The 144,179-nt window shown below is 32.3% G+C and overlaps 6 protein-coding genes, 1 long non-coding RNA gene and 2 pseudogenes across 20 annotated transcripts; 3 read left to right on the top strand and 6 right to left on the bottom strand.

Moving 5' to 3' along the window:
- Nucleotides 1–18,846: 18,846 nt before the first annotated feature.
- On the bottom strand, nucleotides 18,847–20,652 carry LOC111274107 (tetrahydroberberine oxidase pseudogene; annotated as a pseudogene). Its single transcript, XR_016334284.1, has one exon. The product of XR_016334284.1 is annotated as a tetrahydroberberine oxidase pseudogene (transcript).
- Nucleotides 20,653–32,466: 11,814 nt separating this feature from the next.
- On the bottom strand, nucleotides 32,467–34,783 carry LOC111275402 (Sec14p-like phosphatidylinositol transfer family protein). Its single transcript, XM_022860775.2, has 4 exons — nucleotides 33,578–34,783; nucleotides 33,336–33,460; nucleotides 33,101–33,245; nucleotides 32,467–33,005 (listed from the first exon to the last, which is right to left on the bottom strand). The coding sequence occupies exons 1-4, from the start codon at nucleotides 34,571–34,573 to the stop codon at nucleotides 32,742–32,744; spliced, it is 1,530 nt and encodes a 509-aa protein (XP_022716510.1). The 5' UTR covers nucleotides 34,574–34,783; the 3' UTR covers nucleotides 32,467–32,741.
- Nucleotides 34,784–35,634: 851 nt separating this feature from the next.
- Nucleotides 35,635–58,381, bottom strand: LOC111275401 (toprim domain-containing protein). Of its 5 annotated transcripts, none has more exons than XM_022860772.2 (21): nucleotides 57,859–58,381; nucleotides 56,931–57,064; nucleotides 56,200–56,255; nucleotides 56,050–56,107; nucleotides 55,835–55,945; nucleotides 52,951–53,034; nucleotides 51,404–51,484; nucleotides 51,129–51,194; nucleotides 50,929–51,045; nucleotides 49,054–49,101; nucleotides 48,877–48,962; nucleotides 48,636–48,696; nucleotides 47,496–47,678; nucleotides 47,257–47,388; nucleotides 46,549–46,610; nucleotides 40,450–40,533; nucleotides 40,021–40,152; nucleotides 36,982–37,078; nucleotides 36,755–36,889; nucleotides 36,615–36,682; nucleotides 35,635–36,033 (listed from the first exon to the last, which is right to left on the bottom strand). In XM_022860772.2, the coding sequence occupies exons 1-21, from the start codon at nucleotides 58,172–58,174 to the stop codon at nucleotides 35,985–35,987; spliced, it is 2,160 nt and encodes a 719-aa protein (XP_022716507.2). In that variant the 5' UTR covers nucleotides 58,175–58,381; the 3' UTR covers nucleotides 35,635–35,984. The 5 variants fall into 5 exon arrangements, with proteins under 5 accessions (XP_022716507.2, XP_089612139.1, XP_022716508.2 ...); XM_089756013.1 differs by having other exon boundaries at nucleotides 35,635–36,025; nucleotides 57,859–58,360; XM_022860773.2 differs by having other exon boundaries at nucleotides 56,931–57,052; nucleotides 57,859–58,311.
- Nucleotides 58,382–59,138: 757 nt separating this feature from the next.
- LOC149511404 (uncharacterized) lies at nucleotides 59,139–60,183 on the top strand. Of its 2 annotated transcripts, none has more exons than XR_016334130.1 (2): nucleotides 59,139–59,627; nucleotides 59,762–60,183. It is a non-coding gene; the product is annotated as an uncharacterized LOC149511404 (long non-coding RNA). The 2 variants fall into 2 exon arrangements; XR_016334129.1 differs by having other exon boundaries at nucleotides 59,711–60,183.
- Nucleotides 60,184–60,291: 108 nt separating this feature from the next.
- LOC111275399 (alpha amino-terminal protein methyltransferase) lies at nucleotides 60,292–69,286 on the bottom strand. Of its 5 annotated transcripts, XM_022860769.2 has the most exons (9): nucleotides 68,935–69,282; nucleotides 68,700–68,844; nucleotides 67,131–67,189; nucleotides 64,922–65,041; nucleotides 64,194–64,295; nucleotides 63,270–63,324; nucleotides 60,948–61,045; nucleotides 60,750–60,809; nucleotides 60,388–60,627 (listed from the first exon to the last, which is right to left on the bottom strand). In XM_022860769.2, exons 1-8 carry the CDS (start codon nucleotides 69,178–69,180, stop codon nucleotides 60,786–60,788), a joined length of 849 nt encoding a protein of 282 aa, XP_022716504.1. In that variant the 5' UTR covers nucleotides 69,181–69,282; the 3' UTR covers nucleotides 60,388–60,627; nucleotides 60,750–60,785. The 5 variants fall into 5 exon arrangements, 3 of the variants coding, with proteins under 3 accessions (XP_022716503.1, XP_022716504.1, XP_022716505.1); XM_022860768.2 differs by lacking the exon at nucleotides 60,750–60,809 and having other exon boundaries at nucleotides 60,292–60,627; nucleotides 68,935–69,277; XR_002688355.2 differs by having other exon boundaries at nucleotides 60,539–60,627; nucleotides 60,750–61,045; nucleotides 68,935–69,281.
- A 13,976-nt stretch (nucleotides 69,287–83,262) lies between these two features.
- Nucleotides 83,263–83,901, top strand: LOC149511403 (non-specific lipid-transfer protein D, cotyledon-specific isoform pseudogene; annotated as a pseudogene).
- Nucleotides 83,902–86,286: 2,385 nt separating this feature from the next.
- Nucleotides 86,287–91,129, bottom strand: LOC111274106 (NAD(P)-binding Rossmann-fold superfamily protein). The gene is made up of 6 exons (XM_022858757.2): nucleotides 90,862–91,129; nucleotides 89,899–90,051; nucleotides 89,710–89,803; nucleotides 89,450–89,532; nucleotides 86,895–87,048; nucleotides 86,287–86,613 (listed from the first exon to the last, which is right to left on the bottom strand). Exons 1-6 carry the CDS (start codon nucleotides 91,003–91,005, stop codon nucleotides 86,378–86,380), a joined length of 864 nt encoding a protein of 287 aa, XP_022714492.2. The 5' UTR covers nucleotides 91,006–91,129; the 3' UTR covers nucleotides 86,287–86,377.
- Nucleotides 91,130–97,177: 6,048 nt separating this feature from the next.
- On the top strand, nucleotides 97,178–101,064 carry WRKY14 (WRKY DNA-binding protein 14). The gene is made up of 3 exons (XM_022858756.2): nucleotides 97,178–98,360; nucleotides 99,097–99,237; nucleotides 99,733–101,064. Exons 1-3 carry the CDS (start codon nucleotides 97,759–97,761, stop codon nucleotides 100,316–100,318), a joined length of 1,329 nt encoding a protein of 442 aa, XP_022714491.2. The 5' UTR covers nucleotides 97,178–97,758; the 3' UTR covers nucleotides 100,319–101,064.
- Nucleotides 101,065–105,431: 4,367 nt separating this feature from the next.
- On the bottom strand, nucleotides 105,432–121,481 carry LOC111274331 (uncharacterized). Of its 4 annotated transcripts, XM_089755015.1 has the most exons (13): nucleotides 121,353–121,481; nucleotides 120,883–121,145; nucleotides 120,349–120,523; nucleotides 119,979–120,062; nucleotides 118,982–119,223; nucleotides 118,402–118,639; nucleotides 117,500–117,579; nucleotides 117,342–117,426; nucleotides 109,977–110,108; nucleotides 109,765–109,878; nucleotides 107,236–107,320; nucleotides 106,513–106,569; nucleotides 105,432–106,410 (listed from the first exon to the last, which is right to left on the bottom strand). In XM_089755015.1, the coding sequence occupies exons 2-13, from the start codon at nucleotides 121,113–121,115 to the stop codon at nucleotides 106,268–106,270; spliced, it is 1,668 nt and encodes a 555-aa protein (XP_089611141.1). In that variant the 5' UTR covers nucleotides 121,116–121,145; nucleotides 121,353–121,481; the 3' UTR covers nucleotides 105,432–106,267. The 4 variants fall into 4 exon arrangements, with proteins under 4 accessions (XP_089611141.1, XP_089611145.1, XP_089611143.1 ...); XM_089755017.1 differs by lacking the exon at nucleotides 105,432–106,410 and having other exon boundaries at nucleotides 106,524–106,661; XM_089755016.1 differs by lacking the exons at nucleotides 105,432–106,410; nucleotides 106,513–106,569 and adding an exon at nucleotides 106,606–106,740.
- Between the last annotated feature and the right edge of the window lie 22,698 nt (nucleotides 121,482–144,179).

The following is a 144,179-nucleotide window of genomic DNA, read 5'->3' as shown; positions in this document are numbered from 1 at the left end:
AAACAAAAAAGAAAAGTTGGAAACCTAAAAGAAGCAACATGTTGAAATCAATAAAATAAAAAATCAAGGGAAACTTTAAAGATGTACTCGAAATCTGAAAAATCATGAAATTATCTTTGCATTAATTCTGGAAATTAAATCTTGGTAAGGAAGAAACTAAATCATGGGTGTCGTAACGTCTAGATCCGGGGATCTATCGCCAGACATTGACTTTAGGGAGTCGCCACCAATCTTTTTTTATCCAGGTGTGATTGGCCACCTAAGGAATCTGCCCTTTTAGGGAACACCTAAGCTTAAGGGTCCCTAAAAGAATAGGTTCGGGTCTGCTTAACCAGAACAGAGTTCGGGAGTTCGGTTACGTGTGAGGAAGGTTATAGCACCCTCACAACGCCCATCAAAAGATGGTACCAGCTTGAATTTGTGTTATCCAAAAGCCTTAAAATTTTACCAAGTAGTTAGTTGTTGAAAATTATTCTCAATTGACTCTAATACTTTTAGCAGAAAATTGAGAAAATTCCCTCACCTTAGGAGTATGCAAGAAAAACTACTGTTTCACTTGCAGATGCTCCGTCGTCGGATTAATTAAAGAAAAATCAAGATCAACCAATTAATTAATTATCGAAAATTATTCTCAATTGACTCTAATACTTTTAGCAGAAAATTGAGAAAATTCCCTCACCTCAGGAGTATGCAAGAAAAACTACTGTTTTTACTTGTAGAGGCTCCGTCGTCGGATTAATTAAAGAAAAAAGAAGAAAAAAAAAAAATCAAGATCAAAATCAAAGTCAAATAAAAAAAAAATCAAAAAAAAAAAAAAAAAAAAAAAACCTGGAGCGGCTCGGATCGCGGCTCGGCTTGGTGCGGCTCGGCTCGGCTCGGCTCGGCTCGGAGGGGCTGAAACGCGCGGGTCAGAAAGCGGGTCGACGCTTCGGGTCGGGTCGGGTTCGGCAAAACGCGCGGATCCTCTTATTAACTTAAAGCCAAAACGATGTCGTTTTGGGAGGGTATAAAAGGCACCTTCCTCCGTTTTTCAGCAGACCGTTCCTCCCCTCTCTCTCTCTTCTTCCCTTCTTCTCTGCCTTCTCTCTAAAATTTGAAGAACGTCGGTGCCGGATTCTGGAAAATTCGTCGGAATCTGGGAATTTCGCCGGAAATTGGCCGGAAGTTGGCCGGATGGTCGCCGGTTTCTGGGATTCTCCGCCGGAAACTGGGTCTGTCGCCGGAAACTTCAAAGTTCGCCGGAATTGTCGCCGAAAAATTCAAAAGTCGCCGGAATTTTCGTCGGAATCTGGAAATTTCCCAGAAATTTCCAGAAAATTTTTTCGCCAAATTTTTCTAAAAAATTTTTCTCACTGCCAGAACACTCCTAAACTTTTCCTTAGCTCTCTAAACACCCCTATTCTCTCAATCAGTAGCTTTTGCTTCTGTTTTCTCTGTGTTCTTGACTGTTCCAGGGGGTCCTTTATATAGGGGTTGATCAGGAGTTTCTGATCAATCCCAACTCCTCCTTGGACGGGGATTCAGTCTTTGAATCCAATTGGACTCTTTAGATTGAATCCCCACTCCCAGTAGGATTCTTCAGCTTCAATCTCAACCTTCCAAAAAAAAAAAAAAATCAAATAAATATAAAAAATAATAGATAATTAGAACAGATAAATAAAAAGATATTATAGTAAAAAAAATATCTGATAATCAGGAAAAAATCAGAACAGATAATTTAAAAAAAATAATAATAAAATAAGATAAATCCAAAAATATCTTACAAAAATAATAATAATAATAATAATAATAATAAATATATAACTATATAAATAATATACATATAAATCTAATCTGAATAAAAATAAATAAATGAATAAAGATATACATAATAATAATAATAATAGAATACATAAAATACAAAAGAAAAAAATATACAGGATTGAAATGGGCCTTACCCATTTGGGCCAGGCCCAATTGATCTGGGCCCGGACCCAATTGGGTGTCTACAGCTGCCCCTCTTTGCACATTTTCTGTGAAACAGAAATTGCGCAAAGACGTAGACACCCAATCAAGACTCAACTCAACATTTTTATTTTGATTTTTTTTTATTTTTGTTTTTTATTTTTTTGATTTTTTTCTGATTTTTTTGATTTTTTTTTTTTGATTTTTTTTGTTTTTTTTTTATTTTTTTTTGTTTTTATTTTTTATTTTTTTTTTTTTTGCCGAAGCTCCTCTAAACAGAGACTCAACGACTTTTGAAAGTAAATTGCTCCTCTCAACAGAGGTACCACGACTTTGAAAAGTAAATTGCTCCTCTCAACAGAGGCACCACGACTTTGGAAAGTAAATTGCTCCTCTTCAACAGAGGCACCACGACTTTGAAAAGTAAATTGCTCCTCTCAACAGAGGTACCACGACTTTGGAAAAATAAATTGCTCCTCTAAACAGAGGCAACGGAACTTTGGAAATTAAATTGCTCCTCTCAACAGAGGCACCACGACTTTGAAAAGTAAATTGCTCCTCTAAACAGAGGCACCACGACTTTGAAAAGTAAATTGCTCCTCTCAACAGAGGTACCACGACTTTGAAAAGTAAATTGCTCCTCTCAACAGAGGCACCACGACTTTGAAAAGATAAATTGCTCCTCTAAACAGAGGCAACGGAACTTTGGAAATTAATAGGCTCCTTGACAATCATGTCCAAAGGAGTTGAAAGCTGTGTTTGAAGGGATTTCAGGAGATTATGCCCATAGGTCTTATAAATCAACCCTGATACCAAAAGACATCCTATTTCAAGGATTAGGAACTTACCTGACAAGTTTCTTCTCAAACTTGCAAAGTCTTTTCATATCTGTCTTTTTCATGTGGGATGTTGGAACACCCCTGCTTCTTGAATTTGTACACTATACTTTCTTGAAAGTAGTGTATGCTATGCAAATGCATATGAATTTCAATGCATGCTATGCAAATGTTGGTCAATTAATTCCTGTTCAATGTATGGTACTCAAGTTTCTCAAGCTCTTTTTTTTTCTTGGGTGTCAAGCCCTTTGATTCCTCAAGGATCCAATTGCACTGCTCTTCTAAGATCGAACCAGTGTAGCTCTCAATTGTCTCTTCCACTCACATTCTTCTTGTAAGAAATCTCTTCCTAGATTCAATTTCCTAATTAGGAACTGAACATGTCGATTCTGCCTTTCTCACTCTTGACTCATTCAATGTAATGTAAAAATCTTTCCTGTGGTTATTCATTCATCAATCATTATTTCAAATTCAAAAAGTAAGAATGCATTTGCACATTTCTTCAATGGTGGGGTATTAAGAAGAAAAGAATCTGAATGTTAAGAAACAGTCATAAGAAAAAAGACACAAAGAATGGAATAGAATGTCTCTTATTAGCAAAATGTTGGCAAACTTTGGTCAAGAAAGAATTACAAGGATAGGTATGGGGACAAAGCCCAAAATGAACAATCAGATAATCATGATAACACATCTCAAAGTCTTTTATGAAAACTCAACCCTCTGATGTATTTAACAACTTGGAACTCTTCCGAACTTGCTAGCCCCTATATCAGCAGACTTTTAAATTCGATGCCGTATCCTCCTTATCTAAGCTGCCTTTTCAGGTTTTCAACTTAGACAACCCCCTATGACTCAAACCGCCCTTTTTGGGTTTTCGCCTTTAGTCCTCCTTTTTCATTCACTTTTTCTTTTTTTCCATTTTTTCCATTTTTTTTCATTTTTCATCATTTTTCATTTTTTCCATTTTTTCATTTTTTTTATTTTTTTATTTTTTTGTATTTTTTTTTCAAGCATAGTATTTCTTCACAGCATCAGAATTTACAGGATGGGGTAAATCGTTTCCATCCATCTCAGTCAGTATCAATGCTCCACCCGAAAAAGCCCGTTTCACCACATACGGCCCTTCCCAATTCGGAGTCCATTTTCCTCTACTATCGTGCTGGATTGGGAGAATTCTTTTCAAAACCAACTCTCCTTCTCGAAAGCAACGAGGCCGAGTCTTCTTATCATGAGCCCTCATCATTCTTCTTTGGTATAACTGACCATGGCACAGTGCAGTCAATCTCTTCTCTTCTATGAAATTTAACTGCTCATAACGTTCACGAATCCATTCGGCTTCTTCTAACTCAACTTCTTTTAAAACTCTCAAAGAGGGGATCTCTACTTCCACTGGTAGTACAGCTTCCATCCCATAAACCAAAGAAAATGGGGTTGCCCCAGTAGAGGTGCGAACTGACGTTCGGTATGCATGCAATGCGAATGGTAACTTCTCATGCCAATCTTTGTAAGTCTCGGTCATTTTTTCCAAAATCCTCTTTATGTTCTTATTGGCTGCCTCAACTGCCCCATTCATTTTTGGACGGTATGGTGCCGAGTTATGATGCTTGATCTTATATTGAGCACATATTTCTTGCATCATCTTGCTATTTAGATTCTTGGCATTGTCTGAAATGATTTTCTCCGGAAGTCCATATCTACAGATAATCTCCTTTTTTATGAACTTGCAAACCACGGAGTGTGTCACGTTTGCATATGAAGCTGCTTCTACCCATTTTGTGAAGTAATCTATCATCACAAAAATGAATCTGTGCCTGTTAGAAGCCTTTGGGGTGATTGGACCAATGACATCCATGCCCCACATTGAAAATGGCCATGGTGGTGCCATAACATGTAAAGCAGACGGCGGAGCATGAATCTTATCAGCATATATCTGGCATTTATGGCATTTACGAGCATAATCAATGCAATCATTCTCCATCGTCAACCAGTAATATCCCGCTCTCATAATCTGTCTTGCCATCATATGTCCACTAGTATGTGCCCCACATATTCCATCATGCACCTCTTCAATGATTTTTTTCGCTTCAGTCTCATTTACACACCTCAATAGTACTTGATCCTTGCTTCTTTTGTAAAGGATATCCCCATCCAGGAAAAAGCTCATAGCCAATCTTCGGATGACCCTTTTATCATTTTCTGTTGCATGAACTGGATACTGCTGATCCTTGACATATTGTAAGATGTCATAATACCAGGGTTTTCCATCTTCTTCCCCCTCTACATTAGAACAATACGCTGGTATATCCTTAACATCTAACTTGATGGGCTGAATGTCGGTGTCATCATTAATTCGAATCATTGCAGCCAGAGTAGCCAATGCATCAGCAATCACATTTTCTTCTCGAGGTAAGTGATCGAACTGGACATCTTCAAATTGTTTCGTCAACTCTAGAATATACTTATGATACGGAACGAGTTTTGAATCTCTCGTCTCCCATTCCCGTTTCAACTGGTATATAACTAGAGCTGAGTCTCCAAATACTTTCAGTACTTTCACTCTTCTTTCTATAGCAGCTTGCAGGCCCATGACACATGCCTCATACTCAGCGATGTTATTTGTGCAATTAAAATTTAACCTCGCTGTTACAGGATAGTATTGTTCTTCTGGAGAAATCAAAATTGCCCCAATTCCATGCCCCAAGGCGTTAGCAGCTCCATCAAAGTACATTCTCCAACATCTTTCCATATGCTCCCTTTCCTCCAGTCGGGAAATAGTCATTAAGTCTTCGTCAGGGAATTCCAGCTTCATCGGCTCATACTCTTCAGTAGCACGATCTGCAAGAAATTCTGCTATAGCGCCTCCTTTTATTGCTTTTTGGCTCACATATATAATGTCATATTCTGAGAGCATTACTTGCCATCTAGCGATTCTTCCTGACAAAGAAGGCTTCTCGAAGATATACTTAATTGGATCCAATTTTGCTATGAGCCACGTAGTGTGATAAAGCATATACTGTCTGAGTCTTTTGGCAGTCCACGCTAATGCACAACACATTTTCTCCAATGAAGAATACTTGGATTCATATTCCGTGAACTTTTTACTCAGATAGTAAGTAGCTCTCTCCTTTCGGCTAGCTTCATCTTGCTGCCCCAGCACACATCCCATTGAATTTTCATTTACAGTTAGGTACAGAATTAAAGGTCTTCCTGGAACAAGTGGCACCAATATTGGAGGGTTCGATAAATACTGCTTAATTTTATCAAATGCCTCTTGACATTCTTCGTTCCATTTCCCAGGATTATTCTTATGGAGAAGCTTAAATATGGGATCACATTTGTAAGTAAGCTGAGAGATAAACCGAGAGATGTAGTTCAATCTCCCCAGAAAACCTCGAACTTCTCTTGGCGTGCTGGGAGGTGACAAATTTTGGATGGCCTGTATCTTATCGGGATCAACTTCAATTCCTCTTTTACTGACCACAAAGCCTAGCAACTTCCCTGACTTTACCCCAAAGGTGCACTTGGCTGGGTTTAATTTGAGCTGAAATTTCCTTAACCTCTCAAATAACTTTCTGAGGCTAGTAACATGATCTTCACCCTCACAAGACTTTGCAATCATATCGTCTACATACACCTCAATCTCTTTATGCATCATGTCATGAAAGAGTGTTACCATAGCCCTTTGATATGTTGCCCCAGCATTCTTTAACCCAAAAGGCATGACTTTGTAGCAGAAAGTTCCCCACATGGTCACAAAAGTAGTCTTTTCCATATCATCTGCAGCCATTTTTATCTGATTATACCCCGAGAAACCATCCATAAAGGAGAAAATCGAATGCTTAGCTGTGTTATCTACCAGTGTGTCGATATGAGGTAAAGGAAAGTTATCCTTTGGGCTAGCTTTATTCAAATCCCGATAGTCTACACACATTCGTACTTTTCCATCTTTCTTAGGAACTGGGACTATATTGGCTACCCATTCTGGATACTTGGCCACTTGCAGAAAACCTGCATCAAATTGTTTCTTCACCTCCTCTTTAATCTTTAGCAGCATTTCGGGCTTCATCCATCTCAGTTTCTGTTGAACGGGCTTACATTCTGACTTTAGGGGCAATCTATGCTCCACTATCTCTGTGCTCAGTCCTGGCATATCCTGGTAAGACCAAGCGAATATATCTATAAATTCTTGAAGTAGGTCTGCCAACCGTCGCCTACCTCCAGATGGAAGTGAAGTGCCCATTCTAACCTCTTTCTTATTTTCTTCATCTCCCAGATTCACTAAGTCCACTACCTCCTGATAAGGCTCAATTGGCTTATTCTCTTGTTCAATCATCCTCATTAGGTCCGGAGACATAACATATTCTTCAAAATTCTCTTCATTGTCAAGTTCATCAGTATTAATTGAATTCTCAAAGTTAACCTCTTGATGGTTATCATGATTATCTTCTTGTTCATTTAAAGACCTGAAATTGAATGAAATGGGATATGTTGGCAAGATGTGTTTGAAAGGTGAAAATAATGAAGGCATGAGAAGAAATAAATGTAAATGCATCCTCCTTATTTTTTATTAAAAATAATAAATGATGAATGGCCCAAACAAAAGGATCACCCCATAGCCTTGGGCAAAAGCTATTGAGATGTTACAATTACATTGAATCAAAATCAAAAGTCAGAGGCATTTCAATGGCACTCCAATTGTTCAGCTCATAGTCTTGTGGACAAAGGCGAACCCATTCTTCTTTGTTGAGCCCCACTTCATCTTCAACAGCATTAATGGCTAACTGGGCAAAGTCCTCTTCCACACTTTTCTTTGCATCTGGGTTCATAAATCCTCCAGGTCTGAAGGTTTCGTACAATTGTGGGATAAACATCAGTCTTGCTGTCTTTCTTGATGGCCTTCTTTTGACTTCCCACTCTGCCATCTCGTATCCTAAGCCTGCCCTGTCGCTATTGTCCGCTATTGTCGGAGGTTCTTTAATTCCCTGCAAATTTTTGCCTAGCCCAAGTCCTGGACACCAGCCTTTGTTGATGACTTGGCTCACCACTATCTTTGAAAAAGGCTGACTTTGAAATCCTTCACCTACAGTATTGACCAATTCAAAAGATCGATAGGAGCACTCCAATGCTTCTTCGGCAGCCTCTACATATGGAGTGTTCAATGGTTGGGTCACTAGCATGTCTTCCTCCCCAACTACCACTACTAATTGACCTTTCACATTGAATTTGATTTTTTGATGCAAAGTAGAGGGTACAGCTCCTGCCATGTGAATCCATGGCCTTCCTAACAGACAGCTGTAGGATGGAGAGATATCCATCACTTGAAATGTTATATTGAAGGTGCACGGCCCAATTTGTAAGGGCATCTCAATATCCCCCAGGACTTCTTTTCTGGTTCCATCAAAGGCTCTCACAATCATCTGACTATCTCGCATATGAGAATAATCGATGGGTAGCCTTGCCAAAGTTGACATAGGCATGACATTGATGGCAGAACCATTATCGATAAGGACTTTAGCTATGATATGGCTCTGGCACTTTACCGTGATATGCAAGGCCTTAGCATTTCTCTTTCCCTCCAAAGAAATCTCATCATCACTGAATGAAATGTGATTTGGCATGACTAAGTTTCCAGCCAAGTGATTCACATATTCGACAGACACGTTATGTGCCACGTATGCCTGATTCAACACTTTCAGCAAGGCATTTCGATGTGGCTCTGAATTCAGCAACAGTGATAATAATGAGATTCGAGCTGGCATTTTATTCAACTGTTCCACAACTGAATATTCACTATGCTTTACCAGCTTCAGGAATTCACAAACCTCCCTTTCTGATACTGGCTTTGGCTGATCTTCTTCAGGCTCTATTTCCGGGTTATTTCGCTTTTCTCCTTCTTTAACCTTCTCTCTTCTGGCTCTCTCTAGCATTTCTGGAGTGTAACATCTCCCACTTCGAGTAATGCCTCCTACACCAGTTATATTGGAAGCATCAGCTTTGGAGACCTCTTCTTTTTGCCCTTGAATTACAGTGTCACAGCCATATTTCCAGGGTACAGCTTTATCATCTTTATATGGAAAAGGAGTTGGGACTCTAAAAGTTACCGGTCTAGGAAGGAGTTTATCTATGACTGACTTTGGTTTGTTTCCACACTGAATTGTCACTGGTTTTGGAAACAACTTTACAGGCTTATCAGTCATGTATACTTCAGCATTCTTTAGGCCTTCTTTTTCTTCATAGACTTCCATTTGGTGTGAATCCAAGAGTCTTTGCACCTCCTGGTGAAACTGCTCACAGGTTTCAAGGGAATGGCCCATTCCCCCACTATGATACTTACAACTGGTACCAGCTATATATACTCCATGATAGCTGTGTGGACTTACTAGTTGTATCATGTCTGCTTTTCGTAAAACGTTGAACAGTTGGTCGAGAGGTGTCTTGATATCTGCCACTTCTTTCTTCACATGGCGCTCCTGTTCTTCACCTATAGTATTCACATTATGATTTGGCAAAGGATTGCCACTAACATTTGGTGCAGTCATCCCTCCAGTGTCAAAGCAGATCATCCCATCTTTGATCAACCGTTGCACTTTGTGTTTCAGGGTAGTGCAATTCTCGGTAGAATGACCGGCGATCCCATAATGGTAGTCACAGTGGGCAGTGGGATCATACCACTTAGGGTAAGGTGGCTTAAGGGGTTCCAATTTACTTGGAGCAATCAAGTGACTGTTGTAGAGCTCCTTGTATAACTCCGTATATGTCATTGGAATTGGGTCAAAAGTAGGTTTTTCACGAGTGGTTCGTTGCTCCCGCGAACCACTAACAGGGTTAGTTGGGCGAATTTGTGGTCTTGAGGTAGGTGGGATGTTAGTACTGTACATGGTGTTTTGGGGTCTATGAGGGGTTTGATAGGTTTGGGGGTGTGGTGGTTGTGTAAATGGTTGGTATGGGTGAAAAGAAGTGTTATTTACAGCAGGGTGATATGGCAAGTATTCTGGTGGTGGGTAGGGTGAATAACCTCTAACCTGTTGTCTATCAAAGCTCACAGCCTGAGCTTCAGTTTCTTTTTTCTTCGGGACTCTTTTGCTAGATGCTTCACTTCCTTCTAGCTTGCCATTTTTGATGGCACTCTCAATGATCTCTCCCGAGATTACCATGTCAGCGAAATTTTTTGTTGCATTCCCTATCATCTTTTCATAATAGGGAGGTTTTAAAGTGCTAACAAATAGCACTGTAGTTTCTTTCTCAGTCAAAGGAGGTTGTACCTGAGAAGCAATATCCCTCCATCTCTGGGCATACTCTTTAAAGGATTCGTTTGACTTCTTCTCCAGGTTCTGCAAAGACAAACGATCTGGGGCCAAATCGATGATATGTCGATATTGACTGATAAAGTCATGCGCCATATCGCTCCAAGAGCGAATACGAGTTCTGTCCAGCTGAACATACCATCTGGCCGCAGAGCCAGTAAGACTGTCTTGAAAAACATGCATCAATAGCCTTTCATCATGCGCATGAGCTGCCATTTTCCTACAGTACATGGTGATGTGGGTTTTGGGACACTTTGTACCGTCATATTTTTCAAATTTCGGTACTTTGAACTTATGGGGGATAACCACATCAGGAACCAGGCAAAACCCAGCAGCATCAACTGACCCATAAAAGCTAAATCCTTCTACAGCCCTTAGCCTTTGCTCTAGCATGCTAATCTTGGAACTTTCTTCAGCTTCTACCTTCATCTTTTCCTTTTCCTTCTCTTTTAAGTCATCTAGATCAGGAATTGGTTCTACTGCCTTTTCAGTGAAGACAGGATTTATATAACTGTTATACTGCCCTGGGTTAAAAGTTGATGGCATTCCAGGATATGTTGGATATGCGAAATGTTGTGGTGGGACTTCTTGGGCAGACGGAGCTTGAGGCGGGCCAAAACCTGGAGGGTACAAAGGGTCAGCCACTTCTTGCTGGCTTGTACTTCCTTCAACTCCTTTTCCTTTGTTCATGTTATTTAGAGCCTCCAGAATCTTGCTTAGCTCACTTTCAATCTTCTCCTGAGCTTTTTCTAGCTTTTCGAATCTATGAGAATTTTCCTGCTCCATTTGCCTTGCTCTGGATCTTGTGTTGAAACGATGGGCAGGGTTTTCGCTAGATGGAGCTATCCTTGGAACCTTGAGTACCATACCTCAGAATTAGTAACTTTGCATGATTATCACATGGTTAAAGTGTAATGAATGAGAATGCAATGAATGAAAAATGCATGTATGCAGAGAACATTTGCCTTAAAACGGTATTCAACTAAAAAAATTTCATTTATTCCAAAAAACTTTGATCTACATTGAGTTTATCCCTCTAGAATTATAGCCATAAAATTGTTTGATCTGTTCATACTGAGCTTTGGCTTCTTCTATGAAGTTCAACAGACGCTGTCCATGTTCTCCTACTGGGCCACCACTTGTCTTAATGCTTCTGCCTCTTCCACCATCTCTTTTGCCTTACATACCCCTTTATGGATCTGGGTTGTTAAGTGCTCAATGTATTTTTGCCTTCCTAGGTTCTCTCTTTTACCACACCAGACTTGGTATGATAATTCTCTATGTTCTCTGACCAGTGCAGCGATGCGATCTCCTTGTTCTTCCAACCTTTGACTTAGCCCGCTCAAATAACTGTTCAGCATGTTAAGTTCTGCCTGTGCTTCGGTACTTTCTTCTTCCAATTCGGTATACTCTTGCTTCAATCTTGTATTTTCCTCAGTCAGCTCGGTAATGGTTATCCCTTTGGCTCTTTCCCTCACACATAGCCTCTTATGCTCCTGGTGTAACTTTGCTAGATCTTCAGTAGCTGTATCACGTTCTCTAGCAATCTTGTGAACTTCAACTTCATATCTTTCGGCTCTACCTTTCCACTGGGCTTTTTCTTCTTGAAGTTTCTGAATCTCTTGCTTTAACTGGCTTTTTTCAGACTCAAATTCTTTTGTTGTCAGTTCTAACTCTGATGGTGTCTCTTCAAGTCTTTCTTCTGTTGGTGGTTGAGAGATTTCATAAGTGAATACCATTTCTTGTCTTCTCTTTGCTCTCCAAACCAAGTAACCTGGGGTGACTTTTTCAGTGAATGGTCCAGGACTCACTCTTTGGGGATTTTTCCATGCTTTGATCATCTCATTCATCCTCTGAAATGCTTTAGGCTCACTGTAAGAGAAATCTAACTGATGAAGCCCATAAGTCACAGGAATGAACTGTTCTCCCCCCAATTGCCTCCTTACTAGGAGCGGTGCATAATTCGTCACTCCCCATAAACCCAGAAGTGGAACCTCTGTACTATCCCCACATTGGTATAACATAGGCTCACGATTCATCCATGGGGCTAACCATCTCACCCTGGCACTTTCTAATTTTTGTAAGAAAGTTATCCATTCTTGTTTAGACCTCCGCTTTGACCAACCACTTTCGCAGAATTCCTTGATCGGAAAGCGATTACGGATATAAATCTTCGAGAAAGCACCATTTCCATGTTCGAAATGGCTTTTCATCCACACATACAATAACTGTATGCATCCTATGAAGCGCCCTCCATTCCGACGACAATAACTCAAGGATCTGATAGTCTCTGCTAATATCACCGTTGAGGGATTACAGCCATTGATCACACTCTCGAAGAAATCAACTACCTCTATCTCAATATGTCCCAAAACCTTTGGAAAGATTACCAGTCCGTATATAGCCAAGGCAAATATGTCCAACCCCCGTTCTTCATTGGCATGTTGCATCAGAAACTCATGAAAGAACTTCCAAGGTAGGCAGACCTGTTCCTGTTTCTTCTTTGTATGAGAATCCACAACTTCCTTGTTTATCCCCATGAGTTGAGCCAGACTTTTACGAAATCCTGACTTACGCTTTTTGACATATATCTTGTCAGGAGTCTTGAGATACAAACCCAACAAGACCGAATATTCTTCTATGGTGGGAGTCATATCAACTTCATTAAAGATGAAACACCTGTATGTAGGATCCCAAAATTGTGTTGCAGCTCTAATTAGTTGATCATCAACAGCCACTGCTAGAAGGTGTGCTATATGCCCATGTTTCTGACAAAACTGCTCTTGTCTTGACGGACTCATCTTCTTCCAGATGTCAACCAAATCTTCTAAATTGTTCTGTTTGAGGAGGACAGATGTTTCTTGAGGCAGAGTAGACTCATACCCAATTGGCAAGCAATCTCCCATCTTCAGTTGGGTCTTTTCTGACAAGGCCCTTACCTCATTAGGTGTCCCACAGGGTGCTAATACTGATGAAGAACAAACTAGGCGTTCATTGGTGTCCATGAAAAAAAATTTGTTGAAGACCGTTTTTCAGGCAAATGTTCTTTATGCAACTTTATGATGTGCACATGAACCAATGCAAAAGAAAAAAAGGTTAGTATACCCAGAAAAAGAATAAATAACAAAAAAAATTTTAACATCACACAAAGTAAAAGGATGGATCCTAGCCTTTGGTCAATTCTAGCAGGGAAAAACGATGGCTCTATCTATGGGTTAGGCACTCTTAAGGTTCACTATATGTGGTTTTAGGGTTAAAGTCTAAAGGTCCTCAAATTGTTCCTTACATCCTTGTCCATCACAGACTAGTAAGGCACCCTAATCCTCACCCATTACAGGCTACAAGCGGAAAAGGTTCAATTTGAGTGGGAGTATTTCGCTAGCCACTGCGGAGGCATTAGACCTCACGAAAGCAATAGGTACTTTACTCCCTCCTAAAGGGACGGAGCTCGGGTGTAGAGCTCATGTTATGCACATGCATATGAATGACATAATTAACAGACATGAATGAATAATAATACATATATACAAAAAGGTTCAATTTTATTAGGCTTTTGGATAACACAAATTATTTGCTAGCCTGACTCTCAGGTCCCCAGTGGAGTCGCCAAGCTGTCGTAACGTCTAGATCCGGGGATCTATCGCCAGACATTGACTTTAGGGAGTCGCCACCAATCTTTTTTTATCCAGGTGTGATTGGCCACCTAAGGAATCTGCCCTTTTAGGGAACACCTAAGCTTAAGGGTCCCTAAAAGAATAGGTTCGGGTCTGCTTAACCAGAACAGAGTTCGGGAGTTCGGTTACGTGTGAGGAAGGTTATAGCACCCTCACAACGCCCATCAAAAGATGGTACCAGCTTGAATTTGTGTTATCCAAAAGCCTTAAAATTTTACCAAGTAGTTAGTTGTTGAAAATTATTCTCAATTGACTCTAATACTTTTAGCAGAAAATTGAGAAAATTTCCTCACCTCAGGAGTATGCAAGAAAAACTACTGTTTCACTTGCAGATGCTCCGTCGTCGGATTAATTAAAGAAAAATCAAGATCAACCAATTAATTAATTATCGAAAATTATTCTCAATTGACTCTAATACTTTTAGCAGAAAATTGAGAAAATTCCCTCACCTCAGGAGTATGCAAGAAAAACTACTGTTTTTACTTGTAGAGGCTCCGTCGTCGGATTAATTAAAGAAAAAAGAAGAAAAAAAAAATCAAGATCAAAATCAAAGTCAAATAAAAAAAAATTCAAAAAATTCAAAAAAAAAAAAAAAAAAAAAAAAAACCTGGAGCGGCTCGGATCGCGGCTCGGCTTGGTGCGGCTCGGCTCGGCTCGGCTCGGCTCGGAGGGGCTGAAACGCGCGGGTCAGAAAGCGGGTCGACGCTTCGGGTCGGGTCGGGTTCGGCAAAACGCGCGGATCCTCTTATTAACTTAAAGCCAAAACGACGTCGTTTTGGGAGGGTATAAAAGGCACCTTCCTCCGTTTTTCAGCAGACCGTTCCTCCCCTCTCTCTCTCTTCTTCCCTTCTTCTCTGCCTTCTCTCTAGAATTTGAAGAACGCCGGTGCCGGATTCTGGAAAATTCGCCGGAATCTGGGAATTTCGCCGGAAATTGGCCGGAAGTTGGCCGGATGGTCGCCGGTTTCTGGGATTCTCCGCCGGAAACTGGGTCTGTCGCCGGAAACTTCAAAGTTCGCTGGAATTGTCGCCGGAAAATTCAAAAGTCGCCGGAATTTTCGCCGGAATCTGGAAATTTCCCAGAAATTTCCAGAAAATTTTTTCGCCAAATTTTTCTAAAAAATTTTTCTCACTGCCAGAACACTCCTAAACTTTTCCTTAGCTCTCTAAACACCCCTATTCTCTCAATCAGTAGCTTTTGCTTCTGTTTTCTCTGTGTTCTTGACTGTTCCAGGGGGTCCTTTATATAGGGGTTGATCAGGAGTTTCTGATCAATCCCAACTCCTCCTTGGACGGGGATTCAGTCTTTGAATCCAATTGGACTCTTTAGATTGAATCCCCACTCCCAGTAGGATTCTTCAGCTTCAATCTCAACCTTCCAAAAAAAAAAAAAATCAAATAAATATAAAAAATAATAGATAATTAGAACAGATAAATAAAAAGATATTATAGTAAAAAAAATATCTGATAATCAGGAAAAAATCAGAACAGATAATTTAAAAAAAATAATAATAAAATAAGATAAATCCAAAAATATCTTACAAAAATAATAATAATAATAATAATAATAATAATAATAAATATATAACTATATAAATAATATACATATAAATCTAATCTGAATAAAAATAAATAAATGAATAAAGATATACATAATAATAATAATAATAGAATACATAAAATACAAAAGAAAAAAATATACAGGATTGAAATGGGCCTTACCCATTTGGGCCAGGCCCAATTGATCTGGGCCCGGACCCAATTGGGTGTCTACAATGGGTAAAAATGAGACTTTGAAAAAATCAAATCAGACCATGAAATTCTTGGCATTCAATGAAAATTCCAAAAATTTTTATAAAAAAACCTTATATAAACCTAATCAATCAAACAGAAATCATACAAAAAGAAATATGGAAAATATACAAAGATTATATGGGAGGCAATTGGCAAAAATCAAGCAATACATAGAAACAATTAAGCAATTTGGGATGTTAAAGTTTTTACGTTCTAAGTATTCAAGGCTAGGTGTTTTTTAAAATCGATTCTGGGATCCAATTCTGGTTGTTTTGAAAATAGTTTAGGATTTTTGAAATTTTTGAAATTTGTGGAAATTTTATTTTCTGGGACTGTCAGAGTGTTTTGGAAGTTAATGTTTTGATTCTTGCTTTTTTGGTTTGGATTGAGGTAATTTTTTGAGTTTTGAGATTGGGTTGGTTTTTAGTGAATTTTTGGATTTTTTTTAATTTGTTTGAATTTCTAGGTTTTTCTAGGTTTTGTATAAATTTTTTGTTGAATCTTTGAATTTACTAGTGAGGTTCACGATGACCAAAAGGTTTTAGTGCCAGCCATTTTCTAGGTTCATTCATTTTTTTGAAAAAATTTGAATTTTTTTTTGGCTAGTTGAATTTTTCGATGTCGGAATCTGGGTCATCTTGGGTTGTTGAATTTCACAGCAAAGGTTTTTTAGAGAGAAATTAAAGGAAAATCGAGTTAAAGAAAGAAATGGCCAAGGCATTCTGAAGAAAAAATTAATTTTTTGGCTTTTATATGCAATTGAAACGACGTCGTTTTAAAGAATCTTAACACATGTGAACTCATTAACGACTCGCATGAACTCGCTATAGACCCGTGCGCCTACCCACCAAGGATCCAACCCGATCACATGTTTTTTTTTTCTTTTTTTTTATTTTTTGATGTTTTTATTTTATTTTATTTTTGTTTTGTTTTATTTTATTTCTTTTATTATTTTTCTTCATTTTCTGCTCACTATTCTAATTGAGTGATTAAATTAAAGAATGGAAAATTTTTGGTAAGATTATTTATGATGTTTTTATTTATTTATTTTTGCATGATTATTAATTAATTTGTATGATATTTTATTTTAATTGTATAGTAGTTTACATTTATTGCATGGTATATTATACTATTATTGCATGATTATATTAATATTGCGTGATACTATTTTGCAAGAAAATTTTTGTTTACTTTAATTAATTTTTTCTTCAAATTTAAAAAAAAATTTTCAAAAAAAATTTCAAAAATATTTTCAATCCTACTAAATTATTGAAGGATCTAAATCTTAAATTAAATCCCCAATAAATTTTCTCAAAACAAATAATTTTTCAATCTTACCAATATATTAGAGGATTGTTTTTTACAGAAAATCTTACCAACATATTAGAGAATATTTCTAAAAATAAATTATTTTTATAAAAATTAAATTTTAAATCTCCGATGATAGAATTATTAAAAACATGTAAATAACAATTTTTATATAAATTCTTAGATGAAAATTTTTTTAAAAAAATTTTACTAACATATTAAAAATTTAGATGAGAATTTTTTTATACGAAGGTTCTAAATCTCTTTAGAAAAAAAATTTAATGAAACTCCCAAATCTAAATTTAATTTCGTATAAAGGTACCTAAATTAATTGAGATTTTTTTTTAAAATGGAATAAATTCAGTTAAGTAATCAATCATATCTAAACAAAAAAAAAATTATGACGACTCTTAAAATTTATATCTAATGATAAATTTATGAATTTATATATTATGACATATTACTTCATATAAGTTACATGTTATAGTATTTTTATAATTAAAATATACCCGTAACATAACACTTGCTTGACGGCTAATATATGTTAAAATGATACGATGGTCTATTGCATTAATTGTATTGCCCCACGTAACAATTGTATATTCATACAGAAAATAAAAATAAATAAATAAACACTACAGCTGACAATTACGGGTGTAATCGAATCGAGTCGAGACGATATAATGAGAAGCTCGAGCTCAACTCCCAACTCGCAGCTCAATACTCGGCTCGAACTCGATCAAATTTCATTTTTCTAGCTCGAGCTCGATTCGTAATCAAAATTGAGCTACTCAAGTTCACTCAATTAAGCTCGATTAATATATAAAAATAAATTCGATTCTTAAACTCGATAAGAACTCGATTATTTGTGCTCGAACTCAAACTCGAATTCGAGATATTTTATTAATTAAAATAATAAAAAATTATTTAAATATAAAAGCTCAATTAGGCTCACGAGCTCTCGAGTTCAGTATAAAAATACTCAAACTTGACTAGATCGATGAGTCGAACTACTCGAGCTCGAACTTAACTCGATAATAATTAAATCGAATTCAAATTTTATTCAAATCGAACTTGAATACCTTACGAATATTAAAATATTATTTACATCCCTACTAACATCAAACTAGCTAGTCTGTACTAAAAACTTAGTCTAAAACTCTAAAACAAAAGCACTTACATCATCAAGCAGCATATTTTAGCAATGCTGGAAGTACTGCTAATAAGGACCGCTCAAAGATCCCTAAAACTTACAGAAGAAACGGAAGCGACTTGAACACTCCAAAGAAAACCTTCCAAATTCCCATCGCAACCTCAACAGCATAAACAAGCCTCATGTGTTTTCCTTACACAGTCCCATGGTAGTCAGGGAGAAAAAATGGGTGATGACTTGTAAGGTTTTGGGTTTAAAATTGTTTAGAAAGAACGGAGACAGAGGCAGAGGAATAAGAAAACGAAGAAAATAAAGAGAAAATATGTAACCCAAAATTATTTAACACTATATATAATAAGGGAATAAAATATTTATCAAACTATAAGATAATTATTTTGATAAATATTTTGGATCGGATTGGGGTAAGTTTCACCTAAAATTATCTCATCCTATCTCATTTTTTTTCTTTTTAAATCATTATGATTTGTTTGAATCATATTATTTTTTTAAAAAAAGTTATTTATATGATCAGATTAGGATTGGGTTAGAACGAATTAGATCGTTTTACCTACGGCCAGCACTGCCACAAAAATAATAAACTAGGGTTAGGAACCGGCATATTACAACTTCTTTGTTCCGTACCTCATACAGTAATTAATCAAGAGTCCAATAGCAAGCAAAAAATAATAATAATAAAGGCATGTAATTTATTTGAGAAAACCCGAAAGGATACCACAAAGTACTTAAACAAAACCAAAAGATATAAAATAAATTGTTATTAAAAAACATATAAAGGACGTTCCAAGACAGATTTTTTTTTTTTCTGAATGTATATAACTATAATTTTTTAACATAGATATATAATGAATAAAACTATTTCGGAGAATGCATAGTCGTATTCTTGATCTTTAATACACCCATATATATAACTAACATGCCTTATTCAAAAACCAAAAAAAGAAAAAACACTGATTATTGTCTCTCTTGCTCAGCCACGAAAAAGAGAAGGGATACTCTGTTCATGTCTGAAGAAATTTTGGGGATCTACCGTAGTCTTCACATGAATCAATCTGTTGAAGTTATTTTTCAAATATTTAAGACCCCATTTGCTTGCTTGTCCATAGCTTGTGTATTTACCAATGTTATTAATTCCAAGGTCAAGATCCCTGTAGTTCATGTAAGCTTCTCTGGGAGATTTTGAAACGTAGGGTTTCATGTACCTGTAAAGCCTTCTCATGTAACTTATATGCTTCTGAGATGCTGAAGGACCTTCCTCTGTCCATCCCACTCCATAATGAATGTTGAATAAATTCCCAGCCCTATGAGGGAAAGGAGTCTCAGACTCCGGAATCTCATTCATTATGCCACCATAAGGACTGAAGATAAGCTCCACTGACCCAGGTTCCTCTTCGTAAAACCATTGCCATAGACCTTCTAATGCAAATTCGGGAATAGGTTCCTTAACATAGTCCGATTTCCCTTTGAAGAATGAGGGAGTACCTGTCCTATTAAGCAAAATATCTAATGATTCACTTTGTGGGATTTCTGCGAAGTAGAGGATACTTTGGATCCAGCTCATTTCTATACAGTCTTCTTTCACCAATCCAAGCTCTGGAAAGCTTTCTTGCATCAATACAATTAGTTGATCAATTCTACCAAGAAACAAGGAAGTGAAAGAAGCTTGTATTGTTATTTTCCCTTGTTGTTGGCTTGAATTCACAGCTCTTAAAAAGAGTCTAAGGTACAAATCTTCATGAATCTTTTCTGCAACAGATTGCCACTTGTGAACAAGCATTGTTCCATTCTCTTCCAATGTCCTGTTCACCGTGAAGACAGTCACAGTTGATGGAACAGACACTAACTTTACTTTCCACGAGACAATGACTCCAAAGCTGAATCCTCCACCTCCTCGAATGGCCCAGAACAGATCTTCCCCCATAGAGTTTCTATCAAGAAGTCTGCCATCAACATCAACTAAGTGTGCATCAATTATTTGATCAGCAGCAAGGCCAAACTTTCGCATCAACATGCCATAACCTCCCCCGCTAAAGTGACCTCCAACACCAACTGTGGGGCAAACACCAGCTGGGAAGGCAAGAGTTGTGCTTTTCTCTGCAATTCTGTAATACAATTCACCTATAGTAGCACCAGCTTGAACCCATGCGGTGTTATTTTCTACATCAATATCGATTGACCGCAAATTAATCAAATCAATGATGACGAACGGAACTTGAGAAACGTAAGAAAGACCCTCGTAGTCATGACCCCCGCTCCGTATTCTGATCTGCATGTCATGATTTCTTGAGCAATTAATGGTTGCTTGGATGTGAGAGATGTGGGAGGGGGTAACTATGACTAAAGGTTCCGGGGTGGTTGGTGTAGAAAACCTAGCATTCCGAATCGAAAACTCCAAGACTGATGTGTATGAAGGGTTATTTCGAGGATAAATGAGTTTGGTGAGAGAAGTAGAGTTACCAGAATGTAGGGAAAGGCATTGGAGGAAGCTGTCGTGATGATGAGTGTAGGCCAAAGTTGCCCATGAATAAGAGTAGAGAAGAAAAAGGAAGAGATAAGACATTGCGACCCTAGCTGTAGGAGGAGGTGACTTCATTTGGGTTGCTGGACTTTGTGCTTGGCAGACCCTGCACTCTCGCTTGCATTTTATAGCACCAATTACGGTCAAGCTGAGTTCCATGCAGCCTTGCGTGTTAATTACATCTCTGACCTTTCCTACATATTCTCTATATGGAATGCAACTACTTTTCCCCCTTATTTTCGTTATTTTCACATTTCTCTTGCTGACCCTTGCATATACCGTTTATTTATCGGATAAAAGTTACAAAAAATTATTTAGGTGAAATTTGTAAAATTTATTTTTTAAAATAATTTAATAAAAATTTTAATTAAAAATTTAAATTGATAGATAATAGAATTAAATGTGAAAATCAACAATATGTAAAAAAATTATTAAAAATACTATTTATAATTCAAATTTGATCGATACTTATTTAATAATAAAAATTTTATCAATATTTTTATTAAAATATCTATTTAATAAATATATCACAATTTGTTAAAATTTTTTCAAATTTTACATCTTGGATCTATTTAATGAAATTTTTTAATGTATCAATTTTGATTTCTTATTTTTATTTACCTTTTTTTAATAAAGAACTTAATGAACTTCATGTATGAAGTTAAAATGACATTTGGCTTCTATGTGAGATAATTATTCTTTTTCACATGTTTATGTGATGGGACAAACCACAATATTAGAAAAGTGAGTTTAGTTAAATGGCAAAATTCTTAGTTTTTCAATAAAAGAAAGGAATGTTTTAGTTTTAACATTAAATTTATAAATTGATTTTAGATTTCGAGCCTTCCCTAATAACTACTTTTCAAACCCTTTTTTTCTTCTATTAAAGCATAAATTTGAAATAGTAAATTTTTTAAATTTTTTTTCTTTTACATGTAATATTTCTATCGACAGAAAAATGAATCTTCATCAATTTCATTTCCAAAATGTCATTTTAAATTTTTTATTAGTTATATATTAATCAACAATTACAGTTAATTATATGATGCTGCTCATTAGTTATTTTATTGATTTTAAATAGTTAAGATTTATTTCAATTCATACATCACTACTATTTAATTATGATTATTATTCATTTTAAGTTATATATTAACTTTGAATCACAGTATTTTCACTCTACTTCTGTCAATGCTTTTTTTTTTTTTTCTATCTAATTAGATCATTAAACCAAATATTTATAATAAATAACTTTTCATTTTGTAGAATATAGTAAATAACAATATCAATTCACTTTTCTATTTGTCTTTATTAAAAATTAAATAATTAGAGAGCTCTTATTATTTATTGGTATGAGTTTTATCTTGCTTATACATTGGTCCGATAGCCGATAAGAAGTAGATAACATCAATGTCTATGTATTATTAGATATAAAAAGAATTTTGCCAACAATTAGAGCTACTTTCATTGCATTCTCTAAATTTTTTTTACACTTAATTCGTTTGACATCTTGTAATTGGTTTTTTAGATAGGTCCTAAATTGAAATATTGTTATAATTTATAAGATTTAGGAATGATCAAATAGCTCATTGCTTTTGTTTCTAATTACACGAAATTTTAATCGAGGTTTTTGGTTTTCCTAAAATTTTAAAATATAATTCAATAAACTATTATTAATTATAGTATATATGCATTATGCGTGTCTTTTTTTGATAATATATAAATTTTATTTATACACAATATATGTAATTATATGTTCAATGTATAATTATTATAATAAAAATAAATAAAAAATAGATATTCATATGCAACATACCTGATAAAAAAAAATTAGTATAGATAAAGTGCTAAACTTGTTAAAATTATTTTCTTTTTGAAAAGCAAGTGCCATAAGTAATACCAATCAATTCAATATAATAATAATAATAATAATATGTATATGTATATGTATATGTATATATGTAGCTGAGGCATATGATTAAATTTTTCCATGGTTTTGACTTTTGAGTTACGTAATAAAAGGCAAGCTTTTTTATCTCATAAATTCTATAATTCGCTCCTAAAATTTGATCTTCACGTACACTTGAAATTTGAAAATCTTTTTCACGTTATCTGAAGATAGACCGATCGCTTTGAAACGACCAACACACGTGTATTGCAGTATAAAATTCTTGTTGATACGAACACACATGTCCTTGGTTTGAAATTGGTACTGCAAGAATTTTCTACCAAGTTGATTTTGTTGATAGTCACACAGGTATATCTCTTGTAGGAAAATCTATATTTGCGGATCTCCCTTGGCTTAAAAGAATTTTTCGAGCTGACACTTGTTTGCAAGAAACCGAAATAAACAAATAAATAAGCAAAAAGTCAAATAATGCTTTTTCTAATGGATTATATAACAACGATAGAAATGTGTGTTTCACGACTGGACCCCATAATAATTAATCCACATCTATATATAGTCATAGACTTTTTGATTTTAAATTTCTCTACCTTCAAACCACTATTCCTCAAATATGTTATTAAGATAGGATTTATAATTTGCTAAAAAAGTTATCCTTCCAAAATATATTATTAATTTCCAAGTTGATTTTTGTGCGTAACAAGAAACTAGAAGCTCATTTTTATTTTTTTTTGTGTAATATTTGAGGTTGTCATGAATCAAACTTTATAAAATTAAAATTCTAATATTTTATCAAATCACGTGAGCCATTGACAATAAACCCTATTATGATAATATACCCAAAAACAATAATTACTAATTAATATTATTAAACTCAACTCTATGTATTATTCTCGAAAACCCAACTAACATATTAAAACTAAAGAAAACATAAAGTACCACCATTAAAAGTAATTAAAGATTGCTATATATTAATTAGGAGAGTGGACTCAACATGATGCGTACTTAATTTTTCTTCTTTGTTTTATACATATACATACATATATATACATATATATGAGAATCTTCTCTACCTGATGGCCAAAAGAAAAATGATTTGTACAATTGGAAAAAGATGATGAATTTAACTTACACGTTTTAAAGTCCTCCTACTACCATCGGAGACAAAAGGTCAGAGCCGTTTGCAATTTATCTTAGAAAAGTTTTACATATATATAAATATATATATTTGAAAAAAAAAGTTTTACATATTAAATAGAAGAAAAAAGTTATATATAATGGTTTAATACATTTATTTCACATACTCAACATAATGTTTAAGTTTTCAAAATTACTTTTAAGTCTTTAGGATAAAAATAAATTTATAATTAAATACTTCCTTTTGGAGCAAATGAACGTGTCATGAAATTCAACGACTAAGGGTTGCAATGAAAAAGGATAAACAGCTGCATGTTTGCATCCTAGTTGGCCGATAAAAATATACCTTTAGAGAGCCAAGGAACCAACGATACTCAACTTTTCATTTTCATTTTAGTCTTGAAAAAAGATGTATACATATCATCTACCTAGTTGGAAGCCAAGCCTCTGCTTCAAAATAAATAAATATTTAATACTATTAAAATATTTCATTTAAACGGGCCTCCTTTTTACTGGACCTGCAACAAAAACACATAATTTAGCCCGTTAAAGATGTTCGTATGATCGGTTCTTCCTTGTTAACTAATAACCTCAAGTTTGGCCAAATTTTTTTAAGGTAAATCAATCTACATAACATTAAATTTGAGTTCTTTGTCATTAATTAGGAAAAAAATAATTTATAATTACTTGACATTTGGTAAAATTTGAGAGACTTATTATATATAAAAAAAAAAATTAATTTTATTCTTCTTCAAGTCTTAATGGAAGGCTGAAGCCATCCTTTATAGGTTTTGGCCCATATCTTTGTGATATATATTTTGGGCTTTTGTTTTTTTATGTATAAAATTTGTAAAAATATATATATATATTTGTTAAAGAATAATAAAAAATAATGTTAAATTAAATTTATCAAAGTACTTTAAAGATAAAAATAATTTTAAATCAAATTTAAGAATAAAATTTTAAATAAAATAATTTATTGAATATATTATATTATTTTTAATTTAAAAAATCATCATTTCAAAATAATTATCTTGATTTTATTATAACTACTTTTATATACCATTAATTTAATATCTTTTATAAATAATTATAAAACGTTACCCCTTGCGAAGTGGGGCATCTCTCTTCTTAATTATAAAAAGCAGGACATTACAAGGAATAAGAAGCAATATGCTGTTATTAGGCAGGGCCAAAAGAGATAAAAGTAAGTTTAAGAAGCCACGAATCAAAAAAAGAAAACACATCTAATTAAATCATTCTATAAAGTTTTGAGTTCTATTCACCCCTAATTTGGTAAGGTCATCAGCAAATTCATTTGTTTGCCACAGTCAGAAAAATTGTCAATTTCCCAGTTGTTCCAAATTTTCAACATACAATATGTTCTTCTTCAACCCCAAGCAGTATTTAAGTGAGCGGTGAAACGTGTTCTTTAATTTGAAAGCTTGACAGCATAATATTTGAAATGAAATAATGGAGGTTGGGTTAGTCTTGGTGAGATTAGAAGTTTTAATTCTTTTTGTGTTTCATAACCTATTCTTCGAACTTTTTTTTTTTTTTTGATAAAGATGAGACTAGTGGCCTTGGTGCTTATAATTGTTTCTTAATTTCCGGCTTAAACGAGTGACAACTAGATCTCAAAATCGAACCTACGCTCAAACGACAGTGATAGGGACGAAACGTGCTCTACTCACAGTCACTGAAATCCATTAATTCTTTTGATTTTCTTATTAAATTTTACGGATGTACATATAATTAAACCCATGAACATATATTTTTTTGTTGATTGTACATATATATATATATGAGTTTTATGTACATTAACAATCCCATACTTTGTAATTCAAATCCATTATTCATCATTTTTTTAAGAATAGATTTAAAGTTTAATATCATCTTTGATGCATAAGGTGATAAATAAGATAAAATGATAATTATCTTATATTATATTTGATTTGTATCTAAAAAAATGGATAAAATTATAAAAAGGATTAATCATCCTATTAGAGAATGATTTTAATTCATAAGATTAAACTTATATGTCATATTATATTCTTAAAAATTATAATAATAACTTAAATTGTATAAACTTTAAATAAAGATAATTTTGACGAATAAATAAATTATTTTATCCTAATCCTTATGTCACAGGCCTAGAACTTATGCCAACGCTCCGTGCGACTTTAGGTTAGACTCCTTCCTTGTATGCCTAAGTCAGCTTGAAAATATTCTCTAAGAGTGAGCACTCAAAAAAACACTAAAAAGCACTCTAAAACTAAAAAATGCTAGAAAGCAAGAGATGCTTAGAAATGTTGTAACTTATATTCATTCAAGTTTTTCACTACATCAAATGAGGGGACACTAAAAGGCATTCTAAAGCTAGAAAAGGCTAGAATGCAAAAGATGCTTGAAAATATTGTAACTTATATTCACTCAAGTGTTTTAGTACATCAAATGAGGGTGGGGAGGCCCTTTATTTATAGTTAAAGTCCCCATGAATCACTGGCTAGGATTGACTCAATCCAATTGCTATTACAGAGTCCGAGATTATAAAGAGATTATATGAGATATACATCAAGAGTTCAAATTATCCCATTCTTAGAAGTTTCTAGATCCTTTTAAAAAGTTCAGTCTGTTAGGTCAACTAGGGCCTGGTGCGCTCGTACTTGGGCTTGGTCTGCTTGCAGCAGGTTCTAATCTATTTGAGGCCTTTCTAGAAGCGTTTACCTTGGTCTGGGGAGCTTGTGTGGGTAGTTCAGGCGGTTTTTGTGCTTGCGCGTGAATTCTAGGACCCTATGACGAGCCTGCACTTGAGCCCTCATCATTGGTGCTTAGGCCTTTGTTGCATCCGTATGAACTGTGACATTCTCCCTCACCTGATTCCACGACGCCCTCGTCACGTGCTCTGGTGAAATTGGTTGATCTAGTCTTCAAACTACCAAAAGCTTCAGCTGGTTCCCAACTTGCCTCACTGTTGGGAAGTCCCTTCCACTACACCTAATACTTATACCTTGGTATGTAATTCTACCACTTTAAAACCCTGCCAACTAACTCTCTGTCATATGAGGCCTTCATCCTTATAGGTACACATTGTGACTCTACCCATGCTAGATTCTTCTAATCCTCATGAAATGGTTTTAACATGCTGACATGAAAAACTGGATGTACCTTGAGCTTCGATGGCATTTTCAGCCTGTAGGTTACCTAGTTTACTCTCTTTAGAACTCTGAAAAGTTCTTCATATTTCTAGACTAAGCCCTTATGGATGCCTTTATGGCACAAGACTAAATGTAACTTCTTCATCACTAAGTTTCTAACCTAGTACTGCATATCTCATCGCTTGTGATCTACCCATTTTTTACTTTTTTAGCTGCTTTGTGTAGATAGATTCTTATAAGGTTTGCTTGCTCTTTCCAAACCTTGACAAACCTATTGCCACTAGATTAGGTCTAATGTAGCCTGCTGCAACAGCTATTAAGGTAAGTGATTCTTGGCCTATCACTAACTCAAATAGACTCTAGTTTGTCGCCTCACTCCGTTACAAGTTATAAGCAAACTAGGCAATATCTAATAGCTTGGGACAGTCTCGCTGTGTTGCACTAACATAATGCCTAAGGTAGACCTCTAATAAACCATTAACTCGCTCAATTTGCCCATCTGTTTGTGGATGCTTGTTAGTGAAAAATTTATATCTGACCCTAATAACTTGAATAATTCTATCAAGAATTGCCTAATAAAACACCCATCCCAATCATTAATGATGGTCTGTGGTATGCCCCAATACTTCACCATATTCTTCATGAATAAGTGGGTTGTCTTCTCAACTGGGCACTCTTTGGTTGCTAGAATGAATGTTTTATACTTAGAAAATCTATCCACCACTACCCATGATGCTTTTAAACCCATCTGATTTGGGTAGTTTGACTATAAAATCCAATGAAATGCATTCTTATAGGCATTCTGGTATAGGTAATGGCTCCAATAAACCGATTGAGAACTTTTGCTCCACCTTGTCCTGTTGGAAGACAAGTTTTTTCATCCTGCATATAAGGCCAGTAATATATATCCTACATCAGTGCTAAGGTGCAGTGCACTCTAGGGTAGCTAGCCCACCTAGAGTCATGGCATTCCTACATAACTTTCCTGCGGAGTTTCCCATGATGCAACATAAATATCTTATTCCTTCTGGTGAAAAGTAAGTTATCATGTAATCAAAAATGTCTAGTTTTACCTTATTGGGTATACTCCATAAGCATCTTAGCTGTAGGATCATGGGCCAGTCATTCTTTAATGTGCAATACCAAAGAACTTTTAGGTCGGCTGATGGTAACAATCATCGTCTTCCTACTGACTGCATCAGCCAATAAGTTAGCCTTTTCAAGCTTGTACTCCATGCTAAAATCAAACTCTATAAAGAAATCTTACCATCTAGCCTACTTAAGAGATAGCTTTTTTTGAGTCTGCAAGTAGCTTGGCACAACATTATTGATTCTAACCACAAATCTAGATCCTAATAGGTAATGTCTTCATGTGTGTAAATAGTGCACCATTACTGTCATCTTCTTTTCTTAAACCTTATATTTATGCTCGATCTCATTGAGCTTTTAGCTCTTAAAGATAACCGAATAGTTGTTTTGCATTAGCACCCTTCTAATAGCAAAGTCTAATGCATCTATATGCACCTTATACGACTTAGTGTGATATGGCAAAACAAGAACAAGCTCTTCAATCACTACATGCTTCAGTTAATCAAAAGTTTGCTGGTATTCCTAACTCTAATCCCACACTCTCCCTTTCTTGAGCATATCTATCAATGGTGTAGTGATGGTAAAATGGCCTTTAATGAAACACCTGTAGTAGTTCACCAACCCAAATAATGATCTCAGCTCTATAACCTTGGTTGATGACTCTCAATCTAGTATGGCCTGGACTTTGCTTCTATCCATTCGGATCTTGCCACCTTCAACAATGTGGCCTAAAAATGACATATCTCTCTAAGTAAATGAATATTTTTTTCTTTTTCACAAATAATTTATTTTCCCATAATACCTGGAATATTTACCTAAAATGCTCCATGTGCTCCTCCAATGAACAATTGTAAATCATAATATCGTTAAGATAAACCACAACAAAACGATTTAAGAATAACTATAATACCCTATTCATTAAGGTGCAAAATGTTACATGCCCATTAGTCAAGCCAAAAGGCATTACCAAGAACTCATAAGATCCATAGTGAGTAACATAAGCTGTCTTGGGCTCGTCGTCCTCAACAATTCTAACTTGGTAGTACCCTGATTACAAGTCTAGCTTGGTGAACCACCTAGCATCTTCAAACTGGTTAAACAAATCTACAATAAGTGGGATTAGGTACTTATTCTTTATTTTCAGATTGTTTAGTGCCTTATAATCTATGCATAGTCACAAAGACCTATCATGCTTTTATTGAAACAACATTGGGACACCAAATAGGGCTTTTGATGGTTTGATGTAGCCTGCATCAATAAGCTCCTTGAGCTATCTTTGCAACTCTCTCAACTCTGAAGGTGACATCTGATATAGGGCTCTAGCTGGTGGGAAAGCATTCAATATTGGCTCAATTCTGTGATCCACCTCTATTTTTTATGATAGCCTTTTACATAATTCAACAGGCATCATGTCTCTAAATGACTCTAACACCTCTAGCACTTTCGAAAGGGTGTCAATATTATTCTACTTTGACTCTTCCCTCGTCAAAATTGTAAGAAAAGTGTCTTCGTTCCTATTCACTCCCTTGGCCAATTGTATGGCAGATAACATCTTAGTCTCTAACTCTGATTCTTATCTTACTGGTACAATACATGGGAATCGACGGTCCAATATATAAATACAATTAGCAAAAAATACAACAAGTGCACTAATATAGTAAAAAAAAAAGTCTAAACAACAATAAGATCATAATCATCTAAAAGAATTACCTCAACTGATTCTTTGCATTTTCACTTACCAATTTATAGCTCCACTTTATGTGCTATGCCAATTATTGGGACCTTATTGAAGTTGATTGTTTTGATCATACCAGTCCCTTTCTACACTTTCAGATTCAGCTTTTAGGTTACATCTCTAGATATAAAAAAGTGAAATACTCTTATGTTCATAAGTGTATTCTATTTCTTGCCCACGATCATCATATCTACAAATATTAGTCCTTTTTACTTGCAGCATCCTTTGGCTTGAACTATTTCAGCATAATCAAGCCAAGCTTTATGGTTTCTTTCTTTGACCCCTCACCACCCTCCTTGTTGATGGTAGATAGCTTGATTTTCTTGGGGTAGTCTTTAGACAAGTGCAAACTTTTACAAACATAACAACTCAATGGCTCACGATCTTTATTATTCCACTGCCTTGGCTTCCACTTCCCATTTGGTGGCTTGCCTTGACCTTTCTTGGTCTATTAACTTTTGTCCCTATCCTTGGATTGTCTTTCTTTATTTCCCTCCTTGGATTGTCGGTTTCTAACATTACCTTTTGGCTTGAATGACTCAAACTTATTTTGTGATTAGATCTCTACCAAGGATTTAACAGTTGTCATGACTTTGGTCAGTTCTTTGACACCCTTTTATTACAACTTATTCTTGGCCCGTGGTTTCAGTCCATCTATGAAACAAAACAGACTTTATTTTTTTTAAGGTTTGAAATCTGAAACATCAATTCTGAAAACTCTTGAATATACTCCCACACCTTGTTTCTTTGATTGAGTCTACGAATATTCGCTTTTGCCTCATCATTAGCATACTCAAGATAGAAGTGCTGCTTAAACTCTATTTTGAACTACTCTCAAGTCCAGACAACAACATCTTCATGGCTTGTATCATTACGCTTAGCCTCCACCATAATAGTGCAATGTCAACCAAATACACAAAAGCTGTGCTTACCTTAATGGCATCCTTATCAATACCCATGGCTCGAAAGTATTGCTCCGTTCCTCATAGAAAGTTGCCCACATCTTTTATAGACTTAGCTCCTATGTATTTCCTTGGCTTGAGAACTTTCACTTGAGCCTTAGTTGTTACAACTAACACACCATTACCAATGGTTACCTTGCATGCTATGAACTCCCTTTTGAACTTTTACATCTCCTTAGGCATCACCTCCAACATGGCTTCAAGGCTTCATTCTTTTGGGTGAACATGTCAATGGTTTCGTTGAGGGCACCATGGAATCCTTCTTTGATCTTTTCTTTAGTATCCTTAAACTTTTCTTTAAAGTCTAATACTATCACTTCCACTTTAGCTAAGCAGCCACCTAAGGTTGACATCAAGTCCCTCAAGCTAGCCTTCTTTCTCCATCCATGAGCTGGCTTCTAGACCTCTGGCTGTTGCCTACCAATATCACTTTGAGATGTCATTTCTTCAGACACCTTGAGTGTGAACTGAATATGACCTTAAAGCAATGCCTACTCTGATACCAACTGCCATGGGCCTGGGGCTTATGCTAATGCTCCATGTGTCCTTAGGTTGGACTCCCTCCTTGTGTGCCTAAGTCAACCTGAAAACACTCTTTAAGAGTGAGCACTCAAAAGAACAATAAAAGGCACTCTAAAGTTAGAAAAGGTAGAAAGCAAAAAATGCTTGGGAATACTATAATTTGTATTCACTTAAGTGTTTCTGTATATCAAATAAGGGTGAAAAGGCCCTCTATTTATAGTTGAAGCCCCCGTGAATCAATGGTCAAGATTAACTTAATCTCATGGCTATTATAAAGTACAATATTACAAAGAGATTACATGAGTTATACATCAAGAGTTCAAATTGTAAAAGGAACTATCCTATCCTTGGGAGCCTCTAAATCCTTTTAGAAAGTTTAATCTGTTGGGTTTGCTAAGGCTTAGTTCGCTCGCACCGAGGCCTGGTCTGTTTGCACCAAGGTATGGTCCATCTGAGGCCCTTCTAGAAGCACCTTGGTCTGGTGAGCTTGTACAAGCGGTTCTTATGCTTGCTTGTGCATTTTATGCCCCTATTGCAAGTCTAAGGCTTGAGCCCTTGTCAATGGTGCTTGGGCCTCAATTGTGCCCATGCGGGCCATGACACTTGCACATATCAAACATAAAATAAGATGATATTATTTAATTTAATTCTATTCATAATATTATCTTATCATATCTTATCATGATCTTTTGTACCAAACACATCTTAAGTTCCTTTATTACAACATAAGGTTATGTCTAAAATTCTATATACTTATAACAACAGTTGAGTTTACACCATTAACTTTTTTCTTTATCATAATCTTATGTACCAAACACATCTTAAGTTCCTTCATTATCACTCTAGCACAATGCTTTATCTAGTTGATAATGTCGTGCGAACCATATCCTAGGACAAGATTAGGCCAAAAGCAACCAAATTGTGTCATAATGGTTGTGTTCAAAACCTTATTATGATGCGGTTTGATCCGTTTTCTCTTAATCGCATTGTGATCAATTGTTTGGCGAATTATCTGCATGGACAATGGAATTGGGTAAGATTGAAAATAACATTTTGACGGATGAAATTAATTATCTTCACTACTTTTAAATAGTGGAAGTTTTTACTATTTTATTTAAGGGTCAATAATGCATTTTCACCTAAATTTATGATATTAAATTGAATATGAAAATAAATAAAAATTAATTAAACAAATAAAAATAATTTGAACAAATATTAACCATAGATTTAAGTGAAGGTGCATTATTGATGAAACGTATCCTTTCAAGAAGCTCTTCGAAATTCCATGGAGCGTACTTATTCAGTATATTCAAATTTAAGGTAAGAAAGACAATTCTTTGAGCTCCTTTTTTATGTTTATATATAAATATATGCGCCTAAGAAAGCAAAATATATTTAGTATGACAGAAAGGGAATGCAATAATTCTCAATCTGAACGTTTTTCTTATTAACAAAAAGTACCAATCTTTCAAAACAAACACATGAAACAACATGGTCACATTGATCCTGCATAAAGAATGAAGCTTTAGTTTCACTATCCGAAAAGAATACACTAGTAAGAAAGAAATCTAACAACAAATAATGTCACCTAGTTTCTCTATGTCCACATCCATTCCCACTCACAACCAACTCAACAGAAAGGAAGAAAATGCATATAAGATTTGTGACATTTCTCAAGAAATTTGTCTTAGAAAGATGAACTCTTTTTGGTCTTGTAGCGGTAAAGAAGTCTCTTCTTCTTGCTGGAATTATTCTCAATAGTGAGGACCAGCTTCCCTGGTTCATTGTTCCTGAAGGTGTTGCGGATGGGGCCTTCCTGAGACTGTGACCCTATCTTCTTGCTCTTCTGAACGATGATGGTGTAGGAGCCCTCGTCTGATGGCACAAATTCGGCCTTATAATTTACTTCCCAACTCAAAACTATCAGCTCCCAGATTGATGTGGTTCCAACCTGTCAAAATCAAATCAATTTACAATGCATAATTTAAGGAAACGATTCTGAACCTACAAATGGAGGCTCAAAATAGAATTGAAGATTAGTAGTACCTCATCGGCATGTATCTCAATGGTCACGGTTGATCCAGCCTTAACAATAATTTCTGAAACAGAAGCGTCTTGGGCATAGAACTCAAAATCATTTTCCATCTTGAAGCCACCGTACTGTACAGGGACCTCCTCGGCAGGAATGTACCTTCAAGAATCAAGATATAACAACTTATCAGTCTCTAGCAGAACATCACTTAATAGCTTTGGATACGGATGAAAGATATGAAACGCTTACTTGAGAAGGGTTTCAGTGACCTTGGCCGGGCGAGCCACCACAAACTTGCTTTTAGACCTTTGTGTTAGGAAAGGTGATAACAGTGCATTGAGGGCATAGTACCAGAATGGAACATTTATAAATATCTGTAACAAGAATTGCCAGAGAAGACCACATCAAGCACAATTTAAACTTGCCATAAACGAATTATACTTAATTCTCTTAACCAAACATGCAATTTTGATAAATTCAAAACAACTTACATTCCTTGCAACAAATTCAGGATAATTGTCCTGTAAGGCTCCGACAGCATGCTTCATGGCAATCCTTAGTTCTTTCCTCGAGGGCCCAGGAGAATTCTTCAGATCATTGATTTGAAGCAAAGAAGTGACACCACCAGGCCGCAAATCAAGCTTCTGAATACCTTTCTCCATCAACTGAAACCTCCATCTCAAGAACTGCCCACGCTTCTCTTCCGTCCCGAATGTCTTCTTATAAAGCTTCTCATCATCAAACACACCATAGATGTTGTAACAGACAGGATGGCCTTCCTTATCAATGCCATTCATGTAAGCTGCGGACCCTAGATCAGCCCCAAACTCCTCGTTCAAGATTGAATCAATCTTGCCATCCTTCCTCCATTGCAAGGTATTTTTAAGCATCTGGAAGGCATCATTGACCTTGAACTCTCTAGCTCTCAAGAACTTCAACAAGACTACATCAGTAGCCTCTCCGCCTTTGCTAGGCAAAAGAGGGACTTCCCAAAGGGAGATATCTTTGTTGATTTCTATGCCTATTTCATCAGATTTCTTCTCGTCGCATTCTTGGGATGTTTTCTCCTCACCCCCTTCTGTTTTTGATTCCTCTTCTGCCACCGGCCTTTCGCCTTGTTCTCCTTTTGCCTTCTCCTCTTTCTCGTCAGCTACTGCTTTTTCTTTCTCTTCATTCCCATCACTTGGCTTCTCATTCTTTTCAGGATCTTCCTTCTTTAACAAGCAATTCCCAAGAATGGCAGCTTCGAGCTTGGATTTCAGTTCACACAAAGCCTTCTTCTCAAACTCTTTGAGATCAGATAGGAAATTGCTCTCTTCCCTGTAGGAAGAGCTTTTCTCAACTTTGTTGGGCTTGGAATCATCTACAGTCTTTGCTTCGCAGTGATCAACTTTCCTATTCTCTTGTGCAACCACCTTCTTGGGCTCTTCTTGAGGAACAGAAACCTCAGCCCCCTGGGTTTCCTCAACTTTAACCTCAACAGCCATGGATGCTATAAACACCAATTAAGCTGAAACAAAACCCAAAGAAGAAAATGAAAAAGACTTTGAAGGTGCAGAAAAGAGGAAGCAAAACCGACCTTTTGGTTTTAGCTGGATTTTGCCTTCTAAGGTTTTCTTTTCTTTTCCTTTGATTTGTAGTGTTTTTTGAAGAGAAAAAGGGAGGAGCAGCAATGGTGTTATATTTTTGAAAAATTCAAAAGAAAGGGACGACCAACGGTAACTTATCTGGAAGCACCTGCAGAAGAGCCGTTGGGATTCTTTCCCCAAGGGTTTTGCTAGCCTGGAGACCAGCATTATTTAGAATCCTTTTGGGCCCACAGCAAAAACCAATAATGATTTCCATTTCAGTTTCTTCAAAACCTAAAAGGAAATGGGAAATTTTTCATTTATAGGGAAATGCTACTGCTTTTTACCATGTTAGGTGTAGAAGCCAGCTGGCCTTAATTAGAAAGAAGAATAAGAATATATATTTATGTATTTATGTATTCTGTAACGTAATACTATTATGGTTGTTGGTAAATGGTAATGGGAAAGCATGTTGTTATGTCGTGCTGCTCTTGCTGTTATGAGTTGGTACAGGACAGCTCTTTTTAGTGTAGTTGATTGATTATTGGCTTGCTCAGTGCTTCCATGTCACTTGTTTATGCAATCATTCGTTTCTTTTAGTTGACTAAGCAACCGCCTTATCATTTGCATTTGCATGTGGTAGATGCAAATATCTGATATTCTAATTTTTGACACAACTTTGCGAATGAAACTTTATTATGTTATCAACTGCTGCTAGTCGTTCTTTCTTGTATAGGAATGGGATACAACCCAAATCCAAATCCACGTGATTGGGAATACTCAACAGTCTCAAATATTTTACCTAGACAAAATTAAGACCCTTGAGTTGTCTTCTGGAGGGACGTGAACTGTGATTTACTTTCAACAGTGGATGTATCAAACACTGATTTACTTGGCAAACACAAGTACCTGCTTGGATAAACAGAACAAACATTGGGAATCCTACATGCATCATCATCTCATGCTGTCGCACTTCACACTTGACTGAAAGTCGGCTAATTATTGAGGAGCATTTCTAATAGCACAGGAAACACATGATAACTACAAAATAATCTCATGTTACAATGATAAGTTTACAGCAAATAGATAAGAGAAATTCCTAAGCTCAATTGATACAAAATTTCAACACAAATTTCCAGTATTAGGGGGAACTGAACTCCGGTCTGTTTGATTACTGCATGTTCACCACCACTGCAACTTCACAAGTCTTAAGCTTTGTGGTAGCAACCCACAGCAACATTTTAGTCGTACCCACCTCATTAGGAGACAAGACTAATGATTTCCCCTAACCATACAAAATTTCAATCCGCAATTGCATGAGCACCATGGCCTATCGCTTCTTTTGTGGTTCATCAATGTCCATATATACACCTGTCACCCTGCCAAAGTTCATTAAAGAAAACCACTGAATAATAATTACAGTAACACAAAATTAGAGCTCCACAATGACACAAGCAGCTATTTTTTATATTAATGCAACTTAATATTATTTTCAGTAATCTCAGGAAATATGGTACGTTTGATAAACTATGCTGACGAGAGAACATCACTACCAAAAAGTTCTAGTTGGTAAGAAGTTAGCTGAACTGCAAACTCACAGGTCCAGCAATGAAGTACCTGGATCATTTTGCTTGTTTCATCAGTGCTTTGGCAATGGTCTGACTGCTCCTAGTGCATTATCTAACCTACTTTTAACTCTTTTCTGTTTATAATCGAGTTAAGATTACCTAACTGACTTCTCCAGACCCCTCCAACAATGAACTCTGTTATTTTCTATGCAAGCTCTAAATTATGATGATTGCTTCATCAGGCACCTTGTTAATGTTCTGAGTGCTCAACCTTCTGTTAACCCTTTTCTGTTTCTAATCAAGTTAGGTTTATTATACACACAAAATCCCTAAAAGTAAAACTATTAGGGGCAAAAAAGAAAAGGAAAGAGTACAAAGAAAATGTCATGTACCTATCATAAGACAAAAACGCATCACCAATAGTTCCTACAACCTTATTTCGTACCTTCCGAACACAAACCTGCAAAAGCATATTTCAATAAGAAAAACTAGAAAATTGCTTGCAAAGACACAACCTTGTGACAATACTCACTTGTACTTGATCAACAGGCCCAGCCTCAGGATCCCGATTCCGATGAACAACAATCCCATTGTCACATTTGTTTATGAAGTGTGCACTTCCACTGATGTCATACAGATTAGGAGGAGCCCCAATCCAATGGTGCAACTGATAGACAAACATTAAATTAGTAAAAGGAGATACATTAAACTAGAAAAAAGGAGATACCAAGCAACATAAGAAAATTCGCTGTGACCAACCTGCCTAGGATGTGCAACAAACCAGACATGACAAGAGTGATGCTGAGCAAATCGTTTGATCATCGTTAGCATCTGGCTTACATACTCTGTTTCAGTCCTGTTATGGAGAAACGATGTTAATAAATGGGGCACTTAGGCAGCCAGCAAATGAGGAGCACTCAGAAAGGGCAAAAATAAAAAGACAGTTCTAAAACATCTATGAAGCTTTGCCTTGCTTCTCCACTTATGAATCCTGCTAGGATAGAAAATCATCTTCAAAAATAAAACAATATGAAAATGGACAAACAAACAAAATGGAGCAAGGGAGAATCTAATTTCAATTAGTAGTTTTAGAAGATAGACAAAATAAAAGCATCCATTAGTGCTTATAAACCAATGTACTTAGATCGATAAAAGGATTAATCCCAAACTAACTTGTTAAGACTGCTTTCAATAGTCCAGCCTCCAAAATAGTGGTTGTTCCCATAACAATCTTAATTTGTTTCTATTTTTCAGACTCAGTCTTCAAATGCAAATTAGCAAAGAGATTACTAATCTAATATCCCACATATTAGATATGGTTTGAAGTTCTTCAACAGTCTTACTAAATTTCTCATGCTCAACACTTTGTCTAAGTCATTTAATGTGGCATTCTTAGGCCCAAATTTAAACCTATTTGATTCAGTCAAGAACTTAAAGTTCTAAATTAGATACATTTAAGAAATATCATGACAGATTTGAAAAGTTCATATGCACTATACCTCTGTTAAGTATAATCTGCAACTACTAACATGGCATAGATTATTGAGAAACATTTTTAAAAAATCGCCAAAAGAAAAGAGAGATGAACCTGACCCTAACACAAAACATAATATCAGAAAGAAAAGGAAGATCTTAGAATGTTTGGTTTAAGAAAACACAGCCCCTTTCTGCTTTCATTATCTAGGAAAACAGAAATGGTAGTCAAAAAAGCCTAATTTTTAAAACAAGAAAAAGCTGTTTTCATTGTTTTCAAGTAAAATGGGAAGCAAACAATGAAAATGTTCAAAACTGGAACATGACTTCCATTTACAGACTATACAAGCAGCCAGAGTCTGAAGCCTTTCAAAAGCTGATTTCGAAACATTTGCGATTTTGCTTTAGATATTGGAAATTAGCAGCAAGCTGTGCTGATAATTTTAACAAATGATGTGTCTCCATGAAATTTTCGGGATACATTATGATGGCTTAATGTGTCAGTTGAATTAGAATACCACTGATACATACATACAAACTTTTGGGAAATTAAAAATAAGATTATTTATAATATAACTATTAATTATTAAAAATAAGTTTAAGTAAAATATAACTATTAACCATTAACAGGACAGAATGGAATTTATTCCAACATAAATAGTATATGTAAATATTAATTACATAATCAATTGTTTTCATGGTTTTTCTTAAATGTGAGAAAAGAAATTTTATAGGGTAGCAATGACTTGTGGCTTTTGCCTTTGGAAAATCAATAATGTTCTTGCTACTATTAATTCTTAAAAGTTTTTGAGCTGCAACATGAAATTGCCCTACTGCCTATTGCTTAGACTAAGGAAAAGGGTACAGCAAGAGAACAGCAACTCAATCTATGAGATAAAAAAAAAATACTACTTTCAAAATCCAAATAGGGGTGAAAATCAAAAGGAAGGAATGAGTTACATGACTTTGCTTTGATATTAAATTATGTTCATACAGTCAATTGTTAAACCATTTCGGAGGGGGTTAATGTTTTCTTCCAAATCATTCTCATTTCATTAAAATATTGCCCAAACAGGTTTTATTAATGCAAGGTAAGTTTGCTGGAAGTATGGTTGGTTAAGAGCTAATCAATTAAAAATATGTTTGTGTTTCATCAACAAAATTTTCATTGATCAAATCAAATTGAACAATTGTAATTCCTTATTATTTAAAAACTAAATAAATAAAAATCAAACCTCAATTGAACATTGGATTAAAGTAAAGTCCTATTTCGAGCTTCAAGCCAATATTCTTTAATTTACTTCATTTATGTAGTTTTTGTCCATAACAAAAGGTGTCTCATATGACTTGTAAATAGTTTCCACTTAGGCTGTATTATAATCAATATCTAGCTACTAAATGACTTTGTCGATGTGTCAATGTTGCAAATATGGAATGAGTATAATTAATATCTTTAATTAAATGAAAGTACACATATAATACACATAAAACTGAGGTTTTCATCTTTTCTAGTGATGCAACTTGTCCTAAAGTGTTACTTAATGACTGACATATCAAATATAGTCAACATAAAAATTTTAACAAATATAAAATGTTTTGTAACAGATTTCTTGAATTTCCTGATAGAAAAATTGTACCATATGAACATAATGCAGATAACTTGATATATAGAATATCAAAAATGCAACAAAAACGTTAATATTAACTATATTCATCCATTTTCTAGGAACTATGCTTTCCATGAGAGAAGAAATAATGAACTGTTATTAAATGTAAGAAGTGGGAGAATGAAATACTCAAAATGGTATATACATTTTTAGATGCAAAAAGTAGATTATGATAGTGACTTTCGGAAAGAAAAGTACTTAACATCATTACCTCATTTATTAGGAAAACGGTTATAAAAAATAGGAGCATCACAAGGGCTGATTTATTATAATGTTACTTATAAAATTACAGTATCATGCACAAACGCATTAGGAATAGAAATAGGGAATGATTAGAGCTCCAAAGACAATTGAAAAGGGAAAGTTAAATAGTAAAAAAGAATTAGGACAGCTTTTTTAATACTTCTATCACAGAATTATATTTTTTAAAAAAGAAAGCCCATAGGTAGCTTCAAATTTTGAAAAATGGGTATCCCCGAACTAGCCAAATATCAAGCTGGTTTGCATAAAAAATATAAAAATATACATGTATTTCATGGAAAATCAAAATTCAAGGCACAAAAAAATGTCAAGCTATACTATTGAGGAAAAAGGGAAGGAGAGTGCTAATATGCAGGAAACAAATGAGGCAATGAGCAAGGTGTAAAATAGGACTCACTGATTAACTGGGCGCTGATGATCAAGTTCATTGTAAGGATCGATTACAAGTCCCCGAACACCATGCCTGAGTACTGCTGCCCTTGCAAGATCCAGAACCCACTTTATACTCGGAAGAGAATCATTCTCACACCTGTTCTAGATCCCATGAGATAAGTCCGAAAGGCAGTATTAAGAGTAGCAGCAAAACAATCAGAGCGTACAAGGCCTCAATTTTAGAAGCATCCAAACCCATACATAGCTATAAATTGAAACACCCCCACCCCTTTCTGATATATATATATATATATATATATATATTTCACAAGTATCTAAGCAACAATTTGAAAAAAAAAATGAAAACTAAAGGTCTCAATCAGCACCTAATATTATCAAAAAACATGTCAAAAACTTAGAAAACCAACCATGTAATTTAAAGTATTCAACTTACCTTATGAGATAAAATGTCTCACTCAACCATTTCTTCCCTTCCTCTAATTCCTCTACACTCATTCTTTCAACAGAGCTTCCATAGCTATTGTCAGCAAAAGGAGCAAATGAACCAATTGGTGGTTATAAAATTAAAACAAAGTAACTCAAAGAAACTACCTTGCAAACAAATAGAAAAAAGGTATTGTTTCCAGGTATTCATCAGTTTTCTAAATCATCTCTTGGAGGCTGACATGCTAGTTGAAGGATTAAATTATCAAGGACTTGTTATTATTTTTTATACATTCATTATTTTTTAATCTTAAATAAAATAGTTGGGCCCTTTCCTATCAGCTTAAAGTTTCAGGACAATCGATCACCCAACTTAACATGGCATCAAAGCTTTAGAGTTCGAATCCTGGCAATCGTTCCCTTTTAATATTTCTTCACCCAGTGTCTTGTTGCTTATCAGGCTTTGTGCTGCTGGTTTAATCCTTCAGCTTGCATCTTCCTTCTACACTTGGGTCAACATGCAAGCCCATTAATCATACATCCGGCTTGCAAGCGAGGCAGCATGTTGAAACTTAAATATAATAGTTGGGCCCTTTCATATCAGCTTAAGCCTTTGGGATCATCCAACTTAATAATTATATTTTACTTATCTTCCATGTATTAGGTTTTAAGGTTATATTTGGCATTTCATGTTTTATTTAAGATTTTGGGTTTAGTTATAAATGCCTATGTGGGAAAACATTTAGTTACAACCGGTTGTAATCTGTGTAGCTGATTATAATCTGTATATATCTGTATCCCTAAAATTGAGAATTTGTATCTCTAGAATTAAGGACAGAATATCAGGATAGACAATCCCTTGATTATAGGGATCAGATTTAGGAATATTTAGTTTCCTAATTTACCCTCTAGTTAGCTATATTTAAACCTATGGTGTTTGTATGATTCAATAGACAAGTTTTTCTATACACTCTCAATTTTTCCACAGCTCAATTTTTCCACATGGTATCAGAGCCTTAGGCTCTTCTTGGGAAGGAAATTTTTCAGCCTTCATTGCTGAATTCTATTTCAAGCCTTCATAGCCAAATTCTGTTAAGTCTTTCATACTCTTATTTTTCCTTTTTGGCCTTCATTGCCTAGACTCGTTTCAATCCTGAGAAAGGTAACCATGTCAGAAATAGCAGAATCTCCCGCTACTACTCGATTTAAGGAAGTGACAACTGGTCAAACCAAAGGAGAACTACAAAATATCCAAGTTGCATACAGATTGAATGGAAAGAACTACTTGAAGTGGTCTCAGTTGGTTCAAACCTTTCTAAAAGGGAAAGGAAAATTGAGCCATCTTCTTGGCACTGGTCCTGAGAGAGGAGATCCAAAATTTGAGGCTTGGGATGAAGAGGATTCCATGGTTATGTCATGGCTGTGGAATTCTATGACACTAGAAATTAGTGACACTTGTATGTTTTTGTCCACGGCCAAAGACATTTAGGAATCAATTCGACAAACCTATTCCAAAGTTAAGGATGCTATTCAAGTCTATGAGATAAAGATCAACACTGCGGCTCTCAAACAAGGGAATAAGTCAGTCACAGAGTATGCTATTCTTCTTAAAATCTTTGGCAAAAGATGGATCACTATCGGTGCATAGAAATGAAGTGCAGTGAAGATGCAGCAACTTTGAAGAAATTATTGAAAAAGATCGAGTCTATGATTTTCTTGCTGGACTTAATGTTGAGTTTGATCCAAATTTTGGGAAAAGAGGATCTGCCTTCTTTAAATGAAGTGATATCCATGGTTAGAGCAGAAGAGAGCAGAAGAGGAGTGATGCTTGACAGTCTGCATGTAGAAGGATCTGCTATGGTCTCTAATGGTGGGAAGAACCAAAGCTTAGAACAATTACCAGTCAGCGAGAATGGGAAAGGTGATTCGGCTAAGACTTCAAATCGTGACAATCTTTGGTGCACCTATTGCAAGAAGCCAAGGCACACCAAAGATCATTGTTGGAAACTAAATGGAAAACCTTCAACTTCAAGCAAAGAATGGGGTTATAAAAGAGGACAGCCAAGAAATCAAGGACAAGCTCACATGACTGCAATGGAGTTAAACCAGAAGAAGTCTCAAGAACATGGAGAGTTGGACAAAAAAGAGATTGAGAAACTGAGAAGCCTATTGGAAACTCTTGAAAAGACTACTGGTGTATGCTCCTTGGCACACTCAGGTAAGGTCTCTAGTGCAGGTAAAGTCTCTAATTCTCATGGATTAAATGTCTCAGATAAGTCTATTAAGAGTTCTTGGGTCATTGAATCAGGAGCCAAAGACCACATGACACAATCTTCACAAAAGTTTAGTACATTCTATCTTGAGACATCCAACAACACAAGTAATATCAGGAATAGTTTACCTTTGTCATTTCTTTCTGAAAACTCCTCCAATAAAGACAAAATCTGGCTTTATCATTTTCGTCTTGGACATCCTTCTTTTGGAACTTTGAGAAACATGTTTCCTTCTTTGTTCAAAGTATTAAATGTTGAAGATTTTCATTGTGATGTTTGTGAACTTGCAAAGCACAAATGTGTCTTTTCCAATTAGTAACAAAAGAAGTTCTACTCCCTTTTACTTGATTCATAATGACATTTGGGGTCCCTCTACAATTCCTAACATTTCCAGTGCAAGATGGTTTGTTTCACTCATAGATGATTGTACCAGAGTCTCTTGGGTTTTTTTACTTAAATCCAAATCAGATGTGAATAGTGTGTTTTTAAGCTTTCAAAACATGATCCAAAATCAATTTGGAGTGAGAGTCAAGAGATTTAGATCTGATAATGCAAGAAACTATTTCAACTAGAGTCTATCCACCTATTTCCAAAAGATGGGGATTATCCATGAGTTATCTTGTGTGAATACTCCACAACAAAATGGAGTGGTAGAGAAGAAAAACAGCCATTTACTAGCCACAACCCGAACCTTCACTTTTCAAGCAAATGTACCCAAATCTTACTTGGGGGAAGTTGTTCTCACTGCCACACACATTATAAATAGGTTACCTTCAAGGGTTTTGGGATTTAAAACTCCTATGGAACTACTCTCACAATTCTATCCCAACCTTAATACCACAAACAACCTTTGTACATCATTTGTTCATGTTCACAGTCATAATAGGGGAAAGTTGGATCCAAGAGCAATTAAGTGTATCTTTGTGGGGCATTCATCAACTCAGAAAGGGTATAAGTGCTATCATTCTCCTACCAAAAAATTCTATGTGTCTGCAGATGTCACTTTTGAAGAAAGTAAACCATTTTTTACTCAACCTTATCTTCAAGGGGAGACATCATTTATAGAAGATAAGGATAGAGACTTCCTTTTGCTTGATTTGTCATCCTCCTCCAAAACAGTTTCAGCCATTAATTCTTTTGAGCCTAAACCCGTTTCTTCAAAGTCCAAGTCAAACACTGATTCTAAATCTGAACCCATTCCAAACACAGAAGTTGTGACTAAGGATAATACTATTCTTGATTCTGTGAAGGAATTACAGGTATACTCAAGAAAAAAAGTTCCAGCTCCTAAACCAATGCAAATCCAAGAACCTGATCCTAACTCTGAAAATGAGGTAATTACAGTCTCTGATTCTATTTCTCAAAATAAGCATGAATCTCCTAAAATTAATGATTGTGATCTATCTATTGCCATTACGAAAGGAACTAGAGAATGTACTAAACATCCATTATACCCAATCTCTAATTTTGTGTCATTTGAAAATTTCTCACCATCCCATAAAAATTTTCTTGTGAGCCTAAACACTATTTCTATTCCAACTACATTATCTGAGGCATTATCCGATGAGAAATGGAGGCAAGCCATGAAAATAGAAATGGAGGCCCTAGAGAAAAATAAGACATGGGAACTGGTAGAGTTGCCTGCAGGAAAACATCTAGTTGTGTGTAAATGGGTTTTCACTGTAAAATACAAGGCAGATGGTACTATTGAAAGGTACAAGACCAGGCTGGTGGCTAAGGGCTACACTCAAACTTATGGAGTGGATTATCAGAAAACTTTTGCTCCAATTGCCAAGATGAATACAGTTAGGATTTTGTTATCCTTGGCTGCAAATTACAATTGGCAGCTTCAACAATTGGATGTAAAGAATGCCTTTTTACATGGTGATTTGGAAGAAGAAATATATATGAAAGTTCCACCAGGATTTGGAGGTCATCTAGAAGCAAAAAAGGTTTGCAAGTTAAAAAAGGCTTTATATGGCCTTAAACAGTCTCCTAGGGCCTGGTTCGGGAGATTTGCCAAAGTGATGCTAGGAATGGGATATAAACAGAGTCAAGGGGATCACACACTGTTTATCAAGCACTCAGATTCAGGAAAAGTCACAGTTCTGTTAGTATATGTTGATGATATAATTGTAACTGGAGATGATGAAAAAGAGAGAGAATCTTTAAAACAATGTTTGGCCAAAGAATTTGAAATAAAAGAGCTAGGGAGATTGAAGTATTTCCTAGGAATTGAAGTAGCTCACTCACGGCATGGTATTTTTATCTCACAACAGAAATATGTGATGGATCTTTTGAGGGAAACTAGGAAGCTCGCATGTAAACCTGCAAGTACCCCTATAGATCCTAATCATAAGCTTGGAGAAACTAATGAAGATGCTGCTGTAAATAGGGAGATGTACCAGAGATTAGTTGGAAGACTTATTTATCTCTCACATACTAGACCTGACATAGCATATGTTATGAGTGTGATAAGTCAATTTATGCATAGTCCTAAAAAAGTGCACCTACAAGCTGTCTACCGTATACTACACTATTTGAAGGCTAATCTTGAGAGAGGTATCTTGTTTAAAAGAAATTTGGGGTTGGTATAGAGACTTATGCAGATGTTGATTATACAGGTTCAGTAACTGATAAAAAATCTACCTCAAGCTACTGTACTTTTCTAGGTGGTAATCTTGTAACTTGGAGGAGTAAAAACAAAATGTGATGGCAAGATCAAGTGCTGAAGCAAAGTTTAGGGCAATGGCTCAAGGAATTTGTGAACTACTATGGTTAAAGATTATCCTAGAAGACTTGAAGATCAAATGGGATGGACCAATGAGACTTTACTATGATAACAAGTCTGCAATAAGCATTGCACACAATCCTGTGCAACATGACAAAACAAAACACATTGAAGTAGACCGGCACTTCATAAAGGAAAAACTAGACAGTGGATTGATTTGCACACCAAATGTATCAACCAAGGGCCAACTTGCAGATGTGTTGACCAAAGGTCTCAACAGTGCAACATTTCAGGAAATTATTTCCAAGCTGGGAATGGAAAACACCTATTCACCAGCTTGAGGGGGAGTGCGGGAAAACATTTAGTTACAACTGGTTGTAATCTGTGTTGCTAATTGTAATCTGTATATATCTGTATCCCTAAAATTGAGAATTTGTATCTCTAGAATTAAGGACAGAATATTAGGATAGACAATCCCTTGACTATAGGGATCAGATTTAGGAATATTTAGTTTCCTAGTTTACCCTCTAGTTAGCTGTATTTAAACCTATGGTGTTTGTATGATTCAATAGACAAGTTTTTCTATACACTCTCAATTTTTCCACAGCCTATGTCATTCTAATTTTGAGTAGGCTTATGAATTATTGAGTTATTAACTTTCAAATATTTGAGATTTAAATTATTGGATTTTAGAGGATTTTGATTGAGAATTCACGTTATTGAATTGGCTTTACAATATTTGTTCTACACCATCACTTTGCTAAAACTAAAAAGCAATCATTATAGTCTTATTTTGATAAGTACAATAAGTTAAAATATTCCAGCTATAACATTATTCAAAAACAAGGATATTTTATAATTGATCACATCATTCCAAAAACACATAAGTTAAATAATTAGTTCAAAATTCATCTATATTTTTCTTAAATGTCCTGTAGATAGCCAATTATAAGATCTAAGTTAACTAAAAATTATAAGCATCCTCTTAAAACCTACAAGCTCTTACAAATTAAGTTTAGAAATAATTTCCTCGTATAAAAACATATCCTAGACCTAACAATGCTAGAAGAGAGCAATAATAGAAACTCATACTAACTAAACTTACCTTGCTTCAAAGAACGGTCTCCTTACGTATTTCTCTAAAAGTTTCCTTGCATGATCCCGAACCTTTGATCAACAAAATGGGGAAACAGTGAGATTAACTAAGTCAAAAGGGTTAATAGATCTTAGCATGCAATAGCATGAGTAACAATAACAACAACATCATCATAGTGATTGTCCATTATGGTTGGCCAGAAGGAATACTCTCACATAAGAATAATTCCCACTTTAATTAAAATCACTCATGAAAAAAATGATTGATCTATTTCTAGAAATATCTTGCATGTCTTTGATTTACTTGGTAGCTGGATTTTCCACTATCTCGGGGACATAGATTCTAGAATAATCAAGACACTTTGCAAAAGAAAAAGCTGAATTATGATGTGAACTTAGGAAATGTACATTTATGCATAAAAAATTTTAATTTTAAAAGAAATATAAGTCTTCAAAGTATGCCAACAACAGTAAATCCAAAAGAAGGCAAGAAGGGAAAACATCTTTAGCAAGGCTTGCTTGTCTAATTATACAACAATATAACACAAGATATATCAAGAATTTCAAAACCTAAATGATTCTCTTCCTTAGTTTCTAACTCATATATCTTCCCAAATTAAAAGCTGCAATTCCTATATAAGAGTTGCACATATATGCTGGTAAATCAAGAACAGAGAGATCAGAATTGTGGATGGATATAGGAAAATTGGTGGCTGACCTTGTTCTCCATGGAGCAAAGAGCAAATTTCCAACCAACACTTTGATTAAGATTACATAAGAGAGAATCAATCCATTCACTCTTCCCAGAATTGGGAACACCAGTTACTATCGTCAGCTCTCCTGGCACAACCTGTTCAAGAAAGAAGGGGAGAAAAAAACATCATGAGAATGATGATACATCATCTCTACCACTAGTCACTAAGCAGTATAGAAAGACAAAGAACACATAAAGCTGACATTATATAGATCGTCCAGTGCCCTCCAACCAGTTGAGACACCAAATTCATATCCAAGAGTCCGATGATAATATTTGTCAATCTCATCAAAGAAATCTCTGAAGTTGAATAATCCACGTATGGGATATAATTCTGCATCCTCTATTACGTCCTTTAGAACGCTGGGTCCCAAATACATAAGCACCTGTGGTCACAATTAAGAGTTGGTTGGAGAGAATATTTGATCTATGAATAAAAATTGACCAGAACCTTGGCAGCTGTCTCAAAGGTGTTTAGGAGGCATGCTAAGGCTGGTTCAAATGTTCAAACTTCAATTTGGCACCTGCCAATGATAAGAAGCTTTAAGAGCTCGAGTAAGCTATTATTATTTAGTTGCTTTTGAGTCTCAAATTATTTGAGTTAAAATTTTTTGTTCTTATTTTATTTTTCTGTTTCTTGGGTTTCAATTATCAAGAGTATATTTCTAATTTTCTGGTTTGGAGGAAATATCAGATTTTGCATCAAGGAAGTTTGGTTTTGATAGTTAAGTTAGCTAGTTCTCTACTTGAAGTCTTTTGCTAAAGTCCTAATCAGAATAGGAGTCTATTCTTTTATGATTAAGGATTCTAGAAGTCCATATAAATCAATATACTCTTTCTATTAAGATATTGTTTAACACAGGAGAATTCCCAGCATTATTGCTTTGTGATTTTATTTTCTAATCAACCTTAGATGTGACTCCTAAGGAACCCTAGGTGTGAAGCTAAGGGATTTCTCTCTTCTCCTTCCTTTATGCAATTTTTCTTGTTTTCTTAAAGAATTTAGGTCATAAAATTGCCATAATCCCAAGCCTTTTGCTGCTCTAAATCATAGTAAAATTTGCAGATGCTAGAAGATGCAAATGAACAGTTTCCAGTAATCCTTTCACTTAAATCAATTGAAGTTTATAAAATAGAAAAACCCCAGAGTAGAAATGTCAAGAGAGAGGGGAGAAGAAGGGCAATAGCTTATCATCTACCACATGCACAACTCTTAATATCAACTAATCTTCAGTTTATTATGAAGCTGACTTTAAATTGAAAAGAACAAAACTTTGATTTTAAAAAATTAGTCAAAAATATTTCACATTACAGGCATAAAGACAAAGATATAGCTATATGACCTCATTTGCATCTTTAAAATAATCCACATCGTTTTTCTTCGGCCATCTAACTCTCCAGCATCTGCTACCCAAAAAAAGCAAACAGTTAGTCTTGAATACACTTAAAAGGTCGCTTTTCATTAAAAAAGCAAGGATAACAACAATAATAGAGGAAAAAGGAAAAGAAACCAAGAAAAGTTTCGAAATAGCCTCAGGATTGAGAACATGACAGAAAATATCATTACAGCAAAATCATATAAACCTTTCTCTTCCAAGGCGACGTGCAAGCTCTTCAGCTAAGGCTTGACCAGGTAGATCACCATCAGTAGCAAGTATAATACGTGATGCCTATCAATATAGATATTATTAAAAACTAGAGTCTTATAGATTTCAAAAGGACACATTATAGGAAAAGCTCAAAAACTAAATCCCAGCAAACCTTGTTTAGGTACTCTTTGCAGTTCCACAGATATTGATACTTAGTGTCCTAGCTTTACAAAACACATGAATGAAACATTAGAACCACATTTATACATACAATGAAAAGAATAATGTTATACTATATTGTCCAAAATGAGTGCAGCCATTTTCTCGGTCAATCCTTCTCTACTTAAATGAAGCTACATTCATTTAGGACAAGAGGGGAAGCGATGGAAGAAAAACCAAGGCCATATCATGCATCATTATCATTATTGCAAATTTACAAAATATATTGCAAACTACAGAAAATTTATTCAAACAGTAATATTCTAAAATGAGAAGAGCTCATTCTAATTTACTGTTCCACTTCAGACTCGGTAACCATTTCATATTTTCAAAAAAACTTTAAAGTTATGTCATAACTAGTTTCATCATCATAAAGCCAAATATACTACATGCTTAATGAAGTTGAAAGAATGCATGACATTAAAACAGAATCATGTAGAGTCCCAACTAGCATGGAATATTGCAATTCATTTCAGCTGGTAGAATGCCATCCAATCCCAAGACTTTAAACAGCCGCTGCTTAAGAATTTGCACTCCTTCGAATAGCTTACATTTGCAGGCCACTAAGACTTTGTTTGGTAGAGAGGATGGAACGGGGGAAGGATGGAAAATGTTTTAATCTAATGGTTGGGATTCATAACCACCTTTGCTATTTTGTAGCTCAATTTTTTGGATTAAAACTTGTTCCTTCCCTTCTCCTTTCCATTCTTCCTACCAAACAGAGTGTAAATGTTGATAAAGGCAGTTGACAGTATCTAATATAAGTGATACGAAGTCTAGAAGAGCTGGTTTCAACATCCATCTCCAATCTGGAACTCATGAATAGACCAAGGGTTCATACACAATTTTCAGTAATTGAGTATGGTTTTAAGTCCATTCTTAGGTTTGTACTTCTCTAAGTTGTTATCTGGCTGGTAATTTCTCTTTAATAAGAGGAATAAGTACATTTCTTTAATTTCTTATGTTGGTCTAATGGCATTATTGTCTTATAGATGAACCGAGGGTGTATAAATACCCACCCAGAGTTCAGTTGCTTGCGTAGGGCTGAACAATTTTATAATTTGATCATGTACTTAAGCAAGAAATTTTAGAAGATTTATGCTCTTTGTAGAGGGTATGAAACATTGTTTTATCAGTGTTATTGCCTAGATTTAAAATTTTCTCTTCCTTTAATCCCTATTGTCTAACCTCTAGGTATCAAGCTACCTTAGGAACATGCATCACTAACAGCTTTGCTGTTCAAGAACACCCAAGCTGCTACCAATTGAATTTCTAATTACCACCACTTGCCAACTGCTCAAGGCTAGAAGTTGTTGGTTCAATTAACCAACTTATTAGAGGCACTAACTAAAGCACCAACTTCCTCAGCACTAAACTAAGCAAATACAGTTGCAACAACAACAAACTGACTAATTGCTCCATAAACTACCCTATCCATAAGTAGATCTTAAACAAACAATTCATAAAACGTTATTCTGTCAGATACTATTAAACTTTAGAGATGTAGGCAGGTGGACTCATGAAAAGCACACACATTCGAGTAATCTAATGTGCCAAAAAGTGAAGGATACTGATTAAGAAATACTTTATACCTAACTAATGATGCTACCACCTATTTTTCTCACTGGAAAATAGCTCATATGACATGCATGTATGAGGAGAGATGGAGACATAAGATCTCCATTGGATTCAATCCTCCCTGTTTCATAGTTGAAACATTGAAGTTGAATATCTACATAGTATTTGATGGCTGACCACACCATATAACACTATAATGCTATTCAAAAGCTAAATAAATTGTAGTATTAAACTTTAATTTGACTAAAACCTGCTCTTCAGCTGGAACCTCCTTTTGAGAAACTGATGGTGGTGCACCATCAGGGACACTAACACAATTACGGAAGCCAGCTTCCTCCATCGCAAGCTTGTCCATTTCACCTTCAACCTATAAAAACAAGTTGAAACAATAAGCATCGACTAAACATAGAACTGGAACGAAATCTTCTACAGAGAGTGACAAAGCAATACAATGATAATATCGCTTGCATCGTCTATATCATTCAGCCCATAAAATATCGTTTCAGTATCCTTTTCCTGCAATGGAAGAAGTGTATAAGTAAGATTTGAATCAAATATTATCAAATTTCACTTTTAAAATAAAGAGCACAAAATGTGCCCTCCTCAACACGTGACCACTCCAAAAGTATAGCATAGGATGTTCAATGTAAATGTCTACAGGACAAATAAGTTTAAACTCCAAGTCACCATAACAATACAAACAAGGGAAAACTTTTCAAAAGAACCTGCCAAAACTTCTTGTCTATATCCCGATACTTGCAATTTACAAGGTCTTTCTTACGCCAATAAGTGAATGCAATAGCAATCTGTGAATGAAATTTCAGGAGTAATTAGGTAAGACAAAATAGCTTTATGGGTACATTATCAACAAAATAGCTTTACGGGCACATTATCACATTAAGAAACCAAATTTGCAGCATTAACCTCAAAATCTTAAAACCTTAACCGTATTAATATCACAAAATCAGTTCTTTCAAAATAAATACACCCTCCCAAAAATGCCCCTAGCAATAAAAACAATACCGTCTTAAACAACAAATAAGGGAAGATAGACCAGCCAACATACCAAATACTTTAGTACACAGGTCTAATGCTGCCACAGAAGGAACTTTGCTATATAATGTCACTATTAAAATTTTAGGATTTCACTTTGTAATTTTGACTATTTTCATATACAGGAGTAGAATCATAATTTCTTCAAATTATGCACCCTAGGATTACATTTTCTTGCGTTTAGAATACGCTAAGAGCTTCTAGGAGTTAGATTTTTTGTAGTCCAAGTTGGTTATTTACTTATTTACTAGTTACTCTCCAAAATTGAATCCTAGTTCTAGGATGCATAAGAGTCTAGCAGACATTATATATACCTACGTACTCTTAATATGTCAAGCTTGTAATTACTGAATTATAAATTATTTGGTTTATTAAAATCAGAAAGCCCAGCAGCATTGTTTACTACTCTCTCTTCAGCTACAAAATTCTCGAGTAACTTTTTACAGCACAGGAAACTCTTCTTTTAGACTAGTTTCTTCTCTTCTTTAACCCAAAGCATACTCCCCTTTTTATAACTTTCACAATAATGGTTACCCAATAATCCCATATTCACATATGAATACCTACCAGTCAAACCCATCAAGTCAGAAATTAACCCCTGATCTTCTTGCTGCAACCAGAGTTTCCAGCAACTTTTTTTTTTTTTTCAATTCCAGCACCTTTTTATATCAAATCACAATCAAATCAAATCTAATTCAAACATTAGCCCAAAATAGACCCTAACATCTTTCATTTTCTATTTCTAGCTGACCATAAACCCTAAGTAGGTAAACATTCCCCAAGTCTCTAATACAATGGCAGAATCATATCTTTTTCTTCTGCCAAACATCCCTCCTTTTAAACAATGAATATTCATCGATATCTAAAACTTTAACAAAAAGTTTGAGGCTTATTCTCAAGATCATGAACTTTGCGAGAAGGATGCCAAATAGTTAAAAGGTGAAGTAACCCAACCAGTAGTACATTTCTTATTCCGATCAATGAATTTAAATTCACATGTTTTCATTAAAGTTAAGTGAACCTGAAATTAACCAGAAGAGTGAACTTTGGCACAAAAAATAACATATGCAGGACAATCATAGCGTAAGCAACAAAAGTGGAGAACAACCAACTTCCCACACTGTATTTATCCGAAACAAACTGACAGCCAAAATTTAAATCTTACTCTGCACTGTCAGCATCCTAAAGCCATAATTTGAGAAAAAAGATTGATAATTACCTCATTACAGGTCTTTTTTTGCATAACAGCATTTCTCTTTAGTGTTTCTGCAGATATCATTCGCTCTGCGAAATAAGAAATAAGCTGGAACAAGAACAAATAAAAATATTAACCAAGGTTCATGTGCCATTTCAATTAATTTTACATGGATAACTATGGATAACTGAGTCAACAAATCACAATCCACTAAATTGAAACTTAAACCTGAAGGAAGGATGCTGACACATAAACTAGGAAGATTATCTTCCAACACAACAGAACAGCATTAGCATTTTCAATTCACCCAACACATGTCAATATTTAGCATTTCATGATTGAATTTACAGTAGATCCCAGTGTTAACTAAATAAAAAGTTATCTTACCATGGCTGCAGCCCCTCCCACACACAACCACCCCCACCCCACCCCCAGAAAAATCAATAAAGAAGAAAAGAGAAAAACAAAAAAAAACAAAAAAAAACCAAAACCAAAACCAAAACTTCTGCTGAATGGATTGATCAGAAACAGAAGTTTTCCAAAGCAAGAGTCTTTACTAGGAAAGATATATTTCAACTTAAATGATTAGATCATACCAGTTAAATCCTATTTTCAACAATTCTCATTTCTTCTATAAACATTTGAAGTTCAAGAAAATGATTCAGAAGAGAAAGCTCAACAAATCATTGCAAGGCAGTTTATCCATAGCAAAGATGAAAAATCAGAAGAAACTTTCTTTTCTAAGTTCCTTATTATTTACATGCCATGACCGCACAATATCCTGATCAGGTCAAGAACAATAGATATGTCATGATTTTCAATAACTATAAACAAAATATATCCAATAACATACTTACTTCTCAAAGTCCTCACTGATTTATGTTTGTGAAACCCAATGCTCACATATTGAGGATGTAGATATCGGCAAATCATTGAATAGTATAACTATTTTCATAATTGATACTAAAAATATTACTCCATGCGATCTAAGCAAACAGAAACATTAATTCTGTTCTACTCAAGTAGGGAGATTTAGAGAAGTTCCACATTCCAGTTATTTCATAGACAAGGTTGAGAAACATTAAGCTTTTCTGAGCATTGATGGATAGAATGAAGATTCAGATTCCTAGCTCACCATGGTCCAAAAGGTCCAGGCTTGACAGAAAGAAACACAAAATTTGCAGACTGATTTACACAAATTTATGTTTAAGCAGTAACATAAAAACATCAACCTTGTCCTATGAACAATAACAGGGGGCAGAAACAATGGTTTCTACTTCTTCAAATGATGTTTGGGATTGCACTTCCTACTAGGGTACTTTCAAAGAAAGTGTCATATGGACTCTTATCTTCGTCTTCCCAACCATGGTTTCACAGAAAAAAGACAGTATGAGAAACACAAGTCTTTACCGGCTGAATCATAAGAGATATATTGTCTTTAGGTTAAGAAACACAAATGCATATGTGCAGTATGAGTATGTTATGTAAAACTTCACAACTCTTTAAAAGGTAGGATATGAGATAACAGCATGCATAAATTTACTATCTTAATGTTACTTTTTATTGCATTATTTACTATTCCACATTTGAAAGTTTTTGTTTCTATTCTTTAAAAATATCCCTTCCTACAAATAAGCTAAACCCTTATTGGCTTCTCTTTCTTCACTTGCATTTGTAAAGATGGTCTTAATTTACATTTAAGATGGTTAACTTCAGGTACGACACGTTTCAAATGCATTAAATAACTATTGATGTGCCTACACAACAATGACCTCTGAATAGTACCAAAAGGAAAAGAATGTGGTGTTATTTCTTTTTCCTCATTGGGTGCTTTGATTTTTTAACATGGTACAACTTGGACTCATCAAGACCATTTTGATTTTTTAAGCATGCTTTTCAAATTGTCAGCATCCCATGTAACATAGACTAGAGAGGAAAAGATTTACGTATAAAAGTAGATGTTTCAAGTTCTAGGGTAAACAAGATTTTTCCTAGATTCAAAAGGATACTGCAAAAACATAAGAACCCATTAAAGCTAAGATGATATGAGATGGAAAGTCAGAGAAGGGGACAATGACAATGAAGATTATGGAAAATCATAAGATTGCAGGATTTTTCAAGACAAAAGTGGCTACGATGACCAAGCCCCAAACAACCAACCATGTTAGAGGTAAACAAAGCAAGAGATGTTTGACCATAAAAGACATCTGTCACCCTCTCTCCACAAATCGCAAATTTCTCAAGATTTAAGTCTAGGAAAACCAGACAAAAATACTTATCATAATTTTCCTTATTCTTTGAGGACACTAAGATTTTCCACCTGGTTTGAAAAGATGAATTTCACCACACAACTTAGTTCCTTTCAGCGAAAACCAATCCAGTCAACAAGAAAAAGTTCAGAAATATACTTCATAGCGGACACTAAAAGTTCATCCACCACAAGGATTTTATAATGCAACAAGCTCTCTTGGATATAAAAACTTTTTCTCTCTCCCCTTGAAATGTCCTCAATTTTCAGTTAGACTCTACAACCGTTGCTATAGGAAGTGGATTGATATAGTAAGGAATGTAGTTTAATGTAAAATTTGTTCTAATTTAAAATGTTTTCTTCATGAAAAGCTCAAAAGCCATTTATGGATAAAAATGAAAAACAAATTAGAGTTATTTTAGGAACAGCTAACTATTGGGATTTTTCAATTGATAAAGGAGTTATAAGAATAAACTCAACAGCAGAAAAACATCTATTTATTCTGCACTGAAGCATAAACAAGTGGACATGCTGAATGGAAAACCTACAAGCCTACACATTTCAAAGCTGCATATAAGATAGAGCAAATAAGCTATGCGACATCTAAATCAATATAAAATTCAGTGAACAAAACATAGGGGAAAGGAAAAACATAGTAACCTGATTACAGAGTGGTTCTAATTGCAAACTCTCCACTGTGACTTGCCTTTTGACCTTAACTTTGTTAATTCGACTGAAACTTTCAAACGATGACTTGCCATCTGCAAAGGCCTAAAACCAAAGGACAACCAAAAGACACTTATAAGATATATCTAAAAACTTTCATATAGACATGTAATTATTGCTACATCAAACTCAGAGGAGAAACAGATTACCTTTGTGTAACCTTTCCACCCACATTTTGCTCGAAAACACAGCCACGAAGCTGAACACCTATAAATTCAGATGGACCAACAACTATGGTTGGTGACACTAAAGAATTAAAAAGAAACAATGCAATAAGAAAGAAAGTAAATGCAGCATACCCATCCTGGCTGATGAAAATAGATAAGCTAATTTCCTCTGAGTCACCACCATTGCACTATCATACAAGAATATCAACTTAGAAAAAGAATGCCAAAAGGAAAGCATAAAACAAACTTAGCAACCAGAATAATTTTCATGCAGGATTATATTTTTTTTATTAGGTAAATCACTAAGTTGGACAAGAGCCGTAGGATGTAAATTTTTTTGGAGAGACAGCGCATAAAGAGTGGCCTATCTCTCAAGCACCTCTACTTTCTTCGGCATCTATTTATAATAAAAACCAACGCCAAAAAAAAGAGCTAAAATCTCAGATGTATGCATAATGGCAAAAAAAGATTAAATAAACATATCACTCTAACACAATGGATTTGAGCCTAGTCAGGAGACAAGAAAGTTTGAAGGGTTCCAGGGGTTGTGGAAATGGATATATTTTCTGTAGTTTTTGATGTCTAGAGAGAGTTCTATTTTCCTGCTAATAGCTAACAATTTTAGCTAGGCCATAAACTGTCTTGTCTGCGAAATAGAATCAGTTGGAATGAGCACTGCCATGAGAATTCCAAGCCTTCCATAGTCTGTTATCTCTGGCCTATATTGTGGTTAACAACTACCAAGAATGACACTTTCTAATAGCAAATTGCTTTAATTAGATTGACAAAATTTAATCAAAGTTATGCAGAAATGCAATAAAACTAACAATATTGTTGAAAGAAAATAGATGTTAATAAAATACCGAGGGGCACATTAAGCGGTTTTCATGCCCAGGAACACATTCACTTATATCAATGCCAAGCTTCTTTAATTTATGCTTCAAAATCTCCAAGCTATGCAAATCCAAGGGCCGCTCTTCCAAGTCTTCAGAATAAACTTAGAGATAAACAAAAAAAAACTTAGAGATAAACAAAAAGGAATTCTGGTAAGCCTTCCAATATGTACATTTGCATGCACCTATATAAGTGTCAGCATGCATAAACACATAAATGCCTCTTCTCTTATTGGTTTTGCATACAAATTGAACAAAATAAATAATCTAGCAACAACAACACTCATAACCTTTTCCCTTTTTCAGAAAAAAAAAAAAAAACACTTGCAGTTGATCGTGGACACTGAGTTTGGAAGTAGTGAAGGTAAGGGAAATATTTTCCCGTGTTTGTAAGAAGAAAACAATAAGAGAGAAAGAAGAGAGAGAACCTGCATTTATGTGCTAGTTTGAAATCCAATACTCTCATTAATAGGCGGAAAACAGAAGAGAAGTACTCATTCAACTACAAGGAACCAGTTTAGCTATAATTCAACTCTTAACTCTTTTATTTCCTTCAATTTTTCACCTATTGCAGAAAACATGAGGAGCAAAAATATATATTTCTGAGTTTCCTTTTGTTTTCCCCTACCTTACCATTCTCCTTTCCCTCTGTTTGCTTTCTTCCCACTAAAGAATGTGGATTAACATGTAGAACATCACTTCAAGCTTGTTCTTTTGTACTAGTTGGGGTTTGCATGTAAAAATAAAATGTAGTAATAAAATTCAAACAACAGTGTTAATTCTGAACCCTCTAATGTCTAAAAAAAAAAAAAAAAAAAGGGCAGAGCTTGCCAGAGAAAAGCACATAAAATATACTACTAGTATGGGGTCTAGAAAATATAGAGAAGAAAAGAAATACCTGGAGCTGGAGCTGGAGCTGGAGCTGGAGCTGGAGCAGAGACATTGAGATAAGTAAGAGAAGAAAACCCATTAGACCTAAGCGACAAAGAGCGGTTTTTGTAGATGGGTTTTGAAGAAAGACAAGGTATTAAGCGTTTAGAGGGTGTGGATAAGTGTTTAGGAGAAAGGGTTAGAGGCAGCAGAGTGAAAGAAGAGGGGGATGTTTTGAGCAAGTGTTTGGAAACCATGAATGCACTGTTTGAGGAAAACAAGGAGAGTCTTCGGAGGAGATGGAGGCGTTGATTGTTGCGGATATGGCAAGGGAAACGAAGCATGACTCTGTTATTTGTCTCTGCTTTGCTTCTGTGTGTTTTCTCAACATTCAAAAAACAGGCTTGGGTTGCATTCAACGGATGCTGTTTCTGCTTCCAATTAAACAAGAAAAGAGGACTGAGGACCGAATAAGGGTTTAATGAGAGAGGTTCTATTCTTTTCTGTTCTTAGGATACCCAATTGCCAATGGGAAAGGACCAATGCACTTCACACTATTTGAGGGCTAACTGGTAAATAAATAAGTAAATTTACTTTAATAAAATGAGATTCAAACCCTTATTTTGTAATGCATACAATAAACCAATATAATAGATATGTTCAAATAGTCAGGTTTTTTACCTAAGTTAGAAAATTGATTTAAGTTTTGAGAAAATTTAAATAAAAAATTAAAATTTATTAAATAATTTAAACATAATTTTTAAATTTATTTAAAATTCAGATCGAATTTTAAATAAAAAATTTAAAGCTTATATTTAATCTAAATTCATATATATATATATATAAATTATATATAAATTAATTCATATATATAAATTAAAAGTAAAATTTATATATTTTTTTATTTTTATATAATTTTTATTTTTATTTATATATATGATTTGAATATAATTTTATTAAATTTAATTTAGCTAATTTTTTATTTTTTATTATATAAATTAAATTTAATAAGTGATCTTAAGATTTAATTTTTTTATTTGGATTGAATTTAAAAAATTTTTGAAACTTATTAAATCAAATAAAAATAAATATATAAATTATTAATATCAAATGTAAATCTGATTTGAATATAAACACCTTTATTTCAAACTTTCTTTAAAAGTTTATCTTAGATTACAAAACCTTTTTGAATTATCTTTGACAAAAAAATTTAAATACAGTAATATCTTACGCTAAACATTTTTTTATCATATTGATATTTAAAAAATTAAAATTTATATTTAAATATTTATTTAATCATATATTTTAATATTTAAAATTAACACCATTAATAAATTTTTTATATAACATAAATGCGTAATAAAATTATAACACGGGATATAAATATTTAGCCATTATCAAATTATTTAATAACATATTAGTATTTAAATAAAGAAACAAATAATATTTTTAATTCAAAATAAAAAAAATAAAGAGAAAAATAAAAATAAAGAAAGGGAAGAATCGTGACGACAGAAAAAGAGAAGAAACTGAGAAAGGAAAGGTCGTTTGAGCCGGATCGAAGCCAATCGTCTGATCTGTGATAGACTGACCCCGATCCGACCCTAGGCCTACCGGCGATGCCTCTTCTTCCCCTTACCCCTCTCCCTCTCTCTTTTCCCTTCCTTCCCTCCCCCTCTCTCTTCCCATCCTCCTTCTTCCTTCTGTGTTATCTTCAGGGGCAATGGCCTGAGGTTGGTTATGATCTCAGCACAAGCAATGGTTTGCTGCATCAAAGTTAAAGCCTTTAATTGCAAGGTTTAACTGCATTCTGGTTAATGTTTATATCTTTGAGGTTTAAACTAAATACATTGACTTATTTGTATCTCAGAAATTTACAGATTCGGAGTTTTTTTGTTTTTTTTTTTTGCTGGAGATGATGACAAATGCAGGCTGAGGGAAGAGTTTTGAGGGTAGTGAAGCAGGGTTTGTTGAGAACATTGAAATGCTGTATCCTGGAAATTTGCAGCAGGTGATTCATGAGAGAAAGGAACTGACAGTGTGAATACATTCGATCAAGCTAAACAGGCAAAAGGCATTGGATTAATGTGCACCAGATCATCCAACAAGTCGGCAGGTAGCTTGGGTCAGATTTCTCACATGATCACTAGATTCTATTAGTCTTGCCTGGACTTGGCGTATCAAAATCATAAAAAGTCTCATACTATTGGAGGAATATAGTCAAACATACAAATCTCTCAACATATTTATTTGTATTATTAAAATTGAAATTCATTTCATGTACTGGTTCAAGTGACAGCTGACATGCATATTTTTTCTCCAACATTTTAATGAACTTGACTTGTTCGCATAATTTCCATCCATGCCCTCTTTGGTCTTCCATCTTATCAGGGATAATATCATAAGGATTTGCTTTCAGAAGAGTTGCAAAATACATGAATATATGGCTATAGAAGTGTAATTTAAAAGAAACCTATCCATCAACTGTGGATAAATATATGATGTCATTCAACTCAAAGGGGTAGGGGCTCGGGGCTTTCAAAGCAAAAGGACAAAATTTGTCAACCAAAGAACTACGTACTTAAGATAATACTGATACATTACATCAACCAGAAAATGGAGCACTCCTACTGTCCTACGCTACAAGAATACAAAAGTTGGAAACAACAAATCATTTAATGATGCCAGGTCTGTTGGCTTGCGCTTTAGATCTGGTCTTATGAACCTTCTTTGGCACTTCAGTTGTTAAGGCATACATCTTCACGGCAAACAATTCTTCAGGGAGTCCTTTCTGCTCCTGTTTTCAAAATAATATACAAACAAATAGCAAAAGGATAAATTATGGTACTAGAGAAACTGAATTCCATTTGAGATGATTCAAAAGGATTAGTTTTTGAACATAAATTGGAAACACTAAACTGAAAGTGTAGGTTTGCAAACCAAGTGCTCTCTTTTCTAATCCCAACTTTCAACATGCAACTTGAAAGCACACCGTTCACAGCTCAACTCAGCAACATAAAATAAGAAAAGAAGGATAAAATAAAACCTGTCACTAATTAAAAAGCATTATCATTTATCAACTGCTGATTAAGTGGTCAATATGTAACAGAAGATAACCTTCATTTTATACAGGTGCAATCCACATTGACGAAATAGGTCCTTGAAGTACAAATCAGATCTGGTGATGCTTCGGTCTTCTTTATCCAAAACAAATCCTGCAAACAAGTAATAATAGCCCAGTGAAATTCATTTTGCTACTGGAACAATTCCACAACTCTTTAAAGGTCAATGACAATTTCTCCACAGCTAGCTCATTCCAAAGTGAATTTATGCAATGATAAGTGCAAAATAGGATATGGCTGCTCATTTCTCATTTTGCACTAAGGTGTTTGTTAATGATCCTACAAAGTTAGCTCAGGTTCATTCATCATACAGGAATAGCAGCCACTTATTTGCCCAGTTCACTAGTTTGAGATTGTACATCACTTCGTGGCCAAGGGAGAATAAAAAGAGTTGAGAAGAAGGCTCTTTTTCCTTTGTCTTATGCTTTTATAAAGGCAAGGAGAACTTTTTATTCAAGGGGAGATAAATGCATGAGACCGTCCAATCAGGATGAGAAAAACAAAAGGCTATTTACCAATGACATTTTACCCAGCCTAGGAAGAGTGGAGAGAGGAAGATGACACCTTACACCCGCCTACAAAGAGCAGAGTAAAAGGAGAGAGAAAGAGCTAGAGAGAGAGAGAGATATTAGTTATAATATGAGAAAAAGATTCTGAAAAAAACTTGCTTAAGAGACTCATTTCTAAGCAGTTACTAAAATATTGAGTGTAGAACTATTTTTAATTTTTTTAGAAACACATTAAAAATTGCATTTTGTTGTGTTTGACAATAGATAGTCCATAACTCAGATTGCTCTTATGTACTTTGAACCATTATGATTATTTATACAAAACATTAAACATTTTTTTTAATTTTGCTACTTCACTTTTGGCATCTAATATTGTAGGATAGCTCCAAGAAGATTACATGGTATTACACAAACAAAATTTTAGTTCTTCACATGATATTTAGGATGACAAATTTCAAAGTTTTTGAAATTAATAATCTTAATGCAAAACCTACAAACAAGACGATAAAATTCGTTACATTTAATGTCGTTTTGTAGGGTTATACCAGAGTGGTGAACAATTATTATTGCCTTTTCTGCAAACAAATTACACATTAAAAGAAAAACAAAAGGAAAATGATGTCCAGATTAGAGTATCAAAATGTTCCATGTTTCAAGCCAATTTTAGTTTAATTTTCCTAGGGTTGTTTGAAGTTCCAAATCAATACAGTTATGGGATCTTCAAGTTTTGGGTCAACAAAGTTCTAGGTTGTTCAGATCCTAAGTTGTTGGGTTTGGATATTTAGCATTCTGAATTATTTTGAATTTTAACTGTTCTAGTCTCAACATTCAATTCATTAAATTTTTTGGTCAGAGTTGGTTAAAGTCTAGATGTACAATTGAGCCAAGTCAAGTTGAAGGCAGGACAAGCTTGCACTCAATTCAATTACAAAATTCAAAGCCAGAAACCCAATCTTGAACCTTTTTTTTTTTTGTTTTAGGGGGGGGGGGGGGGGGGGACAGGGGGTACGTATGTCTGAGACCTTCAAGGTAGACTTGATTGAGCTTTAAATTATTTAGTTTTTTTAAGAGTATTATATACATCAGAAAATTAAAATTTATTAAAAAGTCAAACGTTAATTAGGCTCTTGAGCCATATGGGCTGATTATTAAAATACACTAGAACTAGACTCAGTTGTTTACTTGAGCTTAAGAATAACTCCACAATAAATTGACAGAAGCCAAGTATTTTGTGAGTCAAACCCAAGCAACTTATGAGACTTGACTCCTAGTTTAAGTCGGACTTTAGGCAAGTTCAATTGTTAGGCTAGGTCATCTTTCTTCCACCTCTAGATGCCATCAATTTTCACCAATAAAGTTTTAAATAGACATTGTTGACTAAAGGTGTCCCACATTTGTAGCATAAAAAATGACTACCCATACATATCCATTAGAGAGGATGATACTCATCCCTGCACCTACAAATTGTAGGTTTCAATACTCTTGGCTGTTTCCCTTGGTATCAAGCAATGACACGAGATAATGGAGAATAAATATTCCATTATCCCTTTATTGCTTTGATTAAACATCTATTATTTATAACATTAAGTATTATGGTTACTTCAAAGCTGCAGAGGCAGATGAATACAAAGTTAAAAAAATAATACCAGCTCAAGAAAGCAAATATATAAATTTTACAGCAGAATACCAAAACATATAAAAGTTTTAGGAATGCATAAACAAAAAAATGAGCACTTCACAGAAAGGGGACGGAGGGAGGTGGGAAATCAAGCATACTTATAAAAACAAAAGAGTCATAAATATGATACCATTTCTAGCAATGTTCTCTTTCAGGACAAAGAATCCACCAGGTTTAAGGCCTACCTGGAATCAAGATATTAATCAGTATATCAAATTAAAATACAAATTAGAATCTTTCAATTCATATATACAAGAATAATAATTTTCAACAAGGGTCTTTCAAGGACGCAACTATGACACCAGGCCTCTAAATACACATACACATTGAAAATCAATTGAAGGCAGCATAAAAGGTTATGCTCAACAGAACCTAAGAAAAAATGATGCAGCCAAGGAAAAAGGAGGGTACGGAGACAAACTGGCGTGAAAATGAATTTAACATTTTTTAGATTTAATTCCATTTCCCACCATTTACAAATCTAACAGTTAAAAATCAAAGTATGATTCTTAAACTTATTTCAATGCACAAGGCACACCAAATTTTTGTTAAAACCCTTTGTAAGGTGAGAAAAAGCAAAATACTTGTATGAATTATAAAGTATTCTCAAGCCTTGTTTATGTGGCAAACACTCTGACCAACCCATCAAATCTGCTAATACTTACCAAGAAAAAGAATAAAATGGTCGACAACATGACATAACACAAAAGAAAAGGACAAAAAGAAATTTGAGTTTGACTACATTGTACTTCTGGTGTTTGCTATGTTTCATTTCCTAGACAACGTTAAATCCTATAGCTGTGAAAAGGTTTAAGAGAAGGTACAAGACAGAAAGCCAGAAGCAATAAATTTGGACAAGGAAAATTTGAGGTATCAAAAGAAAGCACTGCATCGATCCAACGGCTAATAATTCAAAAATCAGAAACAAGCCACTTCAAATGTAGAGCAGACAACAGCCAGAAAATGTTGATGCTTTTTGTGCTTTCCATGCATTTCCACACAGCAGAACATGTCACATAAAAAGTAAGAGGTCTCAAGAAGAAGAGTCATTCACCTTTGCTCTCTCAAAAAATGAGACAAAGTCATCATCAGTCAGATGACCAATGCACCACTGAATCCAAATAACATTGTACCTTCCAGCATCAGGGGTGAATTCCTAAAAAAGCGAAAGACAAAAAAAATGGTAATCAAATTTCTCTTTTATCAGCAAAATTTAACCAGCAAGAAGCATCTGAATAAGGCAAGCACATGCATCATCAATTTGTATTCACAAAGCATATGATCACTGTAAGAATTCGGGGGCTCATTCACTAACTGATCCACAGCAACCCCACCCACACACAACCCCACCCCCCACCCCCCCCAGAAAAAAGAAAGAATAGATGATTGCTTGCAAAAATTTTACATGAATCCATAGGTCATCTAATCATTTAGGTTTCACATCAAGCTTTACGTGCCAAACTCCTTCCCCCCCTGCATCCCAAAAATATCAGTGGTATTAATTCTTCTAGACTACACAAATCAAGATTCATGACTAAAGGCACCAAAAGATTATACTGACAAGATGCAGGTGTCAGATGCAAACCCACATTTGACATCTGTTGTAAGTTTTTCCTAGGATCGTACCCAAACACCATTCTGCAACATGGCTGACATCCATAACTTAGGGTAAAGGGAAAAGTTGGGAATGCATGGCTTGCATCGACTTAACCATAGTTATGAATACTTTGACACATCAACAAGCAGGTATCTGCGTATGAATATAGTCTTGAAATACATTACTTGAAGGGAGGCACAGTAGAAATTAGTTGCCTTGTGCACGTCAGAGGCTACAAAATATTCCTGAGACAAACTTTCACGGGCAGCATCTAAGAAATGTGACACTGGCTCAAGAAGATCAACCTGAAATGTGGTACAAGGAAGATAGGTTAGAAAGCATAGCTATCACAAAGTAGAGATTCATAAGATCATAGCTCCCAATTAAATAATGCAAAACTGATTCATACCATTCCATGAAATAAAAAGGGAGGAAAAAAAATGAAGAGACCAATCATCATGTTAAACATGGAAATTAAAAACTAAAACAAGGGCTACTATTAAGCATTAACAATCACAAAGGGCACAAACTGCCATGATGCAATACAGAGCAGAAATACAAATTTTTGACAATAGCCAAAACCAACTTAATGTAATAGTTTTGGTCAAACTCTGAATTTGATCATTTTACTGTCTCAATTTGGCAGTTTTTATCCCTCTACCCCCAATTCTTTGCAAATAAGAATTATATAGGACCTCACCACTTATCCAAGGATGGTCCTATTGATACCAAAATTTTAAATACCAAAATCTCAGCAACATTTTAATGTTTAAATGTGTCTTTTGATGAAAGTTGTAACTATTAATATTTCAGTAGAATATGACAATCAATAAAATGGGTGCTTGAATAAATATTTAAGCACACAGGATACATTGCACAATGCACATGACAAGTAAATACTAAAAGTAAAATATTTTTAAATATTTAATCTCTAGCTCATGATTTTGATGAAAAAATATATTATGCTGGAATATTTCACAAACTAACTAAATAGGCAATATTCCAAAAAAAGATGGTTAAAGGAGCCTAACATGACTTAAGATATCGAAAAGAAGGAAGATGAAGAAGCATAAAAAGTCATCCAAATATTATTTTGCAAGTAGACCATGTTCATAGGCTAAGCAGCACAAGCCAAAGTGGAACAGGATGGATGGGAAACGTACAAGGCACAACTCCTTTTAACAATTTCATTTCAAAACATAAAATATTTAAAACCTAAAAAAATTTGTGGATGGTGCCTTAAGGAATAGCATAATTTACAAAGCCAGTCTATGACAAATATTTAGACAGTATGTTGAGTCTGAGTTACATGGTTAACTGCAACCCAAGCCCAGGTAAATCTGTTAGCTGGCCAAGTCTAGTTGCCGCTAAGACGCTAGAAGGTTGATCTAACAGCACATAAGAAAATAGTCTCATTTAGCACAACTCCTTTTAAGAAATTGGTTTTCCTATGAAATTTCTAGAATGAAGATGTTCGACACCTATTAGGCTCATTTTGTGTGTTAAAAGATGCTTGCAACATCATTGATGAGCTATATACTCTTTGTGATAAAGACTATAAAAGACATAGATATCCAGCTAGAGGAAGATAGTTAGAAATGTGATAAACAACGTGGTGATCCAAAATTAGAGTCTTTAAAGTTTAATATAACCTTTCATACAATTGGGATATCTCAAAGTGGAAATCTTTCGTTTAACATGCATTCCACCTTTTGAAATCAAATGACTAGGATTAGAAAAAAAATACAGATAACAGACATTGTGGCAGCATTCTCAACACTCAAAAAAGTGTCTTCAAGAGTACTAGTCCTATGCACACCCACTATATGGGTGAATTAATGAAAAAAAATAGTTTTACTGTTTATAAATTTCATAAGAAGAGAAGATATAAAAGTTAGTATTTAATGTCCTCTTGTGTTATCTATAAACCTAAAAAAGTAAGAATAATTAAATGTATAGTTATTTAGGGGAGACAAAAATATATATATACCCAAAATAAGTTTAAATTGAATAAATCATTAAAGTGGATATAGAAGATGCAAGGTCCCAATTCTATTTGTAGGAAAGGTAAGCTACCAGTGTATGACTATTTTTATGTGTTTTTTTAATTATTTTATTCAGCTTTTTTATAATTTCACCAATTCAGTTAGTGTCTCTTAACCTGTGTTACCAAGTTAGCTATTGGAATGATATATGAATAACTCATCACATCACGCATGAATATTTTAAAAGGCACCACACCACCAACATTTTTGTTTTCCATTCAAACACAACAGAGAGATTCTTTAGGTAGCACAAAGTATGAATTGTGAATCATGCAATAATTTAACTGCAAAGACAGTAAATGTCGACAACACTAAAAATATACTATCAAAAAGAGAAAAATAACCTTACCTCGTTAAAATACCTTATGAGAAGATTCTTGGTTATTCTCCCTATGCCAGAACCACAATCTGCAGTATTTTTAATTACCATGGAAACTAAGAGCTTAGAATGTCGAACAGGTTTAGGATTGTCAATTAGAATTAAAAACATCAAGAAGAAAAAAATGAAACATCTAACAGACTAGATACTAACAATATTTTAAGTAAGCTTTAGACCATTTGCAGGTATTGCTAATGCTTTCATGGATAGACTTAAAAGAAAAGGTTAATAATGCAGTGTTTTAGAGAATAATAACATAGTTTAATTTAGAATTAGTATTCTAAGCCCTAAGGTGTACCAGATTGCACTAAGATCACTATTTCCTTTAATTCCAGTAACATAAACCAGACCAAGGCAAAATTTTGAGGGAACAACCATCTATTATCATTTTTTTATCTTAATTTTGGGAGGAGGGTTTAAACTGACTCTTTGAGTAGGGGAAACATGCAGTTATTTGTGCCAAGTGCTTAACTGCATCTAGTATAATGTTATTTATAATAAAAGTTGTGCAAATAACTTAATTACCTCCATATTAAAGCCAAACCACTACTGCTTAGTTATCTAAATATCTTCAAATTGAACCCAAACCCCTACTGCTTAGTTTCCTAAATAATTTCTCTTAAAAGTCCCCATTGCAAGATTTTAGTCAACTGCCCTGGTATAGACCAACAACTTACAAGTAGTCAAACCAACTCCATTTTAGCCAATTGTAGATCCACAAACTAAATGTTGAAGAATCAATCTCCTTGTGATAATAAAACATATTGAAGACCATAACTACCTTCCTTTTACTTCTTAAAGGTAACAAATTGCAGAATATTAGCAAGACATAGCAACTTCACTGTTACTTTATTGTGAAAGTAATTTTTCAATCTCAACACAGAAATTTAATTTCCTTTATTATGAGTGCTCAAAACAGAGCCTCAAATTGGGTCACTTTTGCCCCATCCCCAAACTCCACAAACACAAACAACCCTGAACTCTCAGCAAGCTTCTTCTCAAATCTAAAAAAGAATGATGCTTAAAGATGGCTTTTTTTAGCAAAATAGCATGTAACAATAAGGCATTCTAAACAAAATGAAATTTTACAAGGCATGACATGATTCTTGCACTAAAAATTGAGGCTTCATTTTGGTGAACAGATCATGCAAATAATTAAGACAATGCATAATTATGCGAATTTCCATGCCTTTCACTTATTTATTTTCTTCTCCTTTTTTTTTTCTTTTAAGGGTTGGGATTATTGGGCATAAGTTTTCACGGTTGTATTCTCAAGTCATTTTGGTTTCTGGTTTCAGCCACTAATTGCTGATGTTGAACTCATGATTTCAACCAATGCTACATTCTAACATATTAGGATCCCATTAGCAGCTTTGCACTTGCACATTTAATGGCACATAATAACTCAAGGATTACTCTCACTGGAGAAAATAACAAAAGCCAAACTACCTCAAGAGCACACAAGTAGCTATGCAAATTCATTAAAAGTAAAAACCATAAAGGTCTGGTGAACAGAAAGGTGAAGAGAAAGCGAAGTACCAAGAGCAACAAGATGCTGATTGCTTCCACCACCATGGAATCTCTCATGCAAAAGGGTATTGAGAAAAGCCTCACTGCCATTAATATCAGCATCATTTACTTGACCAAATCCACCCAATACCCCATCTACAGACGCTTCCACACCCTTCTCTCACCATAACCAAATAAACCAATAATTATATAAGAGTTTAGTACCCACACACAAATATAAGACCCAAAGTTAAGGGGCACTTACTTCCCAGTAGGCAACGCCTTCACGGTACCACTGAGTCTTCTTAGGCGCATCTCCTTCGTCTCCAATTTGCTCTCTCCACATTTCTTGTGCGTTCTTGAATTCTCTGCCATCGGAATCGAAGCCCGCAGCCTCCATTGCGCTGCTCCTCGCCTTGGGAGTCATGTTATTGTGTCCTAGGTTTGGAGGTAACTGTAGAATTAAGGGACAATGTTGGAGACCAGCTTTGGATATGGGCCGGATCCACATCGGTATGTCTTATTTGCTTCTAGTATTGCATTCATGTGGAAAGGGATAAAAGATACATGAGATGAGTAACATGAGTTTCTCCCGTGACATCGGTTTTTCCGCTCATCTGTCCCTATTTGATCGATTTTGATTTTTTTTTTTTTTAATGAATTTTTTTAAATAAAAAATCAAGTCGAAGATGGATTTATTTTTTTTTTATTAAGTTTTTTAAGTTGAAATAAGATCAAAGCCGGATTTTAAAATATTTTATCTTAATTTGTCTCAAGATATTAAAACTATATGTTATTATTTATTTATATTTATATTTATATATGTGTATATATATTAATAAAATTATTTTTTAATATTTTAATTTAAAATATTAATTTAATAAAAATATTATATTTATAAATAATTAAGATATAATTTATTTTAAAAAATAATATTTTATAAATATAATAATAAATTAAAGCATTTAAATTAATTTCGAATTGAAAAACAAATCAAATACAAATTTTATATATACGTATTGAGTCCGAGTCGAATATAAAAAATAATGAACCAATATTGAATCAAGTTGAAGTTATATAATCTTTTTTAAAATCAAGTTGAAGTCACATGTAATTTTTTTAAAAATCAAGTCAAAGAGACAAAAAAAAATCTACCCTGACTAGACCCATTGCCATATTTACCCCTTCTCCATTATTATATTTATATACAGGTGTGACAAATCTAAGTTACTTGTGTAAGTTATTTGAGTTTTATTTAATGAATACTTAAATCTAATTCATTTGTTATAGAACTGAAGTTAAGCTCAAATTATTAAATAAACGAATTGAATCAAGTTCGAGAGTTTTAATATTCGATACAAAAAATTTATTAATTTAGTCAAATTTTTAGTTTTTAATATCTCATGAAATAATATATTTAGAGTAAATAGCACTCGTAGGTCTCAAATTTTGATGAACATATCATTTTGGTCCCTAAAATTTAAAAGAATAACTTACCGATATCAACACTTCAAAATGTTGTAACAAAATATTCTTTATGTCCATGTTGCCATTATCTTTGCATTAAATGCAAAGTGATGATACATGTAAATTTATGTTAGCTTATTTATATCAAAAAAAATCTTTTAGAAAATTTTCTAATTTCGTTTAGGATATGAGAGTATTATTCAAATAGTTTTGGATAATTTCAAATTTAAAAGTTTTATTTTAATAGGATTTGAGTATTTTATACAAGTTTTGAGAGTATTTTTAATGGTTAAAATATTTTTTTAATTAAGAAAAAGAGAAAATGATATTTTAGAAAGAGAAAATAAGGAGAAAGAAAAAATATAAGGTGTTGAGTTTAGTGTCAGAGGAAGTTGGTTTGGGCGCCTTATCATTGGTTCGACCTTAGGAAGGGTTAGATTATCTTTCACTTGCATTCATCAATTATTGATAGAAGCCAAATCTAGCTCATCGCAAGTAGATCTTACAACACAAGGGTTTATTTCGGCTCTAACAACCAAAGTCAACATTGAGGGTTGAATTCAGCCATTTTTCATGGTCGATTGACGTTTAGTTAGTGGGAAAAGAGAAATTCTATTTGCAACTACATTTTTTGTTCATTGCAACAAAAAATTTATAATTTTATTTATTACAAAATTATCATTTTAGTGAATTACTTTATTATTCTTAATGAAATTATTTGTAACCCTCAACCACACCTATTTACCTTGCCTTTTTTATTGTCGCAATTGCTTAAACCATTTAAACTGGACTCGATCTCTTTTTAGTGTTAGAGGACGTCAAAAATAGAGTTAGAATGAGAGAAAAAATTACATGAAAATCATTGCGAAAAATGACTAAGCATTCTTGTATTTATATATTTTAGGTGAAATTTTGAAAAAAAATGTACAAAATGGATATGCATTTTCTGTATATTTTAGTAATTTCCTAAAATGAACATTCATATATTAGACAATTTTCAAAAATGAACTTTTGTGTATTTAGATAATTTTCGAAAACATACTTTTGTAAGTATTGTTGAAATATTACATATTTATTTGGCATACGAATCTATATTTTTCAAAATTTTTAATCTTCTTAGAAATACAAATCCTGTATTTTTTTGTATAACTCATATTCCTTAAAGAGTGACACTAATGCACAAATATATCCCTTTTGACATTTGTAGAACAATTTAGATGATAAAATAGTTGAGTTACATCAACCATTAAACAATTTGGATAACAAAATAATCGAGTTGCATTAATCACTTGATTACACTAGTATATTCATTACTGATTAGATAAGAAAAATTTAATAGTTAAATCATTTTTTATTCTAACAAAGGCACAAATTGATTAGTGTGCATTTCTTTTAGCAAGGAAGCCTTTATTACATGGATTTGAGAGCTTTTATTACCGATTAGTAAAAACTTCATCCCATGCAATTTTTATCTTTTTCATTAACCCTACTTCTTGGTCATAAGCAATATCTCTTAAAGCCCATATCTTTACCAACCAAGCCAATATCTAAGTTTTCTAGTAAGTCCCCATTCCCAAATGACCATTTACAATCTTGTCCATACATTTAAGCCTACTACCTGATCAACAAAAAAAAAAAAAAAGAAATAACCAAAAGAAACTTGCAATCCTTATTTCTCACCTTTTGCTTTTGCTAATAAAAGGCTAATACTTCACTTCTATGCCTCTGAAAATAACACCTATTCCATCGATGATGAGTTATAATTCTAATTGTAAATGTGATTATCATATAGGGGCAATTGGTCATTCAACTAAAAAATATAGACAACTAAAAAAAAAGTTAAAAATCTTATCAATAATGGTATTCTGGCTTTAGAACTGATGGAACAATGAAAGTTGACTCTGTCCAGTTACAAAATGTGAAAAGTTGAAATGTGAAAAAATGTTTCAAGTTTGAAAGATTAAGATAAAACAATTTTCTTTTGAACCTTTAACCTTTTGTGTATGACATTTGCATGGTGTCTTTAGGTCTTATTTAAATTAATCTTGTTAAATTTTATTTTGGAAGAAATGAATGCTTTCGATTTTTTTATGAAATTTATCTCTAAGCATTTGTTTGAATAATAATCTCACATAATTAATTTTCAAAATCATAAAATGAAAAGCACTTCGTAAAAAAAATGATTTACAATAAAGTCCCATATAAGTAGTTTTCAAGATCAAATAAAAAAATATATAGGTTTTTTCAAAGGGAAATTTACAATATTTTATGGCACGAATCTTGAAATAATTGGTGATTAATATAAAAAAAAAATTCATCCAATATCATTACATTTTTTCCTTAACCACTCATATATTTCAATCATTTTTAATAATTTTACTCACTAGTCATAATTCTTTAAGGGATATGAATTTTCACATACGAACCTTGTTATCATTTGATATATTGAAACCATGATCTTTTCTTGGGTAATGAACAAAATAAGCCAATTTTGAAAATTCATTTTAAATTTTGAAAATCAAGCAAGATACGCTTTTAAATTTTTAATTGATAATTCAATGTGTATAAAATCTTGCCAAAATGATTGAACCATTCAAATTCTTTCGATGACATAAACACAAAAAATGCTTTAACTTTCTTTCTCATGTAACCATTGTTTCATGTTTTAAGGCACATTGACTAAAAGAAGAAAACTTTTTTCTTACCTAAGACAATTTGTTTCATACCTTAATACATTTTTCCCTCATTTTACTAAAATGTCAGACAATTTGTAACCAAAATGAACCTTTTTATGAACAGTACAATCAAATTTTAGATGTCCCATATAACCTGATAAAAACCTTGATGAAAAAAACAAGATGGGGCATCAGTCACGCAAAAATGATTAATGGTTGTAACAAAAAAAAAAACAAAAAAGATAAAAAACGATGAAAATGAAAAAAAAAACAAGAAGAAGCTTTTTATCTATTTCTTTAAATACATTGTTCTTCTAATTAAGTAATCATATTTGAAATGATGAATGGTCAACTTCGTTTATCCTTCGCTTACAGTAAAATTATCCACTTGCTATCCATTTAAGCCTAATAAATTTATTGTTTTCAAAATAAACCCCGATCAAAGATCATTTTTTTTATATTGGGGGCAAAATAACGATATCTTTAAAAGCCTAATTATGAAAAAAGTATCTGATATTGAGAACATCTAACATGCACCTCGAAGATGTGAGTTCGAGGTAAAAAGTGAATGTGACTTCAGTTGGAATCCCAAGAATTCAAGAAAGTTGATTACTAAAGATGAAGTAAAAAAAAAAAGTGAGGAGAAAGCAAAGAAAAAAAGAAATGCACTTTAAAAATGAAAGCTCAAGGCAAAAAGTGAATGAAGCTTTAGAAAAATAGAATTCAAGGAATTGATTACTAAAGATGAAGTCAAATGTCTTCAAAAAAAAGAGAAAAAAAAGAAAAAATACACCTTGAAGATGAGAGTCTGAGTCAAAAAGTGAATAAAGCTTCAGGAAAATAGAACTCAAGAAGTTGATTGTTAAAGACGAAATCAAATTTTCCCAAAAAAATTAAAAAAAAAAGTAAAGAAAGACAAACACATGACTTTTTGTCTAGAAAATGTTTCGTAAGATCCTTGGCTTAATTATCATAAATGATATATTTTGAGCCTATTTATCCATTCTTTTAGAACCTCGAACCTTGACGTATATTATGTATCTTGAAAAGTCTATTCTAATATAATATGGATAGTTGAGTTAAAGAGCTATGCCCTTGAAACTTTGTTTATACTTGTTATTTGGCAAGATTTTACCAAGTTTTTCATTGTTAGAAAATATAGCTCTAAGGTAAAAACTTAAAAAGGGCAGTTTAGAGCTACAACCATTTTTAAGACCCTAAAAGAATTTTAAGAGTTCTAAGGTTCTATCCAGAATAAAAAGTCACAATGCAAAACCTTTAGTAACCATTAAAGACTTTGCATTTCACCAAAGTGTGAAAATAACAAACCAACCCTTTTGTCTTCCCAAATATTTCTCAAAAAATATTGATTAGTTTTGATGCACATTAAAGTATCATGTTTTCAATAAAAGAAAAATGTTTTAGAAACATTATCTCTTTTGTAAGCTCAATAGAAATCTTTGCAACTCTTGTTGAGCCTTCATTGAAATATGTCCATCAGTAAAAATTTTGAATTATCAATTATCCCATCCATAAATATTTCAAATAGTAATCATCGAGCCTTATTTTGAAATATGCCCACCAGTGAAAAAAAATTGAATTGTCAATCATGCCATCCATAAGCATTACAAATAGTAGTCATCAATTTATAAGAGATTCAAAAGTTATGTGTTTTAATTTGTTTCAATGATTACAAAAACACTTTATGTGGGATAATTTTGTGATTACTTTGGAAAAGTTTGAAGATTAGTTGAGTATTTTTGTATAAGATATTGAGATCATTTTTGGTAAAGAGTGAACCTTGAAATTTTGAACAAAAAGTTTTAGAAAAAAAATGAAAAAAGTCTTTGAATTTGCATCAATTACAAAAGATATTTGACTGACATGATGAAAAAATTACATTTGCACCAATTACATGTGCATCATTAGAAAGACATTTAATCTACATATTGCAAAAATAAAAAGAGTCTTCGTATTTGCATCACTTGCATTCACATTTGTATCATAAGAAAGTTATTTGATATGCATACTACTAAAAAATAAAAAAAGGACATTGGCATTTGCATCACTTGCATTCATACTTACGTTTGCGTCATTCGCATTCATACTTGTTTGTGCATAATGAGAAAAACATTTGCATTCATAGCTACATCATAAAATAGATATTCACATTTGTATCACTAGCATCTTCATCATGAAAAATACATTCATATTTGCATCATTAGCAACTGCATCTTGAGAAAAACATTTGCATCGTTTGCATGCTAACCAAGGCATTTGCATTTCCATCATAAGAAAAACATGTGCATTCTCATCACGGCATCTATGTCATAGAAAAAATATTTGTAAGTGCATTTACATGAAAGGAACACTGGCATTATGAAAAAGTTACCTATATTTGCATCAAGCATTCGCATCGACATTTGCATTCATATCATTTGATGGAAATAGATATTTGTATCAGGATTATGTTTGTTAACTTTGTAAATGTTACAAAAAAATGAAAAAAATAAAACAACAAGAAAAAAGAGAAAAAAAAGGTCTATCATGAAAGATGAGAAAAAAGAAAAAATAGTTTGACAGGATACCAAAATGTCAAAAAGGTTTGAAAAGTTGAAAGAAAAATTATCTGTAAAAAGCAGAGGGATTGTTGAAAAATTACAAAAAGAAAAGATATGATACAAGATAAGACTTAAGTCCAGTTAAACTAGCACTTGGATAATTTATAAAATCTCCAGGCAAAACATTTTAAATTTTCAAAGTTTCAACGCCTCTATTACAATGAGCATTCAAAAATTTTTGAGATTTGTAAGACCTCCGGGCATAATCTCTAAAACCTCCAAGCATAATTTTCAAGACCTTCAGACAAAACCATTTTAAACTTTTAAAGTCTTAATGCTTCTGATTGGGAGGAACATTCAAAGATGTCAAGATTTGTAAGACCTACAGACATAATCTCCAAGACCTCCAGGCAAACCATTTTAAATTTTTAAAGTTTCAATGCCTTTGATTGGGAGGAGCATTCAAAAATATTAAGATTTGTAAGACCTTCAGGCATAATCTCCAAGACCTTTGAGCAAACCATTTTAAATTTTTAAAGTCTCAATGCTTCTAATTAGAATGAGCATGCAAAGATATCAAGATTTGTAAAACCTTTAAACATAATCTCTAAAACCTCCGAAAAATCATTTTAAATTTTTAAAGTTTCAATGCCTCTAATTGGGAGGAGCATTCAAAGATGTTGAGATTTGTAAGACCTCTAGCCAAACCTTTTTAAAATTTTAAAGTCCCAATGCCTCTGATTGAGAGGAGCATTCAAAGATATTGAGATTTGTAAGATTACCGAGTATAATCTCCAAGACCTCTGGGTAAAACATTTTAAATTTTCAAAGTTTCAATACCTTTGATTGGAATGAGCATTCAAAGATGTCAAGATTTATAAGACCTCTGGGCATTATTTTTAAGTCTTTCGGGCAAAACATTTTAGATTTTAAAATTTCAAAGCCTCTATTTAGGGGAGCCATTTTCAAAGTTTTAAAGCATTTGTTTAGGGGGAGCAATTTTCAAACAAGATGTTTTTAAAGTTTCAAAGCCTCTATTTTGGGGGAGCAATTTTCAAACAAGATTTCAAAACCTCTATTTAGGGGGAACCATTTTCAAACAAGATTTTTTTATAAGTTTCAAAACCTCTGTTTGGGAAAAACCACTTCTAAAAAAAAGGTAAAAAAAAAGTTAAAAAAAAAAACTTTTGAAAACTTTAAACTGTTAACCCCAGACAAAATTGTTGTCTATTTTTTTACCATATTCCTGATTCTCAGTAATATACAAAGAGGAGCAGCTATAGACACTTAATTTTGTCTGGGTTGATTCGAATTTGTTTGATTTTTTAAGCTCAATTTGCATGTTTTTATTTAAGCCAATTTAAGTATTAAATTAGATCAAATTTATTCGAACTTGTTCTAAATTATTTATTTTTAATTTTATTGATATTTTAGAATTAATTAAATTAATTGGAAAATTACAAAAAAAATACAAAAAATAATTAATTAGTTAAATTATTGTTATTATTAAAATAAAAATAAAATAAAATAGAGGAAACAAACAAAAACAAAAGGAAACTAAAATTAGAGAAAGTGGCCAGCAGCCACTACGAATTTTCAAACTCTGCACTGCCCAGCCACTATCCTACCCACTACTCCACCATATTGCACTCCACAATCTCAATCTTAACTTTACTACTCTGCACTCTGAACATTTTGGGCTATGTTGCAACCATTCACAAATAAAAAAATCATAAAGACCAAACATCAAAGAGGGAAGCACTTATTTTCCACCTAAAACCTTCTCTCACAATGGGCCCTCAACCCAGCAGTAGCCCCCAAAACCCTTGCCTTCAACTCAGCACCAATATCTCTACGCACTATAACCATCAGTTTCAAAACCTCACCAAAACCTTGCTAGCCACTTTTCATCACCCTTTAGCCTACTCCAAACCATTTCCAAGCACCAATCCCATTTCACCCAGCCCTAGTCCCAACAGATACTAAAACCCGATCTTTACCCAGCCTAATCCCAGTCTCAATCACTAAGTCATGCAAAACCTTTACCTCGACCTAGCACCAGTGCACCTTCACAACCCCTTCTCAACACTTTCGCCAATGTCACACCCTTTACATGCCCTTACACCCAAGCGATACCCAACCTCTCACACAACAACCACCCTTAAGCCACCATTGACCCAAGTCTCATGCCTACCAGCCCTTCTTAAGATACCTAAAACCCCCCCAATACTAAAAAAAAAACCTTTCATTCACCCATCACCAGTCTTTCCATCCTAGAACCCCAAAAACACGCATGTCACTAGTCCCCTAACTACTACCCTCATCGACCTCACCATTCGTCCATACCCATGCAACTAAGCCCCTGCAAGCTCCAATCAACCAAAACCCATTCATCTTCAGCACTAACCCAACAATCTTTGAACTAAAAAACCCATCCATCCTCGTCATAAATCCATTCTCCAACCAAAAATCACCAAGAAAATACCAAAAAGCACCCAGTTAAAAATAAAAAATCAAAACCAAAAAACACAGTCCTCCATTAAGGAGGAACCCAATGCCAAGTGAATCCTGTGAAAAAAAAAATCAGTTTCATTAAAAACAAAGAAAATAGGACAAGAAAAAATAAAAAAAAGAAAAAAAAATGAAATGGCAAAGGAAGAGTTGAGGTAGCATTAAAAGTTTGGAAGATTAACAAGGCGACAACGGCACTTGGGTGGTCCAATGCCTGGGTTGAGTGACAGTTGGAGTTTTGTATTGAGGAAGTTTAGAGAAAACTTGATTTTTTTTCAGAGAAAGCTTGGAATGAACAAAAAAAAAAAAAAACAAGGTTTTTATAGTGAAAATTAGTTTAAAAAAAAGTTGACGGGCAAGCCCGTTTGATTATTCAACCCGTAACTTGTCCAATCTGGACTTGCAGCCCACAACCCATTCTAGTAGCCCAATCGACCAGAATCCGTTTTAGTTGTTGGACTCCAATTGCTTGGGCTAGGTGAGCAGAGGACTTCGGGTTTCATCATAAAGTTTTGTTTGAGTAGTTTTTTTATATACTTTTGGGTTTCTTTGTGAAATGTTTTTATGTTATTCATGTTAATAATATGTCCATAAAATATATATATGCTTTGGAATATTTAATAATGCTCATGAAAAAACTATTTTATATTATTATTATTATTATTATTATAGGTGAAGATTTCTATTATTAAATACTTGAATAATAAATGAAATAAAAATTTCTAATAATGGGATTTCGAAAAGTCCGAGTAGTGATTTTTGATAATTTCTTAGGTGAGAAAAATCTTCTAAAAATTATCAAAGTATTAGAATATTTAAAAGTTTTTTTTTTAATATGAAAATTTTTATTTTATATTTGAATAGTTTTTCTTAATAAATATGAGTGTTTTTAGGAAATAAATGTATTTTTAGATAATATTATTATTACTTGACTTCTAATAATTTTTTAAAAAATAAACGAAAAATCTTCGAGGATGAGATTTAAAAGAAATCTGAGTAGTGATTTTTTAGGAATCTTTAGGTAAGAAAATATATTTAAAATGTCGTTAATGTATTTGAGTATTTAGATTAATTTTTGATAATTTTTTTTATTTTTTTATAAATGTAATAGAAATAAGTTTTAGAAAATATTATTTGTTTTTAAAATTATGGATATCATATTTTATGGAAATAAATATGAGTTGTCGAAGATAGGATTTTTGAAATTTTCGAGTAACGATTCTTAAAAATTTCTTAGGTGAGATGGTTCATTTTAATATTTTCAGAGTATTGAAATATTTTTAGGAATTTTTCAATATATAAGGTTTTTATTTATTTTTCAAACATATTAAAAAAATAAAAATATATTTTTTTTACAATAAAGAAATCTAGGAAAATTAAATTTTACATACCAAAATTAAGATCATTTTAGTCATAATTAAAGGATAACACAAAATTAATTGGTACCGTTTTAAACGGGTGCTATGGGGGTGCTAATCCTTCTTCACACGTAACCGATTCCCCAACCCAAACTATTTTTGCAAACCCAAAAATTATTTTTTTAATAAATTTTATTTAGTTTTAAAATTTTATTAAGAAAGAAAGTTTTAATTGATGACCAATCACACATAACAAAAAAAAAATGGTAGCAACTCCATTCTTTTGTTTTCAAATTCATTCAATGATCCTCAAAATCATTATAACAACGAGAATGTAGATACTTTACTCCCTCATAAAATAGATGAAGCTTAGGTATAAAGCTTACATAATGCAAATAAATGTGTCTATGAAGGAACATATAGTTTTCAACCTTAATTTTCTATAAATCAAACAAAAGACAAAGAACAAAGGAAAAAAAGAATTGTTAGTAAACAATTACGTAATCATTACATTTTAAAACCATTATACCAAAGGTTAGGATAAATTTAAAATTTTATGTCTTGACTCTTAATGCATCTCTAGTGGAGTCGTCAAACTGTCATAACGTATATATCTGTGAATCTATTGCTATATACAATTTTAGGAGTTGCCACTAATCTTTTTTATCTAAGTGTGATTGGTCACCTAATTAATCTATCATCTTAAGAAAATCCTAAGCTTGACTAAGGGTCTCTAAAAAATAAGTTCTAGTCTATTAATCAGAATGTGATTTTGAAGTTTGGTTACATATAGGGAAAGTTATACCACCCTTGCATGCTTATCCAAAGAACAATACCATTTAATTTTATATTATCTTAAGGATATTGGTTTTAATGGTCTTCTTTTAAATTTTACTATTTAATTATTGCAAATAACTTTTTAAGATTTCTCCATTGATCTATCAAAATTATTAAAATACTTTCTCACCTCAAGACTATTCAAGAATCATATTTGTTTTCTTAAAAAAGCTCCATTATCGAAAAAATGTATAATCATTTTTTATTTATTTATTTTCATTAAAAATATATTTAATTCTTCCACCATATTGGTCCAAATTAGAAATATTTTATCATCCAAAAATTTCTTAGATAATCATCCATTTGCAATTACTAAAAATTTCATCTTCGAAATTTATTCTTTATTTTACAAGTTTTATTTCTAAATTTTTCATCATTTGGGTCAAATTTAGAAATATTTTTCATAAAATTCAGTTTCTATTTATTCATCATTTATTTCTTAATCTTTAAAAGGAAAATAATATGACAATTATTTTTTTGAAGTCTCACATAAATTTTTCCTCTATTTTGGTTGAATTAAAAAAAAAAAAACTTTTTTACCTAGAAATCTCATAAAAATTCATCCATTTGGATTTTTCTTTAGATTTCATCCTTGAATAATTGTCATATATTTTCACACAAATTTACAAGTTTAATTTTTTACTTTTTATTTGGAAAAAATACAATTATTGTTATTGAAATTTCATCTAAATTATTCCATTATTTGGGTCAAATTTAGAGAAATTTCTTACCTAAAGATTTCGTATAAAATTTTTCATTTGAAATTTTAAGAATCTTATCATTAGATAATTGTTAATTCACTTTCAAAATTTTATTTAATTTATTTATAAATATTATTTTTTAGAAAATAAATACTAATTATTATTATTGAGATTTTATCTAAATTTTTCCTTCATTTGGGTCAAATCTAAAAAAAAAAAAAAAACCTTTCACCTAGAAATTTCCTAAAAATTAACTATTTGTAATTTCTAAAAATTTCATCTGTAAATATTTATGATTTATTTTCAAAATTTTGTTAAAGTTTTATGTTATGTTTTTTTATAATTTAAAATGACTTCCTCTAACTTTTTCTAAATTTTAATTATGCAAAAAATATTACAAAAATTAGTAACTACTAAAATAAATAAATAAAAACAAAAATAAATAAAAAGGACTTTGGCTCACTCGGCTCGGCTTGGGTCAAGTATTTAGCTAGAAACACAAACAATCAGCTCGGTAAGCTTGGCAGCTCGACTTCAAGGGCTAAAAAGGGAAAAGAGAAAAGGCTCACGAGTCGATCTGTTCGGGCTAGGCATTCGGTGCAATGTGTAGATCTTAGGCACAAATGAAGCTCAAAATGTCACCGTTTGAATCCAATATAAAAGCCAATTTTTTTTCTCTTAGATTATTCTTTCTCTCCCTCTCTATTCATTTTTTTTTCAAAATTCTCTCTTTAAATCTAGTTTTCAATGACAAAAATTTCAAGAAGCTGCTTGATTCTTTAAACTTTAATCATGAATATCGTTGAAAAATTCATATATAGCCAAAATATTCCCCAAATTTTAGAAATTTTCTAAAAAATTTTTTTTTTTCTTTTGTCTTTCCCTGCCAAAACAACCTTTCTTCCAAATACTCTTTTCAAACAAATTTAATATACCTTTCCTCCTCAAAAAATCAATGATCTAGAAGCCACAAAATCATCACACTTAAACCAAAATCATTGTCCTCTTTCTTTCTCTTTAAAGATTGCCAAAAAAGTCTGAAAGACTAAATCTCTCTATTTTTGCATGACTTTACTGTCCTTTTTCCCTTCTCAAAAGCTTCAAAAAATCCAAAGAACAAAATATCCTCACACTTCTACACCAATCTGTTATTTTTTTCTCTTTGATTTTTTGTTTGATTTGTTGTTGTTTTCTGTTGATTGTTGTTGTTCTTGATTATTGATCGTAAGTCTTTTTTTAGGGTTAACTTAAGAGAGTTGTAGATCACTAATGATTAAATCTTCAAAAAAATTTTTATTATCATAAAATAAATTAAAATTTATCTTCTGCAAGTTAAATCAAATTCCAATTCTGATAACACTAAACTTTATTATTAATCATTCTCAAAATTTATTTTTGGCAGAATTATCTTTCATCTTATCTTTTATTTTTATTTTTTATTTTTTTAAAATAAAAAGACTAATTAGATAAAGTAAAATAAAATAAATATTAAAAATAAATGAACTTAAAATTAAAGATAAATAAAAATAAAATAAAATAAATCAGATAAAAAATTAAAAGTAAAAAAAAAGAATAATCAAGATAAATGTACATATGAATAAAATAAAAATGAAATCCTAAAATAATTAAATCATAAATAAAAAAAAGTAAAAGATGGATAATTGAGCTTGGATTGGTTTGGGCTCGATCAATTTGAACTTGATTGATTTAGGCCCAATTGATTTAGGTCCAATTGGTTTGGATCATAATAAAATAAGGTATCTACAAAATCAATAAAATAATTGAATTTTTTTCTAAAATAAGTTACAAATGGGCTCGAGTGCAAACATTTAACATTATCTCTCAAGTTTTTGGGGTTATGCAAATGTTTTCAGGACAAAACCCTAGCATAACGCCCGAACCTAATGGCAAAAAAAAAAAAGTAGCCTTGTCTTGAGAGGATTTGGATTTTGAAGCGCATGAATCATTTGTTGGTATTCCATCTCCTTAAATTGATTATCGAAATGAAGTATCTACTTTATGGTAGTCATAGTAAAACCCCTTAAAATGTACCAATACCATTCACATTATCTGATACGTCAAAAAAAAATTCCAAGGCATAAGACTCTTGTCATGCCCTGTAGTTAGACACAAAGAACAACCTTTGCTGGTTTTCATTTAAAGTGCTTACTTGGATGAGTTGGGAAGCTTAACGCTTGGTTTTCTCTGCTTGTTGTTTAGGCATACAGTAGTAGTGTGATTTTATTTTGGCTTGGTTATTTTTAGGTTGGGATACTTTATTTGTTGAGTAGTTTCTTGTTGGTATATTTGGGCATCTGCTATTCAGTACTTGTTTAATTTTTGTTTTAATCTCTTAATGAAATTCTATGGCATGTCAAGAAAAAAAATTAAAATAAAATTTAAGGCATCGTACTCCGGTCTGTGAGCCATTAGGATGAGACATTAATTGTGTTAACATTTGTGAAAGTACGTACTTCTATGCATAACATGACACAAGTTTTCTTTCATAAATTGATCTGACTTTAATCAATCTCATTGGGAACACAAACCTCTCATATCCCAAAGCTTGAAAATGAGATAAGCTGCCTTTAGAGTAGTAGAGGCATCGTATGAATGACTCTTCCCTATTTAAATCCATCACTCCAACCCAATTTTCATCAATCTAACTTAAATCCATTTAACTATATTTCATAGAGTTTGACAAACGACCAACCATGAAGAACCAACTCTTGTCCATGCTCTTTCTACTCTCATTCCTCATTTTCTTTGCCAACATTGGTGAAGCAATTGTTCCTTGTCCCACTGTGGATGCCAAGGCAGCTGTATACATGGGATTTGCAACAGGCAAATATGCTAGCCCTTTGTTATATGCTATAGTGGGCTACAACAGCTTACTTAAAATGTAAAATCGGTGGATGATAAGAAGTCCATCTACCGATGCTTGAAGGCTGACGCTGAGTCACTAAGAATTCAAGACGGGTTCTTGAGCCAGATTCTTTAAGCTTGCAACATAAAAGTTGGTTTGCTTGTCTCCATCAACACTAATTGCGAGAAGTAAGTTTTTTCTACATTGCTAGTTAATTTATAAAAGCATATATTTTTGTCAATCATCGTAGCAAATAAGGCTTATTATTAACCATTTTTTAAAATTTTGATTATCGACTGTCATAACGTATAGATCCGTAAACCTACTATTAGACATGGATTAGAAGAGCGTCACAGATCTTTTTTGTTTAGGTGTGATTGGTTACCTGAAGTAAATTATAATTTACAAAACCAGATTTTAGGTTCAAGAGTACTATTAAGTGTGAGAAAGGTTATAACACCCTCAAAATGCCCATCAAAAGATGGTATCGGTTTGATTTTAAATTATTCAAGCCTTAAACATATTTTGGATTTTTTAAAATATTAAATATTAAAAATTAGTCTTAAAATTGTCCTAATAGTTTGATGGTAATTTAAGATAATTCTCTTACTTCAAGAGTATTTATAAGGACTAGTGTCCTACCCTGAATAGGCTCTGTCATCAAACTTATTAAAGTATTTTATTTTAAAAAATTAGTAAAGTCTCCCAATAGTTTAGTAAGACTTACTTTGAGGTAGATCTCACAATAGTTTAATGAGATTTCATTACAAAAAGATTTGTAAAAATTTTAAGGATTTTATTAAGTCTCCCAGTAGTTTGATAAGACTTAATTTAAAAATCAATCTTCCAATTGTTTAGAGGATAAAATTATTTTTATTTTTCTGAAATTTATTTATGAAACTTCCTAATAGTTTGGTGGATTTCATAAAATTTGAATCCATGAAAATTCTCCAATAGTTTGGTAAAATTCATGAATTTATTTTAAAATTTTTTTTATACTTTTATTATTATTTTTTTATTTTCTAAAAAATATTTTTTATTGTAAAATATTTAATAAAATGAAAAATCACTCAATAAAAATAAATAACTAATAAAAATTAGTAAAATAAACAAATAAAACTAAAAATAAAATATAAAATCAAAATATAAAATAAAAAATAAAAAATAAATTAAAATTAAAATTAAAATAGAAAAAAGAAAACCTACGATTCGGGTCGGGTTAACACGTGGGTCAACGGGTTATGCGCAAGTCAAAAGGCCTATAAAATGCTACCATTTTGGGTTGCTATATAAGTCACCTTCTACAGAAGCTCCTGCTCTCTCTTTCTTTAGGTTTAGTTTTCTTTGACTTCTCTCTAAAAAATCCTAAAAACATTATTGGAGATTCAACCAAAAATTGAAAAAATCTGTTGATTTCTAGAAATGTTACTAGAATATTCAATCAAAAATTAGAAAACTATCGGTTTTTGGAAAAGTCACCGGAATCCCACCGAAAAATTCAAACCCCGCCAAAAAATTCAACTAAAAAATTCATCTTTCACCGAAAAATTCATCTAAACCTAGATTTTTCTAAAAAAAACCCAAAATTTGTAGATTTTTTTAGATTTGCCTAGATTTCTTCAAAAGCTATCCAAAATCCTAATCCAAACCCCAAAAACATAAATCTAACCCAAAAACTTCAAATCAAATCCATAATTCTAAAATCAAAATCCCAAAAATTTTCTACTGTCCAAAAACTTTTCAAAACATCCGGTTCATCTTTTTTTTTTTAAATCAACCATGCTTGTTTCTTATGATTTTTAGTTTGATTTATAGGCACTTTTAGAATCGATTTTAAAAAATGGACAGAATCAATCTAGGCTTGAATCATGAGATTGAGTTTTGCCCGAACATAATTTTAAGATTCTGATTTGGTTAAATTTACCAATTATTCGGATTTGATTCAACATTAAAAACATTTGATTATGAAATTGAATTCAGATTTTCGTTTCCTAAATTTGTGATTGCATATTGAAAGAAAGGAAAAAAAATAAAAATAAAAACAAAAAAATATATAATATATTAATATAATATACTATAATATAACAATACAATAGTAATAATAATATAATATAATAATATGATATAACATAATATAGTATAATATGATAACAATATGATAATATAATAACATAATAATAACAAAATAATAACAATAAAACAGATTTCGATTGGCCTTAGACACAGATGAATGTCTACACCGACCATGCAAGATTTACTAAGTTATGATAGAGCTGGGACAATGATACTAGAAGAAGTCCCGCAGCTAGCTAGATTTGAATATTGGATGTAATAAAACGGTTTGTTAAGACAACATTACTTACTGTTGGTCTTTACCGATAATAGTACAAGTTGGTTACTTGGTTTTAGTAGAATCAGATCAGCTCACTTCTTGCGTTTTGGCATAGCAATTCATCTTAGTTTCTTGCACTTTGCAAAGCTACTCTTCATCACGAGTACAGACATTTACCCTTTATTTTCAGATAATCCAACCACTCAAATTACAAATTCATTGTACATGACAAAGACTTGAAAATGTCCCCCCCAAAAAAAAGATAAAAGATAAGCTACAAAAGAAATGAATGAATGAAAGTTCAGCAAATTAAACCAATATGACAATTTATTAATTTAATAAAAATTTAAATCAATACCATCTCTTCATGTTGTGTATATATCAAAATGAAACTTGTAAATCACCAAGGAATTTCCTGACCATCCCACGCAAAGAACTTGCCATTGTCTTCTTGTTTTGTACTGTTAATGATGGTCAAGAGCTTTTGCACCGAGAACTCCTTGGTGAAAAGCTTATCGGCGGGAACATTTCTTTGGAATGGCCTAGACAGATCTGTATCCACTGTGCCTGGGTGCAACAGAATGCATGCAACTGGGTCTTTCTTCCTTGCAAACTCAACTGAAATAGTTTTCGTCACTGCATGCATCAAGTCAAGCTATTTCAGTGACGAAAGCGGATAAAAGATTATCATTATAGATACTGGATATGCAACCAAAAGATTTCACAACACTATCACTTCATATTAAAAAACAAAGACATAGGGGTGGCGACGAGAGAAGAAAAGGGTATACTAGCTTATGATATTCATGGTGAAAGCAACAGGTACAATGAGCATTTTCCCAATAGTTTGTCTATGTGCATTTTTGAAGAGAATGGAATGTTATCCTACAGAGACTTGGGAGGGAAGAAAATCATACATTGATTAAGTGCAGCCTTTGAAGCACGATACGAGTGCCAGCCCCCTAGACGATTGTCTCCAATAGAGCCAACTCTAGCACTTAAGTTGGCCACAACTGCAACATCCCTTTCAGTGCCAAAACCTCCTCCAGCTTTCAGAAGAGGCCACATATGCTGTCAGCAACATCACAAACAGAAATGTCTATTATATTGTCAATAAACTCCCATTAAGAACAAAGGGCAATGAAGAACTCCAAGTCAAGCATAACATCAGAAAGAAAGATTCCAATAATGTATCCATTGCAACACAACACACCTTGCATTTGAGAACACTTGTGCAAGGAGCCAATTGTGTAAAAAGAAAACATCGAAGCCATACTCAACAGAAAAGATAATGCACATGACTCTCTTCATGTTTCTAGATAAATGTCTATCCAGTATCCACCATGAAATCATGAAATGCATTTATCCCCATTTTGCTCAAAATAGGAGTAATTTCATCCTTGCTCACCGAAAAAATTAAATTTCATTCAAAGAATTGAACTTCAATCTATAGAATTTCGTACATGCTTAAATTTGCAATATGGATCAATGTGATCATTCAGCTAGCATCTGTAAATGAATTTGACAGAAAAGAAAAACTGGTGCCACAAACCGCTTTCTGAACCAAAGCATTCCGATGTATACAATAAGCAACCTATCAACTTTTATGCATGTAGCCAGTTCTTGTCTCCGTCCTGTGCTCCTTTAATCTATCTAAACCCGCATAGTCTCTATATTCATGGATTCTCCAAACTTCAGCTTCCCCCTTCTATCTCCAAACTCATGGTTATTCTCTTTGTAAAGGGGAAAAAATGAAAAGAATCTTATCAAATTAAAAACTTAAAGTCTTAAATTGTTGCAACTGCAACACCTTCTTCATTCATTGATCCAAAAATTAAAAAGAGAAAAAAAATAAACCAATCAATTTTAAATGAGATAAGATGCAAATTTGTTAGTATACTTATGAGGATCGTTCAAATTTATCAGCAATCTTTCAATTAGTGCTATTTTACCACCATACTTTTAATTTTGGAGTAAATTTACCATCATGCTTTAAATATTGGAGTAATTAAAGAATATTTAGTTGAAAACTTCGCTAGAAAATGTTTTATAGTTTAAAAGAAAATTTTCAAAATGATATGGCAAGGAAAAAAAACCATGAAGCTAAAGTCCATATTTTTCTTTTTCTTTTATTTATTTTCTTATTTTATAGTGGTATTTTCTATTAAATATAATGTCACATAATCCAAAATTTTCTTTTTCTTATTTTATCATGAAATTTTGTACTACATATAACAGCACATCATACTTTTTAAGTTGGTCTTAACCTTTTTTTCCCTGTCATGTTTTTATGTTTTCTTTTTTTTTTTTTTTTTGAATTATAAAACAGTTTCTAACAAAATTTTCTATTGAATATTCTTTAATTGCTCTAAAATTTGAAGAACAATACGAAATTTGATCCAAAATTAAAAGTATAGAGGTACCTTATCCCATTTTAAATCATTTAATCCACATAACAAAGAACTAAATTAGTAAAAATCTAGCACAAGCTGGATTAGAGGGAGAGAGACCTGGGAAATTGAGAACACCAACAATAGCAACGCCAAGAAAAAGGTTCAGTAATGGGTTCAGTTTTTTTTTTTTTTTTTTTTTTTTCTAATTATTTCTTTCATAGAAAGGGGGAGCAACAACCAACCATCAAAAACAAGCGCAAGAAGGAAAGTAAATAGCAAAAAAATTAACTTCACAAATCTCTCATAAAACAAGACAGTGGAGTAGAGAACAGAGAATAGAAAATATAAGAAAAACAACCACAAAGTAAACATGCTAAATCCTTGAGGATGGACTGGATACACCATAACTAACTTAAACTTCACCAAGGAAGACAATGGTGATAACAATCAATGCTTAATGCACATATATCTGTCATACAGGCATCACCAAATTTCATAAGCATTGACCCTTCTATTGGATCAACCCAAGCTGGAAGAGAAAATGAAAATTTGTGTACAGGACTTTGATATCTGAGAATTTTGAGAAGAAAACAGAAAAAGGAGACGAGACTCTCTTTTTAGTTTTTGCTTGATGTTATAGCCAGGACCATTGACCTACAATAAGCTACCTCTAGGACAGATTTTTTTATCTTTTGATTGTTTTTTAATGAATGCTGAGAAAACGGTAACATTTTACACATGTTGCAAAGTTTGAATATCAGTTATTACAAACTGAAGCTAGTGTTAGAAATGAAATTAGTGATTAGTTTAGTGACCACAGGTAAACTTTACCCCTCAAAATATGTTTAAAAAATGGCAACCAAGGCAACTCTGCCTAATGAAAATATACAGCATTTTTAACATTATCAACAAGGAATGCTAATTAAAATGTACTTTGCTAACAAAATGTACTTTGACTGTAAATTCCTTAACCAAACAAAGTGAATTGAGGTTCTTCCAGAAGATTCAGGGTCATTTGTAAGTTGAAAGTTTAAAGAAACGTCTTCCATGAAAATAAAATAAATAAATAGTCGGCATACCTTGATCACTAAAATAGGACCAACGGCATTAACCTCATAAGAAAGCATCATGGATGATTTGTTTACTTTGCTCAGTGTTGTTTCTGCACTGGAATCAAAGGAGTTTATTCACTCACCTAGATAGCAAATTGAATGAGAGGAAAAAGAAGAGGGAATAAAGTGTAGGGGCAAAATTTCAGTTCCTCTTTTAGTAAGGTATAGGACACTGATGATGTTAAAGCCTCAAAAGCTTTCTTAAAGCAATAGCAGCAAGTTCATACCTGGTTGCAATACACTGGGTATTGAAAGAATGCCCGATGCATTAATTAGAAGGTTAAGAGAGCCATGACTTTCTGTTATGGACTTTGCTGACTCCTGAAATATGATGTGTCAATGGTCAGTCTTATTTTGATATATTTAATATGAAAGACAAAGGAATAGAGTGGAAGAAACAGAATCAGATAATTAACCTCTATGGTACTTTCAACAGTCACATCCAATGGTAAAATATTAAGGCGTTCAGCAAACTCATTTTTTAATTCAAGAAGCCCTGTTGCCCCTGTAGGATTACGGCAGGTGGCAATAACATGCCCTTTTTCATTCTTTTCCAGCAGTTGTTTAACCTGCGTTCAGAAGTGCAGATGTCAAAATCATAGTGCGGGAACCAATCGCAATGCTATCATTGAATTAAAATATATGCAAATTAAGCGGGCATCAAAGAAAGAACAAAAACTTTTCCCTCCTCTTAGTAGCCAATTATTCTACCGTGGCTGGAGTCAGATTAACAAGTAAAACTTGTAATCCCATAACGGCATATTATTATTCAACTGTGGCCATAAATATAAGTACTAAACTGCTCATTAAATAGCCATTCAAGAAAAAAGGCATCCATTCACAATATTGAACTAGACTGTGACGTAACAAAATTAGATACTAGAAACACTGTCAAACTAACACCAATAGGCAGATGGATGTGCTCTGTAAGGCAATGTAGAACTAATACAAATAGCAGTTTATCAATAATATAAAACACTAATGCACAACTCGAAACCATGCTAGAGTAGAATTTTCCATGCAAATCGACAAGTGCCCATAATAGCTCAATGAAAAAGCTGTAGCAGTGTTAGAGGTTGCAAGCAGTACTTGGAAAATAGAGACTGAGATTCGAAATCAGGTCCACTAGGACATGCCGGAAGTAGACACAACCACATCAGGTTGTGTTTGACAGTTATATACATAGCCCTCGGTTGGCTAAAACATGTTAGGGCCGGTGAGTTTCAATTCAAATAGAAACTATCAAAACAAATCCAACCATTTTGTAACAAAGTGTTGGGATCAGTCTAGTTGAATACAAAAATCTTGAGCATGCAATTATATACTTACCAAAAACAAGTGAAGTTTTATTGAGCATGAGTTGAGATAAGAGGGCTCACAAATTCAAGGCCAATTCCTCGAGAAGCTCCCTGAACCATTGAAACCCCGCCTTCCCATTTCAAAGCAGCAGCAGAGGATGCAAATGATCTGAGTGTGAGTCTGACTGGAATCGCCATCAATGCTCGGTGGGCGTGAACCATCATTTTTGCACCCGACTTACCTCACAGTCCCAAAAATAGCCACACAGTTTTAATTGGGCCTTGTGGACTGGGACTACAAGCCCACAGGCCCATCCCTTGTCTTAAAAATGACATTCAAGGCCAAGGCCCAACATGCTTCAACTGCCAAAAAGATTTGATTTGAGAAATGAGAACCCACAATTATCCTTGGCAAATGCATGACAGCTTGGTTTTGTTACTTAACCCTGATCTGCTCACTGCTATGATATGATGCCATAGAAATAATAATTTAATTTTATTGTTGACTTGCTTTATTCAGCTACCAAAGCAAGATCCATTTACAAGAATTTTTTTTTTCGCAGCCAATCCCATTTTATTAATAAACCAAAAAAAAAAAAAAAAAGATACAACATAGTTCAATTACAAAAAATATAAGACATCTTAAGGACATACACATCATACAGACTATCTCAAATCTTAAAAACGGGACATATCATACGAACAGACCAAATAATTCTAACACCACCAAGAATCAATAAGACCATTTTGCAAGAATGAATCAATCTTTCTTGACAAGGAAACGAAATACAGTCGTAGGCTTCAGCTCATTTTTAAAGCCCAAGCTAGAATAGTTTTGGGGAACATTGCTGCTGATCGTGTTTGTCGATAGGGACTTGTGTGATGTTTGGACACTAAATTAATTACTTCACGTCGATAGGCATTTGTTTTGCTTGATGTATGCTTTGGATTGTATTGCTTACGTGTCGCGCCTTTGGGTAACGAAATCACTTCACTTATCCAAAAATACTTATATATATTTTACTTATATGTACTAGCAATGAGGGGGAAAAGGCTATGGCAGGGTCTAGTCCGACTTAGACTTAACTCCGTAAATGTTAAGGAGAGTCTAGGGCTGGCTTTGAAAATGTTAGGCTTGAGACACCTACGGAAACTATTATCAAACAGTGGGATTTCAAGCTCTATCCAAATATTAATAGTCTTTCAACAAGTATAATTTTGTTTGTCTCCACTTTCCTATTTACTTTTCACTTTTCAAAAATAAATTGCAAAAAAACAATGTAGGGTTTGCAAATTAGTTTAAAACTTTCAAAGCTAGATTAATAGAGCAGATGATCACCAGACCAGACCCTCCCTCCCAGTAAAAACAATCTTCACGCAATTGATCTTATGGGGCAGATTAACAGGATAGAATTAGAAAAGGATACTGGGCAATGGATGACTATGATTTTTCAACTTGAAAAGCACTTAAAGGGGAAAATTAAAGGCAAGCAGAAAATAATTTTCTAAATAGTACGTAAAGTCATTTATGTCACATGGGAAAGCGCCACGTGCCACACAATACAAGAGCTTAATCATCCAAAACCACCTTAATCACAAATTAAAAGAAAAAAACAAGAAAAGATCATTTTGCAATTCCCAATAGACTTTTACTTTATGGTTAAGTCTGTCATGTTCTACTGGTACGTGATCATTAAATTTGTGATATCCTAAGTGAGGATTATATTACCTTGGGAAGAAGCTCATCCATGCATCTCTTTCTTAAAAAATACATAATGCATGGAAATTAATTAAACTATTTACATTTCATACCTATATGGTTCATAGCTAGCCTAGCTAGGAAAATTAATTTCCATAGCTAAGCCTACTGAATGGACGGTAAGCAAGCACTGTGGTTGGTGGGGAGAAGCTGGAACCCCACCCATATGCACGAAGCCTAGAGTCACTCGCAACACATGTTCAAGCCAACAATATATATATATATATTACCATTTGATCATGTTTATTTGACCTTGTTTCACTGGTCCTATCAACTGTCGTCAATTATAAAGATTGGATGAAGCTACAGTCAAAGGGGCAGGAAAGATGAACCATAGCTAGCTATAGCTTATTGAAATCAAGTTATGGAAACGCACTTAATTTGACCCTCTTACTTTACACTTTTTAATATACATAATCGCAAGGGTACATGAGCAATTATATATGTACAAAATTAATCAAACACAGATGGCAAATAAACAGGTGTAGAAGGCTGTGATGGGTGCAACGGCTGAGGTTGCCGGTAGACGGTGACATCAAGAGGCGTCAGAGGCTTAGGCAAGTGTGTCTCGCCTGTACCAGCTCAACACCAACATCTCATTCTGATTATTATTTTACTGTAGAAAGCAATCGTCAGCGTGGAACCAGGGCTGGCGATTTTTAATTTTTAATGACTATATATTTAATATTATTATATCTTGATTTATTTAATTAAATTAAATAAAAAAAGTGAATAAATTATGGGGTAGCTTCACATGGCAGGATGAGGATGGTGGCAATTGTAGTGGGTGAAGACAAAAACCCTGTATAGAAATGTTCAGGCCTGAGAGAATCCCAGTTCAATTTGTTCTATTATGGGGCGGGGGTTGTCATGCAGGAACGTGGGCCAAGTGTTGTCTGAATTCCACATCAATGATGAAAAATAATAAACTAAACTACAAGTTAGCTAGGGTTTTGATCCGGGATGGGCCACCAAGAAAATCCCAGCGATATATCTGAGTGATCTATTTTTTAAAAACTAAACAAAACAGAAAAACTTTGTATTGAGAGCAACTTGATTAGTTTTTTTAGGGTCTATACAATATACTCTGTATAAACCTGACAGTTCAATAAAGATAAAAATCTGTGCATGCAAAATTTCCTTGATTAATTAAAATTCCCAGCTTCATGTGGAAAATTTATTATAGACTGGACTTTCAGCTTTATATAATTAGTAATTTCAAATTAATTAATTACTCCATGTTCTTGTCTCATTGGTAACCAAGTCAAACAATTAATGCCTAATGGCTATGGAGATTATAATTAACTAATACTACTAAGCAATGATTAATTATCTTTGATTTGATTTGATGTTCAAAACAGCTGTAAGGGAGCCCCTAAGTATCTCTTAAAAACAAAAAAATAATGAGATCGAGAAGATAGTTGGTAAACACTTGTGTTTTGAAAGAGTCCAAAGCCAAAGGGTAGAGAGAGAGAATGGCTGTTTTACTACAGTAGATTCTCCAAATGTCTCATCGAACATAAGGAGGACGGTGATTCCCTCTATGATCATTGGCCCATTGAAAACTTCACTTCAATCCATCAAATATTTTCTATTTATAAAGCATAGATGATTGAATTATTGTATGTGAAAGAGAGCAAATTACAAAAAAGAGGGAAAGAAATTAAGGGTTTACGTTTCAACCGTAGCTACAGGCGAAACCCCAAATCTCAAAGACATCAAAATGTCTAATCAAACATGACTGACTCTTAACAAAGGTTCCATATTTAAGCACCATCTTTGAAGATGTCATGCTTCTGACCCGACTTTTAAATTATAAAAGAAACCCTACTTTTAGATCAAAATCAAAAGCCAAAAAAGCATGCTAATATATTTGACCTTTATCTAATTGATTCTAACCTTTCAACTTTAGCTAGAAAACAACAAAACACTAAACCTTGACTAATACTATAATTAGAACTAATCTTTGCCCCTTTATCATCCGGCCATAAGCTTATTTCCCTTAATCTCATTATAGTTAAGCACCTTTTTAAACCTTGATTAATTATTATTGTCATCTCAAAAGTAGCCTTCCTTTGGATCTTCATATGTTACTAATTCAACAACTTTTCCTTATTTCTAGAAAAACAAAAGATGAGCTCAAAACTTTTGAAACTAAGAAATATTAGTTTATATTAAAAAGATCTCTCTTTTGTACATCGTGGAAAGTGAGTGCAATAACAGTTTAGTGGGAAAGAAAGTGGATTACGGACACCCAATGATAAAAACATAGCTTATCAGAACCACAACATAAGCAGGCCGATGCTTTCCTCAAAGTCAACCCATTTTGACTTCGAATGGATTGATTCATTCCAACCCTTTTTTTATGTATATACACAAAAACGAGGGATAAGTATCAAATTTGTCAATATACTAATATTCAACTTATATTTGATAATTTGATCCATCACACAGAGGTGGTTTCGTTTATGGAATGTCTTTTAGCTCCAACAATAATTGCACTTGTTGATGCCATTTGGATCATTTTTAATGACGTTAAAGCTTGTGAAACCAAGAGACCAACTCTGATATCCCTTATTGGTCCTAAGTAGTTAGTGCTAGAGAGAGGTTAATAGTATTTAATACAAATAAAATAAAAATTATAAAATTTAAGTGAGAAAATATAGAGCAAGGTATAGATTTCACTAAGTGATTGAGTTTAGACTTTACAAACACTTTGTTAGACATTAACAACAAAAGGGTTTTGATATTATAAAAATCAATATAGGTTCAACAATTATATCGTCCACAGTCACTGACTTTTTAGATTTTACAAACAAGTTTAGTAGGGTAATACACACCCTTAAACTATATTAAAAAAAGACATGTGGAGATAAAAATTTTATGCAAAAAACAAAAGTAAAATATAGTTAAATCATGTATACCCTTTAAAATATATTAAAAAAATATAAAAAATGAAACATATAAAGCTGAAAAAATTCCACGCAAAAAACCAAAGTGAAAGGATTAGCCGCAATGGCCAAGAAGTATAAGGGAAAATTTTTGAGAAAATGTGAAACTGGTTTAGTTGTTGCCGGCTTAACAAATATAGTTTAGTGACAGGCTCATAATCACCCATGATTTGATGAACCAGTGACGTACGGAAGGCCAGGAAATCAATTTCCCAAACTTTAGGCCTAATAAAACAGGCAGCAGCCATGTAAAATCAGTAAACAACTAATTATAAATAATATTCACACTTTTTGTTTCCATAGCTAATCCTTATTTTCTTGGATTCGGCTCCCAAAATCAGTGATTACAAAATTAATGGAGTTACTACAAATTCTCTCATATTTCCTTCCTAACCTATTTTCCCTTTAATATATGGAAACATGTAATTTTAAATTTAAAACCCTAAAATTGAGGGTATAATCGATCAATAACTTATTACTAACATATTTCTAGGTCTTTGTTCCCTTCTCTTCTCTGTGCTCATGAGGCTATATATATATATATATATATATATATATATATATACATATATGTAATACAAATCATTGGTCTTATTAGTATTGATTGATGATCATGGTTGTCCTTAAAAACACAAACAATACAATTCTTTCATTCTTCTGGATTCAAGTCTTTTCAAGAATCCAAGACATCGATATGCAAAGGTACTACTGTTTTATCAGTATCAATTTCTATGGTATTTTTTTCCCAGCATTCCACAATTGTTATTATTATTATTACTAGAGTTTCAAACAGCTGAAGCTAAGTTAATATTTTTGCTCTTCAATTTTGATTTCTAGTACATATTTTCTTCTATTAAACCAACTTCTTTGTATATAGTCTAACTATGCTAGCATAGCATGAAAGCCATTTAATAGTTGTTCAATCAAGTAAAACATAAATATTAACAGTAAAATCATGATTTAGTTTAGGTTGACATTGCAGTGGAATCAATTTAATTTTTGTTTATGTGATATGTGTACATATATTAATATAAAACAAATGCCAAAGTAGGCTTTGATTTGTTTAGGAGTTATGTGTTTTGTGTTAGAACAGCAAATATTAGGCAAATTAAGGATAGGCGCATATTAATACTATTTTTAAATATATATGGGAATGTGAGTAGTGGGGGGAATTTAGATGAAGTTGTTTACGAGAATTTGTGAATTTTTTTAATATAAATGATTCAATTAAAATTTTAATAAAAAATTTAAATATATAAATTAATAGAATTTAATGAAAAGATCAATAATATGTAAAAAAATTATATTAAAAAATTTATTTATAATTTAAATTTGATCAATTTTTTTATCGATAAAAATTTTGTCAAAATTTTTTTTAAAATAATAACAATTTAAAAAATATATTAAAATATATTAATTCTTTTTGTAAATTTTACATATTTAATCATCTATGCAACGAATTTTTTTATTTATCTATTTTAATTTTAATTTTTATTTAATCATTTTTAATTAAAAATTTTATAAATTTTACTTAAAAAAATTCATCAAAATTGTGAGTGAGTGGGGAGGCTGATCGCATTTTCCATGCGGGTTGGTTGAATAATAAACCACCAAAGAATTTAATAAAGTGCTGAATCACATTGGGAGGTTGTCATCAAACGAAACGCACAGCTATCGTCTACAAGAAACGAATTGCTTACTCGAAACGTTTCTCCGAGAAATGCGGCTACTTGCCGACTCTTTAGTCTTTACTCTTCCTGTCAAGGAACAAGAAAAAAAAGACTTCTTCCCTCAAAACTTCATCTTTTATCATATTTACTCTGCAGTGTTCATTATTTTCTACTTAGTTTATTCCTATTAATTACTAGGTTTTTCAATTTCCTTGTGCTGTCATCTTTAACTTCTGGTTGCGTACAGAGAAGATCAGTTTTGTATGAAAAGTCAGCGACCCTCTCTCTCTCTTCAGAAAAGCAAAAAAAAAAAAAAAACCAGTCTATCTTTCTTGCTTTCTTTTGATTGTTATTGATGAGAAGAACATCATTGATCGGTTCTGTTTTCAAATTAACCTGATCTTCAACTTCAAAAAAACCTGTTTCCTTGCTGTCTTGCTTCCTTATAACAAAAACCCATCTCCACTCTTACCTTACAAAATCAAAACATTTGAGAAAATTTGCTTGTGTTTTAGGTCCATAGATATAGATATATATATTAAAATGATAGAATCATTTTTTTTGGTATGTTTGCATGAAATTTTTGCATTAATATAGCATGTGCAGCGTCTTCGGGCTACAAATGGAGAATTACCAAGGTGATTTGAACGATATAGTTCGGGCAAGTGGTGGTCCGATGGGGTGTATCTCTGGTCAAGCGTTGGATACTGTTGAAGCTTCAAGCTGGCAGCAATTCCCCTCCGATCCATTGAATTTCTTATCGTCAGTCATGGAAGATCATAGAGTAAACCCTTTTGGGGACCCTTTCTCCACTATGAGAGATCCTCTTCTTCATGAGCTTAACGTGGCAGCTGGTTCAACCTACTTTAGCAGCCCTAATTCAACTGATCTTATGATTAATAATACAGGCAGCACTAGCGTTGAAGATACTTCAAGCTTTTCTGGTGCAAGTAATATCGTTGGTGTTGGTGTTGGTCATAGTAAAATTTTCGAAGATGACATGAGAAGTCCTTGCAACATTTTTTCTCGGATTCAGATCTCCCCAGGCTCTAGTAAGCTACCTGGGTCGCCCTGTGATTCGCCCGCAATCGCTGTGCTTCCAAGCGACATGATTAATACCAACACCTCAAAAAGTTGCTTGATTGATAACACCGGCCCAGTACAGATCTCATCTCCACGGAATCTGGGTATCAAGAGAAGGTTAGGGCAATCATTTTTAATTCTCGTTACTGAACTAAAAAACTAGTAGTACTATATTTTATTGCTCTTCTTTGTCTCATTAATTGACAGCCATATGATGCATAGATTAATAAAATTAGGGAATTAATGAAAATTTGGGAACTTGGGTTTCCTTCATAAAATCATATATATAGAGGATGTGAGAAATTAGGATTTATTGCTATTAATTAATTAATATTATATGCATATACATACATATATGTCTGAATTGTATGTATTGGAAAAGTAAAGATGGTGTGTGACTTTCAGCAGGTGAGTTTTGCACACTGTGAAGTTTACAAATAATGCTAAAACGTAAAAGTCCTGACAGGCTTTTAATCAAACCTGCAAAGCTATATATATAGCTTAATTTGGTGTCGCAGTTACATTCTCAAACTTAGCTTTCATGTGGTTACCTGAACTTACTTTTCTTCCCTAACCTACCTGAAATGATACCGATGGTGTTTATTGCTATTTGTCTTCAGAATATTGTACAATCGCTTTCACTTTCTTTAGGGAATTAAACTATCCAAAACGTGTCTTATTTCCCTGCCCAAAAGTATAACTCAAACAAACTACATTTCTTGCCCTCCCAAGAGAGTAATTAAATAGCTAGGATTGCTAGCTTTTTTTTTCCTTTTTTCTTAAATTCAAGTTTTTAATAATGGAACTATCTTCTTTCTTAAGAATTTACTTAGTTGTCGATATGATTATGCAGAAAGAGCCAAGCGAAGAAGGTGGTTTGTATTCCAGCACCAGCAGCTGCAAACAGTAGGTCTAGTGGAGAAGTAGTTCCCTCGGATCTGTGGGCATGGAGAAAGTATGGGCAGAAACCCATCAAAGGTTCTCCTTACCCAAGGTATACATATTCTATGCTATAATATTGTACTACTCAAACATTACTTGCTGGTGGCTAGTTTGTTACGTTATTTTATCATTCTTGATTAGAGCAGAAAACTACCAAGTTTGAGAAACTAAAGCTGCAGTCCCTCTTGTGATGTCTTCCGAGCTGACAAGCACTATAGTGTTTCTCAATGAACACCAATAAAAAGTTACTATATTATAGTAGTTGATACACTCAAGCCAAGAAAGTTCTCTTTCTCAAAAACTGATCTCCAAATAAAGCCCAGTTCATCATCATCACCAACGCATGCTTGTCGCAAAGCAAAAAATAAATAACCAATGTTTTTCTTCTTTGCTTTACAAGCTTAATTGTTAATACTGCAATATTTAATTTATGCTTCTATATGTTTATATGTGAAGATGTTATTCAATTATGCATTTCAATGTACTTTGACGTGTTATAATGTGGTTGCAATAACTGCAATAAGTATTCTTCTAATGTGTATTTCAGGGGCTACTACAGGTGCAGCAGTTCCAAAGGCTGCTCTGCGAGGAAGCAAGTCGAGAGAAGCCGAACTGATCCCAATATGCTGGTTATCACCTATACATCTGAGCACAACCATCCGTGGCCAACCCAAAGAAATGCTCTTGCCGGTTCAACAAGGTCTCAGCCATCCAAAAACAATGCTTCTGCTTCCAAGATCAGCTCACCAAGTTCTCATCCCCAAAACACAGTAAACCCAAAGGAAGAGCTTAAAGAGAGCAGCAATGATGCTTTATCTCCCAAGGTTGCTGCTAGCTCAACTGCAAGTGCATCAGTTAAAGAAGAGATTGAGGACATGGAGAAGCAGGTGGATATAGATCATGACGCTGAATTTGGCGAAGGGATCCCTCAAACTTACAGACCTGCATTGCCAGATCAGTCCCATCAATCTGAGGATTTCTTTGCTGATTTGGATGAGATAGAGGCTGACCCTCTCCATCTATTGTTTCCACAAGGATTCAATGTTGATCAAGGTGAACAGATCAAAGAAAACAAAGCCATGGATCCATTTAGTCTGTTTGATTGGTCCGGGGACAACAGCGCTTATTTTTGAGAAGCAAAAAGGGGGGGTTTATAGCAAGACCTTGAAACAATACCAACTTTAATTTCACACTGAAACACCTAGCTACATAGACCACTGCATAACTTTTAGTTTCAAAGGTAGCTTATTTATTCAGGTTCGAGGTCCTACTATAAACCTACTTTCTGGAGTATTATTATTATTATTGTTATTTAGCAGAATCAGAAGAGTGAGGCAGATTGAGATCAGGAAAAGAGTGAAAGACAGTGCCGCTGGATTGGGAGCAAAAGCCCGTGAGTCCCACATTCCTTTTGGAATATTGGTGGATGGGACAGAAAGCTGAGGAACAGAAGGTTTCAACAGTTAAAACAAGTACGTCCATCAGACATGACTGGATAACTCAGTGAGCAGAGATTGATTTTGGATGGGACTTTGCTTTTCTTTTTCAAGTGGGAAAAATTATTTAACCTAACCTTTCTCCATGTGATGTGGGTGGGCGTTCTTAAAAGCCAATGTCAATGAATCTTTGGTGTGCAGAAATAAGTGCCAGTAAAAAATATATATATATAAATATATCATTAGAAAAGCTTGACTTTTCTTGTCACTCTTCTTCATCCCTAGGGATTTGCAAAGGAGAGAGAAGTTTTAGTACTTACAACTTTCGGTTCCTCAGCTTTCTTCTTTTTTTTTTTTTTTTAATTTTTAATTATCCACTCTACTTCAACTTGTTCAGTATTACTTTTATTTAATTATTGTATTAACATTTTTCTCAGATTTTTTGGATCCATTATTTACTTTTTAGTATAACTATATCGGATAGCTGAATTCTCTCAACATTTACCAATTTTAGAAGATTTCTTTTCATATATATATATATATATATATGCTTTTTGTCCTGTCGAAGCCTAACTAACACCATCTATGGTAGTATAATTTTTTTTCTTTCTTCCTTTGAAATTTCTTTCATGCTTTTTCTTGAGCAAGAAAATTGAATTCCATCAAATATTAATTAAATACTACTTCAGACTTCAGTTCAAGTTGATCTGACATAAAGCAGATAAATGAATCATGTCCCCCTCTGCATTCAATGAAAAATATGGGCTCTTTTTTTAGAATTAGAGTTGAGGATAAGAACATATTTAGGATATATTTTATTGGTATTTTTATTTTTAAAATAAGAATATTAAATATATAACAAAAATATAAAAAAATAAAACATCAATCAAACAAAACTTTAATTAAAATGCTTTTGGAGTTAAAAAGAGAAACATTGTTTGTACATTCTTAAATTAAATAGAAAAGTAGTGACAGTAGCCTCACTTCTCAATTGAATTGTTACCCACTTCTTCATTTTCCTTGATAGCAATAGAAAGGTGCAATTAGTTACCCTATTGAGAATACTTTTTTATTTTTGAAGAAAATTTTGCTAATTTAATTATATTAATTATATTATTTTTACTATTTATTTTTTTATTTTTATTAATGTAAAATACTTAACAAAAATAAAGAAAACAGCTATTAAGTGTTTACTTTTAAATGTAAAGTCTCATTTGCTTTACGAAAATAGCTGTCAAAAATGCTTTAAAAAAAATATTGGTATTTTTCTAAAGGGTAAAGGTTTTTGTTATTTGGATGACTTAATAAAAATTGGTTTTTATTATTTGATTTTTTTTATAAAATCTACTCATTTCTAAATAGTAATATTGGCATAACTATTAAAATTTAAAAAATATATATTATTAAAATATTAAAAATATTTATTATTAAAATTATAAATTTATTAATATTTAAAAGTTAATATTTTAAAAGTATTACAAACATAATAATATTTAGCATAATATTAATATTAAATACTTCAAAAATATTATTTATATTAATATTTTAAAATATTTAAAATAATAGTATTATTAAAATATTGTTTAAATTAAAAAATTAATATTTTAATTAGTCTTACCATGAACAGCTCTTGTTTAAAATATTAATTATTATAAAGGTCTGATTCCAGTCAAACTAAACTCGCAAGCTGTATAACTAATCTTACCATGAACATCACTTTTTTGAAAAGTTTTTTTTTTTTTTTTTATTTTGAGAAGATGAAGACAATTTTCATAAATGATTCTTTATTTTTTATTTATTAGTAAGTTATTTTTTTGTTATGCAATCAGTTTCTATCAAATAAACATAAAAAGAAGTCATTTTTTTGTAAAACAAACAGAGTCTAGAGTCTAATACAAAAAAAAAAAAACTAAAAAAATTCAGTAATTAAAAATTTCAAACAAAGAATTTAATATTTAATTTTTCAGTGTTGATTGTTTTTTCAATTAATCAAACAATATCAAACTTAATATTCCATTGAAAATTATATAATTGTTGACCAAACTAAGGTAGAATTCTTTAAGAGTAAATTTTGTCAATTTGTCAAATAAAAATATGTTAAAAAATTTGATAAACCAAATAATACTGCTAGTTGTCTTGGCCAAAAAAAAACTAAAAGTGCTAGTTGTCATGGCCATACATGCAGATAATTAATAGTTTAATCCTTCAAAAAATATTTTTTAAATATATTTTAGTATTATTTGAATAGATTATAGATATTTAAAAAAATAATTATAACGGAACTTAAGATTTAACCTAAATGACCCTCATCACATTCCTTAATCAAGAGGTGAATTTTAAGAAAGCTTAGTCAATCCTAGCATTTACAAATTTCTCTTTTTCATTTCTCTTTCGGTCTTAGCCTCATTTGTTGAAAAAAAGTAATTATAACAAAATTTTTATTAAAAATGTATGTATTTATACAATTTTTATTTAATTTCTTTTATACATATTTAATCTACTAGTGAGTTGATAATTTTACTCTAATTATTTAAAACTTAAAATTTTTTGTTCTAATTTGATTTTTTTTAATTAAAAATCTCACAAAATTTTCTTATAAAAATTACGTCATCTACAATTATTTAAGGGAGTATATTTTTTTAAGAGCAATTATATTTATTTGATAGATTTTCATATGGTACTACCATATATCTCCACACAAAAAAAAAAAAAAAAACCTCTCTCCACTACAAAAGAATAATAGAGATCTCCACTGTTTCATCTTAAAGTGATTAATGTACATTGATTTTAATCTTTAATTTGATTAAAATTTTTAGTAGTCTTAAATTGAATAGAAAATAGATAAAAAAAATCAATTAAGTTTGTTTAAAAATACACATACACTTTGAAGAAAACAATATATAGTATCTTCACCATTTTCTAGAGGATATATCCTAATTTCCCTATTTTAAGTCCTCTCTCATCTTTCGATGAATTAATCGATGAGAATGGTAGCTTCATACAGATGTCAAAACCTGCTTCATGAATAGGGAAACTTTATATCCTCCTTGGTAATGGAAGCAATGCTTTACCCAACTTATTTATTTATTATATTATTATTGGGAGGATGAATGGTATGAATCGTTCCAAATTATAAAAAATTATTTAATATAATTTAGGTATAGTTCATAATATTAATATTAATATTTTAAAAAATATTAGTCCTTATTATGAAATAATGGCTTTAAGTTCTGTCAAATCCATCACTTAGAATGAAAATTTCATATCCTTTCAATTTCAAATGAAGTCACTTAGAACAGTCCAAAGCTGCCTCACATATACTGATGAGAATGAGAAGGTATGGGTTTTTTTTTTCTTTTTTTTTTTTATATATTTATCCCAATAGATAATATATATAGTATTATTGATTGATGAATGGGAGTTTTATTATGGCTGAAACTGTAGTCATGATTTTGAAAAGAAAGAAATGGAGTTGGATGATGACATGCATATGCGTAAAGCCCTCTTCACCGCTTGCTCTTTAATTTTCAAATCCTTTTAATTTGACAATTATCCTAACAAAGGCTGGTAATGCACAAGCTCTAACAGCTGAAATTTTAGCTTTATGTTTTGGTCTTTCATAAATATATATAAAAATTAATTTTGGTGGAATTTTTCTAGTTTTGTTGGTGGAGTCATTATTATTGTATTAGAAAATTGGAGGTCTTAATGGTAATGATGAGAGGATTTGGATTCCTCTTTTATTTTTTATTTTTTAATTTCATTCCTATGATCTTTTCAATCATTCTTAAAGCCTCATTCAAATCAAAGGCAAGCACTTTTTTGTTTGGAAAATTAAGGCTATCTAGTTATTGAAACAAATATTGATTTGTGAAGATCGTGTCAAATCTAGTTCATGGTTTTTGTTGAAATTTTAAGATAACCATGGTTACAGCTTCCACTGCGCCGTGGGACCAATTGCCATTTGGGTCGGTCGTATCAACAACCACTACGATTATGCTCTCTACATATTTGTTTTGCGTGTTGGCCACCACTTTTAATTTTAATTACTTTCAGATTGTCTTTGGCATAGTTAGTAATATCTTATATAATAATAATAAACATATAAAAATCAAAGTATTTTTTTTTCAAAAAAATCACTTTCTAAGGATAAAGTAAGAGGTTGTAAGAGTTGAATCCAGTCCACCAAAAATTAAAATCAAAGTTTATGACAAAAAATAAAAAATATCCAATACAAATGATCTATTATTTTGACACATATACAATCTTAAATAAATGTTTTATCTTGCATTTAGTTATAACAATTCGTGACAGAATGGTATAATATGAAAATAATATAAAAATATATATAAATATAATATAATTTAAAATTTTTTAAAAAAAATCATATAAAATTTAACAAAAATAAAAAAATATATTTTATTTTTTTCATATGAACACTGATTATTAAATACAATTCTTGACTTTTTGTGTAATATAAGATACAAGTAAGCAAATTGTTATATCTAAATGCAATACATTTTATATTTAATAAAAAATTTACTCTACATAACTTAATTACATTTATTGTCCATTAAATATTCAATTTTTTTACTTTATATGAATAAGTTGCAACTCACAACTAATTTAGTCATTAATGAAAAAAAAATTTCTTGAAAAAACAAAAAATTAAATAGGAAGCTAAATAATCATGAATATTATAATCAGGCACCGGAATATATATTTTTTAAGACACCCCCTAATATGCTAACCAAATATACTGTTTAATTCATAATCGGACCATAGCTGAGCCTTCAAACAGAAAAAGATTTAAGATATGCTTTGCATATTGCATGTTCGTAGCTAAAATGGTTGAGAAATCATCATCTTATTCTATCATTCTCAGTAGCTAATCGAAGTTCTCCAAGCAATTCTATTTTATACATACAGCATTTGAATTTTCAGGTTTATACTGTCCACTCTGTGCTTCACTCATTTGAAACCAGGATTCACCAGGAACCAAAAAAAAAAAAAAAAAAACAATATGCATGTCTGATAACATAGAAAGAACACGCATGTACGCAACCAAAAACTCAAAATTAATTGCTAAAATTAGTATAATTTTTTTTTCTTGATTTCGGAATGGAAGAATTCGAACACAACTCTTTGAGCAGAGGGAGACACATGGACCGACCACTAAGTCAAATACTAAGGTGCAAAATATATTACCATTTAGAATAACCATAACAGCAGCATTCATACAATATATATCTATATATATATATATATATATATATATTATGCTGTAAACGAGCTTAAAAATTTTTGAAGAACCTATATCTACTAGTGTGAAAGGCAGATAATGAAGAACCTAGACTAATGAGTTCAACCTCAGACTTCATCATTCATCTGTAGGCAAATATTAAACAGAGATAATCTACTCCAAGAGCACAGCTCAAAAAGATTTACACGAATAAAGCTAACTCCTCCATCTATATATGATGTACCAAGAATGGTCATATATGTTATTTTCAAATATGATTTATATTAAACAAAGAATAATCTTTAACTGACTCAGAACTGTTTCATTGCCAATTTGCAACGTTTAAAAAGATTTCCGTTCCCAATTTGCTATGAATAATTTACCTTAAAAAAGCATCATTTCTGCTATCTTTGCAAAGGTTTCCGAGAATATTGTGTGGTTCTAATAGATTTATGTTCAGACACTGGGCCTTCAGATACCTCTAATTGAGTTGGCAAGAGGTTGAGAAAGCTTCCCATTGTTGGGGGATTGGGAGGTCCTGGAGTGTCTGCAAAATGGGAACAACACAAGCAGGCAGGCAAGCATTCACAAAGACAGTCCAAAAGAGAAACAACTACAAGTAGTAAACAGTAAAAGTGAAAACAATTACCAAACAGTGACTTCACCGAAGGTCTCTTAGGTGCATTGCTTTTCTTCTTCAACTCAGCTGCAATCATACACGTAACTGTCAAAGGTTTCCAAGGCGGAAAAGATGGTACTAAAACATGGCATCTAAAAGAAGGTCGTAGCAACTGCTCTCTGCAATTTTTTTTTTTTTTGCATACTTGTTACTACTATGATATTGCTACTATCATTGCAAGTAACAGTACTACTACAACTGCCAATGCAAAAATTAACAGTAACAGTAATTAGTTTTTCATTGGAAAAAAAAGGAGTAATAAGTTTCAATGACCCAAAAAGATTGTAATAATGTTTTTTTTTTTCCTTGCATCTTAATACTATTAGCACTGCTTTATCATCATCATAATACTATTATTATAGTTTGATTTGTTTTGCCTTATTCAAACATGCCTTGTAGTGAAAACATAAAGACATTACACATATAAGAAAAGCACTTTACATAGCATATAAGTCTCTAAGATACAGTATATAATACAATCTATCAGTCAACAAATACTGATCTTCCAAATCGCACATGCAAAAAGTAAATGAAAAGAAAAAAAAATCCAGAAAAACAAATAGTATATGCCACATAGAATAATTGTATTTATATTAAACCTATTAACAATTCTGAATCCTTAGCTTAGTATAGTTTTGAATCATATCAAGCAGTGGAATAAAAAAAAAAGTCAATTTTCTTGTTGATACGAACCAATGCCTGGAAGATGATGCTCTTTGACAATCTCAACATTCTTGTATGTATAACCAACAAAATTTGCATCCTTCGATGAAAGCATCTGCAATTTTCAAAAAATTACAAGTCAAAGATCCAACAATGTTTACAGATATATAAACTGCTGTAAATGTTGAGCTGTGCACGGCACAATTGCACTGAAAGAGAAATATCAGGTACATGCATGTTAACTAAAGCAAGACAACCATAATATAGTTCTTATAGGGTGAGTTTGATAAGAAAGATGACAGAGACGATAAGATAAAAATTATAACATATAATATTTGGTATTTTCTTGAAAAGAGGATCTGATGGACAAGAAAAATCCCAGTAACCCGATGACAAAATACATCAGAAAACATGCACACAAGATCATGAAAAAAGGTTAAAGCAAGCAGCTAACCTCAAAACATATATTTGACTTTACCATGTCCTCCAACTCAACTCAATAGTATTAAATTGAAAATGAAAAAAACTAAAAATAAAAACATAGCGTATGAAGTGCATTTAGAAAGAAAAGGAATATTGACCAATCAAATTAGAAAATGATTTGACAATAGACATTTTAATTGGAGCCATATCCCACATCAGTTTGATCTGAAGCTATTGTTATGACTGTACATTCAAGTTGGCTGTTGAGTCTCTTCAACTATAGCCAAAGGGTTTTAGGAGATGTTATATTCCACATGATCTTTAGTTTAGAGTTTCTAATCTTAGTTTATCACCTATAACGTCTAGGTTGCATACTTTTAACGTTAAATACCATTAAAATTGCTTCTTTCAGAATCAAATCCATTAAGAAACAAAACATGTGATCTCAAAATTGACAAGTCGTGATGTCTAGAAAATTCAAAAACAAGAAACTACACTAAAAATTCCTCTCTAGGCATCAAAATGTTGATCATTGTTCATAAATGACAGCCATTGTTGCTTTAAAGAAATTATCAAACAGCAAGACCTTCAATGGCTTCATGCATTCAGATTCGTGATGCAGAAAGACTTCATCATTGAGGAGCCCCAAAAACATGAACTTCTAAAGCCTAAAAATAATAGTTATAATTTATAAATTCATGGAAAGAAAATTTATACGTTTCAAATCAAAGGTAGTAACATTCTAATGACAAAAATTGTTTGGTCAAAGATTTGATATCACACACTAGTTGAACTCTGATCACATGCACCATTCTTCACTTTTATGCCTCTAATTTCAATCACAAAGCATTGTACACAACATAGAATATAGGCTCAATGCTCAAACATTTGTAAATCTTTCAGTCGGTAATAAATCATAGTATTTGATCAACAAAGCAGCTCAACTTACCAATTTTGATTAATTAAAAAAGATTTAAGAAATATAAGTTTCCAGTCAATATCACCAATGGCAGCCACACGGTAGAGTTATCCATGTGGCATATTTACAAGGCTTAAAGTTGGCATGTGGAAACTAAGCCAGATTTTGTTTTTCCTTTGCTTTTCTTTCATTCATTTTCTATTTTCTCTTCCACCAATGGTTGTCGGTCCTTGGAATATGATGCCAGTCATGGCTTTCTGGCACTAAATGAATAAAGTCAATTAGGTATTGGAGGGGCCCTGATTCAGCCCAGCAGCACCAGGCAGAAATAGAAGGGGCCAAATCCCACCCCATAGCACCAGGCTGAAAATATCTGGGTCTAGATATGGACCCAGGTATCAAACCAGCAACAATTGGATCAGTTACTGTGCCAAGAGGTGCTGGTTGAGAGGCTATAGTGCGCCACATGGCAGTGGCAGGTGCCCAATCTGGCCTTGTCATACCAGACTGAAGCTAGCAGAGGCTAAACCTAGCCCTACCTCACCAATAAGGCAGTACTAGCCTCCCTCACATAAACATCACCAATGTCCATCCCGGAATACTGTCTGAGGAATGGAAAGGGAAAGAAAAAAAAATAAAGGAAAACAGTTTGAAAAAAAAAAAAAACTAAGCCGCCACATATCAAAATCTCACCATGTATGTATGACACGTGAGTAATCTTTTGTTAGGTGACAGCAGTTAGATAAACAACACATTCAAATGTTAGCAATTTTCCTTAAATAATCAAAATGAATAAGTTGATATAATAAATTGATCATAATAAAATGTTGGATCCTTGATTGAAAATTTTGACAAACTTTAAATCCTAATTTGAGTACCCAAATGAGAAAAACATTATATGCATAGACATCAGGCTATAATTCTCAACATGAAGCAAAATTTCTTAATAAAAACAAGATTCATGAAATTAGTTTGGCAGTCCAATTCAAGTATGAATCAAAACTAGGAATTTCTAGCTTGATAGCATCCAATATTGAAATATGTAGAAAGATAAATAAAATTTCAAGAGCACGAGGAGATGTGAAAAATTAAACTACTGAAAACCTTTAACAGAATACAATTACAACATAACCAAAGTATTTTCCTGCTACACTTGGTCAGCTGCATGGATTGAATTATACTACAGTAACCTAGAGCGAGAGACCTCTACAACTAACCTCTTCAAACTTCTCAAAGTTCTGTGTATCAAGGTCACTGTTAACCTCTGGTATAAAAGCAGCTTCCATGTGATATAACCTGTCCCATTCAATGTCTTTGAACCATGGGTGTGCCTGTTATGATGAACTCTAGAGTCAGCGATATGATAATAAAACATATATCAGCTCTGCTTTCAATAATAAAAGGTGAAAGATCAATCAATCATTCTGACCTTTATTTCATGAGCTCCTTTAGTTCCAAGCCTCTGCTCAACATTGCAAAGGAGTTTTTTAATGAGATCTTTAGCTTCAGCAGATAACTTGGCTTCTTCAGGGAATTTCAAATGGGTTCTCCAGTTTACAATCTGCATTGATAAACTGACCCTATGTATAATGCATATGATATGTAAAGATCAAACACTAGTTTTGAACTGTTGAAACATGTATACAAACAATTATAAGTAGCAGAAGATGAAGATGATATTTATTTGTTCATCATTGTTAATCAAAATTGTAAAACCACTGATACAGGTTAACCATCAAATTGACTGGGGAATTTTAAACACATTTAAGATATACAGAAAATAAAAAACTAGATCACTAGATTGAGAACCTAGTTTTGAGTAGTCAATGTTATTGATGCAAAAGGCAAGTTTAGTGAAGAAATTCATGAGAATTTTATTTATAAATTCTTAAGAAACTTTCTAGAGTATAAGAGTATATATATAGCTAAAACATCAAATCTAGCAAATTCCATGATATCCTAAAGATAATAACAAATCACCTAAAAATCCTCTAACAATAAATGGAAACTACCAAGTAGGAATTTGATTAATGAACCAAATCCCTTTTATTTAGGAAACAACCAAAATACTAAATGAATGACACCTAATAAAATCTGGTTAGGAATCAATTTTTCACACTCCCCCTCAAGTTGGATGGTAGATATCCCTCATACCCAACTTGGACTTCAAATTCTCAAAATTGTCGCGATGAAGATCCTTGGTAAGGATGTCGGCTATTTGATGTTCCGTTTGAGTGTAAACCAATTTGACTACGCAATCTTCTCTTTGATGAAGTGGCGATCAATCTCTACATGTTTCGTTCGATCATGATGAACAGGGTTCTTGACAATGTTAATGGCTGCTTTATTTTCACAAAACAATTTCATTGAATTCCTAGCTGACTTCTTCAGTTCTTGTAGCATTCTCTCAAGCCAAATTCCTTCACAAGTCCTGTGAGACATAGCCCTAAATTCAGCTTCAGCACTACTTCAAGCTACCACTGCTTGTTTCTTGCTCATCAAGTGACCAAGTTGCCCCACACATATGTACAATACCCTGTAGTTGACCTTCGATCTATCACAGAACCAACGCAATCTACATCTGAAAAAATCTACACATTTCTATTTGGTGTTTTTCTGAAGTGCAACCCTTTGTCTGGATTTTTTTTTCAAGTATTGAAAGATTGGATGTATTGCCTCCATGTGTGTCTTTGTAGGATTGTTGATAAATCTATTCACCATACTTACAAAGAAGCCAATGTCAGGTCTAGTGTGCATCAAATAAATTAATTTTCCCACAAGTCTCTAGTATCTGTTTTGGTTTGCAAAAAGACTTCCATCTCTGGTTCTCATCTTGACTGGGTCCATCGAAGTATCCATTGGTTTACACTTGAGCATCCTTGTCTCTTTGAGAAGAGCGAGTACATATTTTCATTGTAAAACAGAAATACCATTTCTTGATCGAGCTACTTCCATGCCAAGAAAATATCGAAGCTGTCCCAAGTCTTTTATTTCAAACTCTTTAGCTAGAAGAGTCTTCAATCCAACTATTTCCTATTCATAATCTCTTCTGAGGATAATATCGTCAACATAAACAATTATAAAAGCAATCTTGCCATTTGGTAAATGTTTGATAAACATAGTGTGGTCGAATTGTCATTGTAAGAACCCATTCTTTCTAACAGACTTAGTTATACAATCAAACCGGGCGCGAGGAGATTGTTTGAGGCCATATAAGGATTTCGAAAGCTTACACACTTGTCGATGTTGTCCTGGTTGTCAAACACTTGAGGAATCTTTATGTAGACCTCTTCCACTAGATCACCATTTAGAAATGCATTTTTGATATCGAGTTGGTGAAAAGGCCAATCTAGGTTTGCAGCAAGTGATAGTAACCCACAAACAGAATTCAGCTTTGCTACAGGAGCAAACGTCTTCTCATAATCGATCCCATAAGACTGAGTGAATCCTTTAGCCACAAGCTTTGAATCTATTCACACTTCCTTCTGTATTGTGTTTGATAGTAAAAATTCACTTACATCTCACTGGGCTCTTTTCTCCAGGAAGATCAGTAATTTTTCATGTGCCATTCTTTTCTAGTGCTTGCATTTCTTCCATTACTACAACCTTCCACTTTAGTTGTTTGAGCACTTCTTGGATGGTATTCGGTATATGATCATTCGTTAATGATGTAACTAGTGCTCGATAAGTAGGAAACAACCCTTCATAGGAAACAAAGTTACTAATAAGATGTTGAGTACATGATCTTACACCTTTTCTTATAGCAATGGGCTGATCAACATCACTAGGAAAATTATCAGAGATAAGTTCAGTAATTGTGTTACCTGTATGAATTTCAAAAGTCCCTGGATTTGGTTTAGAATCTTGGTTCTATGTTGGAGATGTACAGGTCCCTATCTCCTTTTGAGATTTCGGTCTCCTTAATTATACAATCATTTCCTTAGCTTTTGTCTCTTGCACGGTTTCAGGAGATTTTGGAGATTCAAGATGACTAGTTGACTCGAAAGAAGAAGAAGAATTATTTGAAATGAGAATTTGAGTTGGCAGACAAGTAGAGGAAGGATTAGATGATGGCTCAATCTCCCAAAGTTGATATTCCCTAAAACTCTCCTCCTGAATATGGCTTTGGGATAGAATGGCTAATTCTCAAAGAAGGTGACATCCATAGAAGTGCAAAACTTTTTGGTAGTTGGTGAATAACATCTGTAGCCTTTTTGGTTAGGTGAATAGCTAAGAAATATACACCTGAGTAATCTAGGGTCTAGTTTACTTTGCGGTTGTTGGTGTATATGAACAAAGGTAATACATCTGAACACTTTGACAGGTATGGAAGAAATGATTTGGACATGAGGATAGGTTTTGAAAAGTGTTTGACAAGGGGTTTGGAATTTTAATACTCAAGAAGGCATCCTATTGATAAGAAAGGTTGTTGTCAGGATTACCTCTCCCCAAAAATGTTTTAGGACATGAGGCTAGCATAATAGATCTTGCAACTTCCATCAGGTGTTTGTTCTTCCAGTCGACAACTCCATTTTGTTGAAGAATTTCAGTAAATGAGCTCTGGTGAATAATTCCTTGATCTAACAAGTAAAATTCAAGAATTGAATGATAGTTTTCTTGCCCATTATCTATTCTGAGTTTGCAACATCTAGTTGAAATTTTGAAATAATGAATTAACCTCTGACTCGTTTTTCATGAAGAACAACCATGTAAATCTGGTGTGATCATTAAAGAAGGTAACAAACCATCTAGAGCCTGTAATATTATTAACCTTTAATGGTCCTCAAACTTCACGATGGATCATAAAAAAAGAATGAGCTGATTGGTATGGTTGACTTGGATATGAATTGCGAGTGTGTTTGGAAAACTGACAAATTTCACATTAATAAGACTCGAAACCCTTATTGAATAAATCAGGGAATAATTTTTTGAGGTGCAAAAAATTTGGATGTCCTAAACGATAGTGCCATAACATGATTGTATTTTCTTTACCCTTACTAGAAGATGAAACTGAACAAGCACTCTTCCATGATTGTCTCTTAGATTCTTCATCTCTAAGGAGATAGAGTCCAGCACACATCTTAGCATTGCCAATCTTCTTTCCCGAATCCAAGCCTTGAAATTCACATATGTTAGAAAGAAATTTAGTAACACAATTAAGATCTCTCGTAATTTTACTAATAGACAAAAGGTTGCAATCTAAATTAGGGACATGAAGAACAGAGTCAAGTGTTATGTCCTTTGAAATAATGACTGAACCCGTCATGGCTACCCAAGAGAGTGACCATTTGTTATTCGAACTGTGAGGTTTTTAGAACATGGGTTGTATTCATAGAACACTGATGCATTACCAGTCATGTGGTAATTCACACATGTTAAAAAGAAATTCACACTTGTTAGAAAGAAATTCACACATGTTAGAAATAAATTTAGTAACACAATTAAGATCTCTCATAATTTTACTAATAGTCAAAAGGTTGCAATCTAAATTAGGGACATGAAGAACAAAGTCAAGTGTTATGTCCTTTGAAATAATGACTGAACCCGTCGTGGCTACCCAGGAGAATGACCATTTGCTATTCGAACTATGAGGTTTTTAGAACATGGGTTGTATTCATAGAACACTAATGCATTACCAGTCATGTGGTCTGATGCTCCTGAATCAACAATCCAAGATCTTGATTTTCCAATTTGCACAAGTAGAGCATTAAGAGAGTTACTTTTTTGTGCAATAGACGCTGTGCTTACAACTGACCCAGTGTTATGAAAAGATTACTAAACAATTTTTTGAAGGAATTCCAACTGCTCTTTACTAAACGGGCTTAATTTCGAGGGTGTTCAAGTTGTCTCGGTGGTGGCAGAATTTCCATAACTCTTTTGATTTTGAGTAGAATGTAGTTTGTAGTCAGTAGGTTTCCTATGGATTTGCCAACAATATTCTCGTGTGTGTCCTGCCTTCTAACAGTAGTCACACCAAAGTCTGTTACCTTTCTTCTGTTGATTTTCACCACCTTGGTAGGATTTTGATCCTCGGACAACAAGAGCTGAATTTTTTGTCTCTTGTGGATTGCATGATGTCCTTAACATTACTTTCCTTCTACTATCTTATGGGTGGACCTCAGAGAAAACTTTTGGATGCTAGGTAATGGCTTGATGATAAAAATTCTCCTAGGAACATCATCAAGGCTATTATATAGACCAAGTAGAAACTTATAAACTCGATCCTTCTCTACTATTTTCCTATATTGTTGGCTATCATTAGGGCACTTTCATGCTATTTCTTCAAAGATATCTAATTGCTGCCAATAACGAGTCAAGGAATTAAAATATTAAGTGATAGAGGAGTCTTCTTGCGCCAGATCATGTAGAGTGCTTTTGATTTCGAATATTGCAGACATATTGTCTACGTTGGAGTAGGTTTCTTTTGCAATTTTGTAGTACATGAAATTCTCACCAATCTCGTTGGTCATAGAATTGATCAACCATGACATTACCATCCTATTTTCCAACTTCTAGGTTCGATACTTTGGGTCATTCTCGCTGGGTGAAACAACCATTCTTGTAAGATAAATTTCCTCACATTTTCTATAGACAAACAACATCATTGATCGAGACCTTTGGATGAAGTTTTGTCCGTTGAGTTTGTGACCAATGATAGGCAAAATAGGGAGCTTGAACATACCCGTGCTGCTGGCCATGGCATAGATAGAAAGATAAAAAGAAAAAAAACATATAGATGGTTCAAGATGAATGCTTTGATACCATGAAGAAATTCATGAGAATTTTATTTATGAATGCTTAACAAACTATCTAGAGTACAATAATATATATATAACTAAAACATCAAATCTGGCAAATCCCATGATATCCTAAAGATAATAACAAATCACCTAAAAATCCTTTAATAATAAATGGAAACTACGAAATAGGAATTTGATCAATGAACCAAATCTCTTTTATTTAGGAAACAACCAAAATACTAACTGAATGACACCTAATCAAATTAGGTTAGAAATCGATTTTCCACATTTAGTAATCTTGTATTTCTCAAAGGATTACAAAATCTAGGGCACACAGAATCAACTCGAAATGCTGACAGCAGTTTCCAGTAACCACAGGATATTTAGGCCCTTTACATGTTTCAAGTGTTAGTTCTAGCAAACAATTCCATTAATAACCATTTCTTGTGCACAGACCAGCTTTCGTCCATTGTTGCCTAGAGCGTGTCAACTTTCTCCTAAAGACACAAGGACATAGATTTTCATTCTGTCAACAATTAAGGTGTTAATTCCTGATGCATCTTATCATCACCATCATCAGAAAGAATATGTTCCTTTGGATTTGAACACTTTGCTCTAAAGACAATATTCAAGTCCATAAAGAAAGTAAAGAAGGTTAATACATGTTCAATCAACTTCACTTTTTAATTTGCACACAGATTAATCGTGCTTAGATATGCAGTGATATCTCCAAAACCGAGATTATAATCCTATATCACCAAGAACAGGATCATAGTAGCAGATTCAATGATTGAGTCAATCATCCAAGTGTTTCTACTAACTCTAATTTCATTTCTGGACACAACACTAAATTAACCTTACAAGTACAAGGAACTAAAAAAAACCAAAATATTATAACATAATAAACCTATCCAAGAGGGAAAAAGAAGGGTGGTGGAGAGAGCGAGAGAGAGAAAAAGGTTCAAATGGCCTCCAAGAACTAGATGGGCATGATCCATCAACCATGTCTAATGCAATTTCAAGGAAATCTTCCTGACTAAAGTTCTTAGCTAAGAAATCATAAACATGGAGACAAGTTTTCCAAAATAAATTTAGGATCATAAAAATTAGCAAATTTTCAGTGCAGTAAGATAAGGTTTCTTTGTTCATTCAAGAGTTAAAAGCCTAATCTTTTGACAATTGGAGTTATTTAAGTTTAGAACGATTTATGATAGAATGCGTCTTGCTTATCTTGACAAAATGGGTGGGATGGCTATCTAAAAATGTTACAGACCTTGAGAAGAGAGTAGATCATCTGTGATTAAGTTTGAAAGAAGCATCTCTGAGTGCACTATGTCAAACTGCTATCGATAAATTTCAATGAAATGATATAAATCTGCTATCTATTCTTTTTCCTAATGAATAGCTGAGGCTTGGCCGGTCTTTAAATTAAGGTTTGAATCACCTTTCTTTCTGCAGAGTTCCCCATATGTAGCAAATGAAAAAAAAAAATCTGAGTAAGCTATGTCTAGAGAAACAATACTAAGGGATTACTATGTTATTTGTTCGTCATATTCCTTTAAGTTTGAAAGCATTAATGCCAGAACATGAATATTATGATTCTTCCTTTTCAGCATGGTTCAAATTATTGGACCGATCTTACAGTTCATATATCAGAAGTGCAGAACCATTTAGCTTCTCGGTCCTTTCCAGGTGGTCTCGTTAACAGCATCTTAATGTTGTCAAGATCATAAGCAGTAGAGGTTTAGAACAAATATTTAGTAAACCAACAGGCAAGAATATTTCCATTGTTCTTTGGTGCCTCTGAATGCAGAACGCAGCAAAGTTATATGCAATTATGCATTCATTATGCCCAAGTCACTCCATATATTTGCTAACTTCTGGAATCATCGAACTTGTTTAACAAGCAGTACTTTTACTTGCCCACCATGTTCATTATCAAACAGATAGGTAATAGTTGAATCTTAAAAAACTTCTGATTGTCATTTGTAACAAAAACTTCATAATATGCATATCTAACCATACAGAATATTAAAGTCAACAACTTCACTTGCCTTTCTACATGTCGACAAAGCTTCTTCAGAATAAAAAGGTGGGTATCCTACAAGCATCTCAAACATAATTGCTCCAAGCGACCACCTAAGGAAGAACCTTTTAGAATATAAGCTTAGAGAATATTAAGAAAATGTAATAGGTAAGACAACTGACTAACCAATCACACTCCATCCCATATCCTCTCTTCAACAGCACTTCTGGGGCAATGTAGTCAGGAGTACCAACTGTCGAATAAGCCTATATGGAAAATTGCAAAACCATAACAAAAAGGAAGTTAAAACATGAAAAGTACCTCAAAAAGATGAATAAGGTAAGAAAAATGGAATATAGACCTTTAATTTTTAGGAAAAAAATTTAATCAATGAAGCATATTAAGCATTTTTTTTTTTTCAGTTTCAGTAAAAAGGAAATACAATTCAGCTTTTTCCAGAAGACAAGTTTTGTAAATCTATTGAAGAAAAGTATGCCTGAAAGCTGTAAAAAAAAAAAAAAATACAAAGCATTCACATGCAACAGAAATATTTTTATTTGTGCTAGTTTTCTCTCACTTCATGGGTCACACTTAAATGCAAGAACCAGGATTAGTATCAATTATGATGTCTGCAGAATAGATAGAACCAAAACATATTGCCATGTTCTAATTATCTTATGCATGGGATTCTATTTGCTATTCAGTAAGCAAAATAGAGAGAGAGAGGAAACTTCAGAATCGATATTGGATAGAAACAAACAAAAGGGCATCTTTACTGCAGAGGGTCTTTGGAACCCTGAGGAGCATGGTTCCAACTCATGGAAATTACTAGCACACTTTTTAGTGGTTATAGGGGGCAAGAAACAGAGGTCAAATTCAGGCAGATTTAAGATTTTCCTTTTGCCAATGAGCACATTTTGCTAGCTTAAGATGCCAATGACAGATTGCAAAAGCAGGAAATACAAGTCCTGCACCTCTGTCTTTCAATATAAAAACAAGGAACAAACACAAACCAGTGCCCAATCTTAGCAATGAATCAAAGCTTCTTTACAACCTATAGACACCACTTGTGGATGTAGAAAACATACCAATGTTCGCCTATTCTTTTGCCAATGTAACAACTGCTCCTGTTGTGTCCGCTTTGGTGTAGAAGGAAGATTAGAATGTTTACCACTGTCCATTGAGGGTTTAAAGTTTCTTCCCCCTACATGGTCATCCTCTCTAAGGTCTGGAAAGCTACTACTATCAAGGGGTTTACACAATCCAAAATCCGAGAGCTTCATATGACCGTTATGGTCAAGCAATAAATTATCAGGCTTGATATCCCTACAAAGAAAGGATAGAATATAAAGATGTTATAAAATACAGATCTTTTCTTTCCTTTTTCTTTCTCTTTGTGTCTCCTGCGGGAGTGGAGGGAAGACATGAAGAATATTCATTCCTTAAATACCTAATTATCAGGCTTGAAGATTCGTATAGTATAACACGAAAATGCAAAAATTGGTCCATAGAGCAGTAAACTATCCATTTTCCATATGGTATAAATATTTTGTAAGAGGAAACTAACACCGAGCAAAATACCACACATGAACCATAGGAGAATTGTACATTGCCTAACCCACAAATGAAACAGATCCCATAGGAAAAAGGTCAAGAAAGATAGAAAACCTGTGGACGTAGTTGTGTTTATGGATGGATTCAATTGCAAGAACTGTCTGACCAACATAAAACCTTGCCTCATCCTCAGTCAAGGTATCCTTCCGCATCAGTAATGTCATCATGTCACCCCCAGGGAGATATTCCATTACAAGATACAAAAATTCATCATCTTGAAACGAGCAATAAAGCCTGACAATGCACTCACTGTCAACTTCAGCAAGGAGATTCCTTTCTGCTTTAACATGCTCGACCTGGACAGGGAGAAGAAGTAAAAATGTTAAGAGAAAGAATAATCCAGGAGAAAGTGCCTTTAACTTCAAAGCAACATTTAACTGAATCTCCAATTTTTCATATGCAATTTTATGTTCCTTCTCTTCTCAATAACCTGTTTTGGACTCCTTTAAATGTATATATTACAGCAAGTTCCCAGATCAAAATGAAGAAGGCTGGATAAAGTATGCAGCAAATTTTCCTATCTTAGTAAAAACTTTTATCAGGTTTCAGGGCACATTCATCCTTGGAAAGGTAGATTACTGAGTTAATTATTTCTTATTACCAATCCAGCAAGTTTAATATATTAACAGTGTGATTCGGAGTTGAAAGGGAAAAGAGGCTATAGTAAGTTGAACAAAGTAGAATATAGTAGAGCAAAAAGGGAATATTTGACCCTCATCTTGTTAGGAAAATGAAAGCATAAAACATTACCATAGATTCTGTACAATTACCCCTATATCCCACTTTGAAATCATTACTAAAATAAAAATATTGAAAAGTACAGGGAAGATCACAAGCTGAAATCAGTGAAGTAAAATACTCTTCTTTGATCCTTCAAATTTGACAGACTTTAAAAAGTGAATTTGAGAGGATCTGGTGGTATTTGGTTTCTACCCTCTACTAATAGAACTCTCAAAAAGAGTAAATTAAAACCTTTTAATCCCTTCAGTCTACTGCTCTCCTTCCAAGGAAATATAAAGGAATCAGGAAAAACATTATAAACAAAGAGTACCTGGCCTCTGCGAAGCATCTCAGATTTCTGGAGCTTTTTCATGGCATACACATTGCCAGTAGCCTTTTCTTTACAAAGTCTTACCTGCATGATGACAGCAGACATCTTCCATATTCAGAAATAAAAAAAAAAAATGCAGTATCATGTACTTTGCTATTAAACAAGGAAGAGGAAGATGGTGGAGGCAAGGATGCTAGAGCTAGACAATATTTACCAACAGGTCGAGATGCATATTGGAGAAATTTGAATATCATACGGATTGCATTGTAAACAGTAAATAAATCACTAACTACTATAAGAAACAATATTACTGACAATAAAAGTAAAATACAAATAAAAAAAAAAAACATCAAAATAAGTAGAGCAAGACCTCCCCAAATGCACCCCTCCCTATAATGGTCAGAAGTTTGAAGTCATCAACACCCATCTTGTGTCTTTGAAGGCGCATGTATTCTGTTTCCTTTTTCTCTAAAAATTTAAGCATATTCATTTGTTCTTCTGCAGTAACGTCAGCATCAGCAAGTTTCCTCTCTAACATCCAACGTCTATATTCCATATATATAATTGTTAGCAAAAATGAGAAGTTCAACAAAAATGATAAAACACCAAGAGAAATAATACTGATACGACACATTCCTATACCAGTACAAAACAATAAACAAATACAACCTAGTTTCAGTAATAAATAGAAAGATCATATTAAACAAATGAAACTCAAAAGGAGACTGAAACATCCTGCAAAATCCACAAGCTTAAAACCCTTTAAGAGGCATATGATATGAGATTTCTCCACCATAAATCCTTTGTTTCAAACCTACAATCTCAAACATAGTGCAGATATCAAAGCACAAGATATCTTTTGCAAGAGTAATTCAAGTAATGCCATGAGCTACCTATATATTACCTCTCCTTTCTGTCTTGCAAATTCTTCATATGAGCTTTGTAGTGGTTTTCACTATACTGCTTGGCGGCGGCAACCTTCTGTTTCGTGGCGGTTGAAGGTGCCACTGCCCCATCAATGGGAGGCTTATGTGTATAGCACTTCACATTTTCCATTTCTCTCTTTTTCTTTGGTGAATTTTCTACTTTTTCGTTCTTCTGTTGGCATTTCTTAAACCAACTCCTTGCAGAATCCATTATCAACAATCCCCAATCACAACATCAAGTCTATCCAAAATAAAAAATTAAAAAATTATCGATAAAAATGAATTTTACAATTGAATTTATGTGCAAGCATTTTTCAGTTACAAAAAAATATATATTCAGATCCATAAAATGATATATTGATTACTCTATTCAGTTCCCTTCTCATATTATGGAATCCTATCTCACAAATTCCAAAAAAGAATTTTGAAATTAAATAGGAAATCTTACCTCAGAAAATGAGAGAAGAATTAACGAAAACAGTCCTCTGTTTCACTTCAACTGACAAAACTAGAATGTATAAAATTCCATTAAAAAAAAAAAGAAAATTAAATACTTTTATTTAATTAATGGATTGAAATTACGTAATCTCCATTTATATTGAGCGCTAAATATGACTTAGGGGGACATTATTGTCAATCGGATCGTGCAGGTTACGATGACGTTGACGAGGAAGTTGACAATACTATTGAATGTAAGGAGACAAACAGTAAAAGTAAGAGGGGCATTAACGACACGTGGCAGTTGATAACAGCCCTTAGCCGGCTAACGTGGTCGGATTGGCATAAAAGGCGCGCAAATTGGACTCAACACGTTTTTGAGTGCCATACGATCTTGAGCGTACACGTATGTTGAGATCGTTAAGTACCACGGTTCGATTTTGAGGGTTAGAAACGGTGTTGGAAACTTGACCATGGTTGAAAAAATGTCAACTACAGCCTAGAAATGGTATGGAATTTTTGTTTTTTAGGAAAGGCTCCTTGAAAGAATACAACACAACCAGTGCTGTGGTTGAGGTAAGTCAAAGTTGTTCTATTACCACGTTTAAGATACGCTAGATTGAAAATTTTGAGATTTAAAATTTAACTTAGTTCAATTAATTTTATTTTTTATAATATTACTCAAGTAATTTAGTAAATTTTTGATAAGATATTTTGAGACAATGATCTTTCTTGTTGTGTTTGGATTGGTGTTCAAACATAATTAAAAAAAATACAATATAAATAAATGAAACATAAGTAAGAAGATTGCCAAAACCTTTTAGGATCATGCTTGTGATTTTCAAGTAAGAAAAAAATATAATTTAAACCATCATATTAAGAAACATACCAGCACTTAACAGATATCGTAACATTATGTGTAAATAACCCACTAATTCGTACAAAACCAAGAAAAAGAATGTCTAGACAATAGCCATCCAATTGTCTAGCTTCCAACGATATTCACGCAACAACAATTCGCTGAAACCTTCACAAAGGAATTTAGTAGGGATAATAACAGTTCGATATAAATCAGATTTGATTTAATTTTTTAAAATATAATATAATATTATGAAATTTTAAAATTTAATTTAAATTCAAATTAAATTTTTATTTGATCTGAATCGAATTAAATCAAATTTTATTTATTCAATTTAGTTTATCGATTTTTAATTTTTTTAATTTTTATATATTATTTTAATATAAAATTTTAATATATTTAAGTAGATTTTGATATAAAATTAGTTTTTTTATTTTATAAATATTTAAAATATATATAAAACTAAGAAAAATAGATGATTTAGTTCAATTCGATTTTTTTTTATTTTCACTTCCAAATTCAAAATTCGATTCAAACATAATATATACGTTTAATATTCGAACTTGATCCAAATTGAATAAAAAAAATCGATCTGATCCGAACTGAACACTACAGTTTCAAATCGATTTTCGAATTTCTTAATTTTTTTTCTTACCCCTAGGATTCAATAACTTGTGCTAGCAAGCTTTTTTTCAAAAACAATAAGCCTTTTTATTATTTTCTCCTTGATCGAATATCATAAAAGAATGCTTCCTCTCTCACTTAGTGTGTGAGGCAAGGGATAAGAGAAAACACAAATTTATGGATGACAATGAGTTGGGTCGAAATGAATTTTTACTCGTTTCAAACTCAACCCGACTTTATACCCTTAATACTCGAATTTGATTCGACTCAACCCAATTTTTTTTATTTTTTAAATACCTAATTTGATCTGATGTTATATAAAAATGTATCAGATCTGAAATTAATAATATATTATTTTTATAATATAAAATATTATTTTTTAATATAAATATAAAATTATATAAAATATATAAATATAATATTAAATAATTAATTAAAAAATAATATTTATACAAAGTTAAGGGGAGACGGGTTTGTCAAAAACCCAACCCCAACTTGACCCTGACTTTTTTAACTATTACTTGACTCAAAATTTGATTTTTTTTTTTTTAAATTGAACTTATTAAATCAAGTTAAAACCCGTCGAGTTTAGATTGGGCTGCCATCTCTAAACATGATAGGTCCAAGGTAATTAGAGTGTACCACATACCTACTTAAGTAAAGATATTTACTACTTAAGTAAAGGTATTGTTTTCTGCTATTTTCTCTCGTTTTTTTCTTTCCTTGATCTTTTTCTTATTTTATTTTTTTTAATTTTTATAATTATAAACAATATTTTTTTATAAAAAATCAATATTTTAAATATTTTGAAAATTTTATACCTTTTTAAAAGTAATTTTGAATTTTTATAAAAATTAATTTTTTTAATTTCTATTTTTTTTATATTCAATAAATTTTTTTTTATTTTCAATAATTTTTTTTATTTTTAATGTTTTAGATGTTTTATTTGCATTTAAAAAATTTTAGAGTTTTAAAATTTTGATTTTTAAAAATTTAAAAATTTATTTATTTATTTATTTTTAACTTCTTTTGAATTTTTAGATTTTATTTTTTTAGATTTTTTAGTTACATTTATAAAATATTCTCGATTTCTAAAATTTTAATTTAGATTTTTTTTTTGTATTTTAAAATTTTAAAAACTTTTTATTTTTTCAAAATTTATATTTTAAATTTTTAGATTTTAAAATTTTTGAAATGTTAGATTTTTTTAAAACTTTTAGATTTTTTAATTTTTTAATTTGTTGTGATTTTTTTCTTTAAATAATGACATGACAATGAATTCATCAATGACGTGGCATTTTATTGCAATGTGCCATGAATTTATTCGTTATTCATGTTACATAAGCAACCAACTAACAACATGAGTCTCATTTGGCAAAAAAAAAAAAGTAATGTTAATTTAAAGTATTAAACACATAATGGAATAAATGTTTATGTATTTAATTTTGAATTTATTTCTTTAAATACCTAACTAACAAAGAATGCATAGTATAGAGATCAAATGAATATTTAACACATTTATAATTAACTAGATTTTTTAACCCGTGTTATGCACGAAAAAATTTTATTATTTTCATAATTTAAAATTATTTTTTAATTAACTTTATTTTTTTATTTTTTATAATAAAAAATGCATATTTTTATTTGTTAGCTTTATAGGTTAGATGGTGATCCAAGAGAGGGAGTGAATTGGATTTCTTCAAATTCTTTCCAAACAAATTATTTTAATATAGTTGAATGAAAATTAAAACAATAAGCACTTTTGATGAAAATATAATGCAAACAATAACAATTAATAAATCTAAAATCAAATATAAACAACAATAAATTGTAAGAAGATAAGGATAAAGAAATCAAACACAATGATTTATAGAGGTTCGATCCTTCTCCACAAGGCACCTACATCTTCTCTTCTTGGTTGTCCACACCAAGGCTTCAATCCACTATTCTTGAATTGAAAATACAACCTATCTTTTTATTTCTAAGGCTTAAGATAGAAACCTTTATCCTTTGTAATATTTTACCCAATCTCATTATAAACTCTCAAGAGGATACCTCACCTCTTGTTCTCTTCCACCCTTATATATTAAAGGTAATTTTGCAAACAATAGAACAACCTCTCTAAAGCTAAGTGTTTGCTAAGTTTAAGTACAAGAAAATGATGAATGAACAACAAATAAAAATTGGATACAATAAATACGAAGATATGGACTTTGAAGCTCTAAAAACTCTTGATTCTTTAAGAAAATGAAAATGTGGCTTATTGGCTCTTGCTCTCTTGATTCATCAAACTTCTTGGTGTGTTTGAGTGCCCAATTTATAGAGAAATTGAAGAAGTAGCCGTTGGGGAAGCTTGGAGTGAAGAAATGCCCGTTGGAATGATGAAAAAATAATCGTTGGAGTGCCCAAGCCCAGAACCGATCGATCCCTTCCATGAGGGGATCTTTTGGTTCATGTTTTGAACCAATTTGCGTCTGAAAATCATAACCCGATTGATCCTTTCCATGAGGGGATCGATCCTGTCAGTTGCTGGGTGGTTGTTTCCTATTTTGTACTCTACTAACTAATTTGACCATAACTTGAGTTATACAAATTCAAAATACAAATTGTTTGAAGATTTGGAAACTAGACTTAAAAGGCTTTCTATCCATATAAACTTTATCACCTAATTCACTGTGTACGAATTATAATGAATTTTTAAAGTTACACCTTATGCAATTTTTTTAATAACTACAAAGTGTCTAGTAAAAATACAAATCTTTTCTTAAAAAATTTGGATTTTGAATTTGTTTGATCCATTAGAAAGCAGACTCAAATAGATTTCCAACCATATAAAATTTAAATATTAAGACTTTGTGAATTAATACAAAAAAATAAAAAAAGTTCAATGTTGGAAAACTTTGTTCTTGTAAAACAACTTTCTTAAGTTAATATATTTCTCAAAACCAATATTATCAAAATTGTATTAAGCCCAAAATGAATAAGTTCACTTTAAAAACAACAATTGGACTTTCATTTAAGCTTACATAAATAATCTTTAAAGATAGATTTAGTTTGAGAAATATGACACCAAGAAAGGTTTGTTTAAACTTTGAAAATCATATTATTTATTTAGTACCAAAATATAAAACTTAAGAACATGTACTAAATAAATCCTTGTTCAAAATCTTGATCAAGTTTATTTAGCTTTAATGTTTTGTCATTTCAAAATAAGGATCAATTCAAGGCTAATAATCTCTTCCTTTTTGATATGACAAAACCTAAAGGTAAATTTGCTTAATGAAGAACTTTCTTTGAAACATTTAAGATTTAGAAAGACATTTTGGAAAACTCCCCCTTAATTAATGCATGGCAAAACTCCCCTTCAATTTGTGCATCCTAATCCAATGGTAAAACTCCCCATCATTTTATGCATCCTAATCCAACACAACTTAACAAACATATGTTAAAGCATATATAACAATTAAGCACGCATGTATATCAAGCACAAGCAAATTTGTCTATATGATATTTCTCTCTCTTTTTATCATAGCAAAAAGGCATGAGCATATTAATAAGCAAATAAACAAATTAACAAATATATTCACGAAACATTTTTCTTCCTTTTTATTTATGCTCTTTATACCAAATGTTTAAGCTCCTATATTAATTGTAATAAGCATACAAGAATAAATATCCCTAAACTCTTTTCCCCTTTTTGTCATTTCAAAAGAAAGAGAGATCAATTTAAGGCATAAGACAAAATGCTTGATACCAATAATATCAAAAGTATTTTGAATGCATGTAATCAAATATAATATGTACAATGAAGTTCACATACATGTATTCAAGCACAAAAGCATAAGTGTATCCAATTTTAGCATTTTAACATAAGTTATCAAATTTTTTACATGAAATTTATGAGCCAAAGGATAATAAAGGATATGCAACCTACTCATAAATCATGTTATCATAAGATGTGCTTAAAATGTAAAATATCAATAGCAATTAAGCATAAATTCAAGCACATGCATACAAGCTCATACAAATGGTTATGGATACCAATTGTTAAAGATATGTTATCATAGAGCATACCAATTGTTATCACAAAACAAATCAAGCAAAATTGTATTATAAGATTTCTTCTCATTTTTAAAATAAGGATTAATTAATATAAGGCACACATAATTTTGCATGAGAGGTACAAGCTATATCAAGGATAGGCACATAAATAAACATCTATGAAGTTAAAAAATCTTTAGCAATTTTGATACCAGTTGTTACCAATTGTTACCAATTTTATTCAACAACTTTCATAGAGCACACATATTTCAAGCATATGAAAGATTCATTCAATACATGCATGAAATGATAGTAATAATCTTTCATAAGCTGTCATATCCAAACAAGAACCAAAAGCTCATATGTATATAATAAATCATAAGTACTAATGAGCAATGAGGTTCAATTATCATCATGTTATAACAAAGATTATTTAAGTAATTTTCAAACATGATGAGCACATATGCTATAGCAAAGAAATAATGAAAGCATAATTGTTCAATTATAATCCAAATTATTTCAATGCATAACAAGGTACTTAATCTAAGCATATGTAAGTAATCAAACATATATTTATTTCAAACAAAATCACACTAGCATATGCAAGAACGTTTCAAAACATGTATAGCAATATACCAAAAAAAATGCAAACCTTTAGACACAATATGGTACATGCTATCTCAATGGACTCAATCAATGAACATTTTCAAAGAAATCAATCTATTTAACTCATATCCATGTCCAAAGATTCAAATGAATATTTATGCAATTACAACTATTAATCAAAGCAATCAAGAACTAGGCATGAATATTAATGAAGGTGAATTAATCAATCCAAGCTTTAAAAAAAATATTAAGACAAATTTTATCAAATAGCTTGGTGATTAATTTGTGCAATGTGTTCATATCTTCAACCACAAAATCATATATTTGCACATATTAAAGCAAGCATGTATATGTATTCAAACTCATACATCATATCATAAAGTTGACACATTTACCTCCACCATGTCAAGCTTTGTTGTTGTGCTCATTTGGCTTTGAATTCTCTAATCCACTTCATTTGAGCAAAACTAGGTTGATTGATGAGGATGACATGCTTTGCTTGCTATACTTGAAATTCCAAAAATGTAAGCTCATTCATGCTCATTTCAAGTTCTCCTAGCATAGACTTAGAAAAATTTCTTGACAAAAGATTTTCATTAGAAACACCAAAAAAATCAATTGATAAAAATGATACAAATTGTTAGAAAACAATTTCATATTCTAAGTCATTATAGGCAAAAGAAAATTTATTCACTAAGCATAAGTTGCCAATTGCAAGGGAGATATATACTTAAGCTAGAGGTCATATATCAAGTTACGCATCAAATATCATAATATTGGCACTAAAGCTAAAGTCCTCATGTAATGTGTAAAATCAAAGTTTTTAGATCAATCATGAACATAAAATAGACATATTCAATATTCATATATATATTTAATAAATTACCAAAGAATATGCCAAAATAAATTTTAGGTCATATGAAAACTAAAAACTCAAGGAAGACATATTTATCATTAAAAAGATATTCAAGAAAATTTTAGCACAAAAACACAAATATATCTACATAAATTGTAGGCCATAATCAACAATGACTTAAGCTAAAAATAAGCATCATAAGAAATTTATTTACTTAAGTCATGTTGCATTCATGTCAAGTCAAGAAAAATCACATTTATCATATATGCACACACTTAACAAGAACAATAGATGAACCAATCACACATATCATTTACAAGCAAGTAGTTCATCATATTCAAAATCATAAATCAAGAGATATATCAATTGAGCACAAGATCTAAAATATTTCACAAAATTAATGAATCAATTTAGCACAAGAGTAAGTATATAAAAATATTTTAAAAATCAAGAGATAAAAAATTTAAGTATTTTCAAATCATAAGCATTAATGTCAAGTTAAACCAATCATCATATGAGCACATATCTTGACAAAAAATATAGATGAACAAAGAATCAATATATATCACTTAAGCATATAATGTTCATCAATTTATCAACACAAGAGAAGAAATAAATCTTGAATTAATAAGGATAAAAAATTAAAACATATTTCAAGACTATTTCATAAGAAATCAAAAGATGAACAATCAAACAACAATATTTATAATTTAAGCACAAGATGTTCATAAATTCATAAATCAAGAGTTATAACAATTTAGAATATAACAATCAAGTTTAAATAATATTTCATAAGATCTAAGCACTATAAACAAATTGAGCAATTTTTAAACATCATGGTCATTCATGCTAAAATCATTCCAACAAATATATTTATGCAAAATAAATGCATGTTCAATTCAAGCTCATATTTTCTCAAGTAAAATCGGTATATTCAAGATATATCAATAAAGCATATACTAATATCCATTAAGCATCCTATGTCCAACAAGAATAGGCAACCAAATTTTCTATAATCAATCAAGCATCCAAATTTTATCAAGAATAGGTAACCAAATTCAAATTCTCTTTAAATAAAAGTTTAGAGGTTACCCATCTCCATTATGTGTCTAGAGTATTCAATCTTCAATCTCACATATAGCTCATTGCTCTAGCACATCTAAAAGAGACAATCTCATTTGATTTTTGGTACCCAAATTGTTTTGGGTCCTTGAGAGTTAGTCACCAAGTCTCTTGTTCCTTTTGAAACCCATACTTGCCTAATTCTAAATGAGACTTTTCTTTTAATAGGACAAGTATGTGTAGTATGACCATGAAAATTATAAAAATAGCATTTAATCATTTTAATTCTAAATGAATTCTTTAAAAAAATTTATTTTTTATTCATCAAATCATCAAATTTCTTTTTCAAATCAAAATTTTCTTTTTCTAAAAATTCATTTCTACTTAGAGAGGTTTTTAAATCTATTTTTAACTTTTCATTTTTTTTTTCTAAAACATTTTTTGCATTCATCAAAAGATCATTTTCAACTTTCAATTTTGAAATTATTTTTTTATGTTTCAAATGCATATTTTCAAACTTAATTACTAAATCATTGTAAGTATCTTGTAACTCATCAAAAGTATAAGAGTTTGAATCACAAGAGTTAGAGGTTACCTTTGGTTCCTCAATAGCCATAAGACATGTTAGATGTTGGTTGAAAATTTATCTTTTATGTAGCTCATCCAACTTTCTCCATATCTCATTTGAGGTTAAGCATTTTGAGATCAAGTTGAAGTTGTAATCATCTAAAGCTCCATAGAAAATGTATTTGGCCTTTGCATCATCCATCACTTGCCTCATATAGTTTGCATCATTTAAAGGAGTTCCAAGCCCTTTTTCTATCATTAACCAAGCTTCAAATCTTGGGCCATTGTGAACATCTTCATCATTTTTTTTCATTCGTAAAATTTAAATTTATCAACCATAGGAACTTTGAGGACTTTCTCACCATCTTAGAACTAAAATTGAGCCATAAGATCTTTTCTCAAGGTGGTTAAACCTACAAAAAGAGACCAAAGCTCTGATACCAATTGTTAACTTTATAGGTTAGATGGTGATCTAAGAGGGGGGTAAATTAGATTTCTTCAAATTCTTTTCAAACAAATGATTTCAATATAGTTGAACGAAAATTAAAACAATAAGCAATTTTGATGAAAATATAGTGCAAACAATAACAATTAATGAATCTAAAATCAAATATAAACAACAATAAATTGTAAGGAGATAAGGATAGAGAAATCAAATACAATGATTTATAGAAGTTCGGTCCTTCTTCACAAGGTACCTACGTCCTCTCTTCTTAGTTATCCACACCAAGGCTTCAATCTACTATTCTTGAATTGAAAATACAATCTATCTTTTTCTTTCTAAGGCTTAAGATAGAAACTTTTACTTTTTATAGTATTTTATCCAATCTCATTACAAACTCTCAAGAGGATACCTCACCTCTTGTTCTTTTTCACCCTTGTATATCAAAGGTAATTTTGTAAACAATAGAATAACCTCTCTAAGGCTAAGTGTTTGCTAAGTTTAAGTATAAGAAAATGATGAATGAACAACAAATAAAAATTGGATACAATAAATATAAAGATATAGACTTTGAAGCTCTAAAAACTTTTGATTCTTTAAAAAAATGAAAATGTGGCTTATTAGCTCTTACTCTCTTGATTCATCAAACTTCTTGGTGTGTTAGAGTGCCCAATTTATAGAGAAATTGAAGAAGTAGTAGTTAGGGAAGCTTGAAGTGAAGAAATGCCCGTTGAAATGATGAAAAAATAATCGTTGGAGCATTCAAGCCTAGAACCGATCGATCCCTTCTATGAAGGGATCGATTGGTTCATGTTTTGAATCAATTTACATTTAAAAATCATAACCCGATCGATCCCTTCCATGAGGGGATCGATCCTGTCAGCTGCTGGGTGGTTGTTTCCTATTTTGTACTCTACTAACTAATTTGTCCATAACTTGAGTTATACAAATCCAAATTACAAACCGTTTAATGATTTGGAAACTAGACTTAAAGGGATTTCTATCCATATAAACTTCATTACCTAATTCATTGTGTACGAATTATAGTGAATTTTTAAAGTTATACCTTGTGTAATTTTTTTTACAACTGCAGAGTGTCTAGTAAAAATTCAAAATCTTTTCTTAGAAAATTTGGATTTTGATTTTGTTTGATCCGTTAGAAAGTAGAATCAAATAGCTTTCCAATCATATAAAATTTAAATATTAAGACTTTGTGAATTAATATAGAAAAATAAAACAAGTTCAATGTTAGAAAACTTTGTTCTTGTAAAACAGCTTTCTTAAGTTAATCTATTTCTCAAAACCAATTTTATCAAAATTGTATTAAGTCCAAAACCAAAAATTGGACTTTCATTTAAGCTCAAATAAATAATCTTTAAAGATAGATTTGGTTTGAGAAATATAACACCAAGAAAGGTTTGTTTAAACTTTAAAAATCATATTATTTATTTAGTACCAAAATATAAAACTAAAGAACATGTACTAAATAAATCCTTTTTCAAAATCTTGATCAAGTTTATTTAGCTTTAATATTTTATCATTTCAAAATAAGGATCAATTCAAGGCTAACATTATTAATATATTATATATAATGTTAGCTTTAAATTGATTCTTATTTTGAAATGACAAAACATTAAGTTAAATAAACTTTATCGTGATTTTGCAAAATGAATTATTTAGTATATTATTTTTTATATTCTATTATCTTGTACTAAATACATAATTTGTTTACAAAATGATGTTTAATTTGTTAAAACTTAGAAGTATGTTTTAAACTAAAAAAAATGTTTGTAAATGTTTCATCAACTAAAAAATTGATTTACAGCTTAAGCAAACTTATTTCTTTGTTTGAAAATGTTTTTGTGCATGTTGGGAAAAAAGGGATCGACCCCTGGCTTACAAGATCAATCCCTTCCTTTAGGTGATTAATGAATTTTTTATACAAAAAACTTTCTTATTGATATTTGGCATAAACCAATCAATCCCTTCTTTGTATGGATCCATTGGTTCCAGGGTTTGAAGAATGGACCGATTAAGTGTAAAAACCAATCAATTGCGTATTTGTCCAAAAAATCACCAAGTTGAAAAATAGCTAAAAGGGATCGATCCCTACAAAAAAGGATCAATCAAATAAGGCACATGATTGATTTTCTCCATTATAAGATCAATCCATTTTGCCCAGATTTATGTGCAATGACTAGTTTTTCAAGCTTCCAATTGGTATTTTCTCTTCCAATTAATCCCCAATGGCTATAAACTCAATTTTTTTATAAATACAAGTCTTCCAACACCATTGAAGCAGAGAAAGAAGATCTTAAGAGTATTTAATCAACATCTTTCAAGAAATCAAGAGTTTTATAGCTTAAAGTCTATATTTTTGCATTTGTTGTATCCAAGTTATTCTTGTTGTATTCTTTCATCATTTTTTTTTACTTCATTAGGTAAACACTCAACCTTGAGAAGTATTTTAGTTTACAAAAACTATTTAGGCTATCTTGTAAGCAAAAAGTGAGGTATCCTATTAATATTGTAAAAGTAGATATTGCTATTTAAATTTGAAAAAAAAATAGGGATTTAGTATAAGATAGGTTTGTATCTTATAAAAGTTTTTTTTTAATTAGTAGATTGAAGTATTGGTGTGGATAACCAAGAAAGGAGGATGTAGGTACCTTGTTGAAAAGGATCAAACCTTTATAATTTCTCGTATTTAATTTCTCTATTCCTATCTTTTTACTTTGATCATTGTTTATATTTGCTTTAAGTTCATCAATTTATTATTATTTGCATCATATTGTGATATTGGTTTTGATTTTCCATTTGATTACATTAAAATCTATTTTTGAAAAGATTTTAGGAGAAATCCAATTCATCCCCTCTTAACGATCTCACCTAAAAAGCTAAAATCCAATTCATCCCCTCTTAACGATCTCACCTAAAAAGCTAACACATAATTATACGTTCATAAATTTTAAAGTATAACTAAATAACAGTCCACACATATTGTAATACTTGTTCAAAGTCTAAGCTTTTGTAAATTTTTAAAAATTATAAAATTTTTTACTTTTTCATAAAAAAATTATTTTTTTCAATTCATTTGCTAAACAATGAAAATTTTGTTACTCATTCTTTCTTATTTAAGCAAAAAAGTTAAATTTAGTTTGAAATAATCAATATTTTTACTGTTGGTTTATATGTCTTTTGAGTTTCAAGAATGTTGTTATTTACATTTTTGAAATCCTTATCTGGTGTTGATACAATTTCTTTATAACTTATATTATTTCTATGCTCTATTGTACTCTTAATCATAGTTAAATATTTGTAACCATTTTGCTACTTTTAATAAAATGTTGTTTTAGCTTAGGAAAAAAAATTCGTCAAGATTAATAATTGTTTATTCATTGATATAGATATATAAAAAATATATCATTTGATCAAATCATAAAATACATTTATATTAGTTGAATATTCATAAACTATTAAATCTTATAAAGCTAAACCAATAATAATAATAATAATAATAATAATAATAATAATAATAATAATAATAATATCTTATATATATATATTTGATCAAACAACAAACATTTATTTTTTATTTGTTGTTAATTTTTTACATATGTCAAATCTAAATGTATATATCATATATGTCATAACGTATAGATCCGTGAACCTATCATTAGACATGACTTAAGAGTCGTTGCTGATATTTTTTATTTATGTGTGATTGGCCACCTAACTAAATTTGTTCTATTTTAAAGAAAAGTCCCAAGTTTGACTCGAGTATCTTTAGAAAGTAAACTCTAATCTAAGAAATCAAGTTAGGTTTGAGAGTACGATTACATATAAGAAATGTTATAATACCTTTATAACGCCTATCAAAGGATGGTATCGGTTATTTTGTGTTATCCATTAAACCCTTAAAAAATCTTACCAAATAATTAATTATTGAGAATTGTTTTTAATAAACTCATATACTTTGGCAAAAAATAAAAAGAATTCTCTTAGCTTCTAAGTATACAAGAAAACTTTTTTTTTTTTGCAAAGACTCCGTTGTAGGATTATTTAACATTTATTTAAAAAAAAATAAATTCTAAGGAAAATTTGATATTTTAATTTTTTCTAAGAATTTTTTTTTTATTTTAGGAAAAAAATTAATGTTTTATCTAAGAAAAAATTGATACTTTCAACTTTTTCTTCAAATATTTTTGAAATATTTTTTTAGGAAAATTAATACTTTAACTTTTCCTCAAATATTTTTTTGAAATATTTTTTTTATATAAGGAAAATTGATACTTCAACTTTTTCTCAAAAAATTTTAACGCTATTTTTTATTTAGGGAAAATTTTAACCACATTTCTTTAAAATTATTTTTGTTATTATTTTTTATATTAAAAACATACATCCTTAATGTAAACAATCAACAATAATGTAAGATAAATTAAAGCAGAAAATAAAAATTTTACTAATTATTAGACCAAGTCCAAGTTGAAATCCAAAAAATTTGAGCTTGAAATGGCCCAAATTAATCTTTGATCCAGAACTTTGAAAAAAAGGCCTTAATGACTTGTGCTCACAAATGGGCCCAAGCTTATTCAAGATGGCGTGAGGGCTAGAGCTAGCTGTAGAGGTTGGGTCGGATCCAAACCCAATCAATACTCGTGGGTTGAAGGAACTGATTCCTCTTGTTGCCAAAAACACTACTGTTTTAACCCTCTTTAATAACCAAGGCCAGGCTTCATTTTCCATTTTTCAATTTTTACATCTTTTTATCCTTTTAAAGCCTTTTTTCCTTTCTCTAACAGCCTATGGGTTGGCCAAAGTCTTTCAATTCCCAAAATCTTGATGAACCTCTATCATTGCCATTGCTGCAATGATTGCATCACTGTCATTGTGGGTTACCAACAAAGGTACACATCTTTTCTGTTTGACCACTAACCCACAAAAAAGAACTTAAAAAAAATCTCAAACTATTATAAAAAAAAACTCTTTCAAATTTGGTTTTTGATTTACTTTCTTTTGAGGTTTATTGGCAATGGATGACTATTTAGCAAGGAGTTGACGATGGTGGTAGGATCAAATCCTGACAGTGGAAGGTTATTTAGGTTCCACTTTGGTGGTTTACTTTGTGACTTGCAATTTTTAGTTTTGGGTTTTTTTATATGTTTATTGGTTATGGGGCCCTCAGGATAGGCTAGATCAGTCTGATGTTGGCAATATGGGGATCAAATTAGTGAGCTTAGTCTTTCGATTGATAATGGTTAGGATGAAAAGGTTGTGTATGGATGAGCTATGGTTGAGTATAGTGTTGAAGGTGGTATGGTTTTCTGTGACTGGTGAAAGCATAAATAGTTAAGGCTGATAGTCATAGGTTGGTTAATGGTGACCGAATAGCAAAGTTAGTTAACTAGGGTGGTATTTAGGTCTAGGAAGATGCATGCATTTTTATTTCTTGTTTATTGCTATTTCTTTACCTTGTTATGATGGCTTTTGTCATTGTAGAAGGGAATGGTAGGCTGAGATGAATGGTGCTATTTTATGGCAACAATGATGAGAAAGGGTGATTTTTTTACCGATGGCTTTCTCCATAATGGTTTTTATGGCTTTTTATCTGGTCTAGTAATGTTGAGGTGTTGTAGTCAGAGGCAATGAATATTTGGGTTGGTGGTAAGTGGTGATAGGAAAGCTAAGGCTTTACGGGACGAATGTGATTTTCTATTATTGATTATAGTGATGAAACTTTGCTTAGGTTTTCCTTTGTATTTTTGACATTGTATTTTTCACTTTGTTTTTGTGTTTTGAACAATAATTTAAATAAAGATGATAAAGATAGGATTTAAATTCAAAAATCAAGTATCATATCCCTTTAATATGAATTTTGATTTCATGAAGCACTGGGATTTCAAAATTTTAATCCATAAAATCTTACCACTAGTTTTATCCTTTTTTTGTTACATTTCCAGAATAATAATAATAATAAAAGAAAAAATAAATAATAATAATAATAACAAATGGACTTACTTTAGGTCCAAACTATAACTAGATCCTAAAACTCATATGATAAATCAAAAACCAAATGGGTTAGGTCTAAAACTCAATTTAAACTAACTTGAGATTCCAGAATAACCCATGATAGGATATTTACAGTTATCCTTTTTTGCATAATTTTTGTAAAACAGAAATTGCACAAAGACATAAACACTTAATATGTCTAAGTCTAGCTTTACAACAACTACAAAATTTTGAAACTTCAAAGATTCACAATTTGAAGTACTTAAAAATTTCATAATAAAAAATTCACAATATAAGTTGAAACTTAACTTAATTCAAAGAATTGTGATTTTGAACTTTAAAGATTCACAAATAAAAGATTTACAAAGTTTTGAAAGATTTACAAAACTAAAAAATTCATAAGATTTTTAAATTCATAAGATTTTTTTTAAAGATTCGCAAGAACTTAAATTTGCAAGATTCACAAATTTGCAAGATTTTTAGATTTGCAAGAATTATATATTAGCAAGATTTTAGATTCACAAGATTTACAGATTTGCAAGATTTTCAAATTTATAAGAATTTTAGTTTCACAAAAGTTTTCAAATTAGTAAGAATTTCAACTTTGCAAGAACTTTTAGATTTACAATAATTTTTAGTTTTGCAAGAACTCAAATTCACAAAGATTTTCAAGTTCACAATATTTGAAAATTTGCAAGAACTGAAGATTTGTAAGATTTTTTAGTTCAAAATAATTGAAAATTCATAAAATTAAAAGATTTGCGTTTTAGAGATTCATATCCAAAATGCAAAGATTCAAAAAATTTTAGTGATTCACATTAAAATTCCAAATATCCTTATTCAAAATACTTTAGAAATTCACATCCAATATTTCAAAGATTCTTATTTAAAAAATTTTAAAGATTATGCTCGAAAGTCTTATAAATCATTCTTAACAATGAAAACACTTTAACAAAAATGAAGGCTTCACAACTTTAAATTTTTGAATGTTTTCCTTATAAAAAAACCTCATCATGAAAAATTTTTTTCATTTGAGGATTCAAAAGTTCAAAATTTTCCTATTAAAGTTAAAATTTTGTATGATAATGTGCAAACATTTTCTCAATGATGCAAATACAACAATTTAATTCTTGCAATAACGCAGATGCCATACTCTAAATCATGATTCAAATGTTTACTACATGATGCAAATTTAATTATTAAAACAAAGATTCAAATATTCACCAAATTATTTACTTGTATTGTTCAAACAATAATGTAATGCATATGTTACTAAAATCAATACCATAAAATTCTTATTGAGTAATAAGGTTCTCAAGACTCTACCATTTCACATTTCTTTTTTAACTTCCAATATTAACAATTTTAGAATCAATTCATAAATTTTGTCAACTGATCCTTGTTATTTCCAACATTTGGTTATGACTCACATATTATATTGGTTAATCCATTACCATATTCACCACTTGGGCACTGCATTTGCTTTTTCAAACCATTTTCTTAGGTTTTTTTTCATCTTTTTTCATTTTTTTGCCCTATCATCCTAGATTTCTTTTCAAAGGAATGCTTGAATCTCTTATGGATATTGTCATTCATTCATTATCATTTCAATTCATGACAAATACAATACAATCTTATATTTTCTTAATTTATTTTGTAGATGCAAAAATGAGAGAGGACAAGATAAATTGAGAGAAAAAGTAATCAATACAAGAACGAATTTGCTATAAAAATAAATAAGCAAAGGAACAAATTCAAAGCATATCATTAGGATAAGTATTTGAATGGTATAACAATGTCTAAACAATGAATATTCAAACATTTTGCATTTTTTTTTCACTTTTTTTCATTTTTTCATTTTTTTTCATTTTTTTATTTTTTCATTTTTCATTTTTTCACTTAATCTATTATTGATATTTACCACACATCAATCTCTAAAGCACAAGAACATATCACAATACCATTGCTCCATTACAAGCATGCCTTAGCTTAATATATGATCATTCACTTCAAAAATTCACATTTGATGAAAATAGACTTTTAAGGGTTGCAATATAGGATATGGTAAGGATCATAAAAAAATAGATAAAATAGGCTCAAAACATATGTTTAAATGGTTTAAACCAAATGACCGTTTCTCATCATGTAATGCAACTTGGAACTTTTACCTATTCCATATCATTTTTATACTTTTTTTTCATCTTATTCCTCATAAAAAAAACTCTCGTTGTTTGGTCCCAGGTCATTTATGGCATTCATTTTTTTAATTTTTTTTTTATAAAAAAGGTTTTATTTTCTTTTCATTTTTTATGTTTGAGACCTTTTATAATCTTTTACTTTTATCTCTTTTTCAAGTAGGTTTCTTTCTAAAATTTACCTTCAATGTGAAGGTTGATCATTGGTTGAAGTTTTTCAGAAAAAAAAAAATCATAACAAGCCTAAAAAGGATAGTAATGGATTATTTCATTTTTATGAATCAAAAAAGAAAGACAATAATTTTTTTTATCTCAAATATGATTTGAAGACCATGTTTTGAATAAAAGCAGATTAATGAATGTTCGCAAGACATGTCCATTTCATTTTTCCATGAATGATATCTACTTAAATATTGCTTTTTTTATTCAAATATTCTTCATAAATGAAATTTATCAATATAAATGAGTTTTCAAAATTAAATCCCAGAATTATTATTTATCATTGTCTAAATATTCATCATTTGAAATTTAAAAATGAAAATAAAAAAGATATAAAAAATAATAAAGTATAAAGTAGTGGTTTGAATGAAAGAAAAAATGTAATGAAATATATCAACTTTTTTTTTATTAAAATGATAAAAAATAAGATCTTATAACGTAAAAAAAAAACCTAGCATTATTCTAAAAGAAATCTTAAAATGACAATCAACTTTCAACTAGCATTAACGTTTGTGTTCTTCTCAAAATTATGCTCTTATTTGATTAGGTGAAAGGTTTTTATTAACATTTAATCCCCTTGATTTGTCAAAGCTCACTAAGCATGTTTGGATCAAATTTTTTTACCTTGTGCTTGAAAGCATGGTAAGTTTTCATATAATAACCAATATTCCCATTATGGCAATTGCATGTGGCATTAGCATCATACCATTTTAGATAAAGTAACTTCAATGGTTCTAAATAAACTAGAGATACCAAGTTTTTCTTAACCAGTTCTAAGAATGACTTAGTGTAAGCCATAAGGATAGGATCAATGCAAACCTTTTCTTGGTTGTTTTGAGGCTTCCTTAAACCATTTGTTTGGTTGTTAAGGCTTGAAACTAGTATAGTGATAGGACTAGGCCTATATGTAGTGTTTGAAAAATTGGTCGATAAGGTGGTTGTGAAACATAATGGTAAAAGACTGGTGTGATATGATTGGATAATAGGCAGGATATACTAGTTGTGGGTATGGAGTGTAATTTATAAACTGTTATCCCTCAAAACTTATAGTTTGAGTTTATTTTCTTTTCTTTTGGACATCCTACCATTCTATGTATTGATGGTCTCTCTTTCTTCAAACTTGCCACTTTTAATAGGGTTCTCTATCATTTTCTAAGAGATCACCATATCGATAAATTTTTTGATGGTATTTCCTATCATTTTCTTATAATATAAAACCTTCAAAGTACTCACAAATAAAATTGTTATTTCTTTTTTAGTGAGAGGTGGGTTAAACTCAAGTAGCAACATCTTTCCACTTTTGTGTATACTCTTTGAAGCTTTCAAAAATTTTTTTTTTCATGCTTTATAAAGATAAACAATCTAAAGCTAAGTCTAATATGTATATGTATTAGGCAATGAATGCCTTTGCCAACTCATTCCAATAGTGTATACAAGTTTTATCTAACCGAAAATACCAACTCGTAGTTAAGCCTATAAGATTGTCTTAGAATACATGTATCAATAGCTTTTTATCTTGAGCATAAAGATGAATAGCTATTTTATGACACTACATGGTAACATGAGTTATTGAGCATTTTGTCTCATCATATTTTTTAAACTCAAGGACTTTAAATTTTAGTGGAATGACTACATTCGAGACTAAATATAGTTCAGCTACATCCATAGAGCTAAATTAATCCATTCTTTTATTAGCTCACACTCTTTCTTTTAAAAAGTTCATTTGTTGCGTGCTTGAATCCTCAATCACCTTAAAAATTTTCATCATCAATCTCTCATTCTTTTTAAGATCATCAAAATCAAGGACTTCAATTATATTATACATTTTTGCCCAAAGGTAGGGTTAGTGTAGCTACAAAATAGCACTTTAGCATATGTGTAAGCATATATCCCAAAAAATGGCATTTGTAGGGCCTATGTGTTTTGAAAAGATTGGCCTTGATTTGGGCCAAACCCGAAAGGGTGTAAAGGATCTTTAATATCTTATTTCTCATTTGAATTAATGGTTTCTTTTATTGTTTTACCTTTATCTAAACTCTTTAGCATTTTTATCACCTTTGCCAACTCCCTTTTTAACTCTTCATAAACTTTCTCGTTCTTATCCATATGGTTATTTTGTTCTTATTCCATTTGCCTTGTTTGTAATCAAGTATTGTATGAATGATAGGTAGATTCAACAAGAGTTTTTGATGGTAAACCTATCCTTGAACCTTTAATTACCCTAAACTAATATGCTTGCATTACTACATGCTCATCCCATAAATAAAGGATTATAAAAATCATCTTAATATACAACTACCATGATTTCAAGTCAACACATGAGAAATGAATGCAAAAATATATGCAGCCTAATGTTATCTTACTTTAAACAAAAAAAGAAGAAATTCAACTAACACATACTTCATCATACACCTCAAAATTATAATTCATGTAACATGATATGTACCAAAAAATGAATTCTCACGCAAGAAAAATTAATCATTACAAAATGTAACTTAACTATTGGATTTTTTCTACAAAGGGGAAGATAAGGCTCTAGCTACAGGTTAGGTTCCTTATGGTCACTATTTTTGGTTTAAGGTTGACAATCTAAAGGTTTCTAAATTATTCCTCACATCTTTGTCCATCATAAATTAGTAAAGCACCACAATCCTTACCCATTATAGGCTACAAAGAAAAGAGTTCAATATAAGTAAGAGTATTTCGCTAGCTACTGCGGAGGCATTAAAACTTTATAAAAGTGTAGAAACTTTACTACTTCCTAGAGGAATGAAGCTTGGGTATAAAACTTATGTTATGCACATGCATATGAATAGCATAATAAACAAAATAAATAAATAAATACAAAATCTAAAAAAAAAAATTTTTTTTTAGGCTTTTAGATAACATAAATTTATTTACTAGTTTGACTTTCGACTTATCCTTAGTGGAGTCGCCAAACTATTATAATGTATAGGTCTATGACCCTATCGCTAAACATGACTTAGGAGTTGCCATAAATAATTTTTGTTTAGGTACGATTAACCACCCAACTGAATCTATCTCATTTTAAATAGAAGTCCCAAGTTTGACCCGAGTATCTTTAAAAAATAGATTCTAATCTATGAAACTAAACTAGGTCTGAGAGTACGATTACGTATAAAAAAAATTATAGCACCCTCATAATGCCCACTAAGGGATGGCATCAACTATTTTATGTTATCCATTAGGCTTTTAAAAAAATATTATTAGATAATTAATTATTAAAAATTATTTTTAATTGACTCTAATACTTTGGTAAAAAATTAATAGAATTTTCTTACCTTAAAAGTGTACAAGAAAACTATTGTTTCTCTTATAAAAGCTCCGTTATAAGATTATTTAACATTTATTTTAAAAAAAAAATAAATTTCAAGAAAAAATTGATACTTCAACTTTTTCCTAAGAATTCTTTTTTATTTTATTTTAAGAAAAAATTAATGCTTTATTTAAGGAAAAATTAATAAGTTAAACTTTTTCCTCAAATATTTTTGAAATATTTTTTTTAAAAAATTGATAACTCGACTTTTTCTTAAATATTTTTTAAATATTTTCTTTATTTTAGAAAAATTGATACTTTAATTTTTCTTCAAACATTTTTTTTAAAATATTTTTTTTATTTAAAAAAAATTGATACTTCAATTTTTTCTCAAAAAAATTTTAGAACTATTTTTTATTTAGAAAAAATTTTAACATCTCTTTTTTAAAATTATTTTTGTTATTATTTTTTATATTCAAAACATGGCTCCATAATGTAAATAGTCAACAATAGCATAAGATAAATTAAAGTAAGAAATAAATATTTTACCAATTATTGGACCAAGTCTAAGTTGAAGTCCAAAAAATTTGAGCTTGGAATAGCCCAAATTAATCTTTGATAAAATACTTTGGAAAAAGGCCTTGATGACTTGGGCTCAAAAATGGGCTCAAGCTTATTCAAGATGGCGTGTGGGCTGAAGCAAACTGTAAAGATTGGGTCAGATCCAAATCGAGTCAATTCTTGAGGATCGAAGGAACCGATTCCTCCTACCGCCAAAAATATTGCCATTTTAACCCTCTTTAATAACCAAGATTAGGCTTCATTTTCTATTTTTTACTTCTTTTTCTCGTTTCAAAACATCTCTTCCTCTTTCTAACAGCCTATGAGTTTAGCCAAAGTCTTTCAATTCCCTAATTCTTAATAAACCTACTGTTGTCACCACTGCTATGATCGCCACTATCATTGTTATTATGGGTTACCAACAAAGGTACACACCTCTTCTATTTGACCGTTAACCTTTAAAAAAAAACTTGAAAAAAATCTCAAACTATTGCGACAAAAAAAAAAAACACTCTTTGAAGTCTAGTTTTTTATTTACTTTTTTTTTGTTTAGTGGCAATGGATGACTGTTTGGCAGGGAGTTGATGATGGTGGTAATACCGATTCCCGACGCTGGAGGGCTATTTTAGCTTCTACTTCAATAGTTTACTCAGTGGCTTAAGATTTTTGGTTCTAGGTTTTTTATATGTTTATTGGTCTGATGTTGGCGATATGGAGCACAAAATAGTGAGCTTGGTTTTTCAGTAATGGCATTGGTTAAGATGAAAAGGTTACGTATGGATGAGCTATGGTTGAGTGTAGTGTTGAAGGTGGTATGATTTTTTGTGACTGGTGAAAGCATCAATAGTTGAGGCTGATAGTTGTGTATTGGTTCTTTATTGATGGTGACCTAATGGCAATGTTAGTTAACTAAGGTGGTATCGATTCTAGGCAGATACTTGAATTTTTATTTCTTGTTTATTACTGTTTCTCTGCCTTGTTGTGATGGCTTTGGTGGTTGTAGAAGGGAATAGTAGGCTGAGATGAGTGGTGCTGTTTTCGGGTAACAGTGATGAGCTGAGGGTGGTTTTTTGGCCAATGGCTTTCTCTGTAATGGTTCTTATGGCTTTTTGTCTAGGTTTGATAGTGCTAAAGTATTGTAGCTGAAGGCAGTGAATATTTAGGTCGGTGGTAAACGGTGATATGAAAGCTCAGGCTTCGAGGGATGAATGTGATTTTCTGTTATTGGTTGTGGTGATGAACTTTGCTCAGTTTATCCTCTCTATTTTTCACACTGTTTTTGTGCTCTGAACAACAGTTTAAATAAAAATGATAAAGATAGGGTTTCAATTTAAAAACCAAGCTTCTTATCTCTTCAAACTGAATTTTGATTTCATGAAGCACTGGGATTTCAAAAGTTTAAACCTCCGAATCTTGTCACTTGCTTTATCCTCTTTTCTTTTTTTCATTTTCAGAATAATAATAAAAGTAAAAATAAATAAATAAAACAATAAAAACAAATGGTCTTACTTTGGGACCA

The sequence above is a fragment of the Durio zibethinus genome, chromosome 26, assembly GCF_047325235.1.
Source record: "Durio zibethinus cultivar Kanyao isolate XHJ-2024 chromosome 26, ASM4732523v1, whole genome shotgun sequence".
Taxonomy (NCBI): Eukaryota; Viridiplantae; Streptophyta; class Magnoliopsida; order Malvales; family Malvaceae; genus Durio; species Durio zibethinus.
The sequence above is the reverse complement of the archived record's forward strand: the minus strand, read 5'-3'. Positions and strand labels throughout refer to the sequence as shown.

Coding starts and splice junctions, on each gene's coding strand:
- LOC111275402 (XM_022860775.2), bottom strand. CDS start 34,573: ATGGCTGTTGAGGTTAAAGTTGAGGAAACCCAGGGGGCTGAGGTTTCT. Junction 33,461..33,577: donor CTGAATTTGTTGCAAGGAAT/GTAAGTTGTTTT, acceptor TTCTTGTTACAG/ATATTTATAAATGTTCCATT. Junction 33,006..33,100: donor TTGAGATACATGCCGATGAG/GTACTACTAATC, acceptor TGATTTTGACAG/GTTGGAACCACATCAATCTG.
- LOC111275401 (XM_022860772.2), bottom strand. CDS start 58,174: ATGCTTCGTTTCCCTTGCCATATCCGCAACAATCAACGCCTCCATCTC. Junction 56,256..56,930: donor ACCGCTTAATGTGCCCCTCG/GTATTTTATTAA, acceptor CTTGTATGATAG/TGCAATGGTGGTGACTCAGA. Junction 37,079..40,020: donor CATCAGCGCCCAGTTAATCA/GTGAGTCCTATT, acceptor TCTCCATAACAG/GACTGAAACAGAGTATGTAA.
- LOC111275399 (XM_022860768.2), bottom strand. CDS start 69,180: ATGTGGATCCGGCCCATATCCAAAGCTGGTCTCCAACATTGTCCCTTA. Junction 67,190..68,699: donor TCAGCATCTTGTTGCTCTTG/GTACTTCGCTTT, acceptor AAAATACTGCAG/ATTGTGGTTCTGGCATAGGG. Junction 63,325..64,193: donor CATTTTTTGAGAGAGCAAAG/GTGAATGACTCT, acceptor TCTTGATTCCAG/GTAGGCCTTAAACCTGGTGG.
- LOC111274106 (XM_022858757.2), bottom strand. CDS start 91,005: ATGATGGTTCACGCCCACCGAGCATTGATGGCGATTCCAGTCAGACTC. Junction 89,804..89,898: donor CTGTTGAAAGTACCATAGAG/GTTAATTATCTG, acceptor ATCATATTTCAG/GAGTCAGCAAAGTCCATAAC. Junction 89,533..89,709: donor ACCCAGTGTATTGCAACCAG/GTATGAACTTGC, acceptor ATTCCAGTGCAG/AAACAACACTGAGCAAAGTA.
- WRKY14 (XM_022858756.2), top strand. CDS start 97,759: ATGTGCAGCGTCTTCGGGCTACAAATGGAGAATTACCAAGGTGATTTG. Junction 98,361..99,096: donor AATCTGGGTATCAAGAGAAG/GTTAGGGCAATC, acceptor ATGATTATGCAG/AAAGAGCCAAGCGAAGAAGG. Junction 99,238..99,732: donor AAAGGTTCTCCTTACCCAAG/GTATACATATTC, acceptor TGTGTATTTCAG/GGGCTACTACAGGTGCAGCA.
- LOC111274331 (XM_089755015.1), bottom strand. CDS start 121,115: ATGGATTCTGCAAGGAGTTGGTTTAAGAAATGCCAACAGAAGAACGAA. Junction 117,427..117,499: donor TATGGGATGGAGTGTGATTG/GTTAGTCAGTTG, acceptor GTTCTTCCTTAG/GTGGTCGCTTGGAGCAATTA. Junction 106,411..106,512: donor TTCGGTGAAGTCACTGTTTG/GTAATTGTTTTC, acceptor CCCATTTTGCAG/ACACTCCAGGACCTCCCAAT.